This window comes from Salvia splendens, chromosome 16 (genome assembly GCF_004379255.2).
Source record: "Salvia splendens isolate huo1 chromosome 16, SspV2, whole genome shotgun sequence".
Taxonomy (NCBI): Eukaryota; Viridiplantae; Streptophyta; class Magnoliopsida; order Lamiales; family Lamiaceae; genus Salvia; species Salvia splendens.
In genome coordinates this window covers 17,586,065-17,728,875 of record NC_056047.1, presented here as the reverse complement: position 1 = coordinate 17,728,875, position 142,811 = coordinate 17,586,065, and the positions used below count along the sequence as shown (strand labels likewise).

Here is a 142,811-nt window from a genome sequence, read left to right as displayed (position 1 = left end):
ATTCACTCAGTCGCTCATTTCTCACCAGAGATGTTAGGATTGTTCACTCGGTATTGCCACAATTTTAATACCTTGAATCAGACTGCACAAGATAGTTCCTTAAGGTCTTTGTTTTTTGTTGTAACGGGGCTTAAGGGTAGTAACGTATTAGGGTAGGGTCCTAGGGGTTCAAAGTTTAAAATAAAAAATTTTAAATTGTAAAAAGAAAAATCACATGAGTCAAAAGATCAAAGTTATGACTAGACTTGCTGGATCAAGTTGGGATATTTATTTTTCTACCAGATACTTACTTTGGTCTAAAAAAAACGTCCTTTAGCCTTTTAAATTTTTGGCTTATTTCCTAACTTTCGATTTCCCGAGTCAGGTTACAACTTTTTCCTGCCCATTTCTTTTTTCTCAAATTTTTCTCAACTTTTTTTTTGACTTGGTCAACCTGATCCTCTAACTTGATCAACCCGGCTACCCTTTATTTCGACTATTCTATTGCTATCCCCTTTTGTTTCCCTTGAAAAACTTCATCTCTTTGACCCTCTTTCCTCATGTGATATGAAACTTGAGTTCGGTTTTAAGGCTTCAAAGAACGGGTAAGAGTGTATGGGCTCAAAGTGGTTAACTAAGGGGTGCCTGATTAACGAGGCGGGTTCGTGGAACGAAGGAAAAGAAACAGCTCAAATGGCTAAGTCCTAGTGCCTTTAGTCCTTACTACTTGTGCAATTTTCATCTCAATATTAAAAGTCAGCCTCTCGTAAAATTTTCTTTTGTAAAAATAATAGAAAGTGTTCTACTTTTGGCTTATAACTCACATATAGAGAGGCTTCACAGTTGGTTTAGAAATTGAGCGTTTCCATCATACTTGCGTCATTCAAATTGATCAAGTTTTTGCAATCAAGTTTTTACATGTGAGTATACTGAATCATTTTTCATGCATATTGCCTATTTCATTACTAACTGGAATTTGTTATTTTTTTGAAAATTTTTAGCATGTATGATTCTACTGTAACTAACTGCATATGAACTCGTCCTCGAGTGACTGGATGCAGTGGAAAAAAGGGTTAGGCACAGGCAACAGCACAATAATAAACAAGGGAAACTTCTCACACTTAGACCAGACACTGGGTTAAGTGTGAAACAGTGCCAGCGATCAACACATGCTAACAAATATAGAAAAACAATAACAAAAGACACATAAGCCAGGCATGCATACTTCTCACACTTAGACCCAACACAGGTCTAAGTGTGATGCGGAATAGAACGACAGTTATACATACCAAAAACAAATTAAAACTAAAATTGTTTTGAAATTAACGTGAGCTGAGATGGGGGGTTGTACTTAGGGTTTCCTGTGAGACTGACTTGGGGATGCTGAAGGTGGCCTGGAGGATGTTTGGTGCCGAGGTGGAGAAGAGCTTTCAGAGGGAGGTGGTGGTCGCATAGCAAGAGTCAGTTGGCGGATAACCTCCAGAACCTTAGTTTGAGCAATCAGTTGGGCTTGTGAATTCTCCACTAGCTGCGTCAGCATTTGCTCCATGCGGAGCCTCCATTCATTGTTAGCGCGGGCAGCCTCCTCTGGCTCTGTGACGGTCATTAGCTCCAACCTCTGCCTTGCCGGCCTCGCTAAGCTTTCCGGGCGGTCCGTCGTCCTCCTCTGTTTCTCGCGCATGGCTTCCTCCAGCTCTTCTCGCCTAGTCTCCTGTTGCTCTGCCTGCTTCTCCTTCCGAGCCTTTGAGATGAAGCGAAGTCTCTTGTCGCGTAGCCGTTCAAGCACCTGAATTCTTACAAAGAAATCAATGTTAAACAGTTCAGGTTTTGGGCAGCGATTGGGGAGCTCCACACCCTCCTGGAATTCTAGGGTCCAATTTCGCCTTAGGTATGCTCCGAGAAGGTGGCAGACGTTGAGGTGGCGGGCAGGGCGGCTGGCAATCTGACTTATCGAGTAGGCAATCCAGTAGCCCAGGTGCACCCTCCTTTGCTCCTTCATGCACCACATAAAGTAGAGCTCGGCCAGAGTAATGAGTGCCAATGTATTAGCTTGGCCAGGGAGATTGCAGGCTAGGTAGACTTGGGCAAGGCGGAGGGCCGGATCAGCAATATGGTCCCCTCTAGACTCAGAAGCTTTAAACTCGGGGGCACGTCCGTTGCATAAGGTTTGCCAGACTGCCTGCTGATCAAAATCCGACATCCTCTGAGGAAGGCCAATGTCACGCTCGAACCACTCTCCACAAGCTACCTGGGTCTCTGTATGGAGTCCAATCCTCACAGAGAACTCGTTCAGGCTCATCTTTTGCTTACGCCCGAACACCCGGAAGGAGACGCTCATGGCCTCCAAGTTTGTACTTCCAGTAAACTGGAAAGATGTAAAGAATTCTATGGCCAGGTCCGCGGGCACTAAGGTATTCTCGATCTCCAACAACCAGTCAAAACCAATCCCAGTAATATACTGGGTAAATCTCTCCTCAACCTGGATTGTCTCCTGGGCTGGCTGGTGGAGCCTCTTGCCTGCCTTCATCTGCTTCGTAGCCGTCACCCTCTGGTGGACCTCCTCATTCCACTTGGGGTTTTCAAATACCAGCATCTGCCGGAGGAGGTTCGTAGTCAACACCATAGTTTGTTTGGCATATTCGGTAGCGGGGGGTGATGCAGGCCTTCCCTGTTGCCTGCAGGACGTTCTGGCCCACCGGAGTTCCCTCTCCTTCTCTTGGAGGGGCATGCTGGTCAGCAATAACAATGCCCCGAGTTGCGGGGCACATCCTCTTCGGGGGAGGAGGGACAGTCTCCTTACTTTTCCTTTTCTTCTCAGCTTTGTGGCGGCTGTCCTCAATAGCCCTCCTGGTTTATCGCCCCAACGGCTCCTAAGTTCTCCAGCTCATCCGGCTCACTCAACAGTTGTTGCGCTACACGGAGTCTTTCCTCCTGCCCTATGCATGCTGGCCATTCTGGCACCTACCTCCTCCACCAGCCTGTTGACTTCCACCCTGCGCGCCCGACAGTGCAACAGCTCCTCCTCCCCCTTCGGGACCGATTCATCCTCTGCATGAGGAATGAAGTTCCATTCCATCTCCCTTTGTTGTAATATTTCGCTGGGAGAGGCAGAAGGTCCTCCGTAGAATCGTCGTCGATGTTTACAACCTCGATTGATTGTGTCAGCTCTAGGAGAGTAGGGGAGTTGGAGCCTCCGCCACTAGGTGGTGTAGGAGCGTTGGGAGCAGTGGTGCCTTGTTCATGTGGCGGCGGCACGGACGGTACTTCTTCGGCTGGGGCGGCGGCGGGCTGCGCCCCTCCCTCTTCTTCAGAATCGTCCCCACCGTACGGTACCAAGGGAACGAAGGGTGTAGGCTCAGGGATACTAAGGGGGGCTTGTGTTTGGGAAGATGGAGGGTTTTGTGGTGTGGAGGTTGTGGCTCGGTCCTTTGACAGAGAAATTCTCAGTCGAGCTTTCAGGGTGGCATAAGCAATGGGGACATCCAAATCGGAGGGCATACTCCGGAGGATTTTAGTCAAGCGCCGTTGAGCTTCTTCATCCACTTCGGGTAGTGAAGCGTTGGTTGGTGCAGGTGGGCTAGGGTTTTCTATTTGTGCTTGAGAGGAGGCTTCTTGGTTACCACTATCGGCCCGGGTACTGGAAGACGAGGATGAAGTTGGGATTTGTTGGATCAACATTGTTACAGATAATGTGGGTAGGTCTTGGTAAAGAAGATGATGTTCTGGAAAAGGATTTGATCTTCGGAGAATTCTTGACGAGAGCAAAAGGAATGAAAGTTAGACGGCTTGGGTAAAAGTGGTATACGGATCTGAAAGCTGCTTTTTATAATGATACCGTGGCTGTTGGGATTCTCGACTGTTGAGATCCCTGCGGCTGTTCAGATCTTTGTGACTCTTCACGTACGGGCGCGCCTTTTCAGAGTGTCAGCTGGCTAAGCTTCTCTGATACGCTTCCTCCTTCTCCCTAAGGTGTCCTTTCAATGCAGCAGTTGGCGTTTCCTGACACATTTTCAGTGACTGCGCACGTCCTTTCATCACCTGCCCTGATCAACTTAATCAGTGCATCACCATTATATTCAAATTGTACTGATCAAGTGGACAATTAATTTTCGATGAAACTCAATTTGCTCCACTTGATCAGTTTCCTTCCTTTCTTCCGACTTTTAATTAACTAAGAAAATAAAACTAACATACTAAAAACTATTTACAGTAACTACTAAGGACTTGACCGGGTTCCCCTAGGATGTCACTTGATTAGTTTAATATATTAAGACTTTGTCGCTTGATCAAGCAGACTACCCATGAGTACCCGATCATCCCCTTTACCTGATCACTGGAAAGAGTTAGGCATGAGTAGTGGAATGTCGTCCACCACAAATGCCTCCATTCCTTCTCTGTATGGCTTCACCCTATGACCATTCACCATGAAGGAAGGCGAATCTAGATTGCTTCCTTGGAGTTCAATTGCTCCATTCTTTCGGAGGGCGATAATGGTATAAGGACCTATCCACCTTGATCTGAGCTTCCCTGGCATCAATTTCAGTCTGGATTGGACCAGCAGTACCCTCTGGCCCACCTTGAGTTCCTTCTTACGAAGGTTCTTATCGTGCCACATCTTAATCTTTTCCTTGTACCACATGGCAGAGTCATAGGCATCCAGAAGGAGCTCTTCAAGCTCCTGTAGCTGCATTCTCCTCTCTGCAGCTCCAGCCTCTGTGTTCATATTCATTTCTTTGACTGCCTAGTAGGCTTGATGTTCCACCCCCATAGGTAAATGGCACATTTTCCCAAATACCAATCGGTATGGGGACATTCCGATAAGCGTTTTGAATGCGGTCCTGTAGGCCCAGAGTGCGTCCTCTAGTCGGCGGCTCCAGTCTTTCCTGGTGGGATTGACTGTCTTTTCTAGAATTGCATTGATTTCTCTATTAGAAATTTCAGCCTGTCCATTGGACTGCGGGTGGTAAGGTGTGGATAGGCGGTGGTGGACTCCATACTTTCGCATCAAGGCTTCGATAGTTTTGTTGACGAAATGAGTTCCTTGATCAGAGATAATAGCCCGTGGCACCACGTATCGGGTAAATATGTTCGATTTCAAGAACTTTGCCACTTCTCTGGACTCACACGTCCTAGTTGCCTTCGCCTCGATCCATTTGGACACATAGTCCACTGCCACCAGTATGTAGAGATTGCCTTCAGACGCGGGAAAGGGTCCCATGAAGTCCATTCCCCATACATCAAATATTTCACAGACAATAATGGGGATCTGAGGCATCTCATCTCTTGTAGATATCCTTCCAGTAAGCTGACATCGAGGGCACCTTTTGCAGAATTCGTAAGCATCTTTATGGATGGAAGGCCAGTAAAACCCACTATCAAGTATTTTCCTTGCTGTCTTCTTCGGTCCAAAGTGGCCACCGCAAGCTAGTGCGTGGCAGTGGATCATCACATCTTCCTGCTCCCATTCGAGTATACAGCGTCGGATTACTTGATCTGCCCCCATTTTCCATAGGTAAGGATCGTCCCAATAGAAGTACAGGGAATCGCTTTTAAGCTTCAACTTTTGTGCCCTTGTAATCTCATCACCCCCAGGCAGCTCTCCTGTTACCAAGTAGTTGGCCATGTCAGCAAACCATGGCTCTTTCCGCGTGTGTTGTTCCTTGCTTCCTTGCTCAGCTTGATCAACCCCTTCCACTTGGTTGACCCACTGACATTCAGACGTTGTCTTGACCAGATATAGGTGTTCCTCAGGGAAGGCGTCTGAAATGGCTTCACCGTTATCGTCTTGCAAAATTCGGCTTAGGTGATCAACCACTTTGTTCTCTCATCCCTTTTTATCCACTGCTTCCCAATCAAACTCCTGTAAGAGGAGTACCCATCTGATAAATCGCGGCTTTGATTCCTTCTTCGTCAAGAGGTATTTGATGGTTGCATGGTCCGTATACACTATCACTTTAGGCCCTAGCAGGTAAGGTCTGAACTTCTCGAATGCGAAGACCACCAATAGCATCTCCTTCTCGGTCACGTCATAGTTTCTTTGTGCCTGATTCAGAGTTTTGGAAGCATAGAAAATGACGTAACTCTTTCCTTCGATCTTCTGACCTAATACTGCCCCCACAACATAGTCACTAGCATCGCACATCACCTCAAAGGGGTGATTCCAGTCGAGGGCACGTATTATTGGAGAGCCTATCAATCGGTCTTTCAGAAATTGGAACGCGGCTTTGCAGTCATCTAAGAATTCAAACTCCACATCATTCTGGAGACGTCTCGTCAGAGGCTGGGCTATTTTCGCGAAATCTTTGATGAATCTTCTATAGAACCCAGCATGCCCCAAAAAGGCTCTGATCTCCTTCTGGTTGGTGGGGTATGGGAGCTTTGCAATGACCTCTACTTTTGCTGGGTCGACCTCGATTCCTCTGCTTGACACTATATGTCCCAAGACTATTCCTTCAGTAACCATAAAATGGCATTTCTCGAAATTCAGAACCAAGTCCTTCTGGCGGCATCTTTCTAAAACTCTGTTTAGGCTATGCAGCCCTTGATCGATATCGTCCCCATAGACAGTAAAGTCGTCCATGAAGATCTCAATGCAGTCTTCCAACAAGTTCGAGAAAATGATCATCATGCATCTCTGGAAAGTGGTCGGGCATTACAGAGGCCAAAGGGCATCCTCCTGTAAGCGTAAGTGCCAAAGGGGCAGGTGAACATCGTCTTCTCTTGGTCATCTGGATGTACAGCGATCTGGAAATAACCACTATAACCATCCAGGAAGCTGAAGTACTGCTTCCCTGCCAATTTCTCCAACATTTGATCAATGAACGGCAGAGGGAAGTGATCCTTCTTCGAAGCTTGATTCAGCTTCCTATAATCTATGCACATTCTCCACCCAGTAACTGGCCTTGTCAGGATTAATTCGTTTTTTTCGTTTTTTACTATCTGAATCCCTCCTTTCTTAGGCACCATGTGTACTGGGCTGACCCAGTTACTGTTGGGAATGGAATAGATAATCCCGATCGAAACCAACTTGACAAATTCCTTCAGCACCTCTTTCCTCATGTTGGGGTTGAGTTTCCGTTGTTGGTCGCGGTGTGGCTTGGCTCCTTCCTCCAGTCGTATGTGATGCATACATAAGTCTGGGCTGATGCCTACCAAATCTGTCAGCTTCCAGCCAATAGCGTTCTGATTTCTTCTTAATACTTCCAGCAATCTGTCTTCCTGCCCCTGGGTCAAGTGGCTGTTGATGATAACGGGCATTGTTTCGCTCTCACCTAGGTAGGCGTACTTTAGATGTGCTGGAAGGGGTTTCAATTCCTTTGCGGGCTTTGGCTCTTAATTGGGTAGAGGGTCCTCTGCTGCTTCTTTTTCCAGTGGCTTGCCTTGATCAAGCTGTTTCGCTAAGCTAGACACTTGAGCTGTCCCACTTGACCCAGCTGGCCTCGGGCGCTCGCAAAAATCAGTTATCGTTTTCACGATGACCTGGTCGTCCATCTCTCCAACTTTCATGGTACCATACCACTCTTCTACTTCTTTTTCGACCTCCTTATCTGCAGCGGAGTTAGTGAACTGTCTCTTTAAGAATTCTTCCTCCAAATACTCCTGTACCAAGGGCTCAGTCACATCTATGGAGTATACGTTCTCACCGTCAGCTGGCTTCTTCATGGCTTCATCAATATTGAACGTGTACTGCTCTTCTTTGAAATCCAGGCTTATCGTCCCATTTCGGAAGTCTATAATAGTGCTGGCTGTGGACAGGAACGGTCGTCCTAATAGGACTCCACTCGACTCCTTTGCTGCGGGTTCCGTCATCTTGATTACAAAAAAATCAGCTGGGTATAGAAAGTTATTCACCTTAACAATCACGTCTTCCATGATTCCCTCTGGGTGAATACACGATCTGTCGGCCAACTGTATCATTATGTCAGTGTCGACGAGCTTGGTCGCTCCCAACTTACGATAGATGGAGTATGGCAGAACGTTGATTGATGCCCCTAAGTCGCACATAGCATGCTCCACCTAGATGTCTCCGATAGAAATAGGGAGTGTGAACATTCCAGGATCAGTCTTCTTGGAGGGGAGGTCGCTTCTGTAGATTACGGTAGAGGCGTTCTCATCTGTAATTAGTCTCTCTTCCTCATTGACCTTCCCTGCCAGGTAGTCTTTAATGAACTTGCTGATCGGGGGCATTTTTAACGCCGTCAAGAGCAGTACCTTCATCTCCACGTCCTTGAACATACTTGCCACATCGATTGGCATCCCTCTTCCTTGTCACCATTCCACGGTACGAATAAGGCTTAACCTTTCAGTTTCCTCTTTCAGACTTTCTTCCGAGGCTTCACCTCCCACCTTCTCCTTGCCCTTTTCTTTCACTTGATCCACTCTACTGGATTCTTCCTCTTCCTCACGGCTTGGTCCAGAACCAGTTGCTGGAGATATCGCAGGATGGCTGGGGCCTTGATAGACTTTCCCCAACCTCAGGGATACTTAACTAATATTCTCAAGACCAGGTGGTTGCGTAGTGGCTTCATTTCCCTTCAACTCTCCCAGCGACACTGCAACTTGGGAGAGTTGTTTTGTCAGCATATCCAACGCCGCCCGCTGCTCTTTCTGAGCCTCCTGGATTTCCCACATCGCATCATTTGGATGGTGCGGTACCAACATATCTCTGTGGCCTTCGTTGGGGTATCGGTTGTATCTTTGATTCGGCGGTCCCCCACTATAGTTGGGCTGCGGGTAGTCAGATTGCTCGTAATGTTCTTGCTGATATCGCGGCTGGTTGTACTGTTGATTTCCAGGGTGCTGATTTCCCCGTAGGTGTGGTGAGATGTAGCTGACCATCTGGTTGTTTGGCTGCCTTCCCTGGTTGCTAAACTGGGGGCCTTGTTGTTTGTACCCCCAGTTTCCCTCCGGTTGTCTGCTTGACCAGTTAGGCTGTCCTCCACTGGACCAGTTTCCTTGAGGTACGTTCTGTATTCTGTTCCCTCCAGTGTTTGGTCTATCCTGGATCCGTGCAGGCCAGTTGGGTCGTCCTTCGGAGGGTTGTACTTGCTGGGTTGATAACTGGAGCGGTTGGCTTTGATTCTGATCAGTCCATCGAAAATTGGGGTGGTCCCTCCATGGGGCGTCTCTCTGTTTCCCTTGGATCCAGTTGTCATTTGCGTTCTAGTGGCCAACGACATTCATCTGAGCTTGCGGTTCTACCTCAGGGGGGAACTCGCAATAGTAGTAGTGATGCTCTTCTGGTGGGGACGATTGCGGCACATACTGTGTTTCCTTTGGTGCAGGTGGTGGAGGTGGTCTGGCTTTCTCTACTGCCTCCAGCAGTTTCTTTTCCATCTGCTCAAATCGAGCCTCCAACTTTTCATCATTGCGCGCCTCTGCTACATGCACTGCCCCTATCCTATACTGCCCTCGAGACGTCTCATACGACCGCTTAGCCTCGATCAGCCTCTCCAGTATATTTTTGGCTTGGCTGAATGCGGTCTTTGAGAAATCTCCTTGAGCTGCGAGGTTAAGGTCGTTCTTGCTATCCACAGTGAGTCCACTGTAGAAAACAGAGTAGATTTCCTTTTCATCCATCTTGTGGTTGGGGCATGCTTGAAGCAAACCTTGGAATCTGTCCCAATACTGGCCAAGGGGTTCATCGTACTCCTGCCTAGCCTCTGTAATCTCCCTTTTTCAGGGCACTTGTCTTCGATGCTGGGAAAAAGCGATCTAGGAATATCATGCGGAATTCAGCCCAGGTTCTGATGGATCCTTCTGGCCGCCTTGACAGCCAGACACCCGCATCGCCCTTCAAAACGAAAGGAATAACTTTGAGCCTATATTCTTCGGATGTGGATCCAGCGCACGGGCTGAATATCACAGTATCGGCAGAATTCCTCCAGAAAAACGTACGGACACTCCTTCGAAAGACCGTAGAAGTGGGACAAAATGGCCAGTACTCCCGATTTGATCGCGATGGTCCGCATCCCAGGAGTAGCTGCAATGGCATGTGTGGGCTCCTTCTCATCATGAGCGTGCAGAGAGCCAATTCCTGAGTCGTCAACGACGACGGCCATCTCTGCTTGTTCGAGTGGTGGTGGTTGTATGTTCTGTTGCGGCTTCTAGTGCTGCTCTGTAACGAGTGGTGACGACGCCGGCTTCCTGGACCCTCCAATGAGCGTTAGTCTCTCTATATAGAAAGGGATGATTCAAGTGTCCACCGCGTTGGTACCTTCTCATCAACAGTAAAAAAAACAAAATGAGAAAACAAAGAAATAAGATTATATACACCTGCGCACTACGCACAAACATAAAGTAACACCATGCTTTCCCGGCAACGGCGCCATTTTGGAAGGCCTCGAGAGGGGCGGGATTCGGACCAAGTTATATTGAAGATAATTGAAACGATTAGATCAGTTAGCAAATGTCGTTGCCACTTGATCGATTCGAACTCGCTCTCGCTCGTTTCGTACCAATGTAATTTGTAAACTCCCAATTTTGCACTACTTTAACAATAAAGCGGTAAGTTCGGGGTCGATCCCACAGAGAAGTTGGTGTGTCGAGTGTGTGGGTAGTGAACATGGGGGTTGGCTGCTGCCACGCTTTAACTTGGGAGTTTTTAACTACTGTTTTTACTCTAGACAGAATTAAATTTTGCTAACTTGATCAAAGGAACTTTAACTACTGGGTCAAGTGAATTGCAGGTGACAGCGGAAAAGTAAATGCGCGGATTAAAATAAAACAACTTTGATTAAAATTAAACTAAGTACAAGGTAAATTTGAAACTAAGCTAATACTTCGAAAAATAAGAAAGCAAGTAAAACCGAGAAGAATCTCGACCGGAAATTTAGGAATACGCCGACAGATAACAAGTATTCTCCAGCGCTTCTTTGATTGCCCTTTCTAACTACGCATTACTTTATCTAAGCTAAACTATTCTAGAGAATTGGACTAAGCTAAACTAAACGGAAAGTAAAGGATCGGTCTCTTTTCATGTGGTGGCACATCCTCTATTTATAAGCTCGACTCGGCCTCCAGCTGGATAACCATCTTGACAGGGAATATTCACTCATGTTGAGAATGAGCGACTCATGGATTGCTACGTGCTCTTCTTCTAGAATCGACGACGTTTTTCAGTAACAAATCTGTGACTCAGCTCCGTCCTTGCTTCTCATTTATCAGCACGTGTCCCCTTCTAGAACGTTGTCCTTGATAACAGATTGTTGCGCACCATCCAGCTCATAGCCTCGCATGTCCTTCTTCTGATACCCAGTGGTCCCCTCCTTAACTGCTTGACTACTCCCCTTGATCAACTTCCCTGATTTTTGGCCTTTTATCGCCTTTTGTACTTGCTTGATCAGTTCGGCCTTGCTGCCTTGGTCAAGCGGCATTTCTGCACAATTAACACTTGTCTTGCGCGATAAACCGATCAAGTAATACACATTTTACCCTTAAACCGATGCATGAAATGAGCCTTATCAACCTGCTTTAGTCTTTTTAATTAAATATTGTACTACATATTTTAATAGATCTCTCTTTTTTTAATTGTGTCTACATTTTGTGGTACAGGAGAGGAGACATAACAAATAATGGCCATTCAATTTTCTCATTTTCTAAAAATTGCGCAAACTTTTTATTTATCTACTCCATTATGCAGTAATTTTTTTTTCTCTATTTCATTTTTTATATATATAAGAGAGGGAGAGAGTCCTCAGGGCATCCGCAGTAGTGCGGATGTCCCGGCAGAATTCCCAAAAACACCTCCAGCCACGTCATAAGGACTTCCCACTGCACTGCCACGTCATACGAATTTCCCACTGCACAGTGGCGGAATTCCCGACGGAATTCTCACATTAAAAAAAATCACAAATTCACAAATTAAACAATTTCCGGAAGTAAATAATTTACGTAATTAAAATTTCGACGAAAATAAGGAAAAAATTCCATTAAAATAAGAAAAGTACATTTCACCAAATAAAAAAATACATTTCAATAATTAAAAACTACATCAACGACGACCCCTATGCTGCCACACTTCTTCAATAATACTCCCTCCGTCCCGGACTACTTGCACTTATTTCCTTTCTGGGCGTCCCAAGTTATTTGCACTCTTTCCATTTGTAGTAAAAATTATCACCTACAGCCGCAATTGTTGACTTTGCTATACACTCATTCCTTAATCTCCGTGCCGAAAAGGAAATGTGCGAGTAGTCCGGGACGGAGGGAGTATCATTCTGGAGTCGAAGTTCAACGAGCGGTATATATAGACATTACAAAAAAAACGAAATAAAGCGGAATTCCGCGGGAGTCGACCCAATGGCGGACGTCCCCGCGGAATTCCGCTTAACGCTGCGGACCTGCTACGTTCTCAGCCCAATTCCGTATCTGTGGCGGGCACGCCTAATGGCGGACGTCCACGACGGAATTCCGGGATTCCGCACGGAAGTCTGCCATTGCGGATGCTCTTAAGAAAATACAGTCTACTATTATTTTTTAATTTTTTGTCTGAAATAGTTATTTGACCTTCAATTATAATTTACCCAATCTTCCCAAACAGCCCATCAAATTAATAAATATCTTTTGATGTTTAACTACACAAATTTTCTTCACTTCCTCTCTCTCTCTTAGCAGTGTCTTGGCCTCCCTTAGCTTGTTGGCTGCTACTTCAGCCTTTGAAATCTGGATTAAAAAAATCCAATCTGTTTTCCAAATCTGAGTCCATTTTGTGAATCTCTAATCGGTTTCTGCTGTTTATTTGATCTGGGCTTTCTCTCTCTCCCTGTTTCAGATCAGTTTTCCATCTAATTCTCACTCACGGCATACCAAGACTTCATCTTTTTATTTCATTTGTTTCCCTTTTACCGTTGAAACTATTCATGCAGGTTCAAAATCTTGTCTTTTTATTGGGTTTCTAATTGGTGCAGTTTGTTTTTCTTGAAAATGGTTTCTTTTATTTAGGTTGCAGATGTGCATTCTTTCTTATTGAGACAGCTTCATTTGGTCTGTAAGTCTCTTTATTTTTAATGTATACTTTTTTTTGTCATGTAAAGTAATGATTTTGATCATAGTCTGTTGCTTCTGTTTTGTATACAATGATCTTGTGTCTATTTTTGCTGTTTATTTTCAAGAAAAAAGTGGTTTCTTGAGCTTCCATGTTATGCTATTTACATGAATTAGATTTGCTTTTATTGGATTCACTAAGGTTATTTGCAAGCTTAAACTTTTCTGGGATTTGAAGCTCATTTTGATGTTTGCTGTATTTTGTGCTAAGTAGATATATGTGATGTATGCTAAATCTGTACACAAGTTTAATGGGTCTAGTTTCTTGAATTTCTCAGTGGATAATAATATAGAAAAGATTTAATTTGAATTTACCTAGCTCTAGATTTGTTTTGTTGGCTTACTTCTCTGCCAAATTGTTTACTTTCTTGATTGTTTCTTGGATTGCTTTATCTAGTTTTCTTTGAAAAGGTGTGCTTTAGAAGTCATGTGTATCCATTTTATTCGTTGCAGAACTATCGTACTTTTGCTCGAATTGCTGATTTCAAGAATGGGTAGAGGGAGAGGAAAAGGGAAGAAACAATCCGCGCTTGCTGCTCGTGATGACACTGGCAGCGGTGAGGATGAGAAGCTACCCGTGAGGAGAAGAGGGAGGCCTCAAAAACCAATGAAAGACGACTTTGAGGAGGTGGACGAAGTTGAGAAGATTGAGGAGGAAGACGAAGATGGTGAGGAGGCGAAAAATTTTGTGTCGAGCAAAAGCAGCAAGAACCAAGCTGCTATAGAGAATGGCAGGAAGAGGAAGAGGCCCTCACAGACTAAAGAAAACGCCGAATTAGTAAAGGAGGAGGAAGCCAAAAGCAATGCCACTGTCCTAATCAAGCCTGTTGGCTATAGACAACACGGGAGCAGAAGGAAGAACAAGCCTAGACGGGCTGCTGAAGTTGGTGTCGAATGCAAATAAATTTTGTATTGGCATATCGAGAGGTGGAGTGAAGCCTTCTTTCTCGGATCACAGGGCCTTCCCAATATTTGTTTTTGAGTTCATGTGTTTTGCTAATGCCTTGGAATCAATTGTTTTTGTTAATGCAAAAAAGTTATATCAATTTTTGTGTTTATATTTGATCCCATTTTGATTCAATCTTGCTCTCATGATACTATTATATCCGCGGTTTCAGCTTGAATATCAGCCAGGTATGTCATGGAGACACAGGAGATGGCTTGTGTTTTCGGACAACGAAGAACAAGTGGACGAGGGAATCGAGATTGAGGTAAAATTCGAAATTCGTCGCTCATTTAGCCACGTTGTATGCTTGTTTGTTTGCTGGTTTAGACATATGAGCAGAGGTGATGCTTGGTGATGGATAGAGTGAAGCTTTACTATGCACTAGTTGTAAACATCTTAGATTCAATTCACACTTTGAATAACTCATTTTTAGGCCGGTTTCTGAAAAAATAAATTCATCATTGGTTAGAATTTCAAATGTATTCACTAAGTTATCAAGTTATAAAGATAGTTTTCTGATTCTTGGAATTGTGAAAGAATAATTGGTTTGGGAGGTTTGCATTGTTAAGATATGAGATGAAAATTTTCAATTCAATCCAAAACATTTGGGCTACTTAAGCTCTTTTTATGGCCTGAAATTCTCTATGGGCTCAGCTCCCAATCTTGGACATCACAAATCAAAATACTTAATATATATTTATATTTAATATGCTTTAATAAATATTTTACTCCACTCTCTATTTAGATAGGGGAGATTGTTAATATCTTACAATCGATGGAGTTGCTTACTTTTTTCTATTTTTATAGAGTAAAGGCCAAAATTGGTCTTGAACGTATGTCCAGTTTACGATTTTGGTCATAAACTTTATCTTTTGAATTTTTGCATCTTGAATATTTCAACTCGGATTACAATCGGTCTTACCCTAACTGTTCCGTCAATTTTTAACAGTCAACCATTTTAATCCTTATTTTGGCTAACTTAAACAATTTTTAATTATTTAATAATCAAACTTTTTTTAAATAAAATCATAAATTATTTAGACATTCACTAGGTTTCAAAATTGCTTTTTCCTCCTCGCTGCAAAACGAAGGAGAATTTCAGTCGAAGGTGGTGGTCGCGGTAGATTTTCAGAGGCAGGTGGTGGAATTTGAGTCGGAGATGGTGGTTGCGGTCGATTCCCGGTAGGAGGTGGTGCTTGAGGTCGATTCTCAGTCGGATTCGATGTATTTTCACTTGAAGGAGCTGGATTTTAAGTCGAAGGACCTACCTTGCTCTTCCCCTTCCCCTTCTCGTTCTCCTTCTCCTTCTCCGTCAACTTATCGTTCTCCTTCTCCATCTAGGGTTTCTTCGTTCTCATTCTCCTTCTCGTGCGCCGTCGTCCAGAAATACACTTCATCGTCCGATCGCCGCTCGGAGAACAACGGTGCTGTCGAAGTGAGAAAGGGCGGGTGAGAGAGAGACCTTTCGTTTTTTGTTAAAAAACTGCAAACTTATTTCCTTTTTAATATTTTTTTTTTTGGTATTTTAAATGATATCTCCTTAAAATAATTAAGGTTTTAATTAGGGAGTGGTAATCACAATCAACATGCTTAAGTTGGTCAAAATAGGGATTAAAATGGTTGACTGTTAAAAATTGGCGGAACAGTTAATGTAGGACCGATTGTGATCCGAGTTGAAATGTTCGGGATGCAAAAATTAAAAAGATAAAGTCTATGACCAAAATCGTAAAATAGGCATATGTTCAGGACCAATTTTGTCATTTACTCATTTTTATAATATAACTCACCATTTTTCTCCACTCTCTATTCTATTTTTTTCCCTTTTATTTATCCACATTAAAATTAATAATATTTTAATAATTTTTTCTTTTCTATTTTACTAATTCTACATTAAATTCATATCACCCAGTCGAAGAAAAATAATAGAATTAATCCAGTCGAAGAAAAATAATAGAATTCTCCAAGATGGGAATTGATTCTGATCAGTACGATTATTTTGGTTGAAAAGGCTCAATTATAAAACATAAATTGTTTATGGTGGAAAATAAAATGGCAATCCCTAAGAAGTTTTCAACTCTATTTTCATACTCACTTTTTAAATTTTGGTATATTCAACCCACACATTAATTTTGGAAGTATGGATTTTGAGAATTTGAATAAAAATATATATTGAAACCCATCAAAAATGTATGTTGTAGAACTTGATAGAATTTGAACAAAAATACATGTTCAAACCCATCAATGTTGTATGTTTTAGAACATTGATATAAATACTTGGCATCTTTGGACTTGGAGCTCTCTCTGTCATATGGTCACATGACTCACATCTTTATAACAAGAAAATTTAATAATTGAGGGACCCTATTTTCCTAGGTTATTAATTACTTGAAAATCCATCATGCCTCCTAAGATTGGGCTATGCTACATTTAGATGGACAATTAACAAACTAATACAAGTTCAGTCATGAAAAAATAACACCTGTCCACACAGCCTTCAATAGTGACACTTTTATGCCACATCTATATAGGTCAAAAATCTGTAATAATAACTAAATGGATAAGTTTTCCCCAATTTCTTTATTTTAAATTGAAACTGAGCGCTTTGCTTTCTCCCAAAATGCCAGAAAATATTTAAACGAGTAGCATCATACAAGCATCCAATATCTTTCCAATCTCAGTCAATAATATAAGCATAATACATATCCCATATGTTCTCAAAGAGTATAAACTTTGGGTTTGACACATGTTTTAATGTATTATTGATAAAGTAAGAGAGATAAACAGTGAAAGTTTTTTAAGTATTGTTAGTGGAGAATGAATCACACCTCATTAGAGATAAGAGAGTTTCCAAAATGGAATGTTCATACTCATTGGGGATGAACGAAAAAGAAAATAGTGCATATTCTCTCTGTCCCATTACAAGTGATCAACTTTCCATTGTAGGAGTACTATTCAGGACATAGGAAGTAAAGTATATATTTAAGAGCATCCACAATGGTCTAGGACCTCCCATAGCCCTCACATAGCCTTCCCACTGCCACATCATCCAGCACTAAAATCCTCCTGCCACATCATCTGGACATGCAACTGGACATCAAATAGCCCTCACATAGCCTATCCACATCACTAATAACAATTATATAAATTTAATTTACAATTGTAGCAACATACGGAATTTAATTTACGAGATAAATACAGGAAAATTGAATAATACTATTAAAATTTCAAAAAGTACAATAATTTAAAAAAATTACATTTAAAAAAATTACATAAATTTAAATAAAAGCTAATGCCTTCCAATCCTCCGCGCCCACAACTCTTCAATTAAATCCTTTTGGAGTCGAATATGAGCCTCCGTCTGACGCATGTCGGCATGTGCTTGGAGGAGGGCTTCTTCATCGTGAGGTACCCCACCTCGTACGTTGGCGGCGACGACGCTGTGGCTTGGACCGGCTTCATCATCGTCATTGGCCCAACAGTCAGTTGTACACCTTCATCTTCGACAATCATGTTGTGCATGATAATACAGGCGTACATTATATCAGCAATGCAGTCGACATGCCACAAACGCGTTGGTCCCTTAACTGCAGCCCATCACGCCTGAAGCACACCAAATGCGCGCTCCACGTCCTTTCGCGCCGACTCCTGCCGCGTCGCAAAGTAGGCCTTCTTCGCATCTGATGCGCACCGGATCGTCTTCACAAAGACGGGCCACCTAGGGTATATCCCATCCACCAAGTAGTAGCCCATATCATGCTGGTTGTCGTCGGCGACAAAACTGATGGTCGGACCGACGCCCTGGCACTGCTCGACGGCGGACAACTGGTCGTGGGCGAGGTACTGGCGGCTGCATATAACTCTGCATCCATCGATCAACCTCACGACTCGCATAGGCATCTAGCTCTTCGTTCAGCATACGCTCGTACTCATCAGCATCCCCATCACTACCACCACCACTACCACCGGTATTACTCATTTCTTAAATTGATCTTGTACAGAAAGAAAGATAGAGAGAGTACTCGTTAAAACAAGTGGTGCGAATGAAAATGACGTCCAAAGCGCATATATATAGTGTTTTCGAAAAAAAAATTTAAATTCTGACCCCAGTCTGACGCCGATCCGGGGCCTACAATGGCGCCGTGAGGATCGGCGTTAGAACCGGCGTCACCACATGAATCGGCATGGGTACGCAGAAATTGACGCCGATTTCGCCGACGCCGGTCGCAATGGTTCGGCGTCAGAACCGGCGTCGGTGAAAAATCGGCGTCGCGATTTTGATGCCTCCATTGCTGATGCTCTCACAATGATTTACTACAATGTTTGCTATTTTAGGTACATTTTGGTCAACTTATATGGTCAAATGCAAATTTAGTCGTGTAAGTTCGATAAATTGGATACTATTTAAATTACAATTTCGTGAAATATATGTATTATTATCTGATTTACGATAGAAAAATGGAGTATGTTGTTAGTATTAGTTCTTACCTTTATATTATTAAATTCTTTTATTACTACATAGTATATTTGAAAAGCTCAGTTATTCTAGTAAGAGCATCTCCAAAGGTGGAGGACATCCAATAGTCCTCACATAGACTTCCCACTGCCACATCATCAACACTAAAATCCTCATGCCACATCATCTGGACATGCAACTGGACATCCAATAGCCCTCACATAGCCTTCCCATAGCTTATCCACATCACTAATAACAATTATATAATTTAATTTACAATCGTAGCAACATACGGAATTTAATTTACGAGACAAATACGGGAAAATTGAATAATACTATTAAAATTTTAAAAAGTACAATAATTTTAAGATAGATAGAGTACTCGTTAAAACAAGCGGTGCGAATGAAAATGGCGTCCAAAGCGCATATATATAGTATTTCGGAAAATTAAAAAAAAAATTAAAAATCTGATGCTGGTCTGACGCCGATCCGGGGCCTACAATGGCGCCGTGAGGATCGGCGTGAGAATCGGCGTCAGGCCAAGAATCGGCGTGGGCACGCCGATTTTGACGCCGATTTCGATGACGCCGCTCGCAATGACTCGGCTTCAGCACCGGCGTCCGCGAAAAATTGGCGTGCCGGTGCCGACGCCGCCATTGGAGATGCTCTAAGGTTTCAGTGTAATTTTTTCACCTTAAAGGCTACATCAAGTCATCAATTATATCTTACAGTAATTAATATATTTCCTACACTCTATGCAAATTATTTACTATGTACAGTATTATTTGTTTCTCTTTTTATCTTCTTTTAATTTAGTAAGGCTGAATTTGCCACATCCTGATCTTACCAGCATCTAGAATCTGAAACTACAGATTATCTAAGAAAAAAAGTTTTTAAGAATAATAAATTACTTTCTCTTCTTTTAAGGTATCCAAATGCTGCAGACCAAATAAATTATCCCATTGCTTACTTTATCAATCAGCTTAATTATTATAAAAAATTTCTTTTCTAATATGAGAAATATTTTGAGACTTCAAAAGGGAGTTGTACCCAACAAATATAAAGAAGGATCTTGTTTAATGATTGCAACATGACCAACTCCAATAGAGTGCAACTTTAGATTTTAAATCTTCTTTTAAACTTGCTATGTTTAGAAGGCCCAATTGTCCCCCAACATATAAATAAATTCACATAAATTGCTGTGTAATGATTTTATTTCTTAGTATTTCATTTGATAATTGCAAAATGAATTAGTTATCACCATGCAACAATATAGAGTGTTCGAGTAGAGTTTATAAAACCATAATTCAAACTAACGGAAATAGTATGTAGTATCTTGCTAATAGCTCATGTATAAAAACTTAAAGAAAATATTAGAATAACAAATGGGTGGGATTTTTAATTATGGCCGATATTTAACTACTTTTAGATTATTTTACTTTACTCTATTCCTGTCTATATTACAACCTCCGTCCTAATTAAGTTGAGCCAAAACTTTTAGACAACAAAAGTAAAATATAATGTTAAAAAGTATGAAAAATGAATAAGGTAGGAAATATAAAGAGAGAGTAAAATAGATAATAATATAAAATAAGAGACTAGTTTATTTTTGTAAAACAAGAGAATACTTAACTATAGCCATAAAATATGGACAAGACTACAACAAAATACTACCACATGTCACATTAATTATCCACTTTTCTTTCAGTGCATGTTTTAAAAAGTATATAGAAAAAATAGATCGAAAAAGTTAATGCGAACATCTCATTTTTATATATTTATTTTATAATAAATATATATTTAGTGCATGTTTTAAAAAGTATATAGAAAAAAATAAATCGAAAAAGTTAATGCAAACATCTCATTTTTATATATTTATTTTATAATAAATATATATTTATTTTATAATAAAATGTGAGTGAAATGTATTAATGAAATATATAGTCTATTTATTATTTATATTTCCTCCATCCTATAAAAATAAGGATACTTTTTTTTGTTTATCCCATAAATATCTCATTATATACATCTCATTTTTATATATTTATTTTATAATAAAATGCGAGTGAAATGTATTAATGAAATATATAGTCTACTTACTATTTATACTTCCTCCATCCTATAAAAATAAGGATACTTTTTTTTGTTTATCCCATAAATATCTCATTATATACATCTCATTTTTATATATTTATTTTATAATAAAATGCGAGTGAAATGTATTAATGAAATATATAGTCTACTTACTATTTATACTTCCTCCATCCTATAAAAACAAGGATATTTTTCGTTTATCCCATAAAAATATCTCATTTCATTTACGAAAAGTTATTCCAATAATATTCTTAGAACCAATTACGGTTACATAAATTAACTTTTTGCATAATCACCGTTATTTTTTGTACTAACGTAATGATATGCGTAAATACAAAACACATCAACATTCAATACTTTTTTCCACTTAATAAAATAAGATAGCTAATGACTTCCATTCTTATTTTGTGTTGATTCGAATCCAAACATATAATACTCTTCCCTCCATCCCATAAAAATAAGGACAACATTCTTTTTTTTGTGTGCGAGTTGGCCAAGTGGTAGACAGATTAATAATGTCCGAGGTCAAAGGTCTCAGGTTCGAGTCCTCCGTGGCGCGGCCTTTAAATTTATGTTCATTTAACCACCAAAAAAAAGGACAACTTTCCTTTTTCTTCAGTCCCATAAAAACATCAATTTATTTACAATTTATACAATTAGGGCATACCATTAAACACTATAATAATGTATGTCCAACTATCCCACCACTAATACTTTTAGAACCATATTACATAAATAAACTTTTTGCATAATCACCGTTATTTTGTGTACTAACGTAATGATATGCGTAAATACAAAGCGAACATAAACATTTAATACTTTTTCCACTTATTAAAATAAGACTACTAATAACTTCCATTTTTATTTCGTGCCGATTCTCCACCTAACACACAAAATAACTTCTAAAATCTCGTGTCATTACGCAAATATATTATTTTCAATTTATACAATTAGGGCATACAATTAAACACTATAATAATGTATGTCCAACTATCCCACCACTAATACTTTTAGAACCATATTACATAAATTAACTTTTTGCATAATCACCGTTATTTTTTGTACTAACGTAATGATATGCGTAAATACAAAGCGAACATAAACATTTAATACTTTTTTCCACTTATTAAAATAAGACTGCTAATAACTTTCATTTTTATTTCGTGTCGATTCTCCACCTACTAACACACAAAATAACATCTTCTAAAATCTCGTGTCATTACGCAAATATATCATCTATTATGAGACGGAGAGAGTATATAAAAAAGATATGCAAATCTCTAATTTAGCGAAACCTAAATAATGCTTGTATCATACATCCACACACCAACGCAAATATAATCAAATATTGAAAGCTATGTATATTTCACATTTTCACTCATAGTAATAATTCTAAATTCAAATATACGTATACGAACTTAATTAATTACTCCCTCCATTCGTGAATAGGAGTCCCGATTCACTTTTACCTTAAATGGAAATAGGGTCTCACCTTCCACTAACTCATTCCACTCAAATTTCTTTTAAAACTAATATATACAAGTGTGACATATATTCTATTAATTTTTTTTCCATACACTTTTCTTAACATTTCTTAAAACTCGTGACGCCAAGAAATGAGACTCATAATGGCGGACGGATGGAGTATTATCAAAATAATTAAGTTCAAGGAAATTGCTTATATATATATAAATAGATCTCAGGCATTCAAACAGAGACAGAGAGAGATCATCCTGGTTTGCTCAGTGCCCCCCACTACTGAAATGAGTAAGAACTCACCCATATCAATAAATGAAGCTTAAGGTAGACCTCAGATACAACAGATTACAGAGATGAAAGAGCTGGTTGAATGTAGTCATCTTTAAATAGAGAGAGAGGGAGCAGAGCAGAATAAAGGCAAACGACAGATGAATTATTGTTCACAAAAGAGAAGTCTAAAAACCAATCAAAAACCCCAGGAAACTCTCTTAGTTCTTTTCTTCTCAATTATTTTCTGCAACACTGCTTCTCTATTTCACACTCTCCAAGCTGCCACCACCTCCATGACTCCACACACACTCCCATTTCATGAAAAATCAATACTTCTGTTTTGAATATTTCCAAGAAAGCTACTGTTATCCTGACCCCTTTTCCAATTCCTCCTCAACTGTTTTCCCAATAAATAAAAATCCAATCTTTATTCATCTTGATGCATGATATATGATGCTAGAGGTGTAGCCTTCAAGAAAATGGAAAAGGGCTCATCCTCCTCTTCTTCATCAGGTGGTGGTGGGGCTGGCTCCATCAATGGCTCCCCGGCCAAGAAGGGGAGGACTGCGGTGGTGCAGCCGCCTAGGTGCCAGGTGGAGGGGTGTTTAGTAGATCTGAGTGATTCCAAGGCTTATTATTGCAGGCATAAAGTTTGTGGTATGCACTCAAAGTCGCCAATGGTGATTGTTGCTGGCCTTGAGCAAAGGTTTTGCCAGCAGTGCAGCAGGTTTCAGATGCTTTTGTCCTTTTTCAAGATTCAATTTTTTTTTTATTATGTGGTGTGTGAGAGACACATGTAATGCATAATCTTGCTTTTGCCAAAGATAAGATTTTGTGGTCTGTTCTAATAATTGATTCTGTTTGCTGCTTTTGATTGCGATTGTGATGTACATTTTTGAATCATTTGCTTTAGGACTCATGTTGTTTTTGTTGTGATGTGGCTCTCCATCTTCATTTTCTTTGTCTGGGCATTATTGGCTATGATTTTGTGGGACTTTGGTTTTTATTATGTGGATTCATGGGAGAACTAAACAAATGTAGTACTGCTAATATTGAAATGTAAATTATAGAATGTAGTTCAAGTATAATGTTTAACTATTTTGGTTAGGATTTGTTGGTTGTGTTAGTTATAAGCTTCACATTTTTCTTGCCTTTTTCAGGTTCCATCAACTGCCCGAATTCGACCAAGGGAAAAGGAGTTGCCGGAGGCGCCTTGCTGGCCACAACGAGCGCAGGAGGAAGCCACCTCTGGGCCCTTTACTATCATCGCGCTATGCAAGCCTCTCTCCTTCGGTGTTGACCGGAGGTCTGGAGACGGACTTGGGCACCTACTCAGCATTCGGTGGGAGAGATCCGTGGCCGGACTCATCCACGAGCACAGGAAACTTCCAGCTTCCATGGCAGATGAGCTCACAAGCAGCTTCTCTCCTGCAAGGCTCCACAACAACTGCAGAGGACTGTTTCAGCGGGATCTCCGACTCCACCAGTGCTCTCTCTCTTCTGTCAAACGAGCCATGGGGCTCGAGAAGCCTAGTCTTGGATCTTGGAGTCAGCAGCTTTCTTGCCACCAATGGCACAGCCGAGGTCGGTCGATACCCCTCCTGGGAATTCAGAGGTGATCAATCTCTCCACGAGCTGATGCCCCCTGACCCTACCAGTAGTCCTTACAGCATGGGCCGAGGGTTGGCTCGGCCAGGCGAGGGACCACGCCATGAGTTCGAGCCTTCCAGTAGCTATGATTCTTTCGGCAACCACATGAACTAGTCACTTTGAGCCTTGTTTCCTTGTGTGTTTTTCTCATGATTGTTAATTTTGTTGTGCTTTTTAGACTATACTACTTGGTCATCCAATTCGAGAATTATTTGTTGTGAATCAGTTTCGCATTTATGCAATTAAGTTGAGCTTTATTTAATCATCGAATTAAATCCTATTCACGATTTTGATGGCTTTTAGGTCCAGTTCCATAGTGTAACCAAAGCTACAAAAAATACTTAACGTCATAATTTATTTTAATGTTTTTGGTAATTTCCAGGCTCTCAACTCAAAATGAAAATTTGTAATTAGTGTAGAAATTATCTATTTCTACTTTACATACTTCAAAATCGCCATTAAAGATATGAACACAGCCTGCATAGGTATCTCTTAATAAGATTCAACCCTCATTTTGATAATTCACATACCTAGAAATTTGAGTAGTATTCTACCGTTACAACATATAATCCAGTCACAAAATACGGTACAAAAGATGACCATATGTTGTATTCTATTGCAGTTCAAACCTTAGAAGTAGCAAACTCGACAGCATCCAAGTCCCGGCAGCCACTGGCATCGGAAAAAAAAGCAATAAGTGCTTGAACTAGAGGGAATCAGCCGCAGTCGGTTTGCCATTGTTATTATTCACCGTGTAAGCAGTAAAGCTGCCGGATGTTGCCTGATGCTGAAATTCATAGAAAAATCAATAATTAGAATGCATCTAGGGAATAAACAAATAAACCAAATTTTAGGAGGAAAGCGGAAACCTAAACCTTTGAACATTGTGATGCCAACTATTGTTATTACGAAAAGAATAGTTCTTGGAGGAAAAATGCACTCAGCTATATCAAGATGTAGGGATGAAATATTGAAGAAAAAGACAAATATCTTTGTGCAAACATTCAACATATAACCAGACATTACCATATAACCAGTCCTTGAAACATGAATGGAGAGCACTTGACAGTTCGCGTTTCCTGCTCTCCTCAAGTTGAGATTCTTTCAATATTTTCTTTACTTCATCCAAGCTTTTGGCCTGCGAGTTCAACAAAACATATGATCAACACAATATCAATAAATGCCCAGATGACATAAAATTACTTGAACGTACGTTTTTCTGCTTAGATGCAAGGTATGTTTCAGGTAAAGGGAAGGGGTTATCTTTTGTGGAACCAGATTTATCGCCTTCCAACCAATTTGGAATCTGAGGATGACAAGAAGATATTAGCATGTGTCAGAAATTAACATGAAATGAAAAGGACTGAAGACCAACATATACTGTAAGAACCACAACAGGCAAATGGTAATACTAATTCCTATAGATAGCATTCCACATTCTGATACTTGGACTAGAATATTGCACCCTTCAACAATATTTGGTCACCTAGATAGTCCACTATATGGCACGTACCACAAGGTCGACAAATTGATCAGGGTCCACACGTGTAGCAGATTCAGCTTGCGCATCTGACACACCAGCAGGATGTGATAATGAGTCATGTGGATCAACTGCTCCAAGTGTAATGGATTCATCCCACCTGTTGATGTTTGGGTCTACACCAACTTGACTCATGTGCTCCCCCAGTTGGGAGTAGAATGTATTATATGGAGCCACCTATTGAATATCAAACTCAAAGTAATAAGAGGATTCCTGTAACCAACACTCTATTTAACAAAAATATTACTCCAAGAACTCTTTTAAGGTAAGTAAGGGATCCAAAAATGTTTCATTCCACATATTTGCATGTGTAGTTTAATGTAGCTCATGACCAACCAATATTTGAACCATGATAACTCAGCATAAAAATTCGACTTGGTAGACCAAGTTAAAATGAAGTTAACCTGCAATTTATGATTGTCACCAAGAATAAGAGGTTGCTGATTAACCCCCAAGAAGAATACACATTCGCGACAGTTTGATATGCAGATACGTCTTGCTGCAGTAATCAGATGAACGCGTTCACAGTGTTCAACCCTAATGGCCTGTAAGAGAGTCACTTTTTTACACCAACGTGTAATGCATCATACTAAAGATATCACATTATGCACTGAATTCAGCAATCATAATACATATGGATAGTTGGCCATGATTTAATTGCATTTATTCAATTAAATTGACAAGATAGCCTTTAGCGGTAACAATATTCCAAGCCATATACCATATCAACACACATATTCATGAATACCTTGCCCACGGCCCCAATGACAATAGTTGCATCAGAGCATCCATAAACTGTTGCATATTTGAGAGGCGCCAAAATGTAAATAACTGATTCGTGACAATTGACAACCTGAACAAACAAAGCAAGCACAAAGAGGCAAGCTCTTGAATAAATTTCCACCTCATTGAATATAACACATGGGAGTAAAAATGGTCATACCAAAACCATAGCTAGCACAATCAGGATTTCACATGCTAAGTCACATGCAAAGTGATTTTCGCTCATAATAAATCTTTGGCTCAAGCCTCAGCATGAAGGCAAGACTACTTTAACAGAAATGTAATTTTCTTTGCTTCTTTTCATATGCGAGGTCAAGAGGAATGCGGAGTAGGTGAAGGAGCAAAAAAAATCAATTATAAATAGAAGTTACAATTCATGTTCCATCTCATGCTAAGTAAAGAAAGAGCTAAATCACTATCCATTTAATAGGGAGAAGCACAATTCAGCTCACATCATACTGCACTTTATACTCAAACTATAAGCCTATCATTAGTGTGTTAGTTTGCAGACTGCAATATGAATTAATCAGTGCACATGATCTGTAGTTCTATAATTAAGGACAACTTAAGACAATATTGGTTTTGCTAATGCATCACAATAGGCAAGTAAGATCATGGAGGGTTAACGAGCTGGAATTGACAAAAAAAATCACCTTTACAGATGTACCCTTAAGATCAGATGCTTGTTTAACACATGAAGATTTGGAGACCCCCTCAATAAAACTTGGACCTCTTGTACTGCTTGACGGTTTTAACGAAGTAGTGCCCACATCAGCCATTTGAACATCCTGATCAGAACTACTGGGCCCATTTTCCTTTGGGGAAACTCTATCAGCAATATGCTCCTGGGTTGAGGATATACTTTGGAGAAGCCAGTCGAGAACTTGTGATGCAGGAACAGGAGCAGCAGGCATGTCGGGATCTGAATTTGCGAAAAAAGGAGTACTTTGGCTCAAAGGGATTTTAGCAATTCCCTTCTCCCCGAAGTACATCAGAAACCCAAGATGCTCAAATTTATCCATGGACAAGACCTATCAGTGAGAATTAAAGATTACTCAGCATTTCAACAGAAATCAGGAGTTGCATTTCAATATCAAACCACATGACACCAAAGAAGTTTGAAAAGATTAAAAAGAGAGTGGCAAACTGTTTCTCACAACATGGAAGCATTCACCAACTACATATCTAAAGAACTCGACACTACAGTCTACATAATGGCAGAACACAACAACGAAATTCACATACCAGAGAGTCATCACCTTCCCCTTCACTGGAATCTGCCAAGAGAGAAAGAATATTGCCAATGTGCTTATGCAAATAGGACAGCTGATGGACCTCTTCATCAGCTTGAGATGGCATAAACCTACGACTGTTGCTGCGCACCAACTGCAGTAGATAACAGCCACCCATCATTACTTTTACACTCATACAAGATGGAAACCATTGCATTTCATCCAGCAACAGCAATCCCAATTTAGTTTCAAAAATTGCAAGCACTTGTCAAATAGGTCTACAAGTGCTAATTAGTGGTTTCAACAAGTGATCCTACTTAAACTTATGAAAAATCGTAGGTCCGAATACAGTTGCATTCATACCTATAGTTTGAAAACCGCGGCCCTCCCCTCCCATTTCCTTCTCCCAGTCCCCGGTGCGACCCAATTATCAAACAACAACATCAAGCATTTACAAGCAACGATGAAAAAACCTAATACATTCCAAAATTAGCAAGGATTAGCACCTGTAACGGCGATAGGGCGGATAGGAACCCATCGAAAGCGGAGGTGGAAGGCCAGACGTCGGCAACAGCTGCGGAATCCCTATGTCCTTTCGGCAGCAATCTCTTGTAACTCTGTATATACAAAAATATGAGCAAATCAAACACATTAACGCCAATTGCATCGATCTCCTTCGAAATTCCGGCTTTCAGCAATGGATCAGACTCGTCGTGTAAAACCGATGAAATTGTCTCGATTAGGAGGCGCGATTGGTCAATCGGAATTTGTAGGACTCGAGCTAGGGTGTCGAAATTGACCCGATGGCCGGAATCGGAGGAGAGGAGAGCTGATTTGAGCTGCGACAGGGCCTGGGCGCCGTCAGTGAAGATGAGTTTGGGGATTGGGAGCAGGCCATGCTCGAAGGGCTCGCGCCGCGGGTGGAGGTGGTAGGCGGAGGCTGGTGGCGGAGGCTCTGATGGCTTATCGGCGGAGGAGGAAGAATCTGCCATGGGGCGACGGCAGGAATGAAATTATGACTGTAAATTTGGGGAGTTTGAGTGTTATTCTATTTTCTTAGTAGAGTCGTTTCTTTATTAAGAAATAATTAGACATTTTAATTGAGATTAAGAAGCTAATTAATCCATCCTTATTACCATTAATTAACTTATATTTATTTGTTTGTTGAGTGATTTGATGACTGGATGAGCATGTCATATGTGTTGTTGTGGATTGTAGACTTGATTAATTTTGTTTAGCTATGAGTTGGTTGTTGATATATGTTGATTGTGCTATGTTATTGCATAAATCCATCATTGCATACAAAAACTTTTTTCCAATAAGAAGTTTAAACCTAAATCTAATAGACATCAGATAATGAGGCATTAATCTACACTCAATATCCAAAATTATAGAGACTCCAATATCTAACCCCTCATCTGACAATTGCCCAAGTTGAATAATACCTGGTATATGTTTGGACAACTCTAATTATGTTATATAATTATGTGAGATGTTCGTGTGTGCTCTACTTCGTAATGAAAGCTCATATAACCTGATCACTTTTATTTAAAATAGTTATCAGTAATAGTAATTACTCCCTCTATTCCCTATTAATTGTTAAGTTTCATTTTTTACCATAAATAGTAAGTATGTCTCATATTCTACTCACATTTTATTGTAAAACTAATATACAAAAGTGAGATTCATATTCCACTAACTTTTTCAACTCACTTTCATTTACATTTTTTAAAACTCATGCCGAAATCAAAGTAGACAATTAATAGGGGACGGAGGGAGTAATAAAAACTAGCTATGTCTTTTATAGAGCTTATAGTAAGGTTTATATTATTTTTTTTTGTCTTGAATTATGTAAAGTAGTGTATAATCTTATTGATTGAGAAACAAAATAAAAAATTAAAAATCCATCAAGGTTAAATGAATGCATTGGATGCCAGTATTATGAATTGTGATTTGGGGGTCCAAACGAAAAAGAGTGCGAATATATATTATAGCATTTTCATCTATTTCTATATCTATGAAACACACTTTTTCTATATCTATGAAACACACTACAGTACCAAATTTTTGTCGAAATACAACAGTGAAACCTCCACTCACATATGGGCACGTGTAAGCCCACCATTTGTGATTCTTCTTTTCTTTTATTTTTCCTTTGTTTTTTATTTTTATTCTTAAAACTTTTATATATTACTCCACTAGTACTGTAGTACAATACTTGTTGGAGAAGATCTCGGAGGATCACGAGGAATATGCTCCCAATTACCGAAAATCACGGAGATATTCAAGATTATACTCTGCCAAAGATAAAAGATATCAATCAATGTAAATCAATTAGTTTTCCTTGTATAGCTCATCCTAGCCCTATATAATAGTACCTAATGTATGATATTAAATCAATGAAATGATTATCCATTCTCTACCAAATTCGATCTATTTTATCATGGCATTAGAGCAGGCTATATGTCGGCTCAGAGAAATCTCATCATAGCCATAGAAAATACCAATCCCGACCCCTTCAAGCCAAGAACCAGAATAACTAATCCTGCAAGAAATGGTCAGATACGGAGGAACCGAAACCGAAAATTGATCCAGAACCATCAAAATTGAAGAATAGCAAGAATGTCACTGTGGCATTCAAACTCAACGAAAAAAACTACCCGATATGGTCGAGACTTATGAAAGTCAAGATAGGCGGCCGAGGTGCATACTCACACATCCGGAAAGAACCCCCAGAACCAGGGAGCAAGGGGTATGATGAATGGGAAGAAGAAGATTTGGTGGTATTCTCGTGGATTGTCGACAACATCGAAGATGAAATCATCGCCGATTTCGCTCACCATCAAACGTCCAAGGCACTGTGGGATAGCCTTGCTGTGACGTTCGAGAACAAGGCAGACAAATATCTGATCTATGATCTGGAGGAGAAAATCATCACAATTAAACAGGGAAACATGGACTTGGAGACGTATTACCGGAGGATCCATGGGCTATGGATCAACGTTGACCGCTGCCAGAAGCAACCAATCACATGCTGCGACAAATGAGTCGAACAATACTGAACTCATTCGAATGAGAAACGGCTATTCAAGTTCCTGGCCGGGCTGAACCCGTAGTATGACTCGATCATGAGGGATATTCTCAAGGAGGACCCCTACCCATCAGTAGAGTCGGCATATGGGTGGGTGAAGACGGAGGCAGCTCGACGACACATCATGCCACCGGCATCGTCCTCCCCCACCCCGGAAACCATCGGCGTGAATACCGTAGATACATCATCTGGGGATGGAATCGGGGAGCGGACTGGCTGTACAGAGTCAACGATCAGCATATCGGAGTGGAGGACCGCCGCGTCCCGCTGTAGCTACCGGCCAACCGGGAAACCGCCCAGATAAATCGGGGCTTTGGTGTACCCACTGCCAGAAACCCAAACACACGTACGAAACGTGTTTCAAACGGCTAGAATACCCCGAGTGGTGGGAGGAGAGGCAGCGAACAATGGCGACGAAGATAGCCGTCGGAATCACCGAAGAAGAACAACCCCGAAATCAGAACGGAGGTCGTGGGGGAACAGCCGGCCATGGACCGGTGATGAATCCAGAAGTCTTAACCGGCGGCGGCAGCATCAGGGGAGCCGGCAATTTCGCCGGACGATAGAAGACGGCGCTGATCGGGAAAGGAGGTATTGGGTTTGGTTTTAAACCAAACCCTAGAAATTTCCGTAAATTAAATAATTCCCCCATGAACTCTCGGAAATTAGAAATTAGACCTCGTTTTTTGCTAGGCAGACCCCTAGATTACTTGAAATCATGTTTTGACCCCTATCTTACTGAAAACTCGAAAATTAGCCCCAATATATGTGATTATGTGATAAAAAAACCCTTTTGCCGCATTAGAAAAATTACCCACTGCATTCCGTGTAAATAAGGGAACAAATATGACTAAAAGATGGATTTTTTACTGTGGGGCCACCGATACTATGACCCCAAACAGAGATGATTTTATTAGCATGAGTAAAATCACTAAAACCTATATTAAGACCGCCAGTGGGGAATTAATTGCAGTTGAAGGGTCGGGGACTATAGAAATATCTCCCACACTCCGTCTCCAAAACTGCTTATATGTCCCGACCTTATCTCAGCGTTTGATGTCAATCAGTCATGTGACAAAGGAATTGAATTGCACTCTTCTAATGCATCCTACCTTCTGCATCTTACAGGATATTCGGACGAAGAGGATACTTGGGCGTGGCACTGAGCACTGTGGACTTTACTACGTGGATGGGATAGCTCAACATGGTAGTGCGATGCTGGCTCACGGATCCTTGAGACAAGAAATTTGGCTGTGGCACCGAAGACTAGGACATCCTTCCCCTGTTTACTTTAAACTACTTTTTCCGAGACCTTTCTATTCCTGCTGATTTCTTTTGTGAGACTTGTGTTTTGGCAAAAAGCCACCGACAATCATTTAAACTATCGAACACTCGTATGCAATCTATGTTTTCGTTGATTCACTCTGATGTGTGGGGTCCCGCACCTTTTGTCGGGGGGAATGGTTTTCGATACTTTGTTATATTTGTTGATGATTGCACACGAATGAATTAGATTTATTTTATGAAGCATAAGTCTGAGGTTATGGATAAGTTTGTTTTGTTTTTTAAAATGGTTCAAGCCCAATTTCATACCTCGATCAAAACTCTTCGATCTGACAATGGGAGGGAATTCATTAATAGCCCCATGACCCATTTTTTCCAAAACCATGGAATGGTTCATCAAACTTCTTGTGCTTATACACCAGAACATAACAGAGTAGCTGAACGGAAAAATAGGACAATCCAAGAAATTGCCCGAGCCCTAATGATTGAATCTAAAGTCCCACAGCATTTCTGGCCTGAAGCCATAGCCACCTCTGTCTAGCTTATGAACAGCTTACCCACTAAAGTCCTAAACAAAAAGACCCCCCTTGATATTCTATCTTCTCTGTCCAGAATTCCCCAACATCTGAACCTTCAACCCAAAGTGTTTGGCTACACTGTCTATATTCATATCGCCAAACACGAAAGAACAAAATTATCCCTCTGTGCTACCAAATGTGTCTTTGTGGGGTACGGGGTAAACCAAAAGGGCTACCGATGTTTTGACCCTCAGACCAAGAAAATCACCATCACCATGAACTGTAACTTCCTAGAAACCGAGTTCTACTATCACACCCACCTTAGTAGTCAGGGGGAGTGATCCAGGTAGTTCCGTAGACTATCTAAGTTGGGTTGTGCCACTTCCAAACTCTTCGATTAAGGATCCACCAGAACTAGTTGTCACTACCGCCGAGCATGTCTTGACTTCGGAAAGTGAGTCATCTCATCCGCCCTTCGATCCTCCTTCACCGATATCCGAGGTAACTACTGAATCGAATCTCCATACGGTTTCTACTGATCCAATGAATGTAGAACCGTCAGAGGAAAATAATACAGTCGACAGTGACACTGGGAGATATATTCTTCCTCCCTGAAGCACAAGAGGAGTTCCACCAAAGAGATATTCACCCGAGAAGATTGGGAAGAAAAGTCGGTACGGAGTGGCCAATTTCGTGCAAGGGAATCTAGCAAAAATGGCAAGAGCATTTGAGGTTGCCCTATACGAAGAAGAAGACATTCCGCAGTCGGCCGAGGAAGTAATGAAGCATAAGCACTGGAGGGAGGCTATGCTCACTGAAATGAAGGCCCTGATGAGGAACAATACCTGGACCAAGGATAAGCTACCAGAAGGAGGGAGAACTATTGGATGCCGATGGGTGTTCACAATCAAAAGAAGACCAGACGGCACAATTGAGAGGTATAAAGCCAGACTTGTGGCAAAAGGGTACACTCAGACGTACGGCGTCGACTATGCTGAGACGTTTTCACCCGTGGCAAAAATTAATACTGTAAGAGTATTGTTCTCGATTGCTGCCAATAAAGATTGGTCACTTCATCAGTTTGATGTAACGAATGCCTTCCTGCATGGAGAACTGCCAAAGCCAGTGTTTATGGAACCCCCACCAGGATTCACCGATGGATTTCAAGCAGGAGAAGTATGTAAGCTGCAGAAGACGTTATATGGGCTGAAACAGTCCCCAAGGGCGTGGTTTGGAAGGTTCACAGAAGTGATGAAAATGTATGGATATAAGCAGAGTAACTCTGACCACACACTATTTATCGAGAAGAGGGGAGATAAAATTACATGCTTAATCATATATGTAGATGACATGATTCTTACCGGAGATGACACAGACGAGATGACTGAACTAAGGAGAAATCTGTTTAGCGAGTTCGAGATGAAAGATTTGGGACCGTTGAAGTATTTCTCGGGGATAGAAGTTCTCAGATCGAGGAAGGGAATTTTTATTAATAAGAAGAAATATGTGTTGGATCTGCTAGCCGAAGTTGGGATGATAGATTGCAAGCCAGCCGACACTCCAATGATCCAAAATCATGGACTGCAGATGAAGGAAGGAGCAAAGCAGACTGACACAGGGAAGTACCAACGATTGGTTGGGAGGTTGATTTACCTATCGCATACAAGACCAGACATTGCCTATGCTGTGCGGGTGGTAAGTCAGTTTATGCACGCACCCCAAGAAGAGCATTGGGAGGCAGTTTTGCGGATTGTTCGTTACTTGAAGGGGACTGCCGAACACTGGCTTCTATTTGAGAAACATGGACACTTGCAGATACATGGATTTACTGATGCTGATTGGGCCGGAAACCCAAACGATAGGAAGTCCACCGCGGGATACTTTACTTTTGTAGGAGGAAACCTTGTAACATGGAGAAGCAAGAAACAAAAGGTAGTTGCACTATCCAGTGCAAAAGCTGAGTTTCGAGGTATTAAGAGTGGACTAACCGAACTACTGTGGCTACGGAAGCTTATGAGGGAATTAGAGATGTTTTCATCTCAAACGTGCAAGTTATTCTGTGATAATAAGGCGTCCATAAGTATTTCAGAGAACCCGATTCAAAATGTTCGTACTAAACACGTGGAAGTTGATAGGCACTTTATAAAGGATAATATTGAAGCAAAGATAGTCGAGATGCCTTATGTCAAATCCGAGGAATAGTTGGCGGATATATTGACTAAGGCAGTGAACTCGAAGTCATTTCGAGAAGTGTTGTGCAAGTTAAGTATCGGGAATCCCGTCACTTAACTTGAGGGGAGTGTTGGAGAAGATCTCAGAGGATCACGATGAATATGCTCCCAATTACCGAAGATCACGGAGATATTCAAGATTATACTCTGCCAAAAATAAAATATATCAATCAAAGTAAATCAATTAGTTTTCCTTATATAGCTCATCCTAGCCCTATATAATAGTAGTACCTAATGTATGATATTAAATCAATGAAAACGATTATCCCTTCTCTACCAAATTCGATCTATTTTATCAATACTAATACTAATGTAGATTAATATCTTTGACAACCTTTATCGTATTTTTATTTGAGGAAACATCTTTTTTTGGTCCACGAACTTTGTTAAAATATCATTTTAGATCCGTCAATTATGAGTTAATATCAATTAAAGTATTTTTTTTTTACTATTTTCAAGTTTTTCTGGACTAAAATACTCTCAATACCTTGAAGAGTATATTTTTTAATAAACTTATCACATACTCATTTTTTTTATAAATATCTTTACTATATAATTTTGATGAATTTTCTAAATATAATTTGACATTCATTATTATCACTTAATTTTGTGACATGCAAGAAAAGTTCATTCTTCAACTTTTTATAATTAAAAAATTTGAAAATATTTTTAAGATATGGATACTCGTAAAAATTAATGTCATAGTCAATAGACGATACTTGAATATTGATATAGTGATATTATTTAATTTTTAAATAATATATCAATATTCAAGTATCGTCTATTGACCGTGACCTTAATATTTACGAGTATCCATGTCTCAAACATATTTTAAAATTCTTTAATTATAAAAAGTTGAAGAAGAAATTTTTCTTGCATGTCACAAAATTAAGAAATAATATTGATGGCAAATTATATTTAGAAAAAATTTCAAAAATATATCGTAAAGATATTTATAAAAATAATATTATATATTAGTATATAATAAGCTAATTAAAAATATGTATCATTCAAGGTATTGAGGGTATTTTCGTCCAAAAAAACTTGGAAATAGTAAAAAGTACTTCAATTGATACTAACTCATAGTTGGTCTGACCTCAAATGATATTTTCAAAGTTCACGGACCTAAAATGATACTTTGACAAAGTTCGTGGACCAAAAAATATGTTCTCTCTTCTTATTTTATATCATTGTATGGTACTCAGGCCACCCGCAATGCGTTACGCGGGTGGCTCGAAGCCCGTTCCTCCGTGACGAGACGCGCGCGGGACGCGTTGCAACGTCCCGTCGCGTCCCTAGCCGCCGAGACACCCGTCTCTCCGAGATGGCCCGCGAGACGTCTCACCACGTGCGCGCGCGACGTGGCGCGCTCCGGCGCCATGCGTGACGCCCACTCGCTGCCCCGTGAGTGGGTTTCGTCACGCTGACGCAATAAATCATTTTTTTTAAAATTCAAATTTAATAAAAATTAAAATTAAAATTCGAAAAACGGTAATATTACCATTTTTTGACCGTTTTCCTATTTTTTGTTATTTTTATTTTAGTTTTTTTACTCTATAAATACTCATATTTCATCCTCATTTCACACACAAACACACATCTATTCTTCTCAAATCATCTCTCTTTTAACTCCAATTTTCATCTCAAATCAACTCTTTTATTCTTCCCCCAAAGTTAATCGATCTAATGGATCCATATGAGCAAATGCGTCGAATAATAGAAGAATCACTTGAAGAAGATAGACGCCGGGAGGCGGAGGAAGCCGCGCCGCCCCAAAGACGCTCCCGGACTTACATCCATCGTAACCGGGAGGAAGCTGCCGCAAGGTTAGTCCGCGACTACTTCAGCGATAACCCGGTTTGGGGAGATACCTACTTCCGTCGACGTTTTCGCATGCGGAAAGCGCTATTTATTCACATCGCAAATACATTGGCAGCCCGAGAAGAGTTCTTCCAAGAAAGGTTCAACGTCGTCGGCCGTCCCAGCCACACGACGTTGTAGAAATATACTGCAGCAATCCGTCAACTTGCGACTAGACAAACGGCAGATGTGTTCGACGAATACCTCCACATTGGAGAAAGCACTGGGAGAATGTGTTTGATCCAATTCTGCAAAGGCGTCCGGGCAGCCTTCACCGACGAATTTCTCCGGAGGCCAAGCACGACATATTGTTAGTTTCTGCTCCACCTTCACGAAGAAGTGCACGGATTCCCCGGGATGCTTAGCAGCGTCGATTGCATGCACTGGCAATGGAAGAATTGCCCTGTGGCGTGGAGGGGGTCGTACACTAGCGGCCACAAAGGCACCTACCCCACCGTTATACTACTCAAGGTCGTTGCCGACTACCAGCTATGGATCTGGCATGCGTACTTCGGGGTCCCCGGATCGAACAACGACATAAACGTGATCCACTAATCCGATCTCTTCGCCGAAGTTTTGGATGGTAAAGCGTTGGCCATCAGCTTCATCGCTAACAACCGGCGGTATAAAATGGGGTATTATCTTGCCGACAGCATCTACCCGAAGTGGCCAACCTTCGTGAAGACGTGCAACAGGCCTGTGAACGCAAAGCGGGCTCTTTTTGCACAGAAGCAGGAGGCTGCTCGCAAGGATGTGGAGAGGGCGTTCGGGGTTCTCCAAGCGCGCTTCAACATAATCAAAGCCCCGGCTCGTACGTGATTCATGGAGAGTATGGTCGACATCATGTATACGTACGTGCATAATCTTGCACAACATGATTATCCAAGACGAGGGACCTGAGGCGGGAAATTGGTTCGACCCTGAAGCCCCCGGAAGCTCTACCGCAAGTAGTCCGCCTCTCAGTGAAGTGCATCTATCTATACAAGAACGGTTGTCTATTCGGGCAAGGACACGTGACTCTACCGCCCACGCCCGACTCCAAGATGATCTAATGGAGCACATTTAAGCAAAATTTGGCGAAGGAAATTATTAAATTTTGTATTTTTAATTTTTTTAGGATTTTACGAATTTTATATTGTAATTTTATTTTATTTAATGAAGTGTGTTTTTATTAATTGAATTTGTTTGAAATAAAAAAAAATGAAATTGAATGAATAGTAATTTAAGAGACGGTTAATGGACGGATAAGAGATGGAGGGTTGCAGGTTCTGTCCCTTAGTTAAGAGATGAAGTAAAAAGAAGTACAGTGTGACCCATGAATAGTAATTTAAGAGACGATTAAGGGACGAATAAGAGACAGCGTTGCAGATGGTCTAATGTTGATTTTATACTAATTTCGCACAACACAAATATATTCATTTATTGTCAATTTGTTTTTTAAGTAGGGTTTTAAATTTTCGAATGGTGTCAACATAATTGAAATCATATACGACATTCATATTCGTATTTATATTGAGTATAATTTTAATAAATCTATGTTCAGATTTTATATTTATTTTTAGAGAAATGATTTATAGACATAATGGCAATTCCACAATGAGAATAAAATAGTCATTTTAGATTGTTTTATATTTTTATTTAAAATATATTTTTTACATATACCATACTATCCTTATGCATATAAAAACATTTATTTATATTTAAGAATTTACTTTCTTAGGAAAGTTGTAAGTATTTATATGGATAGCTTGATTTAAGCAAATATATACTCTACCAATCTCCAATCTCTCAACCTAAATCGGCTCCATCATTGGCTTTAATATTATTTTGTATAGGAAGTGTACATAAATTTCAAATTTTTAAATACTCCAATGATGCTAAATTTCTGGATTTTTCTTTCTAACTTCAATCACGATTTAAAAAAATTAATCTAATATAAAGAACTTAAAATTTATTTAAATAATACATTATACAATTAATTTTTTAAAATTCTAAACTTATAGGTACTTAATAGATTTAATACTCAATCTTAATTTTATTATTACAAAACATTATTGAATCTAGAATTTATATTTATAAAATTAATAAATCAATTTAATTGCTTGAGTTCTTAGAGCATTAAAATGAAGATTTGAAATTTATTTATTTTATTAATGGACAAAATTTTAGGGAACAACAATTTAAATTTGTATACTAAAATTAAATAGTTACATGTCAAAATAATGCTTTTTAGCTATAGAAATTTAATAGTCATGTTTCACCATTAAGAAATTTCATTTTTTATACACAACCCTTCCTTTCATTAGATTATAACAAGTAAAAATTAAGTATATATACATACATCTATATACTAGTAGTATTTTAAAAATTTAAACATTATTAAAAAAAATAATTGGGTGTGAATGACTATTACTGTTTTGTTAGAGGATAACACTAAGAAATTAAGTATATATATGCATATAGTCATTTTTATGATTCAGAATTTTAATAATTATATAATACTAATAAAATAATTTGATGAGAATGACTATTACTATTTCATTGGATAGTAACACTTATATATACTAGTCTTTTACAATTTAGAACTTTAACGATGATTTAATAACAAAATACTTGGATGCGAACGAATATTACTATTTCGTTGGGTAATAACACTAGGAAATTAAGTATATATACACATGTAGTCGTTTTTATGACTTCGAATTTTAATAATTACTAATAAAATAATTTGATGCGAATGACTATTATCCTTTCATTAAATGATAACAAAGAGTAGAAATTAAGTACTATATAACATATGTATACTACTATTTTACAATAATTTTAAACATTACTTATAGAAAAAAATAATTGATGTCAATGACTATTACTATTTCGTTGAACGATAACACTAAGAAATTAAGTATGTATATGCATGTAATCATTTTTATGATTCAGAATTTTAATAATTATTTAATATTAATAAAATAATTTGATGAGAATGACTATTACTATTTCGTTGGATGATAACAATTAGAAATTAAGTGCATATACACATGTAGTCATTTTTATGACTTAGAATTGTAATATTTATTTAATACTAATAAAATAATTTGATGTGAATGAATATTACTATTTCGTTGGACGATAACACAAGGAAATTGAGTATGTATATGCATATAGTTATTTTTATGACTTCAAATTTTAATAATTATTAAATATACTAATAAAATAATTTGATGTGAATACTATTACTATTTTGTTGGTTGACAACAATTATAAATGAAGTGCATATATACATGTAGTTGTTTTTATGACTTATAATTTTAATAATTAATTAAAACTAATACTACAATAATTTGATGCGAATACTATTACTATTTCGTTGGATGTTAACACTTATAAATTAAGTATATTTATACATGTAGCCGTTTTTATGACTTATAATTTTATTAATTTTTTTAATACTACTAATAAAATAATTTGATGCTAACTATTACTATTTCATTGGATGATAATAATTAAAAATTAAGTATATATACGTACGTATATATTTTTTACAATGTAGAACGTTGAGTATATTAAGATAAAAGAGTGTAATTTTATATGAGTTGACTTTTGATAATAATTCGATTAATGTATATTTAGTAATTTGATATGAATCGCCTTTCCTTTTGTGATTAAATGGTATATATTTATTTATTATTTAATTTAAAATAAGGGTATATGAGTCAATATTATAATTTAGTTTATGGCAAAGTGACATAGAGGTATTATGGCTTGGAGACATTATGTCTCTAAATCACTACCCTTATTTTTATTATTTAATATGGTTATATTTAAGGGATGAATGGGATGATTTATTAAAGAAATATGATTGAAATGAGTGAATAGAGCAGAAAATCTGTTTATTGTACATTATAGTAGTAATAAAAGTGAAATGAAAAGCAACAGTAAACGAATCAAAATAAAATGAGAACTATCGCATAAGAGAAAGTAGTGGAGTATTATATAGTGAATTTATGATATTATATTGTATATTTTTTTTATCTGTGAAAGGCGAAACATAAATACGAGTACTTATAGCACTATCAAGTACAGTATATTGGATTCAAAGATAATAAAATGAGATAAGTATCGTATAAAGAGAAAGTACTATTTAGTGAATTTATGATTTGTTCTATACAAATATCACATAAAGAGAAATTAATTGTGATATAATAATTATAACTCATAATCACACCAACCTCGATAAGAAATAGAAGTAAATAACTTTTAAAAAATTACAGTTGAGTTACCAGTAGTATAATTAACTACGACTATATAAAAATGGTTATAATATTTATTTTGGTTTGAATTTAATGGTTGAATATATATTCCATATACTCCCTTCGTCCAACAATAAGAGTAACACTTTGCCATTTTCGTCCGTCCATCAATAAGAGTCACATTTAATTTTTACCATAAATGATAAGTAGGTCGCACATTATACTAATTCACTACAATCACATTTTAATATAAAACCAATATAAAAAAGTGGGTTTCATATTCTACTAACTTTTTCAACCCAATATTATTTACATTTCTTAAAGTCGTGCCCACAATAAGAGTCACTTCTATTGCGAGACGAAGGGAGTAGTATTTTTCTAATTAAAATCTAACGTTAAATTTATCATATGAGGGTCACATTATAATGCTAATTAATTTCTATACACAACTAAGAATCATCTCAACTTTATATATTAAAAATATCAACACGATATACGTTTATCAATGAAAAAATTGGGTGGATAAACTTATATTATTATGTTGATAAACTTATTTTAGAGTTGAGATAGTTCTTAGTTCTATATTGAAAAATAAATTTTCTCTATCACATCCCAACTACAAGAACTTCCAATCACAACAAAGTTCGCATGTGTCACGTCCCGACCACAGTTCTGGCTCGCATGACATGGGCTCAATGGTAAAAAAAAGTGAAAAAAAATAAAATCTAAGGAGAAAGAACAAAAAAAACATATATATACTCACGCACACACACATTTCAACTCCTGAACAATTAAAAATTGTCCCATTATAAAATGAGATTCCTAATGATGAACGGATGGAGTATATTTTTATTGATTTAGTATTGCTATTTTGATAGTTCCAATTTATTTCATATTGTCGATAATTAAGCGAGGTCACTCATATGTGTCTCGTCTAATAAATTTCAAATTACAATCCAACTTGTAATATATTTTGGGACCAATTACAGTTACACAAATTAACTTTTTGCATAATCACCGTTATTTTTTGTGCTAACGTAATGATTCACATATATACAAAATGAATATAATCATTTAATACTTTTTTCCACATATTAAAATAAGATCGCTATTGACTTCCATTCTTATTTCGTGCTAATTCGAATCCAAACAAGCAATATACATTATTAAATATTGAATTTATTTTTCAAATTTTTTTAATTTTTTTAGTTATTTCTTAAGAAATTGAACTTTGGAATTATAAACTACTTAAATTTGGTAAAACAACAAGAAATAATATATATACAGTGAGGGAATGAGTTGATTACTACGCATCATAAAAGTGTACTCAAATATCTGAGACCAGTTAAAAAATATAATAAAAGTGATTGTGATTAAATAATTATAACTTAAAATCACATAAACCTCGATAAGAAATAGAAGTAAATAATTATTAAAATAAATAAATTACAGTTAAGTTATGGTAATATAATTACCTACTACTAGTCTACTGCTATACAAAAATGGTTACAACTTACAATATTTATTTTTGTTTGAATTTAATGGTTGAAAATATATTCCATATAGTATTTGACTATCTAAAATCTAACGATAAATCGATTACACGAGGGTCGCATTATAATGCTAACGGATTTCTAATACATAACTAAGGATTATCTCCACTCTTAATTTATTAAAAATATCAATATAAAGACATAAGCTGATATTTTTAATATACATAGTTGAGATAGTACTTAGTTCTATATTAAAAATCAGTTTTTTTTTTTATATTTTATTTTAGCGCAGTTTTGACTCGCATGTAGTAGGCTCTATAGTAAAAAAGTGAAAAAATAAAAATAAATAAAAACTAAAGATAAAGAACAAACAAACTGCGAAATTACACATATATAGTCATGCGCACACACAAATTTCAACTCCGGAACAATTTGAAATTGTGCTAGAAAAAAGTGAGACTCCTAATGGTGGACGAATGTAGTATATTTTTATTGAATTAATATTGCTATTTTTATAGTTCCAACTTATTTCATATTGTCGATAATAGAGCGAAGTCAGCCACATGTGTCATTTATTTAATTTTAAATTATAATCCAACCTGTAATACTTTTGGGACCAATTACGGTATATAAATTTACTTTTTTGTATAATCACCGTTATTTTTTTGTAATAATGTAATGATACGTGTAAATACAAAAGAACATAATCATTTAATACCTTTTTCCACTTATTAAAATAAAATCGCTATTTACTTCCATTCTTATTTCGTGCTGATTTGAATCTAAACAAAATACTTCTTCCGTCAATGAATAAGAGTCCCGTTTTTTCATTTCGGTCCGTCCGCAAATAAGAGTCACGGTTTACTTTTTCTATGATTTGAAAAAAAAATTACATATTAATAAAACAAAAAAAAAGTACTAACATCAACGTCAACCCTTCCGCGTCCAAACCCCTTCGATAATATCGTTCTGAAGTCGAACATGAGCATCTGTTTGCCGCATGTGGGCAAATGCACGCATCCGCTCGACCTCTCCATGAGGTACCCCCATATTCACATTCGCGGTGGCCACGCCGTGACTTGGACCTGCACCCGTATCATCTTCATTGGTCCACTGAGTCAGTTCCGCACCTTCATTTTCGACAATCATGTTGTGCATTATGATACATGCGTACATGACATCGCCGATGTTGGGAATATACCACTGCCGTGCAGGACCCTTGACTACCGCCCATCGACTCTGGAGCACACCAAATGCCCGCTCCACATCCTTGCGCGCTGCTTCCTGACGGCTCGCAAAGTATGACTTCTTTTGTCCGAGCGGATGCTTGATTGTCTTCACAAAGACGGGCCAGTTTGGGTATATCCCATCCGCCAAATAGTATCTCATATTGTGCTGGTTGCCGTTGGCGACGAAACTGATGGCGGGACCAACGCCATTGCACTGAGCATTGAACGGGGGCGACGACTGGAGAACGTTGATGTCGTTGTTCAACCCGGCGACTCCAAAATAAGCATGCCGTATATATAGAGTTTAAAAAAAATTTAAACAAAATTTAAAAATCGGACGTCCGCCCGCCAGTCGCGCCGACGTCAGAGGACACCCGACGTCCTCACGGGACGTCCGTATCCGACCTCCCCTGCCATAATGGCGGACGTCCCGGTCGCCCGTCGCGCACGTCCGACCGGACGTCCGCCATTGGTGATGCTCTAAATAACTATAGAAAAAAATACATATAGTATATAATTAAGTAATTAGCCACTGCTACCATACAAAAATGGTTACAATATTTATTTTGTTTGAATTAAATTGTTGAAAATATATTCCGTATAGAATTTGACTATTTAAAATCTAACGATAAATTTGTTACATAAGGATCACGTTACGATGCTAACTAATTTTTAATATATAAGTAAGAATGGCCTCAACTTTGTTTATTAAAAATATTAAAATTGTTGATAAACTAATATAATTGTGTAGACATTTTTAACTTACAAAGTTGAGATACTTCTTTGTTCTATAATTCTATATTGAAAATTTGTTATTTTTTTTATCACATCCAATCACAACATAGTTCGCATGTGCCACATACCGACCACACTTCTGACTCGTGTGACGTGGGCTCTATAATAAAAAAATAAAATAAATAAAAACTAAGGAGAAAGAACACTCATGCTCACGCACATTTCAACTTCTGAACAATTAGAAATTGTGTCAGAATGAAATGAGACTCCTAATGGTGGACGGGAGGAGTATATTTTTATTGAATTATTTAATATTGCTATTTTTGATATTTCCAATTTATTTAATATTGCCGATAATAGAGCGAAATCAGTCACATGTGCTCGTCTAATGAATTTAAAACTACAATCCAACATGTAATACTTTTTGGGCCAATTACGGTTACGTACATTAACTTTTTGCATAATCACCGTTATTTTTTGTACTAACGTAATGATACACATAAACACAAAACGAATATAATTATTTAATACTTTTTTCCACTTCTTAAAATAAGATCGCTAATAACTTACATTCTTATTTCGTGCTGATTCGAATTCAACAAATAATATTAAACATTTATTTTATTCAAATTATTTTAATTTTTTAGTTTTTGTTTATTAAAAAATTGAGCTTTGAAATCATAAACTGCATAAAATTTATAGAACATCAAGAAAGAATATATAGAGGGGGGGGGGGGGGGGGGGGGGAATGAGTTTTGTTAATATGCATTAACACAAATGTACTCAAATATTTGAAACTAGTTATAAAAAATAGTGCTACTACTAATAACTACTCCATAATACACAGACAGACCTCGATAGGTGATAGTAGTAAATAACAATAAAAAAATACAGTTAAATTATAGTAGTAATTAATTATATAAAATTGGTTACATATTTATTTTTGTTTGAAGTTAATGGCTCAAAATATCTTTCATATAGTAGTATTTGACTATTTAAAATCTAACAATAAAATTATTAAGCCTGGCACCAGACATGTCCCTATAATAAAAAAAAAGATTTTTTAATAAAAAAATAACCATTGAGAGAGACAAACATACTATTACAAATATACTCATGCACACACATTTAGTAAAACTTAAAATAAATTTCACACAGTAGTCATCGTTGGGTTCGGTGGCATTGATAAAGAGGATTCATCAGATCTCGACCAGTGTCCCCCACCATTTCAATTTGCGTGAAAGACCGATTGAGAGCAAGAAAATTTGCACAAAAAAAGGAATTTTTTTATATATTGCTTTGTTTTGAACCTCTCTGGTTTTGTGTATTTTGCTTTTTCTTTTTCCTTGCTTCATAAAGGCAAGAAAGAACAAAAACCATTCCAATCTTTTTATTCGTCTCCCTTTTATATTTCGTTCTTTCTTCTTCTGCCCTTCAGTTGTTGCAATCCATCTGCTCAAGAACCTTATCATGAACCTCAAGGTATATTCATATCTCTCCCTCTCCCTCTTTTTTTACCTTTAGCAGCTGTATCTTTATTTAAAGCCCTTTACTTATTTCACTGTCTAACACAAACCCCATTGAGAAAAATATGAGCTTTGGATGTTGCTCTGCTTAGGTTGTTAGCTGCATTTTTGTTTTTGGCTTGGTGGGTTTTTGTTTTTGAAGATCTGTGGTGAAAAGTTTTTATTTTGACTGCAAAGATCAAATTTTTATGAGTAGATAGTGAGTTGTTTAGTGAGTTTTGAGCACTCCACATTTGTTCTTGAGATGTTCTGAGAGAGAGAGAGAGAGAGAGAGAGCTTGTGTGTTGGTGTGTGTTTCACTTTTCAAGTTTTAATCTTTGTGTGTGTTTTTGTTATCTATTGCTGATCTGCTTCCATGTTTGATCTTGAGATTTCTTTCTTGTTTCTCCACAGGTTTTAAGGACTCAGATCTGAAGCATTGAGGTTGTGTTTTGGGCTTTCTTGAATCTCCTTCACAAGGTTCTCTACTTATCTCTCTTGTTAAAAGAAACTTTTTTTTTTTTAGTTTGTTGTGCTTATTATCTGCTCAAGTTGCTAGTTTGATGCTTCATTAAGGACTATTCCCCTTTGGATTTTCCGTAAGTGCTTGCAATTGTACTGCTGAAATCCTTGGTTTTTTTATATTTATTTAAAGTTTATGCATATGTTCACATACATTCTTGTCTCTAATTTGATGAACTCACATTTTAAGTGGATTCATCTTGGTTATGGAATCTTGATGAATCAGTTAGGATGATGCTTCATGTTGTTTCTAATGCTTGTTTTCTCCTTTGTGTTGGTTGTGCTTATGTAAATTCTTACTTTCTTTATCCCCGTATTTTCTTGCTTTCGTCCCACAGGCTTGAAGGACTCCGAGAAGGAAGTACAACTTTGAGTTTTTGGACTTACGATTTTTCTATATCAGGTTTCAATTCTAAACTAGAAGCACATATGTAGTTCTATAATTGCTTTCTTTCTGTTTGTAGACCATGTTAGTTTTAGAGTTAGCTCAATCTTGTACAATCAAGGACTTATTAGTAATTATTATTAGTAATTATTGCTACGATTGATCTGTTTTTCCGAAATCATTTAAATGTTGTATTTGCAACCTGATCCCAGATTTTGTACTAATACAGGTATAAAGGAGTTTGACAAAAATGCAGAGGCCACCGCACGAAGATTTCTCGTTGAAGGAAACCAAACCCCACCTCGGTGGGGGGAAGGTGACCGGTGATAAGCTGACGAGCACCTATGACCTCGTTGAGCAAATGCAGTACCTCTACGTACGTGTTGTGAAGGCAAAAGATTTACCTGGAAAGGATGTTTCCGGTAGTTGTGATCCATATGTTGAGGTCAGGCTTGGTAACTATAAGGGCACAACCCGTCATTTCGAGAAAAAGTCGAACCCCGAGTGGAATCAGGTGTTTGCCTTCTCGAAGGACCGAATCCAGGCCTCTGTCCTTGAAGTTTCGGTGAAAGATAAGGATGTTGTGAAGGATGACTTTATAGGCCGGGTTGTATTCGATATGAATGAGATCCCGAAAAGGGTTCCTCCTGACAGTCCCCTGGCCCCGCAGTGGTATAGGTTGGAGGACAGGAAGAGCGAGAAGGCGAAGGGTGAGCTCATGCTGGCTGTCTGGATGGGTACACAAGCTGATGAGGCATTCCCGGAAGCTTGGCATTCGGATGCTGCGACGGTCAGTGGTGCAGATGGTCTTGCAAATATCAGGTCGAAGGTCTATCTCTCGCCTAAACTCTGGTACCTGAGGGTAAACGTGATCGAAGCTCAGGACTTGCAGCCAAGCGACAAAGGCCGGTATCCTGAGGTTTACGTGAAGGCCATTCTGGGAAACCAAGCGCTGAGAACACGAGTTTCGATGAGCAAAAGCATCAATCCTATGTGGAATGAGGACTTGATGTTTGTTGCTGCGGAGCCGTTTGAGGAGCCACTGATTTTGAGCGTGGAAGACCGCGTTGCGCCAAACAAGGACGAGGTTCTTGGAAGATGTGGTATCCCATTGCAGTACGTGGACAGGAGGCTGGACCACAAGCCCGTGAATACGAGGTGGTTCAATCTGGAGAAACATATTATAGTCGAAGGCGAAAAGAAAAAGGACATGAAGTTTGCCAGCAAGATTCATTTGAGAGTTTGTCTGGAAGGCGGTTATCACGTCTTGGATGAGTCCACTCACTATAGCAGCGATCTTAGGCCGACTGCCAAAGTGCTATGGAAGTCGAGCATTGGCGTTCTCGAGTTGGGGATTTTGAACGCGCAGGGGCTTTCGCCGATGAAAACAAAGGATGGGAGGGCGACGACTGATGCTTATTGCGTTGCCAAATATGGACAGAAGTGGGTCCGGACTAGGACTATCATCGACAGTTTTTCTCCTAAATGGAACGAGCAGTACACTTGGGAGGTGTACGATCCTTGCACTGTCGTAACCATTGGTGTGTTTGATAATGGGCATTTGCACGGTGGGGATAAAAACGGAAGGGATTCGAGAATCGGGAAGGTCAGGATTCGCCTTTCCACTCTGGAAACGGATCGTGTGTACACTCATTCGTATCCTCTTCTCGTCCTGCACCCATCAGGGGTGAAGAAGATGGGAGAAATCCATTTAGCCGTGCGGTTCACTTGCTCGTCTCTGGTGAACATGATGCATCTGTACTCGCAGCCGCTGCTGCCTAAAATGCACTACATCCACCCGTTAACCGTCAGTCAGCTCGATAGCTTGAGGCACCAGGCGACTCAGATCGTCTCGATGAGGCTGAATCGGGCTGAGCCGCCTCTCAGAAAGGAGGTGGTCGAGTATATGCTCGACGTGGGGTCTCACATGTGGAGCATGAGGCGGAGCAAGGCCAACTTCTTCCGTATCATGGGCGTGATGAGTGGGCTGGTCGCTGTCGGGAAATGGTTCGATTCGATATGCAACTGGAAGAACCCGATCACCACCGTGCTCATCCACATCCTCTTTCTGATCCTCGTTATGTACCCCGAGTTGATCCTGCCGACGGTCTTCCTCTACCTGTTTCTGATCGGGGTGTGGTACTACCGGTGGAGGCCGAGGCACCCGCCCCACATGGACACGCGCCTCTCCTGCGCGGACAACGCCCACCCCGACGAGCTCGATGAGGAGTTCGACACGTTCCCGACCTCCCGCCCCGCGGACATAGTGCGGATGAGGTACGACCGTCTCCGGAGCATCGCGGGGAGGATCCAGACCGTCGTGGGCGACCTGGCGACGCAAGGGGAGAGGCTGCAGAACCTGCTCAGCTGGAGGGACCCTCGCGCGACGGCCCTGTTCGTCATCTTCTGCTTGATCTCGGCTTCTGTCCTCTATGTCACGCCGTTCCAAGTCGTGGCTCTCCTCGGCGGATTCTACGTCTTGAGGCATCCAAGGTTCCGGTACAAGCTCCCGTCTGTGCCCATCAACTTCTTCCGGAGGCTTCCTGCGAGAACGGACTGCATGTTGTGAGCAGCTCGGGTTTTTTTTTGCGGGTGTAGGATGCCGTTACCGGGCCGTCGACGTCGTAGAGGAAGCTTGTTTTTGAGGATGCCATGTTTGTGAACATGAATATGCAGTGGAATTCTAGGTTGTGTTTATTTATTTTTGAGGGATCTGTGGTTTGAGAAAAAGGTGGTTATTTTGAGACATGTCCATGCTAATCTCAAGTATTTCCTTTCTTGAAATTCAATTCAATAATTTCAATCAGTACTATATTCTTCATCTTTATATATGAATTTGAAGTGAGATTTTGATCCTATTTTCTCTCTCCATTTCGTACAAGTTCTGTTTTTTAATGGTTCTAGTTATTTGGGTTTTCTGTTAAATTTCATATTGCATCTTTTATTTCATTGTTACTAGTATCAATTATAAATATACGCTTCCAAAGTAATTTAGTTCTGGCCTATCTGCAACATATAATAAGAACCTTTAGGGTCTGTTTGATAACGAAGTTGGGATATATGAAGATATGTAAATTAAGATAAGAAATGTGGGGTTTTTTTTATCAAGATATTCCCTGATAAAGCTTTTTCGTCTTTGGTAGAAGATTAATTATCTTGATTTTTATATTAGATAATACATGAAATAACATAATTACCCTTATTTTGAAATGTGTATATTTCTTTTTTCGTACTACTAGTTACTAGTGGTGCAAGTCTTTATAGTATAAACAAATTTAATAACTTAATTAGCTACTACTATCAATCTAATCATGTACTCCCTCCGTCCCATTAAATTTGCAACATTTACTTTTCGGCACAAGATTTTATGTAGTGTTGTTTTGTGAGTTAATGAAGAGAGAGTAAAGTAAGAGAGAAGAAAAAGTAGAGAGAGTATTGTTTCCATTTTTAGAAACGTTCCATTTTTAATGGGACAGACCAAAAATGAAAACGTTTCATTTCTAATGGGACATGAGGAGTAAATAACTACCTCCATCAAAGAATATAATAGTATAGTACTCACATTCATCGAAAAACAAAGCTACGCCCTCCCCAAATTGAGAATCCAGAATCAAAAGAACATCAAATATTATATCTTCCACAATTTAAGCAGTTTTTTTTAAAAATCAAATATGCTCAAATTAACCACATCATCATCACTGCCTTGGAGAATCACAGAGAAGAATCGGCTGAACCATTTGAACAGAAAATCAGATGGAAAATTGGTCAACTACGATAGAAACTCAGGCCATGAATCTGCGTCGGCCAGCGATGCGCCGAAGGTTGTGCTCCGACGGAGGCTGCGGAGTGAAACAAAATCCAAAAATTGAAAGGCCACCGAGATCGTAAACACTACCGCAGGAGTATCTGGACAGTTGTCGTTACAGAGGAATGTGATGATCTTGCTGGTGGTATGAACTTAATAGAATAGAAGAGGGAGAATCGTGGGAGGAGGGGATCGGTGGGAGAAGGAAAGCCACGTGATGGAGAGGGTAGCATCGGAAATCCGAGAGAATAGATACATAACCCACCAATTTTGTGGGTTACAATACAAGTGAGCCATTATTTTATTTATTTTATTAATTTTATTATGTTGAGAAGTGGGCATTAATTTAGTTGAAAGAATAAAAAGTGGAGACATTAAACATGTTTCATGGAAGACTAGGTGCATTATTTGTGAAATTCTGAAATAAGTTAGAATAGGTGGAGAGGAATATATTTTCAAAAATAATTTTTTTTACCCTTTAAAAGTTTAAGTTAGTGTCCATCGACTCAGAGAAGTTGGTCCAAATCATGTGCTACAATATGACAAATTTCTTTATTTTCGATGTTACATTAGTAGAGAATGAGTAAATATTTCAAAGATGGAATAAAGTTTTACATTAGTAGAGAATGAGTAAATATTTAATCAGCGCGGGGAACAGTCACTGACCCGCCGATAAATACCCTTAGTAATTTTTTTAAAAAAAGTAGTGTTAATTAGTGTACAATATTTATCTCCATTATTTCAGCAGTGCAATGTCGATATGTTGCTTACATAACATGCAATGATGAAACAAAACACGAGACGTAAAATACTCAGAAATAAGAGCTACTACAACATGCTATCGGCTCGAGCGGGTAATCGACGGAAGAAGCTGCTCGGAGCTGAAGGCATCTTGCTCCTAAATCTTGGATGCCTAAGCAAAAACAAGCCTACCAAAAGAGTTACAATCTTGAAAGGAGTAACAAAGAGAACAACAGCTGCACAAAGGCAAAACAGTAGGAAAATGGTGGTTGCTCTTGGATCCCTCCAGCTTAGCAATGCTAGAAACCTCTCTCCTTGCGTCGCCATATCCCCAGCCACGGTCTGTATCCTCCCAGCCACGCTCCTTACCCGATCATACCTCATCCGGACCACGTCTGGTGGCCTAGATGTCGGGAACGTGTCGAATTCCTCATCAAGCTCGTCCGGATGCACCCCCTCCGCCCAGGACATTTTTGTGTCCATGTGTGGAGGGTGGCTGGCCCGGAGCCTAAAGTTCCACACCGCGATGAAAAACAAGTAGAGGAAGGCGGTGGGGAGGATTAGCTCCGGGTAGCACACGAGGATGCATAGGAGGACGTGGACTAGAACGGTGGTGATCGGATTCTTCCACTGGCAAACTTGCGTTATCCACCTGCTCGTGGCGACTAGGCCCGTGAAGAAGGAGGCAATTCGGAAGAAATTGGCCTTGCTACGCCGCATGCTCCACATGTGAGAGTCTACATCTAGCATGTATTCTACCACTTCTTTTCTCAGGGGAGGCTCTGCTCTACATAATCTTGATGCAACAATGTTCATTGCTTCATTTCTCAACTTATCTAATTGACTTATTGTGAATGGTTGAATGTAATGCATTTTTGGCAATAGTGGCCTACTATATAAGTATATGATTTGTGTTAATGAAATGCAAGTAAACCTAAATGCAAGATGCAACTCTCCCATTTTCTTCAATCCTGAGGGTTGCAAGACTAACAATGGATATGAATGTGTGTAGATTTTATCCGTCTCCAACGTCGATAGCCGGATTCGAACCTTCCCGATTCTCGAGTCCCTTCCGTTCCCGCCCTCTAAATGGCAGTTATCCAGCACGCCTAGCGTGACCACCGTGCACGGGTCGTACACTTCCCACGTGTACTGCTCGTTCCATTTTGGACTAAAGCTCTCGACTATAGTCCGCGTCCGGACCCACTTGTGGCCGTATTTGGCCACACAGTAGGCGTCCGTGGTCCCCCTCCCGTCCCGCACTTTCATGGGGAGAAGCCCATTCGCGCCAAGTATCCCGACCTCGAGAATCCCGATCGGCTGCTTCCAGAGCTGTCGGGTCGTAGGCCGTTGGTCGCTAATGTACAGCGTGGACTCGTCCAACACGTGGAACCCGCCCTCCAGACACACCCTCAAATGGATCCTGGCCGAGAATTTCGGCCCCTTTCCCTCCATGTAATCCCCCATGCCGAACCGGTCCAAATTAAACCAGCGCGAGTGGACCGGCCGGTGGTCCATCCGCCGCTCCAGCTCGTTCATCGAGACGCTCATCCTCCCGACCACCTCGTCCCTCGTGGGGGCCGCCTTACTCTCCACCGTCACCACCAAAACATCCTCGAAAGGCTCTGCGACGACGAACAACAAATCCTCGCCCCAAACCGGGTTGGCGGTCCGGTTCGGGAAAACTTTAGTCCTCCCAACCTGATTCCCAACCACACCCTTCACAAACACAGCTGGCGGGGGCTGACTGCGGTCCTCCCCCGCCACGTCCTGCGCCTCGATGACGTGGACCCGAAGGTACCACAGCTTAGGCGAAACGTACACCTTTGACCGGACGCTGAAAACGCCATCCCCGCGGACGGCAGCCGCGTCCGAGTGCCACGCCTCGGGGAACGCCTCATCCGCTTGCGATCCGATCCAGACCGCGAGCATGAGCTCCCCTCGCAAGAGGCGGTGGCGGTCCTCGAGGCGGTACCACTGGGGGGCGAGGGGGCTGTCGGGAGGGAGCCTCGTCGGGATTTCGTTGAGATCGAATTGAATCCTGCCGAGGTAGTCGTCCCTCCCGAGAGCCTCCTTGTCGCGGACGGAGACGTCGAGGGTGGAGGAGTGGATTTTGTGTTTGGAGAAGGCGAAGACTTGGTTCCATTCGGGGCTGGTTTTTTGGTCGAAACGCTGCGTTTTGCCCTTGAAGTTGCCGAGCTTGACCTCGACGTAGGGGTCGGGGTTGGAGGGGAGGTCGCGGGCTTTGACGACGCGGACGTAGAGGTAGAACGTCTGCTCGACCAGGTCGTAGGTGGTGCTGATCTTTTCGCCGCCGATCCAGCTGCGGCTGCCGCTGCCGCTGCCGTGGGGCCAGCGCTCGCCGAGGCGGGGCTTTGTGTCTTTGATTCGGTAGTCGTCGAGGGGATTCATGATAGGATTTGGATTTGGAAGAGTGTATGAAGAAATGTTTGAGGTATGAAATAATATGTTGATTTGTTGCTTTAGTGCTTTTTTTTTCCGGCTGAAGTGATGAGGTTAGTTTATTCCTAGTAACAACTTTGGTTTGAGGTTTGGATCGAGAGGTTTATGTGTAAAGTATTTTGCTTTGTCTAAAAGCATTGTTTTAAAGCTGGCCACTATATGCTTAATGCATAGTATGTAATTATAATAAACATAAAGGGAAGAGAAAGGTCCAACTCTCTCGGTCCATCATTAGGAGTCACATTTCTTTGCCGCATAATGAAATGTGGGCAACTCTCTCAGTCCATCATTAGGAGTCACATTTCTTTGCCGCATAATGAAATGTGGGTGAAAAAAAGTTAATGGAATATGAGTCTCACTTGTATATATTAGTTTTAAATGAAATATGAGTAGAATGAGTTAATGGAATGTGAGACACTATTATCATTTATAGTAAAAATGAACCGAGACTTCTATTCGCGGATGGACTAAAATAGAAAAATGAGACTCCTATTCGCGGACGGACTAAAATGAAAAAACAGGACGCCTATTCGTGGACAGAGGAAGTACATGCTACTAGCTCTGTTTCCTAAAAATAGAAACTTTAGAAACGATCGAGTTTTAATATAAAATTGGTAAAGTAATAGAGAGGAAAAGGAAAGTAAGAGAAAGGAAGAAAAAAATGGATCAAATAAGAGAGATGAGGAGAAAAAGTAGTGGAATTAGTGTTAGTGGATTGTGGGGTCCATTTCTCAAACAGAAACTTTCTATTTTTAGGAAGCAGACAAAAAAGAAAAGAATTTCTATTTCTAGGAAACAGATGGACTATAACTTACTAGTAAAACGGGTCCAAGCCCCCTAGCTCAAGTGGTTGAGAAGGATGACAAGGATATGGCACCATCCTGGAGGTCTTGAGTTCGACTCCTGGATGACGCGACTTTGGGATTAATTTCCCTGTGGGCCTGTTCAAGGTTGTTTCCTTGGGGCTTGGCAAGCTTTCGAGCCTGGACGCGTCTGAGGGTGACGGGTAGTCTACCGGGGCTGAACTCGTTGGAGGGAGTATAGTCTACGAGCCAACATTGGCTAGTTCACGCCCGAACCCGTCGGAGGGAAGCTAAAGTATTCGAGTCACGAGGGGCTGTGGCGGGCTAGTTCGCTTGCCGAATGTATCTCGAACTCCTATGTATGAAAAAAAAACTTACTAGTAAAACGGTTCCTCGCCAGATAATATATTTAGATCGCGTGAGTATAATGCAAAATGTGTGAGATTCCGGACCTATTAGATGTATGGGAAGTGTTTTTCTACATAGTAAGTTGTCATTCATTATCATTTTCCGCGTGAGAGTTTGTTTTGATGTAGTGTAATAAACCGAAATAGGAACATACTATTATGCTATGGAAAATGGGAGGGAAACTTTGAAATATTCCGTAAAATAACCAAAAAGGTGTTGCAATGGCGAAATCCATGATGACAAAAGTGATCTTTACACTTCAACATCCTGTGTAAGTTTTGCTTTTTTCCAGATATTCTTGCATTTGTTTAGCGCACTAAATTTAGATGCCTATTATCAATATATTTCCTTAAACACAATGGAATATTTTGTAGTACAAACTTTTTTATCACGGATTTTGACATATGCATGATGCTCATTTGGTCAAAATTTAGATAATGTGTGATATCCAAACTTGAATTCGGCTCGAAAAAATATTTCAAATCAATTACTACTACAAAAGATGGAATATATGTGTACATTAGATTGTACTTGCATAAAAAAAAAGTGGAACACTTTGAAAAAATGTATTAGTAGTAAAAGAATTAGGCACATACATGACCACGTTCGCCAGAAAACGCTTTTTCAGCTTTTTTTGTGCACCTTTATTCTTTTTTGTATCTTTAACATGCTATTAATATTTTTACTTCATAAATCACGTCAAAAAGAAAGAGTCAAGGAAAAACAAATCATCCAAATCTAAAAGTGATTCCTTTTGTTTCATCTTTAGAAATTACTAGTTTGTTTTGTTTTTGAATTTTACTTGTACAATCAGTTCTACTCAGAGCCTTGTTGTTTCTTATACTAGAAGTACTATTTATATCCATTACAGCTCACTATATCAACTTATTGAAAAAATAGTTAAATACATTATCATTTTAAGTCTTCCCTATATTGTGGGTCTTAAAAAGAACTAAATTGTGTAACTATATAAGTGGACCCCCCAGTGTAGTATGGAATAAATCATGTCCCAAAATTGCACTGATAAAGTGGTCGGTCAAATAAATGGATAATTAGGTCTACGAATTTCTTCATGATTTTAATGTATTCAAATAGTTGGGTCATAAAAAATTTAAATGCAGAAACTACTTACTTATCTCATGTTTATCCTCTCGTTTTGAAATTGTGATTGGTTGGATACATCATTTGAGAACATGTTTGTAGTATTTTTTTTTCTTTCCTTAACTATTGGATATAAACTTTAACCTTTTTAATTTAACATTGTTATCTTATGAAAATTTTCTTTTATTTAATAAAAGGGCATATAGATAATGAAATACCTATATACAATGTTCGGTATATTGTTTATTCAATTTGAATTTTGGTACACCCAATCTCATGGAGTATTTAATTGTTTATATTATAATGTAGTTGTTTTCATATTGCATGTTGCACTTAATGAACACGAATGAATAAACTCAATAAATATTCGCAAAGCAAATACTCTAATGAACCGAAACTCTTATCAAACAATAACAACCAATTTCCATTTATAGAAATTAGAAACGAGAAAAATGGCTTATGGGCCCACAAGAGAATAAATATTGACCTTTCAGAGTATATATGTTAGGAAAACCAAAAATATAATTATTAGGCCATTTTAGGTGAGCCTTAAGAATAATTCCATTTGGGCCATTGCTTTCCAATAAAAAAAATTGTCTTTTTTTTCAGAGATTAGCCATAAATCACTAAATACTTATGTGTGACTAATTTTAGAATCTAGCCATCGAGACGATTTTCCATATATTTCCATTTTTATATTGAAAAGGCTACTTGTACTTTGCAATGTATACATTAATTAAGTAGAACATTGAGAATATTCATAAATGAAAAGAGATTGGGTATGTGTCTAAATAAGGTTCCTAATTCTTGAAGAAAAGCCAAGATCCATCAAATTAAGATCTACACACTTTCCCCAATTTTCTATCTCTTCTTCCATTTTATACCAACGTGATTCGAAAAGATAAATGCAGGAAATGAGAATATATACGAATTGATATTTCATTATATAAATTAGTTACTAGTATATTTTTTTTGTTGGAATTTTGGCTAGTGCTATAAGATTTGATGTTAGAGTAGATACTAAAAGCATGTCTCAGTTTACTTGTTAGTAATTTGCATAATCTTATTTCCCAGTTTAGGGGAATAGCGATTTTTTGTAGAAGCTCGGAGGTAGAATACGAAGATGGAAGAACCGACTCTTGGAGAAGTAGCGAGCCATATGTGATCTTTACAAATCATTACTTTATGAGAATCTGATTGCTAAATTTTCTTATTTCTTAGCAACTACTATATGCCTATGGTTTAGGTCATATTTATTGCCTATTATTACGTTATATAACTCGCAGGATGTCTCTTTGAATGTAGGTAAAATTTGCTACAATATTCTAGATGATTATTGATATGTTGAGATTATTTTTCATTGATATATTACTTGTACTTGAGAATAGAATACTTCATTCATCTCCTAAAACTAGGAACTTTGAAAACGACCCAAGTTTTAATGAAAAATTAGTAAAGTAAGAAAGAGAAAAAAGAATAAGTGAGTATTATTAGTAGAAAATGAGCCAATCTCATTAGAGAGAAAAAGTTGCCAAAAATAAAATTGGTCTAATTTTGTGGAACAAACTAAAATGGCAAAAGAGACTATTGTTTAGGGACATAGGAAATATTTAATTATGGTTTCAATTTTTCTTAATGTTCTCATTTGTTTACAACATGACATATCTCGGTGCTGGTAACAAACATGGACGTCGTTTTATTTGTTAAAATAAGAAAATAAAAAAGAAAAATAAAGGATTTTTTTACTTATTTTAATGAAATAACCTCGTTTTGAGGATCACTAAAATATGTCATCTTGTACACTGGACGAAAAATTGAGGACGTACAATTAAAATTTTATAATTTGATATTTTGTTTTAAAATTTATAAGACTGGCTAGAATTTGACCATATTTTACGATTTAAATGAGTAATATCCTAAAGTTTTCCCATGTTATTAGTCAATTTATGTTAGTGTAGCTAGATAAGGACTTTTTTCAGAGTCATTTGAAGATTAAATATTTAAATATAATTAGAGGAAGTTTTAACAAGAACTAAATATTAGTACTCCTATGATTAAGGTTTTGGTTAGCAATCATTGAGAAAAAAAAGATGGAAATGATAAATGAAGTCTCATTATTAAAAAGTGAAAAATATGGTAGAATCATTGAAGTAGATCACATACATAACTTTATGGTAATGGTTAACAAAGATCCTCAAACTTCAATTAACTAATAAAGTATTTAATTAAGCCGGTGATATAGTTGAACAAGTGCAACCATAAAGTATACAGATATAGCATCATGTTTGTTTAATATTTATAATTTCATAGGCATAGCTCTAACATTGAAAGAGCTCTATCCAAACTAATTAGAGAGTAAAAACATGTTTAATCTAAGACGTATGGTTGATGCAATGAATCTGTATTAATTCGTTGATAATAAAATAACTGTTTCAATTAGCTTAGCTTTATAAAAAAGCAAGACCTATCTGAAGTCTGACTCTGAATGAATTCTTGAAGTCAACTTCATACAATTACTTATAATCAATGACATTTAGGTGATGCTATTTTTAGTATCACATACATACAAAAAGATGCACACTTGTGGTAAATTTTGTGGTTTCTTAAATTTTTAGTAATAGCCCAACTCGGTCTAGGCTACAAACGGACGAAACACACATCGAGTGGCCAATATTTCAATAGGAATGTTGTTCCAAGCCACAATGGCTAACATTGCTCGTATGACGCGGGTACAAACTGTGCCACATAACCAAGCGACTGAGCTTATCAAGGTTCAATAAGGCTCAATTTGGCCTTCTGATAGGTTGATTTGTGTCACGTGTTTTCGATCACTTTTATACTGCAACAAAGCATATTTGCATATATAGGATGTGACTTTTGGTGTGAAAATAGTGGAAATCCGCAATGAATGAAACAGAAAAATGGTTAAAAGTAGTGTGATGTTCATAAATAATTAATGGCAGCTTGCCCATTGAGAACGCTTGCTAATATGCTCTATACCATGGGCGGACCCAAGTGTATTAGGGGAGGGGCTTAAGCCCTCAATGATTTCTCTTTTTTTTAAACTTTTTTTCTATTAATTATTTTTACAATTTTTTTAATTTAATGTAAATTATAATGTAAAAGCCCCTATAAATTATCTAAATTACTTAAAATTATTCTTAAAAACAAAATTTTAAAATTCCAGCCTCTATCGATAAATATTTATGCGTCCGTCAGTGTTCTATACCCAATGTGCTCAATGACTCAGTCAATGATGACTAATTTCCATCGTCCTATTTATTGTGATAAAAGAAAGAATGAAACTGTTATTGATTACTAATTTCCATCGTCCTATTTATTGTGATAAAATATAATTAAAGTGCCTATGGTATTGGAGTAGTTGGGAAGTATTAGCTGCGCAATTTCCTTAAATAATTAAAATTAATAAAAATAAATAAATACTGATTTGTAATGGAAGATGGTTGATGATTTACCTAATCCAAATTGTTCCAACATAATTAAAGCCTATGTTAAAATTTAAATACATTACATGTATGAAATCAATTTAATATTTATATCAGTACTTTTTATTTGTGATTTTTACATATCTAAATACTACTACTACCTATAAAAGAAGAAAAAAAAAGCAAATTATAGTACCTATCATCAATTAGCAAAAAAAAAAAGTTGCGAGAATATTAAAAATTTAAACATGCTATTACTAAAAAGCAAATGTTATTTTTGTGCTTACAAATTGGTGCTCAATTGAAAAATAATTCCATCTATCAAGACCAAAATATTAAAAAGTTTTGGCATAATTTTTCCTACCAAAATATTTTGCATAAACAAATTTGCTCGTGAGACCAATGCGCCACATCATGGTGCTAATAAATTTAGCGATCACGAACTTTGCTAAAAAATCTTTGGCACTCATTGATGTTCGGTAATTTTATGTGATAATTAGTTAAATGTTAATTTGTGAAGTTTACTATCGTTGTAAATAAATCCAAATTTTAAAATAGAAACTCACATAACTATTTAATTTCCGTTCCGAAGTTTCCACAAACAAATGATTTAATTAGTTGCATGTCTTGTCATTTTGGTAATGGAATTGTTTGCGATACGAAATAAATAACCCGAAGTACACATACATAAGACATTGTAATTAAATAAAATTGCATTTCTATAATCTTTTGATCATTATAAATTTTGATGTAATGATTATCGTTCCCAAAATTGATGAATCTATATATCAATTAAAATCACATCAGAATTTGTCTACAGCAGTTGATTGACGAATTGAACTATTTATTCAAAAAAAATATTTACCCCATTGAGGTCACGTACTAAAAATTAAAAAAATATGAAGTTTTATATTTTTATGCCATTTATTAAATTTCGGAAACAAAAAATTAATTGCAGCATAAAGCAAATTATCTCTTTATTTGCTGTATAAAATTTTATTATATAAAAATATTATAAGTAGTAGAAAAAGATTAATTAGGCCTTTAAGGCTCCATATAAGCAGTTCATTTAATTTGGAGAGCAATATTATTAATATTTTATATTTAATACGTAATCAAGGGAAAATTGACCATAAGACATTTAATAGACTTAATATGCATTATATAATTAGCACAACAATATGAAATTATTTAAAAACTATTAGTAATATAGATCATCGTGTTACGTTAGCAAACCACACCAAATGTTGCTTGTGCTTCTCGGACTTGTTTATCTCCAAACTCACTCACCCAATATATAAATAAACTTAAAACCAATTTTTTTAGAGAGGGAGAAATTAAAGATAATTGTGTGATATAGTTGAATTTGGGTAGAGAAAGTCTTCTTATTTTTCAAGAGAGCTTAAAATAGGGTTTGTCTTTTCCCTCTTTTGCATTCAATTCTTCTCTCCATTTCTTTGTGTCATCCCATCTCCTTCAATTACTCCATAACCGCCTCAACCCCTCTCTCTTTCTATACTATGTTGATCTCAAATTTCTCTATAAAGCCACTTAAAATGATATCAAGATTCTAGGTTCTCATCTGGCTCTCTCTCATGGCTTCAAACAAGGTCAGCACCAACAACAACGAGCATCATCACTCTACACAAATAGCTCAACATCATCAGATGCAACACGATGATCAAATCAATCATCATCAAAATCAAAATAATAATCACATGTTCTCGTTCGGGATGATGCAATCATCCTCATCATCCACGCCCTTCAATATGTAAGCAATTTTCGCCTCCCTTTTTTTCTTCAACTTCAATTTTGTTTGTTAATTAAGTATGATTGTTTCAACAGAAGCAAAGAATCCGGCGCTTACGACTTAGGAGACTTAGATCAAGCTCTATTTCTCTACCTCGATGGACAAGATCAAGACCAACGACGTAAACATTTATATATACCTTTAACTCTATACTTATAATTTTTTTTAAAAAAAATTTACAAATTTTTCTTCATCTTTCTTGAGAGAAGTAAGTTAGAATTTGTACTCTCTTTGACCAGATCCTCAAAAAGATTTTTCATTTTTAGTAGTGAAAAAAAAGAATATGTTCTCTTTTTTTAAGGATTCTTGTTTTCTCAAAATTTGGACAGACATGTAACAAACTTCTGAAATGTGAATTTGATGTTAACTTAGCCATGTACGAATTTAATTTGTTTGACCTCTTTTTGAATAAAATTTTATTACCTTATTGTAATTAATTTAATTGAGAAAATTAAAATTCGATTAAATTTGTGTCTGAATTTCTGCAGAGATGAGGCCACACACTCTCAATATTTTCCCCTCTGAGCCCATGCATGTAGAGCCATCACCAAAACCATCAATCATCAAGGTAATCAAACTTCAAAAAAAAAAACTATTTTATTGATTTCATTTTCTTGTTAAATTATGATGGTGGGTTTGTTGAATTAAATTAATTTTGTGTTTTTGGTAGGGAATAAGCAGTGGTTCGAAGAAATCATCTGAGCCATCTAATCACAGAAATTATGTTCAAGAACCGGCCAAAGTAGTTAAGGTTAGGATATTAAATTATTGCAATAGTAATAAACAAATGTCCATTTGTAACAAATCCAATGATATCCCATTAATTAATTGATGAGATTCATGCAACTAAGATTTTGTACTTGGATTAGTTAATTAATTCCTTTATTGATTTATAAAATCACTTAATTGCAGCGTGAGGGAAATCGCAAAGGGCATACCTCTAGCTCAGAGCAAGATGGTCCAAAAACATCTGATCCAAAGGTTTTTCAATTTATTTTATTTTTTCACGAATTGAATAATTATCTTTGTGTTTTTTCAATTCTATTTTTCCTAATTCTACTAATACATGTATGCAGACTCTGAGGAGGCTTGCACAGAATAGAGAAGCAGCCAGGAAAAGCAGGCTTAGGAAAAAGGCAAGTTTTAATTTGATTAATTGATCTATACAATATTAATAATTTCTATAATCTATGTTAATTGATGTAGGCTTATGTTCAGCAATTAGAGTCAAGCAGAATGAAGCTTACTCAATTAGAACATGACATTCAAAGAGCAAGATCACAAGTATAGTCATATTTAATTTAATCTCCATTAATTTAATCTCAATTCCATAACTAAAAAAGTTTATACTATGTTTCTTCCTTTAGGGAGTGTTTTTGGGAGGAAATGCTAACGCAGGTGGAGAGCAAGGCCTTCCTTGTACCAACATATCTTCAGGTACAAACTTTTTCTCAATAAAAAAGAAAGACGAAAAACGTACCACGCATGTGGCCTAGTTGGTAGAGTGACGACAGCATGACTAAAAAAAGTCGCGGCGGGCGTGAATCTCTAAGCTAATTTAGTTATTAATTACTCCATCCGTTTCTTCATAGTTGAGTCATTTTTCCATTTCGGGAAGTTTCTTCATAGTTGAGTCATTTCCATATATAGTAATTATTTTCTTTTTCTTACTTTACCCTCTCTTACTTTTTTCTCTCTACTTTATTCACTTTCTACTTTATTCTCTCCACCTTTCTCTCTCTCTTACTTATTTTATCTATTTATTCAACACACTCAACATCCCTTTCTTAAACCCCATGCCGAAAAGTTTCGCCAAAACTATGGTGAAACGGAGGGAGTATTTAATTAATTGATTTAATTTTGCGAGTTCCAAGATGCGGCGTTGTTCGACATGGAGTACGCTCGGTGGCTGGAGGAGCACCACCACCTGATGGTGGAGCTGAGGAGTGCGGTTCACGAGCACCGGCCAGAGAGCGAGCTCCAGATCCTGGTCGACAACTCGTTGGCCCACTACGACCAGATGATCGGCCTCAAGAGCGTGGCTGTCAAGTCCGACGTCTTCCACATCTTCTCCGGTATGTGGCGGACCCCGGCCGAGCGCTGCTTCTTGTGGATGGGCGGCGTCCGGCCGTCGGAGCTCATTAAGGTTCGTTTGCTTACGTAAGTAAAAACCCTAATTTCAAAGATACCCTAATTTTTATAAAAAAAAACCCTAATTTAAAAAAAACGAGAAACCTAAATTGAAATGTGGAATTGAAGTTTTTGTGATGAAATTGAATTCTGTGTGTGTGTAGATAATAATGAATCAGGTGGAGCCGTTGACGGAGCAGCAAATGGTGGGGATTTACGGGCTGCAGCAGTCGACGCAGGAAGCAGAGGAAGCTCTCTCTCAAGGGCTTGAGTCATTGAACCAATCTCTCACGGAAACCATAGTTTGCGACACTCTAACTCTTCCACCAAACATGAACACATTCATGGCGCAAATGTCTGTCGCCATTAACAAGCTCTCAACTCTCGAAGGCTTTGTTAGACAGGTACCTAATTAATTGATGATCAATTTGTATGCTTTTTACTGTTCTTGTTTCTTGAAATGTTGTTTATCAATGTGTGGCTTAGTTAGGTTATCAATGAACCATAAAAATAAAGAAATTCACAACAGTATAAGTTTAATGCGAAATTGATAAAGAATGAGAGGGATCGAATGGAAGTGATTCGAATGTTATTAGTGAAAAATAGGATCCGCCTTTGTTAGAAATAAAAGTGGACTAATTATAAGAGACAGACCAAAATAGCAAAAAAAATGAACTTTTTTTTAGGGACGGAAAGAATGTGTTTGTGCTTTAAATGATCATATGCTAATTAACCCAAGATTCTTAGGGAGAGAAATTCAATATAGTGCTCTACAAATACTATTATATAAAGATAAATATGAGGCCATATTTTTCATGATGTCACTGTCATAACTCTTTGACTTGGAAATACCATGAAAAAGACCATCCACCATAAGTTCTTTGATCTTCATTTTTTTAGATTTGATTGCTTTATAGTATGGGAGTTAACTACTTTTCTTGATGGATAAATGAGCATGCGTATACATAAAATGATTTTCTAGCAATCAACCTTTTATATACATATATAATACACATTAAATTTTCGTTGCATATGCGTTAATTTCTTGATATTTAGTGGAAATTACTAGCTTTTAATCGTGAGCATGTGAGTCCTCTTTTTATTAATGTATTGTATATTTAAAATAACTGAATTAGTTGAATAAAGTTTACAAAAGGTTACGCCTCTGCATGTTTTTACACGCGTTAGCGGTGATAAAATAGTGTTTAGTTAGTTGAGTCCAATAATACTTTTCCTCTTGTATACAATTTCTAGTCAACAATCTTAATAGAAGCATGCCAAGAAATAAAATAAGAAAAAAATTACACTACACCCTTCCAAATATTAGTATATATCTAGTCATACACCAAACACAAGTACTATTCCTTGTCTCTAGACATCAAATGATCAAATCAATCAAGAACAACCTTTTATGTGCATATTAATCAAATGTTCCATGTTTTAATGCTACCTAAAAGTTTTATTAGTCAACATTCATGCTTTAGTAGCACTCATCAATAATAATGGTAATTACTATTATTGCTGTTGTTGTTTTAATTTTGTAACTGTGCTTGTTTTTGTTTTTTGTTTTTTTATAAATATAATTAATTTTTAAAAAAAATGTTGAAATAATATAGGCTGATAGCTTGAGGCAGCAAACCCTTCACCGACTGCAGCAACTTCTGACGACCCGCCAAGCAGCGCGGTGCTTTCTGGCCATCGGAGAATACTTCCACCGCCTCCGCGCCCTCAGCTCCCTCTGGCTCACCCGCCCCCGCCATGACTGAAGCCGGCACCGGAGAAATGCAGTGTCCTGAAAAGCCCTAGTTTAGTTAAGACATAAATATATATAGAAGTAGTTCAAACTTTCTCTATTTTAGTTTTTGCTTGACAATTTTGTTCGATCTTTTATAAAGATGTAGTTGAAATATTAATTACATGCCTATTAACGAAAATGGTGATTTAAAGAAGAGAAAGAGGAAAGGAATTTTGAATACTGAAAAAATGGAATATAATTACGACCAATTTTTATTTTAATTTTTATGTAAAATCTTTATCATTAGTAGGCAGGGTGCATGATATGGGGGAGTTACAATATAAGTAGTCAAAGAGACCTTGATTGTTTTTGAATAATTTGATTTTACTGATACAACCACACAATAAATACATATATATAAGTAGAAAATTTTGATTTGTGGAAAATTCTTAGTTGTGAGGTTGGTGTAGATAGACTAGTTCAACTGCATTTGTTGCATTTTATTTGTTTCTTTCTTCTTTTACAACCACTCTCTCTTTCATAGCAACAATGGTAGACCACGTCTTCTGTGCGTGTGTTGGCCTAATGGTAGAGTGGTTAATGCCTGGACCAAAGGTCACGGTGTAGAATCCACCATGCGGCCTTCAAAATTTATGCTTATTGCCAATGAAACAAAAAGATTGACACCCAAATTTTCTCATTCAATATCTCTTAAAATGAGTAGATTTTCATATCATATGGCAAAATGGACAAACACATTTCACTAATTTCACAATTTTATTGAGTTTCTCAACAAGGTATTATCCGTTAACAACACAAATCAGACTGAAAAGATTAACCAACATTTGAGTTGTAGTACAAATGTGAGTCAGGGTCGAACAAGACTTACCGATTATCCTAATCGCGTGTACAGTATCATGAAGGAGATTCCTTCCGTTGCAGTCTAGCAAGTCCGTCCACAATGGCTCTACGGAATTCCCCATTGTGGAGAAGGAAAGACCAGACGTGGCCGCCAGAAACCCACCTTACTTCAGACCCTGGCCATGCCTTCTGAAGCTCCAACACAGAGTGTTTCGGGATATACCCATCGTCCTGCAATTAATAGCCTACCGTTTAGCTCAACCTATATTCGCAGATACGAGAGCAAAATTCACAACTGACAAAAACAAGTCAATCAAAATATCCTCCATGCTTTAAAATTCTTTCAAGAGCTAAGAAAATGAGCCACGTGTCTTACTCATACTAAGCCTACCAAAACCAGCTTCGTAGTCTAACCAATGCAGAAGGCTACAAGCCTCTTCGACGGTGGCTCTTCCTAATAGGAGCAAATCACTAACATACAACAGCTTTGTACCATACTGCTGCAAAGGGTGCCTTCTTCCATAGAAAAGGTCTGTAAATGCATTGCTTCAATAAAACTCAATAATCTGATGAAAACCTGTGGATTTGGGTAAAATGACAGTTCGACTTCACCTCTCAAGCACCATAGTTGCTATGTTTTTCTTCAGCAGTGGCCAACCAAGACGTAACCTCCGCTCAAACGAATGGTCTCCTGTCCCTGAAATGAAAGGACATATGCCTCACATTATCGTCATAGTTCCAATGTATCCAATCCATATAATCTTTGGATAGATTGATAAAACATAAGATTAAATGATCGGATGGTCAAATGAGATCAAAATCAATCAATCCGTTGTATTAAGCCGTAGATTAGTTTGGATGGCTTTATCTAACCATCTTACTGCTCAGAGTAAATGCCCCCTCATTCTTTCTATCACAATCAGACCAATTGCATATATCAATGTTCACACAAGTTAATTAGTTGCGCTGAAAATAGAAGCGAAGAAAAGAAAAAATCTCAACTCTATAACCTTCTCTTGTGTTTCAATATTTGAGATCACCTACACATATGCAAATGTCAGCATACCAAGTTGTGGACACACTCATAACCAAGGCTACGACCACTTAGTTCCCTTTGCAAATCTTATTAACATCTTCGTCAAGACAATCACCACCAACGACCCTTCAATAGCTGCATACACTTAATCAAGTATGACTTAATTTTAAGTCCAGCTCCATCATTCAATTCAGAGGTTTCCACTGGTAAAGAAATCACCAATACTCAAACACACAACCATTTCCAAATCAATAAGCAAAATTAGCTCAAATGATCAAAGGCCTTGGAATATCCCAAAGTTCCAATCCACCTTCATAAACAATGGATTGACCTACTGCAGTCTATCAAAGACTAATCCTAAAAAATAAACGCCCCCTTAATGAACTATGACACAGCTCTAAATCCAACACCATCGTCTGATTCAAAGGCTTCGTCTAGTGACAATTTCCAAGCCAAATACACACACACTAGGTTCTAGGTAAAGACAATAACCATTACTCAACACACAGAGAGAGAAGGCAGGACTAGCAACACAATACTCAAAACAAACCAATTCCAAAATCCAATAAGTTTCCACAACACATCACAGCATCCCAATGCAAAGAAATGAAAATACCAGCAAGATGAACAACACATGCCATCCTTAGCTCTCGGGAGGCAATGCATCTTAAATAAACACCCCTTCTCTCAAACAAGCAGTCTTATAATCCCACCCAAAGCAGGAGGCCAATTCTGACCTTCTTTCTCAGGAAACATTAGATCTATCATCCTCTCCAAGAGCTCAAGCTTGGTGCCGCCCCATCCCCTCGAGAAAAATGGAGGGCTAATCCTTGTTCTGTGCAGTAATGCACCATACACATGATCCACCACATACTACAGTGTGCCCATATTAGCAGCTACCATTTCCTTTTTTTCAGGACAGCACCTCAAGAATCAAGAAAGACTAGATTTTTCCGTCGATTTTGGGATGTATGAGAGAATCCCACATCAAAAGGGATCTAATTGGTACAAGAATACCAAATGGGAAGGGGTTCTATATAATAACAATTACAAGAAGTTGAAATTCAGATCTAGCGAGCTAAACTTTCCAATTTCCAGCACAACAATATCATATTGCTGCAAGCTGCAACGAGAGAGAGAGAGAGAGAGACGATTCTGTATAGTGGTAAAAGGACTAAGTTAGATATGAAACAACAATTCCGATGAAAAGGGGATTTATGCGCAATCGAGAGAGGGAAACTGATTTTGAGCTTGAATCAAAATAATTATACAAGTATTTAATTAAAAAATGATTTTTTTTTAAAATCTGTAGATGTTTAAATTTTTAATATTTTTTAAATTATTTCGGAATAATTAGTATTAATTTATTATAAATTACTAAATATTAATAAATTGGTTTAGCTCTTGGATCCATTTTATTTTAGGGAAATATCATGACTTAAGCCATTCGAAATTCTTTTCAAGTTGATAAATCAAATGTTTCCTGATAAATAATGGGTTAGCTCTTGGATCCATTTTATTTTACTGAAATATCATGACCTAAACCATTCGAAATTCTATTCAAGTTGGAGTACAATTGAAAAGATATCTACTAATAAAAGTTTATAGGTTTTAAAGGTCGTAACAAAAATGATATAATCGCTAAAATTGCAAAATAAATTTTTGGATTTCAAATATGAAAATATAATTGATAGATCAATAAAAGTTGTGGTAATAGATTTTATCATTACCTATTTTTAAGAGGATCAATTAATTCTATATTTATTAAAGTGAGTGTGATTACTCAAACTCTAAACCTATTAATTAGAGAAGAAGTATAGAAAAGGAAATTACGTTAAAATTAGTACTAGCAATTCAAAATACTTAATAAATTTGGCATTTAAAAAAGGGTAGTGATTTAGAGACATAATGTCTCTATGCCATAATACCTCTATGTCTCTTTGACATAAGATTAATTCAAATATGGACTAATATACCCTAATTGAATTATACATACCAACTCAAATTAGATATATATCCGTATTGATTTTAGCTAAATTGTAATGTTCCGTTTTCATTTGTGCATTAGATTAGACTTTATTTTTACAAATATTAGGCAGGTTTTTATATTTTCTTAAGTAGTAGTATTAGGAAGCTAGTATATTTTATTACTATATTATTTTTATATCTTAATTATATTCGTAATGTGCTTTGTATAAGTTTGATTTTCTTTCTATTTTTTATACTTTTTATATACCAATAGTTAGTTTGTATTTTAATTTTTATGTTATTTAGTGGTTTTAATTTGTTGGTATGTGTTTGAAAGTTCAATTTGTCACGGTATATTCATTTTTAGATATAAGATATACTCCGTATTTTGTATTTTATTGTTTATTTTGTAATTATAATATTGTTAGTTTTACATAATATGACTTGTTTTCTTAATTGTGCTATAAAATAAGTACCTATTTTAATTTTATAATATGTATGACTTTGAAATTGAACATTATGGTGATAATAATCAAATTTTTAATTTAAAAAAATAGTAGATAATAAATGAGTTAATAACATATGATTATATTTTTTTTATTAAGATATGACCATAGCGTTTCAAAATTGAAGAATTAAATGAAATTAAATTTGGGATTGTAAAGAATTACATAAAATCTATGAAATTCTTAAAATCAAAATCACAAACTTAATTTATACCAATATATCATACTTATATCAAATTTTAATTTATTTCACCATAATGAATTGAACTAAGAACTCTAATATTTTATAAAGCATATGAGAAAATATTTAATATATAAACTAAAATATAAAATAGATGAGTTTGGAACATGTGATTATTTAATATTTTATAGCTATATAATTTGTGTTTTTCTCTTTTTTAATAAAATATAAGAGTTTTTAGCTCAGTTTATTATATCGTGAGTACAATTTGCTGCATGATATATTGAATTCAACATAAAAAAATCTTGTGGATTAAAAGTGTCAGAATGAATTAGTTTATCGCTATTGAACATTACAAATAAAGTATTTTTTTGTCATATGTTATAGATATTATAGTATTATTTACTACTCCAACATTTTAATTAAAATTAAATTTGATAACGAATTTCTAATACTTCATATATTTAATTTATTTTTTTAATAAATTATTCAAATTAGAATTTATAAAGACTAGTTTTATAAGAAAATCCATCTAATATATATCATTATTAGATGTTAAGTTTATCAATATTAAAAATTATAATTCACTTACAATGTAATCTTTTTGCCATACGTGATAAATCTTACAATTAGTTATTATACATTTTATTAAAATTAAATAACAAATTTTTAATACTTCTTATAGCTAATTATATAAAATTTAAATTTGTAAAGACTAGAGTTTGATAAGAAATTCATCATTATTTGTTTGTTACTAATAAGTAGCATTATCTATTTATAAACTAATGTACATCAAATGTATAAAATAAAATAAAATTAAAATACTTAATGAATGCAATAAAAGGGGGAGATAAAAAAAAATTGTTCATCGTAAACTGGATGCCAAAAAAAAGGGTATGCCTAAGTTAGAGTCTAAGTGAGAGCAATGTCAATAAATAGATATCATTAATACACAATTTAATGTAAGGGTAGTATAGTATATATACATAAAATAAATTAAATTAAAAAATAAATAAAATCCATAATTACTATTTAACCCTCATTATGGCATTGCTATTATGTCTCTAAATCATTTTTCTTTAAAAAATTCGCTAATTCGTCCCCTTCCGTCCTCAAGTAAAAAAAAAAGATTCGCTTATTCGTCCCTAGGCATGCACAAGGGTCACGAACCGCAGGTTCCGGTTCATGAACCGGCGGTTCACGGTTCAGGAAATGCTTGAACTTGAACCGGCCCGCCTACCTCCCGGCGGTTCCGGTTCCGGTTCAAAAAACCGCCGGTTCACCAGGCGGTTCAAAACCGTCGGTTTTTTGCCTGAACCGCCTGTTCCGGTTCATGAACCGGCGGTTTAACCGAAATTTTAAAAAATATATTTTTTATTTATAAAAATTGATTTTTATATTTAAAATTAATTTTTACAAATGAATACAAGAAATTCGTAATAGCCCATATATATTTGATAGGCTTGTGAATTTGAGAAACCATTCTTGGTTGTTTCTCTTTTATAGAGACATCCTTGAATGTTTTATGTTCCACTTTCGATGTGGGACAAACTTATTCTTGGTTGTTTCTCTTTTATAGAGACATCCTTGAATGTTTTATGTTCCACTTTCGATGTGGGACAAAATCATTCTTGGTTGTTTCACTTTTATAGAGACATCCTTGAATGTTTTATGTTCCACTTTCGATGTGGGACAAACTCATTCTTTGTTGTTTATCTTTTATAGAGACATCCTTGAATGTTTTATGTTCCACTTTCGATGTGGGACAAACTCATTCTTGGTTGTTTCTCTTTTATAGAGACATCCTTGAGTGTTTTATGTTCCACTTTCGATGTGGGACAAAATCATTCTTGGTTGTTTCTCTTTTATAGAAACATCCTTGAATGTTTTATGTTCCACTCTCGATGTGGGACAAAATCATTCTTGGTTGTTTCTTTTTTATAGAGACATCCTTGAATGTTTTATGTTTCACTTTCGATGTGGGACAAAATCATTCTTGGATGTTTCTCTTTTATAAAGACTTCCTTGAATGTTTTATGTTTGACTTTTGATGTAGGACAAAATATGTTGAAGTATTTTCTTTTATAACTACATGTTTAGAGCATTCATTCATCTTTTTCCAATGTGGGATACAAAACTTTCTTTTGTCTTCTATTTTTCTTCATGTTTTGTATGATATATATAAACAAAATTATTATTCAAATATATTCTTGATTGATAAAAATAATGAATTATTGAGAAATATGATTTGTATATAGAAAATATTTATTTGTATGATAATTATGGTTAGGTTTATACAATTTGTATAAGAATTATTTTTTTAATGTGTATAATATTATTTATTAGTTAACATATACATAAATTTATAAATATAAGCAAATCATTAATGATAAATAACTAATGAATAATAGTTTATGTAATATTATTTGTTATTATTACATAAACTATTATGTCCAATATTAAGTATTGATATTTTATAAATATATACATAAATAACTAATGAAATAGAATAATTTGCTTTGATCATAAATACATAAATTTATTATAGAATAATATTGGACATAATAGTTTATAAATACATAAATAATATTGGACATAAACTATTATGTCCAGTATTAGTATCAATACTTAAAAAATATCAATACTTAATAGGACATATTACATAAACTATTATTCATTAGTTATTTATCATTAATGATTTGCTTATGTTTATAAATTTATGTATATGTTAACTAATAAATAATATTATACACATTGAAAGAATAATTCTTATGCAAATTGTATAAACCTAACAATAATTATTATACAAATAAATATTTTCTATATACAAATCATATTTCTCAATAATTCTTTATTTTTATCAATCAAGAATATATTTGAATAATAATTTTGTTTATATATATCATACAAAACATGAAGAAAAGTAGAAGACAAAAGAAAGTTTTATATCACACATTGGAAAAAGATGAATGAATGCTCTAAACATGTAGTTATAAAAGAAAGTACTTCAACATATTTTGTCCCACATCGAAAGTGGAACATAAAACATTTAAGGATGTCTCTATAAAATAGAAACAACCAAGAATGAGTTTGTCCCACATCGAAAGTGGAACATAAAACATTCAAGGATGTCTCTATAAAAGAGAAACAACCAAGAATGAGTTTGTCCCACATCGAAAGTGGAACATAAAACATTCAAGGATGTCTCTATCAAAGAGAAACAACCAAGAATGATTTTGTCCCACATCGAAAGTGGAACATAAAATATTCAAGGATGTTTCTATAAAAGAGAAATAACCAAGAATGGTTTCATAAATTCGCAAGCCCATCAAATATATTTGGGCTATTATGAATTTCTTGTATTCAATTGTTTGTAAAAATTGATTTTTAATATAAAAATCAATTTTTATAAATAATTTTTTTTTAAAATTCGGCCGAACCAGCGGTTCAAACCGTCGAACCGCCGGTTCACGGTTCACAATTCGCCGACCCTGAACCGGCCCGTGTTAACCGGCAACCCTCCGGACGGTTCAAACTGCCGGTTCCGGTTCATGAACCGGTGGGCCCGAACCGGCAGTTAACCGCCAGGCCGGTTCGGTTTGTGTATGTCTATTCGTCCCCTTCCTTCCTCAAGTAAAAAAAAAGATTAACGAAAAGAGAATCCTTGAAAATGAATTAAACTGAAGTAAATAAATATATCACCAACTTTCAAATCTAAGAATATCTCTAACCATTTACACTAAACTCAAACTCATTTTAGTATAAATGTCACGTTAAATATGATTTTATTCCAACAATTAACACTAAACTTACACTTAAAAGAATATTCTCTACATTATGCCTTTTTTACTCACAAAATTTAAAAAACTTTTGGGTTTGAGTTTAGTGTAAACCTAAAGATATGTATTTTTTTTTCAAAAAACCAAAAATAGGATTGGTTTTGAAGTACTATTGGAGCTAATTACCTATCTCATTTTAGGTTTTAGTGTACCCTTGGAGATGGTCTAAAAACTTGCAACACTAATAATTGGTCTAAATTATTAAACATCTTACTTTGTTTTATGCGCGATTAACACAGATCCGTAATCAATGCGAACTCAAACTTTTCTATGATTATAAAAAAGGCATAATAATGTTTAAACCTTTTGCAGTTCAAATTTAGAACCATGTATGTTTAAACATTCATGTTCTACAACATAGCCACAAAACCTTTATTTACATCTCTTTGGAATAGAATTCATATGCATATGATCGATGCTTCTCTAAAACTGAACCTAATCAGAAATGAATATGAAATGTGATTTGTAGCATGAGAAAAGCTACAAACATATCAACACAACTACTAGTATCTTGTCCTCAAGAAATGACCCTACAAAAAAAATTCTCAAGAATTGGATCATCAGTTTATGACCAAAATCATTTGATCTCAACCTTGGTTGAGAGACCAAACGAGCTTTAATCGATTCCAAACGAGCTTTCCTCTCAGGCTCAGCGCATGGACATCAAAGTCCGGACCCTTTTCTCCCTCTCGGCCCTCTTGGCAGATGGAGTCCTCTTCATCTTCTGGAGCTCCTCCATCACCACCCTCTCAACTACATCAATACTGTTCAAGAGCTTCTTCTGCGGCGTCAAACAAGCTGCTGCGTCTCCCCCCTCTTGATGCGTGATATCGAGCAATATCTTGGTAACTTTGCCTATGCTTCTTGGCCTATACAAAACCGGCAAAAGCATAGCTTTGTTTTGCTCAAGATGAGCACTTGGCGTGCTAGGTTGAATACGAGCTGCTGTTTGTAGGCCTTCGCCACCTCCTCGTTGCTCCCTTCTTCTTCTTCTTTCAAATGCCTACACAAAGAGAGAGAGATAGAGTTCAAATCATAAGTAATGTAATCCAGCATTTGAAACCACATTCACAACATCAATCAACTTAAAAAAGAAGGGAAAATGAAAATTCATTCATTAATTCTACCTTCACTACAGCAGTAATGTCATTGAGAGGCTTTCTGGGATACCAAGCAGGCAATGCACCTCCACGGCCACGGCTACTTCCCAAGTTCTCCGACCCTGCCAGCCTTCCAAAGCGCCTTATACTCGGAGTACCAAAACCACCCACACGGCTACGACCACTCCCCACCAAATGTGACAAGTTCTGAGCCCTAAATATCGGGGATCCAGCATTACCAGCCATCGTCGTATCTCTCCACCGGAATGGAGTCCTTGCATCTATCCCTTCCTCATTATCATCCACAAGAACAAAAGGTATCGGATTCCCCCTTCCAATGTTCCTTGAAACTCTCCTTTGGCTGTAAGATGCTATGATGCCATCCTGCCTCGATAGCCGATCTCGTGACACAGCCATTTTGTCAAATACCTTCAACGCCAAATCAATTCAACAATATCAAGATCAATTCACAACAATGGGAAATCACATTCTTCCACTACTTAAACCCTAAATCAAATTCACAAATCCAAGCACACCTACTTAAATCAAAACCGCATCAAACATCTCAAGTAAACTCAAACCCTTTCCACAACAACAATGAACTAAAATCAACACTAAGAATCAAGCATCTGTGCTACAGGAAACGCAAAAAACTACATTACTTCCTCAGTAACTAGTTCAACTACTTCATTTCCAACCTAAAACTGCCAATTTCCGAGCATGAAAAATTATCAAAAAATTTAGCATCTACTAACCTTCGAAGGATTGATCCGGTGAAATGGAGGAAAATCAACGGGAATTGATTTTGTGAAAGAGGTGAAATGGTGATTTTGTGAAATGAAAGAGGGGCGGCAATTTAAACAGTAAAGTCGAAAATGAAGTGAAATTTGAAAATCAGCAAAAAATAGAAAGCGGGATGGCGATGCCGAAATTTTTCCGTTGAAATTCAAATTTGTTCAAAAGCGGAAGGTCAACTTTATTATAATTACCATTTTATCCGTCTACCTTGTTTTAGTTCTGCTTTAATTAGAGTTTCATATAATTAGCAACTTAATCACAGTGAGTAGAGAGTGAATTTAATTGGAAAACAGTAAATCTTCAATAATTATGTTACGCTGGACACATTAATAGTCCATACATTTTCTTGTATACGCGCGTGCATGCCTAAGAGTGTTGATTGACCTGCAATGGCAATGAATCACGTTGCATTACGCTCTTTCAATTTAGATAAAAGAAATTGCTACAACTCTCATCTAAATAGCACACTTATTCTTTTTCATTAAATTTTTGTATACCTTTTTTTCCTTATAAATACACTCAACTTCACAATATTATCCACACTTATTCGAGAACTAATCCCGAACCCTCCCGTGTCATATCAAAACAATTCGAGAATATATTCCATTTTTTGAGTCGACACGTATAGGCATACTCCTTCATTTTTAGGATTTAAAATATGTAATAGTATTAATTTTTCAGAGTTTAAATTATGTAGTTTAAGTTTTTATCAATATAAGTTTATTATTTTTCATAAAAAAATATTTAATCAGAATTTATAAAAACAGAAGGAATGAGGTATGGGTAGTGCGGAAAAATAAATGAATAATTAAAATAATTAAGTAGGGGTATTTATATTTCTTTCATTAGTCAACACTTTCTTTGCATCCCGTCAAGGTGCCCTCGGAGGTAATGAACCTTTTTCAGATTGGGTTGGACCGTTGGACTAGTTCTCTATTGAAATGGCTCAAATTGAAAGTCCAGATATATTGCTGGTTTGATCATTTTTCCAGTTTCAGTTCAGATATATTGTTGATCAAATAAATTTAGTTCACAATCGATGAATCGTTCTGATACCATGATAAAATTCCATAGTGTTCCATAATAAAATCAATTGGTGATAAGAGGAATGACATGCTATTAGACTCACTTTGATACCATGATAAAATTCCAATAAAATTCAATTGGTGATAAAAGTAATGACATACTATTAAACTTATATGGTGGTTTCGTTCCTTTATTTGTCGGAACATTATATTTTATCATTTTTTTAAAATATACTATAAAAATTATATTAAAATTAAGATTGTTCGAGAAGGTGTTGTGGGTCAGTTCGAGAAGGGAACGGATGCCCCCACCCAATCGTCCTGCAAATTTAAAATATTCCCTAAAGTCGAGTAAAAAATTACCAAGATCGTCCCCTTCGATAATAAAAGTATTGTTTCCAATACATGTCATAAAATTTTAGTCTACTAATTAAGTTATTATTATTATTTTAACTTTTAACTAAGAGGTCTATTGTTCAATGTAATGAGGAATATATAATACTAGAATATTTAGATGAATAATATGTATGTGCAACTTGATGCATGTTTAGTAGTAGTAGTACTATATTTTATTTTGGGCTACTTGAATATTAATATAGTATTTATTAAATTTAAAATTCCACATCTTCAATTTATGGTCGTAGATCCGCTACGGTTAGTACTCATGCTTTGGCAGGGCACGAGGCATGAGTGTGTGCATGAACATGTGAGGCCGGCCGGACTAAAGCTGTCGACTTCTTCCTCTACAATGGCGACCATTTTTAAAAGGGAGTGGTTGCGAGTTGCCATTCTGAGGTTTCTAAGACTATCCTCATCGCCAGCTTTGGAGAGAGGGTCACCATATATTAACAAATTTTAGAGTGCACAAACCAAGAAACATTTATAAAAATATGACCTATGTCTCTATTTTTTTTTATAAATTTAAATTGTATTTTATTTTGTAAAATAATCACTTACCAACATTTCATTATACTATAGTGTAATTTTTATTTGGTAATTTAGTATAATGTTGTACTTCAATTATTTGGAACTTATTACATTTATTATAAATTTGATTTATTAAATAATTTATATACTTTTTAGATACGGAATAGTATTTAATATATTTGAATTAATTACAAAGTTTATAGAATGAAAAAAGAAAATGTTTAATTGAATTGGGTTGGGTTCACTAATGGATAAAAATTATATTGGGGTTGTATAGTTTGATTTTGCTAATCCTTTAAATACGAGGTTTGATATATTTTGATGTAGATAATTTTTTAACTTAAACTTTTATTTTTCTTCAATTTGTCATTTCTTTTTAGTCTCGTGTTCCTTCAATTAACTTTGATACACAGCAAACTTCAAGCTTCCCTAATCAGGAGAAATGCCAGATTTCTACAGACTACATGTATACAAAAAATGCAAATTTGCTGCTAAATATTTATTGGAAGTTACATCAAAATATGCTCAATCATGTGAAATTGAACCACAAAAACAAAATAGACTAATCTAAACCAAAAAAGATGTGTACAATCAATGAGTAAAGATGAAGAAACAAGAAAACTTGGTCATGTGCAACAACCAGACTTAGACTGTTTATCTCCTTGACTACTGACAATGATGGCAGTCGCCTTCAAAGAAGAAGAGTTCGGCATTGGCAGCCAGAGCTTTCTTGCTCACAATCCGATATATCTCCACATTCGTTGCGACGTCTCCATGAAGTACAGATTCTCCCTCTCAGCAAACTCCTGAGCGTCCTCTGTGGGGACTGCTGGGAGTGTCCCCAAACCGGACTTGTTCCCGATCAGCATTATCACGATGTTCTTGTCAGCGTGCCCCCTTAGCTCCTCCAGCCATCTCGCCATGTGATCAAAGGATTGGCGTTTTGCTAGTATGAACTCGTCACTGCTCGATACCTAGGATCATCGTCGCAGAGCCTTTTAAGTTTTAAGGTCCAACAATATCATAATGATTTGGATTCTCTAAGCATCTGTATGTATATGCAGAGCCCTGCCTGATTCATCAAACAACTTTCATTCCAAGCAAGAAGAGAACACTAAATCATTTGCAAAAAGAACCTTCACATTTTGAAAACTGATTTCTAACATATATTTCCAATCTCTCACAAATTAACAGTAAGCATATCCACAATTCTTCATTCAAGTTTCAGCTAAAACAGTCAATTATTGCAGAATAAAATCAAGATCCACTCGATCAATCTTTTTATTACTAATTGGTAAAAAAATTGGGGAAAGAATTTAACCTCTCTTGACCTGCAGTATCCCAAATCTGTGCCTTTACAGTTTTCTGATCGATGAGAAGTGACTTGGTCTGGAATTCAACCCCAATTGTGGCCTTCGATTCCAAGCTAAATTCATTCCTCGCAAACTGTTGCGATTCCAGCCCGATCCAGCTAAGATCGCAACGCACAACCAATCGACACAACAACCAACCACACAATCAACACAACAAACAATTGAACGCAGGAATGGAACGAGATAAACACTGAATGTAGATTGATAATGAGATCAGAGAAACAATGCGATAAGTAAATGATAACGAAAGCAGCACGATAAAGAGAACTGATAAAATGCTTCGGATCCTGGATCCTCAGCCTAAGGTGCTCATGCACACATTCACACAATTTTCATGACTGAATAACAACTGCCCTTTGCCTTCTATTTATAGCTACACACTCTCGCTGAGTCAGCTCAATTCCGCCCGCTCATATTAGACGATTACACTCACTTGTCGACGTGGCTTTTTCCTCTCCACCTCAGCTTGCTCATTGCATATGATAATTTGTGATTGCAACAATCCATCCCCCTTAAGATTCCTTGTCCTCAAGGAATCACAAGGATAAGTTCAAGTGCTTAATCTTACCAATAGAATAACTAAGGTGATCAATAGCTTGCATTGAGAAGGGGAATGTCATAGGCTCAATTACAGGCCTTGAACTGTAATATACTGCAGCAACTTGTATTCCAGAAATCCAGCCTTAGTGGTGGTTGTATCCAGCACCCCCTCTCCTCTGGACCAAACTTGTCGAGAAGCCCTTTTGTAAGCTTATATGCATCGTGGTACTTGCCAACCTCTTCACCCTTTACCGAGACTTTTGAATCAGGGGCTATCTCTTCTTCAAGTGCTGAGTTTAGAACATCACGAACTGCCATCGTCTCCTTTGTTGAAGAACGAAGAGCCTTAGATGCATTCACTCGAAGTCCTTGCTCCAAACCCCAAGCATGAGCGCCTTGGCAGACAACTTTAATCCTCGAAACTCCCAGCATATCAGCTTCTCTCAACAACTCACAAAACAAAATTCATACTAATTTCATATTCATCATTAGCTTAGGAAATCTAACAAACAACCTCTTTAGATTCCTTATCACACTCAAAATGGTAGCAAGCATCCTCAAATGGGCATTTTGCCTAGCATTTGCTAGACATTCAGTTTCCATAAGCTTCTTTGCTTGTAAACAAGTCTTGTAATTTGAAAATGCAGCAACGTATTGTTCCGATTCATTTCCCTTCACCTTACCATTATCGAGCCTCTTCCCAGCCCTTGCATCAGCACCAAAATATAAGAACAAATTCCTGGATTTGCCAAGCTCCTCTTCATAAATTGCAAAAGCATCCTTCACATACATAATCGGCTCTCCCTCCACAGCCATACTCTTTCCATAAGATTTCCATTGCATCTTCCATTTAGTTGCTGTCAATACTCTCCCCATAGAATTCCTTGTCCTCAAGGAACAATGAAAATTGAGTGTTGATCTCATCCGTGAATTCCACCAAAGCGCTTGGCGATGCCATGTTGCATTGTTGCACGATTGTGAACTCATACGAGCTACACTCAGAGTGTGGAGTATCATATAACAAAAAATTCCCATGTGGAGCATACAAATGAATGGCCCATCCATGTCGCCACCGTCGAAGACCCTTTTAGCTACGATTTGCAAACGCTTCGTCTTTACCGTAGACAAAAGAACCCAATACAGCCATTGTAAGGTACCATTTCCAGCAGTTTTCTCATCCGTCGCCGCAACAATCAACCTTCTCAACAACACTCGCCATTCCAACCCGAACAACAACCGCAACAACAATCTCCTTAACCTTAGCAGCCACAGTCACAGTCACAGGGCATTCTTTGCAGCTTCCATCCAGTCACGGTTTGTTGTTGCTATCATCATATACCAGGCCCAAAGCAGTGACAATGAGATCCATCAGCACAATATCATAATCTGAACTAATGAACTCAAGAGATAAGCCTTGCTCCTTCCAGTCATTCACGAAACTGAAAGCACCAGCGCCCTCATATGTAATGAGTCCTCCCGTCACCGTCAACAGCCTCCCAACACCAAAACAATTTAACATATCTCGAAGTTGTGGAGACTCAAACTGTCCATACACACCATTTGTGAAAAATCTACCCAATCTCTGCCCAAAATGCACATAGAAATGCTCAATGGTCTTATTCAAATTTTCATCTCTATATTGAAAAATCTTCAGCTGCCTTATCGATGCACTCTCCATATCTAGATCAATTTGTTTCCCCAAATTCCCACCAATTACTTCACCACGTTGAACTTGCCTATAAGCAACTCTAGTCATACCACCTCCTTTAAAGACTATACAACTATCAACTGAGACCACCATGTGCTTCATCTTCACTTCCCCGTTCCATACACTCGCCTGCCAAACTCTAACTATCATCGTACAGTCAGAACTCCGATTTCCAAAACGCCTCAAAGCTTCACCCATCTCCTTCTTCTTTCCCTCACTCTGCATAAGGCCAGCCAACCAAGAATCCTTATCCACCTTCTTCATATCTGCAACCTCCCCTTCCATTGCAGCTTTCACTTCTATATCTTCAATCTGAGGATCAGGAAATGATTGATCCCTGTATATCTGAATTTGGGTATTTTGCAAGGATTTCGAATCCCAGTGAGCAGAATCTAGAGAACATTCCATTAGTACTTCAGTTGCAGCTTCAACATAAGCAGCTGATTGATCCATCTCTGTTTGAATAGCAGTATCAGAAGCAATTTCTGTAGTAGTTACATCAATTTCCTTCTCAATGTAATAATCCCAGTCAGCTTCTTCCTCTTCAAATACATCAATTTCAGCATCTGGGTCAATCTCCTCATCTGCATATGTTTCATCTTCCATTTCACTATCCAATTTCCATTCAGTTTTAAGAGTTGGATTCCGAATACTATCCTTCGTAGAATAATCTACTTCATCCTCATGTCGCTCTTTACGGTCACACCAGAAAACACCAGTTATTGTAAGCTCTTGAAGCTTAGAGAGAGCATAAGCTTCAGCTAATGTTTTTGGTTCAAACATACAAACTGGTACCCGTATTTCGTCTACTAACCTCGACAAAAATACACTCAATGCTTGATCCTCTTCTATACCAGCCCTAGAATTTAGCTCATCAAAAGCTTCAATATAACTTCGAATATGTGATACATGTTTTAGACTCCACAATTGAACGATCAGATCATCTTCTTCCACAAGTGGATCATCTTCTTCCACAAGTGATTCACGGTTAGATTCAACATCTACCATGGCAGTTGCCCTACCGCTCCCCTGCAATCGATCTTTTATAGACGTGACTGCCCTCAATATCTCGTCCCATCGAGCATTGATCTTCTCCAGCCGTTGGACCAGCTCAATCAACCTTTCCCCAATTCGCTTCTCAACCCCCTCGATCAACCTTTCCCCAATTCTCCTCTCAGCTTCCATTGCCCTAGGATTTCACCTCCGTAGCTCGCGTCGCCGTTCTGTCCGAGGATGAACAACTCTGGATACCACTTGTTGCGATTCCAGCCCGATCCAGCTAAGATCACAACGCACAACCAATCGACACAACAACCAACCACACAATCAACACAACAAACAATTGAACGCAGCAATGGAACGAGATAAACACTGAATGTAGATTGATAATGAGATCAGAGAAACAATGCGATAAGTAAATGATAACGAAAGCAACACGATAAAGAGAACTGATAAAATGCTTCGGATCCTGGATCCTCAGCCCAAGGTGCTCACGCACACATTCACACAATTTTCATGACTGAATAACAACTGCCCTTTGCCTTCTATTTATAGCTACACACTCTCGCTGAGTCAGCTCAATTTTGCCTGCTCATATTAGACGATTACACTCACTTGTCGACGTGGCTTATTCCTCTCCACCTCAGCTTGCTCATTGCATATGATAATTTGTGATTGCAACACAAACCTAGACAGCAACTGCGATTTTCCGACGGCGGAGTCCCCAGTCAACACGACCTTAAACACATAATCAATCTTCTGATTAAAATCCCCTCCAAAATTTGACATTGCCACACACCACTATGCCTTTCGATCCTCTCTTCCGATCTGATCATCCAGACATCATGATTATTCACCGCGGAAACTTGGAAATTCGACGAAAATCAATGAAAATCTACAATAATCGCCCCTTCCAATGGATCATTATCATATGCGAAATCTGATCGTTCTCCTCCGGAACTGCAAAATTTGAATAATTCTCCGGCTGACTGGAGTGAGTGGATCAAAGATTTGGGATTAGGGTTCGACAGAGATTTCAATTGATGAATCGACAGAGATTTGGGAAAATGGGAAATTTTGTGAGCAGCTACCTGAGCATGAAATGTCAGGAAATGAACCAACGGCAACTGCGGGACCCATTAACGGTTTTCTTTTATAGTTTATTACTCTTTTACCCTTCTTATACAACATGTTCAGTTAGAATTAGCCTTGAAATATTGAATATGCATTTTTTCTATCGAAAAAAGAGAGAGAAATCGACTAATTTCATCACTCCAATTTGATGCAATCAAGGCTAAAAGAAACCATTCTCATCTTTGGTCTCAACTCAGGCTCCATCTCAGTGCAGCTCAGCGCAGCACGAAACATCGCAACGATCTGTGGCTTGGCCCGAATCTCGTGCACGAGAGACGGGTCTATGATCTCCGACAACGGCCTCTCCTCGCGAAAGACCCTCCTCACGAGGCCCTCGACTCCGCTCTCTTGCAGTTGCCCCGTTAGAATCTCCAGCAGCACGACCCCAAAGAAGTAAACGTCGCATTTCTGAGTGAACTTTCCGACTGCCGATGAAGTTGCAACAAGGCGAGGCAGGCCGAACCCGGTGATGTAGGGCTTGAGGTCGCGGTCGAGGAGGATCTTTGATGCCTTGATGCTGCCGTGGACGTGTTTTCGGCTTTCGTGGATGTGCATTAGGCCTCTTGCTGCCCCCTGAGCTATCCCGAGCCTTGCTGCCCATGACAACGGAGTGATGCAACTTCCTACATAAAATTATCCAATATTTTTACAAATGAAATGAAAATGTTCATAGGAGGTGTTTGGTTTGCAAGATTGTATCTCGAAATTTAATATGTAGTGTGTTTAGTTCATGAGATTGAATCTCAGAACTCAATCTCAGATGGATACTGACCCCTTCCAACTAAAATAATCTCACCACTCAGTCCTTGATTATATTTTAGTATTATTTTATCTAAGAAATCGATCATAATTTGAACAATTGAAAGATATAGATTCTATTCTCACCATGTAAAGCATTGTGCAAGCTTCCATTCCCAACAAATTCAGAAACAAGCAACTTCTCATCACTCGCATAGTAATAAGCCTTGAGCCTCACAATGTTGGGATGTTTCACCTTCGCAATCGCCTCGAAATCCTTCATCCCGCAACGACCCGGTCTCGCCCGACCCCTCGCCCAGCCGCCTCACTGAGGCCACGACCGGCGCCAGACCCGACCCGCCCGGGACCACAACTTTATACACTATCCCATTCCTACCCTTCCCTAAAACATAAGCCGAAGCCCTCAACAAATCCTCCAACTCCAACCCAAAACTTTCATCCACAACCACGAATTTACCCTTTTGCCCTTTCTCTCTCTCCGCTCTCTCTCACACCATTTTCTCCTCCTCCATCTTCCTCATCTTCTTCATCAGCCACACTGAAACAAACTAGGGGTGTCGAAACGGGTACCCGCGGGTACCCACACCCGACGAGTCGGGTACCCGCACCCGATTTTGGCCGAAAAGTTAGTCCCGATACCCGTCCCGCATTTAGTCGGGTATTACCCGATACCCGAGTCGGGTATCCCGCACCCGACACCGCGGGTACCCGACCCGAAACTTTTTTTTTTGAAATCTTCTTTTTTTAAAATATTATTTTTATATTTTAGATGTTTTTTAGAAATACTACTTGATGAATGTAATAGTCTCACTTGAAACTTTTTATTATTATTTAATTTTGTTGAGAATTGAGATCAAGCCAAGGAGTTGAAGAGTAAGAGAAAAGATGGAAAAAAAGATTTGTGATCTTAACTCTTAAGATTCTTAACCCTAACCCTAGTTAAAAGTTATAAACTTAAAAAATACATTTTATAATATATTACTTATAAAAAATTACATTATGATTTTTAAAATATTAAAATCTTAAAAAAATTACATCATGAAGAGCAAGTATTAAAATAAAAAATTATAAATTATAAAATATCAATATATATATCGGGTATTTTCGGGACTATCGGGATTACCCGGTCGGGTATCGGGATACCCGATACCCGCAAAACCCAAAATTATTATACCCGACCCCGGCCCGTTTCCCGATTTCGTCGGGTAACGGGTACCCGATACCCGGCGGGTAACGGGTCGGGTCGGGATTACCTTATCCCGATACCCGCAAAACCCAAAATTATTATACCCGACCCCGGCCCGTTTCCCGATTCCGTCGGGTAACGGGTACCCGATACCCGGTGGGTAACGGGTCGGGTTCGGGATTACCCGTTACCCGCTACCCGTTTCGACACCCCTAAAACAAACACCATCCCCATCGCCGCCACGGAAACGCCACAGATTACGGAAACAGTCGTCGCCATTCCGCTTTTCATCTTCGCCTTCTTAATTGCCGGCAACCCGTTTGAGGAAACGCCGGGTTTGATCGGATTCCGATTTTCCTTCCCGCCACACAAGGTGTTCGACGGAAATCCACAGAGAAGAGGGTTTCCGGAAAACGCGGTTGGGCCCTGATTCAGCAGCGACCCAACCTGAGGAATCTCTCCGGTGAGGTTATTCCGCCGCAAATCGAGACTCACCGTCATCGGAAGGCGCCCCAAACTCGCCGGAATCGAACCGGAAAATGAATAGCACGATAAATTCAACGTCCCCCTCAAATTCCCCAAATTGCTCAGCCCTTCAGGGAGGGAGCCACTGAAATTGTTCGACGAAATGTCGAGGTGAACAAGGTTGTGAAGATTGGTTATCTGCTGCGGCAGAGGACCGCTGAAATTGTTGTGCGAGAGATCGAGAGAAGAGAGAAATGCAAGTGCGCCAATTTCTGACGGAACGTAGCCCTTGAGATAGTTGCCGGAGAGTGAAATGGAGGTGACTCTGTCGTGGGCTTCGCCGCAGATGATCCCCAAATCGGAGTAGGACCATGAAACAACGGCGTTTCTGGGGTCTTCTGAGATTGCGGCTTTCAGCGCTAGAAGCGCGAGGGCGTCTGAGTTCACTGCGCAAGTGAGAGAGATTGAGAGAGAGATAGTGAAGCAGTAAATGAGCTTCAGCAAGGTTTCAATGCTCATTTTTCCAGTGTGTGAAGACGTAAAGATTCAGTTTTTTTTGTGGGGTGGTGAAAGATTCAATCTTTTTAATGATTGTGGTGGAGAAAATGGGATACTGATCGTGAAATGTTTCGGCGAGACTGAAACGACGAGCTTGCAGTGAGAGCGATAGAGATGTTTGGATAGAAAGGAAGTAGGAATTGTATGGATATTTTCGAGGCAATATAGATGTTAAATTGTATTGGGGAGAATGTATCAATTATATTGAATGAATAATAACATTTACAATGATCACCTTTTATAGAGGGGGATGAAGTAGGGAGCAAGAAATTCATAATATACACCTAAAAATATACACACTCTATATGGAAATAAATCCCATGATATCCTCCTAATTTGATTTGCTCGTATATTCTAACATATTCTAACACTCCCCCTCAAGTTAAGTCACGGGATTTCCGATACTTAACTTGCCAAGCACTTCATAGAAATCCTTTGCTCCCACTGCTTTAGTAAGAATATCAGCTAACTGATCTTCAGAGCGAACAAAAGGAAATTCAACAACACCAAATTCAATATTTTCCTTGATGAAATGTCTGTCCACTTCAACGTGTTTTGTTCGATCATGTTGGACTGGATTTTCTGCAATACTGATTACTGTCTTGTTATCACAGAATAATTGACAAGTGTATTGTGACACAAGTCCTAATTCACTCATCAACCCTCTAAGCCACAATACTTCCGTTAAACCGTTCCTAATGCCCCTGAACTCAGCTTCAGCACTTGATAATGCCACAACCTTTTGTTTCTTACTTTTCCACGTGACAAGGTTTCCCCCTACAAAGGTAAAGTACCCTGAGGTTGATCTTCTATCCATCGGGTTCCCAGCCCAGTCAGCGTCTGTGTATCCATGAACTTCAAAGTGTCCATTTTTCTTGAATATTATTCCATGATCAAAAGTCCTCTTCAAATATCTGACTATTCTTAATGCCGCTTCAAGGTGATCATTTTGCGGGCGATGCATAAACTGACTAACCACACTAACTGCATAAGCCATGTCGGGTCTGGTGTGAGATAGGTAAATCAACTTACCTACTAGTCTCTGATACCTTTCTTTATCGGCTACTTTTGCTCCTTCTACAATCTGAAGTCCATGATTCACAACAATTGGTGTCTCTGCCGGTTTGCACTCCATCATCCCTGTTTCTGCTAATAGATCAAGAATGTACTTCTTTTGACTAATGAAGATTCCTTCCCTTGATCTTAAGACTTCAACGCCTAGGAAGTATTTGAGTTCCCCTAAATCTTTCATCTCAAATTCCTTGGCAAGATTCTTTTTCAACTGCTCTATCTCTTCTGTGTCGTCTCCTGTGATGATCATGTCGTCAACATAGATTATTAAACACGTAATCATATTTTTTCATCACCTCTGTAAACCTCCCAAACCAAGCTCTTGGAGACTGTTTCAACCCATACAAAGTCCTTTTTAATAAGCAGACTTCTCCAGCTGCAAACTCATCTTCAAAACCAAGAGGAGCCACCATATAGACTTCCTTCTTCAGCTCACCGTGTAGGAAGTCATTTGTTACATCGAACTGATGCAATGGCCAGTCCTTATTGGCTGCAATAGATAGTAGTACTCGTACAGTGTTCATTTTAGCCACAGGGGAGAATGTCTCTGAGTAGTCTACACCGTATGTCTGAGTGTATCCTTTTTCCACTAAGCTGGCTTTGTATCTTTCAATGGATCCATCTGGTCTTCTTTTTATCGTATATACCCATCTGCAACCTACAGGTTTCTTCCCTTCAGGAAGAAGACACTTCACCCAAGTGTGATTCCTTGCCAATGCTTTTAACTCTAACAACATTGCTTCTCTCCAATGTTTGACTTTGATAGCCTCCATCCATGTCTGTGGAATTTCATCTTCTTCATATAAAGCAGCTTCAAATGCCCTTGCCATCTTTGTCATGTTTGCCTTGGCCACATTTCCAATCGCGTATCGTGACCGTCTGTCTATCTTCTCTGGAGAATACTGTTTTGGCGGAATTTCTCTCGTGCTCCTTGGAGGTAGGATGTATTGTCCGGTATCCCCGTCTATAACCTCATCATGCACATTGTCAGTAGTAAGGGAGTTCTCAACGGCATTATTTACCTTGGATACCAAAGCAGGAGGCGACGTTGGGTGAGCAATGGGCTCCTCGGGTTGTACAGTAGGCAAAACTTGCTCGGCGACAGATGTATCTGACTCGGGTCGATCTCCAGTAGGATTATGATTAATGGTCGCAGGTGCCCAACTTAACATGTCACTAGTATTGAAGTCTATTTCACTCTCCCCCTGGCTGGTAAGTTGAGTATTGTAGAAGAATTCTGTTTCTAGGAAGGTGCAATTCATGGTTGTGGTGATCTGTCTAGTTTTGGGATTGTAGCATCTATAGCCCTTTTAATTAGACCCATACCCAACAAAGACACATTTGACGGCACAGGGAGAAAGTTTTGTACGCTCATGTTTTGGGATATGGACATAGACAGAGCAACAAAATATACGGGGATCTAGAGATAATGCGGGAGGAATATTGGTTAGTGTGGACAAGACTTGGAGAGGGTTTCTTTTGTCAAGTATTTTTGTCGGCAAACGGTTAATAAGGTAGGCAGATGTGGCAATGGCTTCTGGCCAGAAGGATTTTGGGACTTTTGAGTCAAAAAGGAGGGCCCTAGTCATTTCAAGAATAATACAGTTCTTACGTTCAGCTACCCCATTTTGCTCAGGTGTGTAAGCACAAGAAGTTTGGTGTACTAAACCAGTTTGGGCACAAAAGTCTCTCATTTTTGTGTTAACAAATTCCTCCTCATTATCAGACCTAAGGGTTTTGATTTTTCTATTGAACTGAGTAAGGATCAATTTATAAAAAAATGTAAACTTTTCAAAGACGTCAGATTTATTTTTTAGAAAATACACCCAAGTCATGCGAGTGCAATCATCAATAAAAGTAACAAAATACCGAAATCCCCCTCCCCCAAGTACTGGAGCCGGACCCCACTCATCGGAATGAACAAGCGAGAAAACAGAATCGACTCTAGTATTACTGGGTTTAAAAGTCTGTCGTTTGTTCTTGGCCAAAATACAAGTCTCACACTCAAAAACTGAATTCTTAAAAAGGTGCGGAAATAAAATATTCAAATAACTAGAAGACGGGTGTCCTAACCGCCTATGCCATAACCATAAGCCCCGTTCCGAAGATCCGTAAGCCAGCATTGCCCTGCCAGTTTGAGCTATCTCGTCTACATAGTACAACCCTCGGTGCTCAGTGCCACGCCCAATGATCTTCCCCGTTCGGATATCCTGTAGTAAACAAAATTTTGGATGCATCAACAGAGTGCAATTGAGTTCCCTAGTTACATGACTAATAGACATTAATTTTTGTGACAGAGATGGAACATAGAGACAATTTGATATTGTCAAAGTAGAAGAAATTTTCACACTTCCCGCCCCTTCCACAGGAGCCAAATCACCACCAGCGGTTTCCACATAAGTACGTTTAGCTTGAAACAATTCATCAAAATCAGACTTATCATATGTCATAGTGTCTGTCGCTCCACAATCAAATATCCATCCCCCTATCATCTTCTGTAACAGATTTTTTAACATGACACGCCTTGGAATTTTCAGAATCATTATCAAGGATTGCAAAACGATTACTACACATAATTCTGGGGTTGATTCGCAATGTATCACAATTCTGGGGTGCAATTCCTAAATCATGCATGTAATGGGGTTCTTTATCTAAATATGAGGTGGATTGTGGGTTTAGATTGAAAAACCTAAACCCGTTACCTCCAAAGCTTGTCTGCGCCGCGAGATTAGCTTTTGCTCCCGTCGGCTGCGCCTCCCTGCCGTTGACCACTGGGTTCGCCGCCCACCACACGCCGGTTACCGTCTCCGTCGGACCACCTCCAGGTGTTCCGTAAGAAGTCCCATTTGAATCGCCTCCAGACTGAATGTCTTGTTCGTTGGTAGGAAAACTGACGGCGGACCTCCCTCTCGCCGTCTGATTTTGATTTGGCTGCTTATGCCCGTCCTCCCACCATTCCGGGTATCCTATTAACTGGAAACATGTTTCTTTAGTATGTCGAGGCATCTGACAATGGGTGCAATAAAGTTTGGATTTATCTTCCTTTTCTCTATTCCGATTTGAGGTAGATCCGGTCGGAGGTTGGCCTCGGCGTGGCGGTTACGGTTGATGGCCACGCGGTGGGTGTCGATTCTGTTGATGCGGATGAGGAGGGTAAGAAGGACGGATTCCGAATCCGGCGCCGATGCCAGAATCTGGAGGTAGGGGCTGCCTCCAGATCCCGCTGCATTCTTCCTCTTGCTTCAAAATCCCGAGCGCAGTCTCGGCGTCGGGTGCAGGGTATTCCTATAACAACTCCCTCCGGAGTCTATCGTATTTGTTGTTCACGCCGGAGAGGAATTGATGGAGTCTCTTGATTTTTGTCTTCGTCTGATAGATCTTGACACCTTCATCGCAACATGTGTATGGGCAGGGCTTCCGGTTATCCATCCCGACCCATAAGTTCTGTAGCTCCGCCCAGTAGGCTTCGAGTGTTTCAGTTCCTTGAACCAGCTTGTTGGTTCGATCCTCCAGATCATATATCTGGACGGGATCCTTGCGAGCGCCAAACGTGGTAGCGAGGCTCCGCCATATTGCGGCCGCAGTTTGGTGTTGAGCAAACTGTAACACCAAGCGTTGCACCATGTTTTGGATCAACCAAGAAAAAACGACGTAATCTTCCGCCTGCCATGATTTGAATTTCGGGTCGTCTTTCTTGGGTGGATCTGTATCGCCTTCAAGATGGTCGAGCAATTCACGACCCCCAACTGCTATTCGCATTAGACGAGACCAGACAAGAAAGTTATTCCCATCTAGTTTGATTCCTATTGAAACTGATTCGATTGTTTTTGTGGCCATCGGTTGCTTTCACTTGATTTTGCTAATTGGTGCAGGTTTGGGGCTGATATGAGTAGTGTGATGAACAAGATTCTGAGTTCTTGTGCTTTGAAAAAAAAAACAGCTTGTGTTTAGGGTTAGGATCGTATGGCTCTGATACCATGTTAAATTGTATTGGGGAGAATGTATCAATTATATTGAATGAATAATAACGTTTACAATGATCACCCTTTATAGAGGGGGATGAAGTAGGGAGCCAGAAATATATAATATACACCTAAAAATATACACACTATATGAAAATAAATCCCATGATATCCTCCTAATTTGATTTGCTCGTATATTGTAACATATTCTAACAATAGATGCTAAATTTGAATTTTGTTGACCATGCCTAAAAAGGTTAAAAAATATATAATTAAATTGGACAGTACTAATACCAGTAGTAGTATACTATTGTAACCAAACTTTATTCAATATGGCGCGCTATAGTTAGATAAGTGAAAGTAAATGGTAGTCCTTAGATCCTTAGATTAAATGATTGTGATAAACTATATTTTTAAATTGTAGTCCTTAGATCCTTAGATTAAATGATTGTGATAAACTATATTTTTGGACCAAGATGTTATTAGTCAAGCTACATTATTAGACAAAAATGCTACATTAATTTACTAAAATAGTATATTATTAGCTACGTTACATTATTAGACTAATCATCTACATTATTAGATGGTACGTGACATTAATCTAACGGTTACATCACAAGATCCAATGACTGTGATTTGCTTTTATTTTTAACACAATTTTACTTATTGATCTGATCATTTTTCTTATTTCATATGTTAATATATACTAGTAGTATATTTATATTTTCATGGTACATTATAATTCGAACTTTTGGCCAACTGAACTTGGGGTATAACGATGAAACTTTTCTCGATTTATGAGTGTCATCTTTGCGCAGGGACAATGTTAATCTTCTCCTTATCGTTTTAATTTGACCGGATGTCCCCAAAAGGACTAATGACGAAACTTTGTTTAGCATTGCATGTGAATGAATATGGTGTATATGTTGAAAAGTACGAGTATGATATGATATTACCAAATCGCTTTCGATGCTGATAGTATCATGATCAGCTTTAGGACTCGTTCAGTCTGGCCGATAGTGTCAGTTAAGAGCCCAAATCTGAGTATTTCTTGTTGTTCAGTATACATGTTTTTAAACTGGCCATTCCTCGATTAGCAACGTGCCCCGCACTGTTCACCAGCATTTGACCCAGATGTAAATCATCCAAAAAAGGTGGTATTAATTTCTGACTCATGCAGATTACTTCAGAATAGGTTGTTTATTGACTACTTTACCCCCACCAAATTTGATTTCTCCCAAATTTGAATTCCCCCATATTTGATCGTCATCCTCTCAATCCAGCCCTAACTCTCTGTCTCGCATGCCTCTCTGCGATCGACCTCGGAGGAGTGGCCGCCATTACCGGGCTCGAAAATTACCTCTGTTACATACATCACTCCATTGTTTAACCAAATCATACACATCTTTTCAGAATAAAAAAGTCCCAATCGACTCACAGCTCATAACATCTGCTCCGTTAATTTTGGTTGTTGTTTCCTCACACATGGGTGTCTTGAATTTCAACAGATCACCACGACACAACTTAGACCGAGATTTGTGTATCCGAAAGTGAAGTAACGTCGATCATGTTCTCTACAGTCGACAAGGTATGCAGTCACATACCCTGCTCCTAATAGTTCACTAATTAGGTAAAATTATGTTTGTGGGAGTATAATGTTTATAAAAATGTTCTGATTCATAGGGGATATTGTAATTGGTAATGATAAACCCTTGTTTTGATTCGTTTCGCTTTGTTTCCATATGATTACTTGCTGCCCACATTTGTTATTTGGTTTACGCTTGCGTGACCCTATGCTAGAATCCTGAATCCACCCTACTAAATGCCGACTTCATGGGACTTTACTGTAGGTGTATCGTTTAGCTGTTACCTAATGAATGTCTGATGCATTTTTTCCAATATTAACACATAAGATGAGATCCCCTTCGCATAATTCCGCACGGCTGTGCATGTTTCTCGAAGACATTATGCTCATTTACCACACTGAAACGTACTTCATCATTCATCGATATGCGAGCGCACGTACTCGAAGAGCGAAACGTGTAATTTTAGAGCATGCAAGACGGTATAGCATGCTTAATAAAATCCCCGCACAATTGGAACACCTATCCCGCCTAGTTGATGTAACCGACGCAGATTGTCTTGCTAATCTACGTATGGATCATAATACATTTGGGAGATTATGTCGAGTTCTAGTCGAAAGAGGAGGGTTGCGGACTGGTCAATGCCTCGGAGTGGAAGAACAAGTGGCTATATTCGTCGAAGTACTTGCACATCATAACAAGAATCGGGTGGTGCGTTTTAACTTCCAGAGGTCAGGTGCAACAGTGTCTTATTATGTTAACAAGGTGCTTGGAGTTGTACTTAACCTACATCCGGTTCTTCCACGGAAACTGACATCTGTGTCAGATGAGTGTGACTACTACCGTTGGAAATGGTTCAAAGTAAGTTAATATGTTTGAAACTTACATTAGGTTACAAATATATTACATACACAATATGACATCTTAATGCATTTGATTATATGTTTTGTTGCAGGGCTGTTTAGGGGCATTAGATGGTACACACATCAACGTCTTGGTGAGTAATTCTGACAAACCACGTTACAGGACACGGAAAGGGCAAATAGCGACTAACACACTAGTTGTATGTGACCGTAACATGCAATTTGTATACATCTTGCCCGGGTGGGAGGGTCAGCTGGTGACTCACGTGTGCTACGGGATGTTGTGTCTCGGCCGACCAGATTAAAGGTTCCTCAAGGTTAGAGAAGCTGCTTTACCACGTTATGTCATGTGCTTTATTTTTTGCAAAGCTGAATCAATAACATTCACTTTGTCAATTTTGTCGCATGTTGTTACTACTTGTGTGATAACGGTTATGCCAATAGTAATGGATTTTTAACACCTTACAAAGGAGTTAGGTACCACCTACGGGAGTGGGGCCCAGGTACAGTGTGTCCACAAAACCCTCGAGAACTCTTGAATATGCGCCACACGAGAGCTAGGAATATTATTGAGCGAGCGTTTGCAGTGTTAAAAATGCAATGGGGTATCCTACATAATGCATCCTTTTACCCAATAAAAACACAGATGCACCTTATAATGGCTTGCTTCTTACTTCATAACTTCATTCGGGAGATGAAAGTGGATCATGTAGAAGTTGAGCTCGACGGTGAGACTGGGCAACCGTTAGTAGACGAAGAATTCATAGGACATGATTACGTAGACTTCGTCGAGCCTTCAGCTGAATGGATACAAACACGTGATGACATAGCCCTCAACATGTGGAACAACAGATAGACATGTGTAGTCTTGTTTGTGAATTTCCATTTTCATGTTTTTGTAGAAATTGGTTAGCTAACTATGTACTGCCAGTTGATATTACTTGGAAACTATCATCCTAGTTATTCTGATCGTGTGTGGCTGTCATTACTATTGTTTCATTGTAGTGTCATTCTTTTCCTTTCCCAGCTAGATGCATACCAAAGAGACAAACTCAGATGAAATTCCAAAATGTGGTTGTGGAAAGGGACAAATGGAATTGCGATGTGCAGACAAATCGGCCATAAATGCTGGAAGGTACTACTACAAGTGTCCGGCGAATGGAAAGCATCTGGGGTACTTCAAGTGGTATCACTGATTTGGTACTCCTCGGTGTCCTCATTGGCAAGATTATGTAGATCATGGCGTGTGTTGTCGGCCAGTGCTTAAGCACGTTGCACACTCGCTTATACATTAGCAACTTTTGACTCCTTCCGTGAATGTTTTGGTCAGACTGTTTTGTTGCATTCTGAGAATGCATTGTTTGAAGGCTTGAGTAGTTGTGAAGATATGTATTATTAAGACAAGGGTACGAATGTATTAGGACTAATAATGCCTTCTCCGGAATAGAAGCCGATTAACAAGTAGCCTGGAATTGAAGTGGATCTTGCATACTGTTCATACAATGCGATTGTAAATGCACTTTGCTCAACTTGGCCATTTTGTGTTGATTAATATGATGTGAAGTATTGTAGTTGCATTTATAAAAGTTGGTTTCTCAATTTTTAAATGAATGCAGAGACGATCAATCGTGTCAAGGGATTAAATTAGATATACAGTAATCAATGTGGGCGGCAGCACAGCTGCGTAAGAACTCAATGCACCTGAAATTGGTATTTATTGGTGGAGTGAATCGAAAGGGATTATCTATTACATTGTGAGATACATTTCCTATTAAATTTCAACTAATATAAAAGGGAATTTTGCCTAGAATTTGGAATATTTGTTAATAAAAGATACTCCTAATAAGTACTAATTCCGTCCCTCTATAGTAGAGACGTTTCATCTGGATCAATTGTTTAGAAAAAATTATAATAAATAGTTAAAGTAAAGAGAAAGTAAAGTAAATAAAAAGAATAATATAGTTAAGAGTCTTCTCTACATTATTCTTTCTCTAATTTTATATTTTAATTACTTGTGGGAGTATTTTTTTTTTTTCTAAAATGAGTGCTGAAAAATACAAGAACACCTCTACTACTTTTTGGACGGAAGTATTACTTTTGCATATCACTATATCTTAAAATCACATAAAATAAATAAATAAAGATGCTTAAATTACTTACTTAATATCTTATCCAATGTATTGCTATGTGACGTGTACTACATAACAGTACATATTATATGGATATATAACTTATTTAAACATAAGAAATATACGAAAATAATTGGGGATATCTATTGAAAATTTAAGAAAAGCTACCAATAATATTTTTCCTTCACTTACCTTGACTCCTTTTCTCGGTCAACTGTTTTGAAAAAGAATAATTTCTTATAATTTTGTAATTACCCTCAAATTGTGTCAAATTTCTATACAGTACATAGACAAAAGAGAAAGTAAAGTAGATAAAAAGAATAATATAGTTAAGAGTCTTCTCTACATTATTCTTTCTCTTATTTTATATTCTTTATATTTTAATTATTTGTGGGAGTATTTTTTTTCCAGAATGAGTGTTGAAAATACAAGAACACCTCTATTACTTTGGGACGGAGGTAGTATTGGGTGATCCTTTCTCGGAGTGAATGCAGTGGTACCAACCCAAAGTACTAACAACATCACACATTAGTTCACCAGAGGTGGACGGTGTTAATTTGGCGGTTTGAGTGGATGAGTACCGATTTGGTGTTATCATTAGTCATAAATAGTTATATCTTGTAATGATGAAAAAAGTAGTTGCCTGTCAATCGCATTAGATGCAGCTGTTCATACTACTATATAAGACATGAGTCCTCATTCCATATATCCATACCAACATGAACATCCCACCCCAATCTCAGTATCTGTACGCAGGCAAATGGACCCCCGAAAGCGACGCTATACTCTGCGATAGTTTGGTCAGGCTGAAGAAGGAGACAGGCTGGCTTATAAAGTAGTACCCTAGCTATTTTTTGGCAAACAAATCGAGGACAAATTGGTTGTGCAGTTCGATGAATTCGAGCGGGTAGATTCACTGCATACGCGCTACCTCACGTTCAAGGAACTATGCAAGCAAAAGGGCGTCCAATGGGTCCTGAGACACGATCTGTAATCGCTCCCGACTGTTTGTGGGAGAAGATATGTAAGGTAATCACTTCTTTCCTTCTATTATTTGGAGAAATACTTGGCGAATAGTTCGCATTGGTGTTGGTCATGTCGTAGCCGTTTTTTATTCCACTTTATTGTAGAAAAATTATCTCGCGGGCGCCTACTACTACAACGATGAGCCCGAATACACTCAGCGAGCATGCCTATTTGGGATTGGCGATATTAAGTTAGAGCCTGAGAATGAGGTGATCATCATCTCGGACACTACTGAGAAACTCTCATCAGAGCAGCCTAGTTGCTACGAGGTGCCGGATGGAAATGAGGAAGTGAACTCGCCCAATGTCATCCCACCAGCCAATGTCCGCCGCAAGTTGTTTGTCGACTTAGACGGACCCTCGGACAGGGAGTCAACAACTGAGCCGGACATATATTTCATTGACGTAGGGCCGGATTGAAAGCTCCGTACGAGACTAGAGAAAGGCCGGGTGCTACCTAAGGATCATCCAATGAAGGAGTCTAATGTGAAGAAATTTGACCTTGCATCGAACGCAAGCTCCAACGGTTCCAACTCACCACTAGGGCGGTGGCCACACCTTCATAAATGAATGCATGAATTGTATGGTGAGGCACAATGCAGTCCCGATGGTGCACTCATTATATATCAACGGTCTTTGATGCTATTCCTTCGTGGACTGTAATGGTATTTTGGCTTGTAAATTTAACCGTAATATGGTTGTGGTAGTTTATATGTACTAGATTATGTGGATCGCCTACCCTCTTTTCAATTCTTCTCGGCTAAAGTGACAGGGTAGTAGACTTTGTTGGGTATGAATCATTTTGGCTCCGACTCTTTGTAGCATCTGTCTCCAGATGAAGAATTTGTCTGAATGAAAGTAATCATGGTATGTGCTTAATGTTGTTTGCATACTTATACTTTAGTTTGTTTGTAGGATGAAAATAATACATTGTAGACCATATTATTTTGAACAATCAGATAGTTGCTCGGCCATATTCTTTCATCAACAATAAAACAACATTAGATAAACCTAATTCATTGAACTTCCATCAACAATAAAACAACATTAGATAAACCTAATTCATTGACTGTGTCTGGATAAACATGCTCCTCCTCTGCCCTTGAAACTGATTCCGCTGGGAGAAGCGTAATGAAGACTTCGACACGTTCAAATCCGACAAATAACTCGAAGGAGACGAGAAGATGTTCCGGCAGAATGAGCCGGCCCCACAAGCCCCATTTCGAGGATTTAAGGGTTTCGACAGTAATCCGCCATTGCTACTGCTCAGAAGAATTGCTCGGTTTATCAGTCTTCCCCAAATTTTCATTGTGAATCAAACGATTTATGCTCCCTCTTTCCTCAGAATTTCCGAGTTGTGTCGGCAGAGGATGTGTTGATTCCCAGTTTTCCGGCGACGGTATTTGGCGCTCGGACCGCTGTTTTAGCTAATTCTTTTGGGGAAAAGGGTCGATGATGAGGCATTGTTTAGGGTTTTTTTTGGGTTTTTTTGCTATAGAGGTAGCGATCGATCCTAGTGATCGAACCTGCTCTGATACCATGTTAGAAAATACAATGCGAAAAATAAAATACTATTGCAGAAAGTAAAAGACGGGGAGAACTTCAAAGACTACATTATGAATGACTTGAATTCTATTCGCTCCATGGTTACACAACTATATATAGACTCTAATTCTAGCTAAACATGGAAAATATATTCTAATTATACTAATATCCTTTTTATTTGATTTTCCATAATCTTCATTGATTTCCTTCTTTATTCTTGTCATATCTTCATCCCTTGCCTTCTTGTTCTCCAATCAATTAATTTCCTCATTCCAATAGTAACCCGGGCGAAAACCATTGTCTGATTTCCGCCCACGGGCCACAAGTTCTACCAACGATGCAGCCAGAATTTCTTCCTCCCGTGCAATCCAAATCCTGCGAGATCGGTCGCCCTTGTGGAATTTTTTCCAGCCAGATACATTGTTGCCTTGACAAAGAAAAGGACATACAAACAAAATTTCATTACAGCATGGATGACACAAACACATTGAACCAAAAAACAAATATTATTTGAATCAAAAAAACCTTCACTTGTGCCGCCTCTAATAGTCACACCTGCACCGGTTGAAGTAGACATAGTACCTACAGCACCAGTAAGGCAAGTTTAACAATCTAATAAATGTCGGAATACGAGTGAGCCAGAACAAGTAAAGCTTTGGGACATAATTCTTTGGAGCCACTGTAATGAAGGGAACTGCAAGGGGACCTAAATTTACCAAAGTGTAGTTTCTCAATAATACAAATAGAAGAGCATTACAGTAGTTCACATATGCCTAAAGCGCACAGAATGGGGTAGTGAAAAGACTCAGCCTTACAAATTATGTAATCTGAACCCATACAACTTGCCCATGTAGGTAATCGCTGTCCGAGGAAAAATTAAACCAAGACTAAGGAAGCAGCAAAACATAGCATACCGTAATAGAGACTCAGATTCAAGAACGCCTCTCCGCACGGGGAGGTGCCGGCTCGCACCTTTTGCTCGCACCTCAGATGATTGGGGGATTCGGTCGTACCTTTTGTCGCTCAATGAGGTTTTGTAGAAGTAAAGACTCTGGTTTATTTTTTAATACATCCAGCCTTTTTGCCCAAAATAATTGGGCGGGATTGGATTAAAATTTGACATTTCGTTTCCCGCGGCTAAGTTTTTCAGAAGGGTTAATCAGGGAATTTTGAAAATATGGTAGGGGCTATTTGGTCAGATGACATATTTGAAGAGGCGTCTGTTTTTTAAACAACTCGCCATTTCATGTTCACTGAACATTCATACTAAATTCTGTAATGGTGGAGCCCACCACCTAATTCAGTCACAAATTTTTTTCTGGCCATTAAAAAATTGTGAGAATGAACAACTCCTTAGTATTTTAGAAATTTTAGTTTTGAGATATAAGCTAAAACAAATAAAGGTACTACAATTTAAAACAAATGTATAAAATCAAGCAAAATCAAGTGATTAGAGAAATCCTATATTTTAGGAGAATGACTTCAGATAAATGATTGATCATAGAAATTATTCAAATGTTTTCTTTCACAGTCGAACATGTTGCACAAATTTGACGGTGAATTTATTTATACCTTCTGTTTGACCAATTTACCTCTTGCAAAAATTGTATATAGTTGAAGTGAGTAAACATAAGTTACCAATCACTTCCATAAGCTTTTACTTTTCGCGAAAAGTATTAATACTCCAAATTTGAATATAGGCTATTAGAAAAATGTGTTAATTTTGGAGACAAGTGCAATGTCAGAAAATCATGGCAGCCAAACTCACATGCTCGATATCCTCTGAATCAGAGAATCAAAAATCCACTCATCGCAGGGTTTCAAATTTCAATTCAATAAATCAAAAAACAAGAAGAGAGTGAAAAAAATAGAAACGAAAATCCCAATTCTGCCCTCTTAGTGGACCAGTGTATCAAACAGCATATAATCTTTTTATTGAATCTCAAACATAGGAAAACTACTTTTTCACAAAAGAATATGCAAAAGAGACGCCAAATGCATATTTCATACAAAGTGCTATGGATGGGTGGTCCACGCCAACATTTCATTCTCTCCTCTCACACATGAGCACGTCAACATTGCATCGACCATACATCACGCTGATGACACATGAATGACGTGCACATCATTGTGAAATGATGTGTACGTTGAAACATGTGCAACACATGGATGGAAGTCACCCATCAAGATGTGAGAAAATTACTTAACATCTCTCATAATTCGAAATGGTTCCAAACGAACATGATGATACGACTAATTAGGAAATGTATTAGGAAAATGATTAAGTGATCCTTACCTATAACTTCTTACCTTCTGCCCTTTAAAATTAGAATAATTTTGAGTTGATACAAGTTTTAATGTCATATTAGTAAACAAGAACAAGAGTGATAATAAAATATGGCCAATATTAGATTAATTTTGAGTCGATACAAGTTTTAATGTCATATTAGTAAACAAGACACAAGAGTGATAAAAAAAATATGACCAATATAATCAAATTTCTGTCTATTCCTAAGAGCATCCGCAATAGCGGACGTCGGGGCGTACGTCCGCTATTGCATCAAATGAGGCGGATGCGGACGTCCCCGACGGACGAGAGGTCATCCGTCGGTTTCAGCGGACGTTTGCTATTGCGGCGTGACGACGGACGCCCCATTTTTTATTTTTTTTTTCAAAAAAACTCTATATATACGGCTCGTTGCAAACTCTATATATACCGCTTGTTGCAAACTCTATATATACGTTTTTTTTAAAACTCTAACGCATGTATTATCGTCGAAAATGAAGGCCTAAAACAAAAACATATCATATCGCCGTTCGGCTAGCGGCAAACCATACAGATTCAAGGCATAACATTATTTTGTTTTAACTATGTATTTTTTTTTTGAACTATGTAATTTTTTTTAATTATGTATGTTTTTTTATAAATAAAATGGTTGCATTTTCCCTATATCCGAGTCGAAATTTTAATTCCGTAAAATTGCATATTTGTAAATTTGTGAATTTTAATTATTGGGATGTCTGCAGGGATGTCCTTGGAGATGTCCGCTATTGTGGAGTGAGACGTTTTTATGACGTGGCAGTGCTGTGAGATATTTTTATGACGTGGCAAGAGGTATTTTGGGGTGGTGTCCGCTGGGACATCCAGATGCTCTAACATTAAAAGATGGGCAATATCACAACTTTGCTCGAACATTTCAGACAGCATATCATTACTTATTAGAGCGTGTTACGAAGACAATCATTAATTTTTTTATTTTTTTTCATTTTCATAATCCTCAATTACTCGTCGAGGAAATTAAATTGGATCCAACGAAGGAATCTTGCAATGGGCAGTAAATTCCGTTGTTAATTACTTCTTGAAAATTATGGATTGGTTACCATTTCTCTGGATAATTTTCACACTCCTCAACCTCACTCTATTGGGATTAAATTTTTATGAGGTCTTTTTCTGTCTCCTTTTCTCCATTTCTATTGTTCCTTTCTCTCGATGTATCAGAGTCCTCTTTTGTTGTGTTTAGATTGCATATTTGAGCTTTTGTTTCATTACTGGAAGCATAAAGATTTCATTTTGTTGGAGGGTTCTTTTTTATATGCCAATTTAAACAAATTTATGTGTAAAAGAGAGATGGTTTAGGGTTCTTGTCTTCTGCCATTGCCATTTTGTGAAATCTGAATTAAATTTGCAGCTTGATAGCTATGCTTGATGTCTCTAGATAGGAAAAGCCCACTTGAGTTTAGTACTCCTACTTGTTTAGTTGATATAAGAATAAAGGTTTGATTTTTATTTGAGGGTTCTTTCTTACATGCTAATTAGGATCCATCTGAATTTTTAAATTTCTTGTATCTTCCTTGTATGGAAAACTGCTATGGGAAAGAGAGAATAGAGGGCGCGTTTATGAGTAAGTAGGCGACTAGAAAGCTTCTCTATTGCAAGAGTGTTAGTGTAATTCGGATGAACTTTGTAACATCGAGCTTCGCTCATTATGAAGTAGCAACCAAACTCCATAGGCCAGTGATGTGTTGAGATTTCAATTATACACCCAATGAAGCAAGTTAGAGAATGTAACTAATGATGGAATTAAATGAATTAGTCGAGGAGTGTATTTCTCTTCATAGTTGTCTGTATTTGGCCATAAGTTTTACAGAGTGTATGTGAAATTTGTCTTCTGTAGACTGTTTCGTGTCCACTGTAAACTTCGTTTTAGATTCTGTAATGACATATGCTTTTGAGGATGCATATGCTTTCAAACGAAGATTGTGAACTTGGATTTAAATCTAGGATGTCAAACTATGTTCTATGTTGGTTTCTACAGTGAATCGTTAATTGTTAAACCAACCGCTCTTTGCTTTCCCACCTTGACTTCTTGCATCACTCTCTTGTTTTAGTTGATAACTTATCTCGCAGTGTATGATACTATGTGATTTGTTGAACATACATTTCTCCATCTAATATGTGTATTTGTTCATCGTGTTTAAAGCATCTTATTTGTTCTAGAAGTCTAATTTTTTTTTCTGTAGTTCCTAGGGTTCTCAGATTTGGAGGCTGACTATTTGAATCCCTATGAATTATCATCACGTATCAACTACGTGATTGTGCCCGAGTATCTGTTGCATGGCGCGTTCTCTTTCTCATGACGGGGCACTGGATCATGTTCTTGCTCTTGCTGCCTACTGCATACTATAATCTCAAGCAGTAAGTTTCTCTAGTCGATTTTTTTGTGTCATTATTCATTACATATTCTAGAGTTATATCAATATTAACTTATCTGAATCGATATCTAGACCTGCCTCGTCCATTGTGTGAGCATGCTTGGTTAAATTGGTACATTACGTTTCACCAGATTGCTCGTCTTGGTTCTGTCTTATCCATATCTTTTTCACATTTCAGGTACCTATCAAACAAACATCTTGTCGATGTCACTGAAGTCTTCAAAGTAGTGAATACTGAGAAAAAAGCCCGTCTTATAAAGCTGGCGTTCTATGTCATCTTCTTTGGTCTGGTCATCACAAGGTTAGCAACCGATGCTTGCCCTTCAAATTCTTCGCTTTTGATGAACGAATGTGTGTCTTCTCATTAAATCTATGCTGTTTGGACATAGAACTATTGCTATGGGGACATTTTCTTCTGTCCTCTCAGTCCTCCGCTCCAACGATAAAGAAGTAGATTTTCGATTCCAAGTACTTGAAATTTGGAAATCAGTTGGTTCGAGTAAAAACATTGAGGCAGTCTTTTGAAGTTGATATTTGCATCTTCTACATGGTTGGCTAATTTTTATCTTTAATAAGGTGTTATTTACTTAAAAATCTCGGTGTCTAGAAACCGTAGAGACCATTCTTGATTTGTGATGGTCTAATGCTAATTTGCAGGCTTGCATTGTCTATTGTACGCGCTGTATTTGCTGACGATGATGATGTTGTGGCTTGGTCGACTATATATTGAACTTGTGTAAGCCGCCTCGTGCCTTCTTTTTGGGTGGTGATGGTGTGACTTGGTCGACACTCGACACTGAGACGAACACCAGTTGCAACCTAGTCTCCCCAAATTAATGTACTAACATGTTTAGTCCTTTCTCATCTCTCTCTCTTGCCCTCTCCCTCTCTCCATAGATTAGGGCAAGAACTGATTTTTTATCTCTTCAATGCTTATTAAATTTGTTGGTCATGCCTTGTAAATTTGATTGAATTTTAATTGTGTTTTTTGGTGTTTCTCTGCAAAATATACCTTAATTGGCTTTAATTTGTTATAGACTAGATTAAGATATTAAATTTTATTAATTAAGATTAAATTGTTAAATCAATTAATCCTGACTTAAGAAATTCAAGCTCTAGCCCATGGAACATTTATCAATATCTCTATAAGGTAGAGACTTCAAATATGGAACAAACTAAAATGAAAAACTAAGACTCCTAATGTAGAACAAATGGAAGTATATACTAACTGTTTATTTAACTTGAACAATTCTCATATGGTATTATATGATCATTTTCTTGATTGAACGAAAGAGCATATTATAAATGATTGAATGAAAGAGCATATTTTAATTGAATTAAAGAGCATATTATAAGTAAATGATATTGATGGAGAAATCAGGGATGGAAGGAAATGAGTAGGGGCAGCGAACAAATTGCAAAAGAAGCTTTTGCACTACTTTTTTTACTACTATAAATTCAATAAAGAGTAAACTATGCAAATGATCCATTAACTATGCGTTTTGCACGTAAATAGTACCTAAATTTTAAAAATATCGTGGATGATCCTTGAATTAAGATGTAATCACATTTGTGGTACTTTGTCACTATTCATCACAATTTTACACCAAAATGCTCCTAAGGCATAAATGACATTTTTGGACTTTCATTTATAAGTACTAAATTTGATATTTTTATTATCTCTCTCTAGTACTGAATATAATATTTTCTTATAGTTTGAGTACCTAAAATGATATTAATTACTTCACTTTTTCATTCACTTTTTCAATCACTTTATGTCAGATCTTTTTTCTCTCTCTTTCTCTAAAACTTTTATAAAGTAAAAATTAAAATAAAAAATACTACTATGGAATTCTTGAATATATTAATTAGTATAAAAATTAAAATTATAAATTTAATTATTAAAATAATTTGTAGTAAAAAATAATCGAATGAGAATCAAAATTAAATGTAGCTACAAGTTATTTTGATAGTTTAATTTATAATTGTAAATTTTATTTTATATTTAAGAATTTCATAAAAGTATTTTTTTATTTTAATTTTTACTATCTAAAAGTTTTAGAGAAAGAGAGAGAAAGAAGATCCTACGTATAGTGATTAAAAAAGTGAAAGTGAATAATAGGAGCATCATTTTAGGTACTCAAACTATAAGAAAATATTATATTCATTACTAGAGAAAAATAAAGAAAATATCAAATCCAGTACTTAGATATGAAAGTAAAAAAATGTCCTTTATGGCTTGGGGACATTTTGGGTGTAAAATTGTGACAAATAATGCAAAAGTACATATATGTGATTACACCTTAGCTCACTGACTACACACGATATTTTTAAAATTTAGGTACCATTTGCGTGCAAAATGTATAGTTAAGGGACCGTTTGTCTATTTCATTCTTCAATACAATAGAGCGAGGGAAGAGAGAGAAAATTAAAAGTAGAAAGGCGAATTCATTTTAGGGCATCCACAATAGGGGTGGCGCGCCGGCCGCCCCGGAAACACCGCAGCCGCGGCGACCTATTGTGGGAAAAGCGTCCGCCACGGCGTGGACGCTTGGGAGTGGGCAGAAGGGCCATCGCCGAGGACGCGCCGGTGGGGGAGCGGCGCGGCGGTCCGCCGGTTTTTTTTATACTCCCTCCGTCCCGGACTACTCGCACATTTCCTTTTCGGCATGGAGATTAAGGAATGAATGTATAGCAAAGTCAACAATTGCGGTTGTTGGTGATAATTTTTACTAAAAATGGAAAGAGTGCAAATAACTTGGGACGCCCAGAAAGGAAATAAGTGCAAGTAGTCCGGGACGGAGGGAGTATTATTTATTCTATAAACTATGGAGGTTTAATTTTGTGGGCGGTCCGCCGTTTTTTTTTTATATTATTTATTCTATAAACTATGGAGGTTTAATTTTGTGGAGGTTTAATTTTGTGCAGGTTAGTGCAGGTTATGCAAACAAAATTTGGGAAAGATGAAGTGAAGAGAGAGCCGGAAATTTGGAGAAGATGAAGTGAAGAGAGAGACGAAAATTTGGGGAAGATGAAGTGGAAAGAGAGATAGTGTGCGTATTAATTTATGTGTTTTAAATTATGTGTTTTAATTTTTTTTAAAACACAAAATTGTGTGTGAATAAATTATGTGTTTTAATTTTTTTAAATTAAATTATGTGTGTTTTTCTAATTATTATAGTCCGGTTATTTTTTTTGTGGAGAAGCGGTGGAGAAGAGGCGGCGTATTCCGACTCTGCCACCAAGTAGACGGTGGCGGTGTTTTTATTTGTTTTTTTTTTAAATGTTCGTTGTATAATTTTCCCGTATCCATGATACAACGAATATTTGATCTCAATACTTTTTTTTAAAATTTTATTATCTCGTTTTCTAATTATTTACAGTCTGATAATTTTAATTATAATTGAATTAAAATATAAAAAATAAAATAAAGTGAAAGGTGACCATAAAAGTGTTCACGATTGCTATGGAAACCTTTTTTTTATGGCCGCGGACAAATTAGAAGTGCCGACAATAAAAAAAAATTAATGTGGCTTGAAAGGGGAAGTGTCCTCCCTATCTATCGTGGATACCCTTTACACACAGCTCGCACTGTAGAGATAAAAAGTGAGCAGAGTTTTTCGCTTTGACCGCCATTGGTATCGTTGCTTTCCCCTCTCACAAGAAAAGCCGAAACAAAGTGAGTTGAACATAGATTAAAAAAAAGGAAGAGAACAGTGATTACCTGCGGCTGCCACAACTTCCATTCCCTTCGCTGCCGTCCATTTCAAATTGACGTGTGTCTGTTCACATTGCCCCTTTTTGCTTCTCATTTATGGAGCTAGCAATGGAGTAATCATTTACAGAGTCGTCGCCGTCAATTTTTCTCGACTTCAAAACTTGCTGGTGCAAATGGCGAGAGAATGTGCTGACTGAGCTAGTGTTTGATCAGCTCGGAGTTTGGTCGCGGAGCTGAGCTTCGTTGTGTTTATCTCCGACCACAATTTGCTGAAATTTGTCAGTTTATTCGCCAATACTTCAATTTATGGAGCCAAATATTGAAGCGGTTCCACTTCAATTTAGATCCGGAATATCCGGAGCGAAAACTGGGGGGATCGGGTTCGTTTTCGACGACATCCGCGGCCTGATCCCCAACCTGCAGGAAACGGACGGCACGTCTTTCACGGCGCTTCTCGAGCTATCGGCGCCGCAAGCTGTGGAGCTCCTGGTCAAGGAGGATTCGCCGGCGAAAACCATGCCGCTGCCGATTTTTCCTTCCAATATTGCCCTAATTGACCGTGCCTCGGTGTTTTCCGTATTTGCTTCAGCCGATAATCCACCGGATAGAACGAACATTTTGTCGGTTTCGAGCTCAATGAAGGTCGATTCGGTGAAGGAAGAGCCGTTGGAGTCAGAGTATCACCGGAATTCTTCTTCGCCGGCGGTTTCAAATCAGAGCTTGAAGTCCATCAAGCGAAAGGAGAGGGAGAAAAAGGTAAAACAGACGCTTTCATCTCAGCATTATGCAAAACTTGAATGGAAAATTGAATAATGTTACCAAATTAGTAAATAATTTATTTGATATTGGATATGCAGGTGAAAAAATCAAGCAAAAAAGTGGTAGCAAATGAAGCGTCTGATGGCAGTGGCGAGCAGCTGCCGTACGTTCATGTCAGAGCTCGCCGTGGCCAGGCCACTGGCAGTCATAGCTTAGCTGAAAGAGTAATTATCTAAAATCCAATGATTAATTACTAATCATTTCCTTGATCAAGATTAATAGTCGGATTATTGCGTTGTTAACAGGCCCGGAGAGAGAAAATCAATGCGAGAATGAAGCTGTTACAGGACCTGGTCCCAGGGTGTAACAAGGTCAGCTGTCAATACGCTGTCGTTTCATTAATACTAATTCTACATGGACTAATTGTGATGATAGTTAGGTGTTTTGTTTGAATAATCTTTTTCTGTCAGTTACTATGCTTATTACCCTAATTTCCCGGAGACTGCATATGCCTTTTGTTTTTGCAAAATATCTAAAAAACGATTAGGGTCCCAGTCATCTTTTTAGTAAGGGATGTGTCCCTCTTGTAATTCCCACACTGCATCTGCACTTTATAGCCTTTTTCATTCTCTGCGTTACCGGTTTCCTCTTCTTTATCAGTAGTAACTAGCACTTTGTGGATTTTGGCCTTTGAAATTAGGTTCATTTTTCAGAATGTTTTTGAGAAGTTCACTACTTTTAATTAATTTGTTTCATGGATGTTCTAGTTTTCTTGTCAAGCATGCTCTAGTTCTTTGTTTATATGGAGTACTTATTTTAGAATTGGACCATCTTTGAAAAATTATAGATGAAGGAAAAGCGATTAACGAAATTATGACTAGTGTTGCTTTCGACTAGAGCTATTAGCCTCCGGGCGTGTTACATATTGATGCTTCTAACTTTGAACGCGTCTTCCTCTGATTGTTTGGTTGTTTCTCCTGTTCCACACCATCTATTTCTTAGGTCTCTCTCTATGTAAATCATTCATAAATTATTCTATTAAAGCATCAATAGTAAAAAATCATCACATATTCGGTAGGCAACAAACTTCATCGTCTAGAGATTTAAGTTTGATAAGTACTAGCAGATCGAACTCATGCAGATGTGCCATCGAATCAATACATTTTGTAATGGGATAAGGAAAAACCGTGTCTGTCCAATAATGGTCTTTTTTTCCTGAAACCAGTATTAATGGTTCCAACCTTTACCCCCACTATGAGGCTAGTTTAAAAAAATGACTTGTCAGGTCTGGTTTGCTCCATTTGGTTAGTTTGTGGCCTTCCTGGCCATACATTTATTTGTCCATTATTGTCCCTCACTCCACTGTACTATGTTTAAGAAAAGGTACGATAACAGAGTACTCTACAAACGCATGAAACTGAGGGTAGTGTAAATGATCAGCGTTGGTTGTGAAATGGAATATGTATAAATGCAATGCAGAATGCTCCTCTTCCAGCTCCTCTTTTCTTGATGGACATTCGTCTACTGATTCCAGAAATTATTAGGGATGCATGGAGTACCTGATTTTTCCTTGCAGATTTCAGGTACTGCAATGGTGCTTGATGAGATAATAAATCATGTGCAAGCTCTTCAACGCCAAGTGGAGGTTAGACTCTCTCCCTCCTCTACCTGTTTGTTACGGTGATATAATTGGATCCCTATCTATACTGTGTAATAATTTGATACAGTGAAGTAGTATGTTGTGATTTCTTTAGATATATTAGGATGGAAGGAACATAATTCGGGAAAGGAGTTATTGAATTATTAAAATCACAATGTCTGGACCACAAAGTAGTTGAGTTCTATCTTTTGGCCTCGATTCATTTTGAAAAAAGCTGATTGGAATGGCTTCTTTGGTTTCAGTTTTTATCCATGAGACTTGCTGCTGTTAACCCAAGCCTCTTAGCCATAGATGTAAGTCTAAAAAAGCTAATTGCTCCAGATTATGCTCAAATCCATATTAATGTAAACTCTCGAACCTCTGTTCCTGCAGAGCGAATCCTCCATTGATAACAGCTACCTGGGCATGTTTCCGCCATCCATTTGGCCGGAGGGGCAAATGAACGGCAGCAGACAGCAACAGCCATGGCTCACCGATGGACTTCACCCGTACGACACCTCTAACTTCATTACCCCGGAGAACTCACTGCTAAGCTACGATTCTCCTGCAAATTCAGGTAAGGTAAAGCACATTCCATGGCAGTGTGTAAGATCCATTGCAACTAATATCAACCTTATCTCGTTGGTTGGCGCAGCCTCGAGCCAGCTGAAAATGGAGCTTTGAAGCAAAATACTCTGTGGTCGCTCATCATTGTAGCTAGCTTTGTATATACGAGATATAGCCTTAGGTGAAGATGAGGCAGGACTCTCCTAGGTATTGAGGTTGGATCTCAAATATATGTTATATTATTGATTAGGGGAGTGTTCATATCCATAACTGAAATTATATAATCAAAGCAAATCACAATCATTGTATCTTGTGATGTAACCGTTAGATTAATGTCACGTGTCATCTAATAATGTAGATTGTGCAGTCTAACAATGTAGCTCGGCTAATAATGTAACACACATTTTAATCTAATAATGTAGATTGTGTATTCTAATAATGTAGCTCGGCTAATAATGTAACGCTTTTAGTGTAATAATGTAGCTCGGATATTATTATCATAACCATCTAATCTAAGGATCCAAGGGCATCCAATCTAAGGATCCAAAGGTTGAGATTTGCTTTGATTTTTGACGGGATTTCAATTACATATAGTGCATCCCTGCTTGATTATTCGAGATTGAATTGACTCGTGATAAAAGCAGGTTACACCATATTGCACATGGGAAAATGCAGCAACAAAATAGAGAAATATGAGCAAATTATAAATTCCACAATAATAATAATAATAATAATAATGTTATTCGACAGCCTGAACACACTGCAACCAAACCCAAGTAATCAACCCTTACCCAACTGACACAGGACTCCACACAAACCACAATCTCTTGCCCCCACTCCCCCGCACCACCCAACACAAGTCTCGAGACGCAGACAATCGGCATGACTTACACGACGAACCATCACCGGATATGTAAAGATAGAAGACCGCCTCGCCAGCCTTTCAGATCTTGTCGAGCTTTTCAGCTTTGACGAGGGGGTTCGCCTTTGCTATGGCTTCCTGGGCGGCCGACCGGTAATCGAACGGGCACTCGTGCTTGTCCGAGTAGCGGTGCACCGAGCAGAAGAGGTTCCCGCACCTGCAACTGAACCGGGTCAGGCCCACGCGCTTGCGGCAGGTGTTGCACCTGCTAGGTCCCTCCTTTGGCTTCGGCTCGCTCGGCACCGGGTTGGGGTTCGGTTGAGGGGAGTCGAGTTTTAATTCGACTTCCACACTCACATCGACCGGAAGAGGCTCCTTCTGATTGATGCTGCTGCAGTTGACCATATTCTCGATGGATGCCGCGGCAAACTGGGCATGCTGCTGTTTCAAAACCATGTCTTTATGGCACTTGGAGCACATATTCATCGTAGCTGCGCTCCCAAAAAAGCCGCAGTTGTTGATGCAGAGAATCGGGCCTTCTCGAGGTTGGTAGCCGGTCTCCTTGGAAGACTCCATTTATGCAAGCTCCTACAATGCACCAACACAAGCGCTCAATGTGATAAGGCTTTCTTTTTATGAATCTAGCATTGGAAATTATATCAATACAACAAAAGTTACGTGCAACAACACGGATTATCAACCTTATGCTCGAATTTAACCTCGTCTTAACCCAAATCGATCACTAGGTAAATCTCAATCTTGTAATTTCTCTATTGAACCGCATTTACAAAAGTGCGATGAGAAAGAGACTAGTGTTTATAGTTTTCAAGATTTTCGACAAACAACTGCTCAAGAATGTTATACGCTTCCAAAAATCAGCCACATTGAATCGATATTAAACAACAGGGAGAAAAGCTATATCTTGTAATCAAAAGGGATCAAAAGATGCTCCCTTTTTCATACGCATCTACTACATCAAGACACAGGTATTAGGGAAGCTACTTCATTCAAATCCTCGATCACGAGAAGGCAACCAGGCTTCCTATCATCAACTTCACTAGTATGAAATTACTAATACGAGAGAAAATCCTCTAACAGCAACTAGTTCCATGGCCTCAACAAAACATTTCAAGAGAGAATCCATAGGAAGACATACCATCATAACAAGATGACCATGAAATGTCGATAAAAGTACCCAAGATATTCACAGGCTTGCTATATCTATCCTTCATCTACAGGAGATTCCTCATCCACACCACACCCACCAATACACAACTAGAAAAATCTATACTCATCATTCCAGAATCAGTTCTCAATACCCTATTTGGCTATTTCTAAATCATCTATACAAAAACATCCTATTTACCAATTTATTCTGAAATTGCACAGCTAAATCATCAACCACTTACACAATCAAGTCAAGAAAATAATGAGAAATATAGCTAAGACTAAAGCTAAATTCACCCCTTCTCTCAATAGTTTACCACAAATAAAACACATACACCACAAACTAGCCAAATAGAACTTGCAGAAGAGAAATATCTCAATCCCTCAATCAATACTATAAAGTAGAACAACTCATGACCCTTGGTCTAAAATGCTTCAAACATCTCCAAAAATCAGTCGATAAAAATTCAATCTTTCCCAATCAATTACAGGTTCACGATAAAAATTGAAAACCTAATCAAAATTGCAATGATGAGAATCTCACCTTCCAATTGATAAACAAAGAGTTGTTAGGGCGATCATAACTCAGACAAAATAAAAAAATAAACGAGCAATAACTTAAATTATACATTTCCTAACCCACAAGAAAAGCAATTGAAAAGAAAGAGACGCAAAAGGATTCAATTTTGGGAGGAAACACAAAGAGGCATTGCGCAGATCACTGAATCAGAGTCTAAAACAATTGAAAAATGCAAGAATTAAACCGAAAGAAGGGGAAATAATACCTTAATTTAAGCGATAAATGGGGAGCTGGGGAGAGAGCTGGATATTGAATTATGATTTAAGTTTATAATTATGGCGTTGTATCAGCATTTATTCTATTCAGAAACAGGGAAAAAGGTGACCGTCATGAATTAGAGAGAGAATTGCTGCAATTTACGCGTATTGCCCTCATCAGATTCTCTTCTTACCATTCTGCCATTGGTGGGAGGATTTAATTGGGCTAGTCGCTGAGTTTCAAATATCAACCCTATTCGGGTTGTTGTCAATTAATTAGTGCGAACTAATCGGGCTGTGATGCTAGCAGATTAAAAAATTTGAACTCTAGTTCTAAATGTCGAGTTTCGAGATAGTCTAGCAAACACATGCTAACGATAAAATTAACATATGATCAATTCATTATGTAAAATATAAAACAAATTATTATGATAATTTTGAAATATAGCATAAACTCAAATATGACTAAATGCTAATTTAAAATTTAGATATATAAAATTAAATGAAACATAAAATGAGTAATTAAAATTATGTTGTAGAATTTAAAATACTTCTTATAGCAAATTTAAATTTTCTAATTCATATGGAGTATTTTTTTATATTACTATAATATAATAGTATATATAAGATAATGATAATATCCAACTAATTCCGCGCAAAAAAAACCCCGAATCTTTCAATTTTAATTCAATTTACTTCATTTTATAATATCGTTACATAGCATGCAATTCATTTTTAATCCATTTTAAAAAAAAACTAGTTAATTTTTAGATGGTTTTACTTCATTCTTTCTCTTTAGATTGTTTTACTTCACTTTATTTAAGAAAGAATTATATACAACGATCTTAAAATGAACATCGTGTTATGTAATAATGAACTTCTTGTTGGTTTGACGTTTCAGCACTGGGTGGAAGGGATTTGTATATATAAATCGTAAGATTAATCTTTTTGGATGGTTATTAAATTATAATGAGTATTGAATTAGTTGTCAAATAAGGCAAAATATATATAATTGTTATATCTGGATCCAATCCATCAGGCCTGTCCATCGTGTTCCAGGTATGCTCTACTCAAATTGTAAGCTAATATAAATATAATATTATAGGCCATATATTTCGAAACCTAATTCTCTATTTTTAACGGGCTATTTGGGCTAGTCACGGGTTTTGGGCTGCACCAACTTCCCTACTCCAAACCATGATGCAATATCGTTCAAAAGACTAACATTTTTTTGGATCAATATGCCTTTCAGTCCTGAAGTGCTTTTATGTCCAATTTATTTACTTTTTATCTGATACTATCTCCATGCCATATTTTGTTTTCAGATTAAATAACCATTCTATGATTTTATCAGATTTCATTGTCTCTCAAGAATATGTATTCGTTTGGGATCATATTAAAATGCATATAGCCTCCAATCCATAACTAAGGTCAATCTTACACCATTAGATCTTAAAATGAGTTGATGAGATTAAAGCTCATGGATTTCAATAAATAGTAGATAAAATATCAACAAAATGGTAAAATAGTCAATCTGTTATAACATAATAATGTTCACGTTTTTTTAGAGTGAACTACACCAATAGTCCATGATCTTGTCGAAAAATGCACCAATGCTCCCTAAACTTTTTTATAGCCTTTTTGGTCCTTAGAAATTACATTTTTGGTACCTGTTAGTCTTTTATACCCCTCTACATTTGAAAAATCTCCTAAATGCCATAGAGGGCATTTTCGGTATTTGAAAATTATAGTTATGGTACCTTTTCAATCATGCAATTTTTTTGGACATACACAAAGTACCTTTTGAATTAATTCAATTAAATTTTTTAAATAATTACTTGAATAGCGTATAGATTAAACTTTATAATGAAAAAATTACTATAATTTACTTTAATATTTTTAGTAAAAAATGTTACTTGCAAGAGTTCACTTTAATTTACATGTGATATAATTCACTTAATTTTAATTATTTTACTTAAATAATATTTGTCACTAACTATATTTTAATTAATATAATTAAAATATTTATATTTCACTTAAGTATAGGGAGTAATATTTAAATATTTAAGTAACAATTTTTAAATATAAAATTATTATAGTTTAGTATAATATTTTTTTCTTCTCAAATTGAAAAAATTTAAGTTGAATTTTCTATAGTTCACATTAATATTTTTATTAAAAATATTATTATTAGATTTAATTTTTTCTTCGCAAATATAGATTGAGTTGTATAATAAATAATATTTAATTACAAAAAAATAAAGCATAATTTAAACATTTGGTTTCTGATTTAAATTTATGCATAAAACATCAAATATTATTTAAATGATGGTTTCATTGAGTTTTAAAAGAAAAATGATTATGGAAGAAAAAAAATCAAATGGAGAGTAGAAAGGCCCAAAATGCCCTCAAATATTAAATATTCACACTAGTGGTGCTTAGGGTTACTTTAGTCTTATCGTACTAAAAATGATATAGAAAAAATTAGGGACCATTGGTGCATTTTTCGACAAGTTCAGGACTATTAGTGTAGTTCACTCTTTTTTTTATTTCAACATAGCGTATAACAAATATCAATATAGTGACATGAGAATCTCAACAAAAGTTCCAAAAAATATCAACACAATTTTATTGATATTGTACATGCATTATATTGAGATTCTTTGATGTAAAATCTGCTTATCAACATATACGAAAATTGAAATAAAAATTATAAAATTTCGTCATCCGATTATCGTTGGAACATATGCAATTAGAGATCTCGTCAGCATCCTTATGGAATTACCTTTAATTTGATATATTTTTTATGAAAAAAAATTAAATTGAGAGAGTTACGTAAATTTAAAGTTTTAAGATGATTTTGAGGAGAGAGGAAGTGATTAATTTTAACTAACATACTCGTACATAAGAATTGACTTTAATAACCTTTAAATTTATTTAATAATTTTTAATTTAAAATATAATCTATATAAGAATTGACTTTAATAACCTTTAAATTTATTTAATAATTTAAAATATAATCTATGTGACATTATTTCAACGACCGGATCTTTTAATCAAATGACTAAGATAGATTTGATCTTAATTTTAAATAATTAATTAGTAGATCTTTTAATCCAATGGCTAAGATTTGATCTTAATTTTAGATTATTAATTAGTTAGTAATTGATCGTATCTCTTAGTGTTTGGTTGAATTATTGTACTAGAACGTATAACTATTTTTCACAATTCATGTAGAATGAAGAGTATATAATACATCGATTATCGAGGTGTGATCAACTGCTAACTATTTAAGTTGCTAATTCTTAACTAATCACCCGATATGATCAAGTGCTAACTATTTAAGTTGCTAATTCTTAACTAATCAATATTATATATTAAAAATATCAACACATAAATTTATTGAACTTCAATATACTATATTGATATTATGTGTTGACATGTTAATGTCAGCATGTTGACATTTTTAATACACTGCATTGATGAGTTATCAATATAACGCACCCCGATAACGCACCCCCTAGTTATCATCAGTACATCTTATCATATACTCCTTCAACTCATTGGGCTTAAATTCTTCAAAGACGAGACTTACATTTGTGTAAATCTTCATATTACTATTTTTTAACTCAATATATATTTACTATGCATAGATTCGTTTCTACGTCTACGGAATGTATCCTTCTTTATACACAAATAAAGGAGATAGAGTCCAAGGTGCTAATAAGTCTACAATAAAGGAATATTCTACAAAGAATTTTAGTTCTTTTAATTAGAAAAGAAGAGCGGATCACCTACTTTACAATTCCTAGTCCACCTAATCACAACAAAATAAAATGAATTCACCGTCACTCATTAAAATTGTCCATAGTTATAAATTTATTAATGTTATTTTATTTTGTTGTGAGTAGATGATTGAGTAAGAGCATGAGTAGGTGATCTGCTCCGTTAAAAAAGACATCGATTATCCGTAATATGTAGAAATCAAAGTCAACCTACAAATATAAAAGCCTTCTAAACCTTTTATTTTGTGCACGCTTCATTTCGTACTAAAAATCAGTACGAATGCAAGTATAGATTTGGAATTGGATCTAGTCGGACTCTAGCCGCTATAACCACCGCCGGTGCCATATCCCATACCGGTGTCACCACCAGCATGCGTGTTGTGAGCAGTGGTCGGCCGCCCTTCGCCACCTGTGGCCTTCCCAATCGGGTGAGACTTCATCGTTCCCTCCACCACCTGCCCGGTGGGCTTGCCCGTGCCTCGCAGTCAATTGCCAGGCCTCACCGGTTGAGGCTGAGTAGGAGTACGACCCTCCGGCCGCCTCGCCAGGCTTATCCTGTCAAATTTTAAATTAATTTGATTATCACAATTAAACCATTCATCGAAATAAATGATAAACTAACTTGGATTAGTTTCATCTAAAATAATTGCAAGACAAAATTATTGGCAATTGAAACTTAATAACGTATTACAACTATCCCACACATCAGTCACTGAAATTATTATATAAGTCTCATAAAACCCCTTCTATCACCAATGAATTTTAGGATAGAACTTATAAATTTCTATCAAAAATCCAAAAAAGTCTAAAATTAATTAATTCGTGGAAGTATAGGATAGAAAATTGGATTTTCTTCTTGTATTTTAATATGGCACAATTTTTGTACTATTTCGTTCTAATTCTATCATTAGAAAGAAACAGCCTAATCCTAATACATAGTAGAAATTAAAGTAATTAAAGGGTGGAGAGAAACGTAAATATATTGCTAGAAAACCTGTTCTCCGACGGCGGATTTGGCGGCGTCGGCAATGTTAGCCCATTTACCGATTTCTATACCGAAATCTGATACTAGATTCGTATTAATTCAACTATTGCATATACATCAACAAAGAGATGATTTACCAACCTCCATCCATAGCTTATATATGATGTAGGGTTGTATTCCACGAGTTGATATTTCCCCAAAAAACTGTGGTTGATATTATCGTCTCTTTTGCCTTTTCTTTACTAATTCTTTCGATGGAGAAGAATCTGATAACAATATGACTTTTCTGTATTCCTTTCTTGTACATTGAATTCTGTAGAGTTTTCTGTGTTTTTTAAATCTGAAAATCTGATTTGTTTATATAAGTTTTACGCAACCTTTCACGAAAGGTTACATCCATTCACTTATACCCTTTCATGTAAAACCCATCAGATTTTTTGTAGACTCTATTCTACAGCTTTCCATCTTCTATACACTTTAATGTACACATATTTATACCATCTATGCAAGGCAAGAGAAGAGGGTTATCAATACACCCGATTCTAATTCTTTAATCAAAACCGATACATCACGGTATCGTCTTTCATATTAGAATCCAACTGATATGTTTGAACTTGATCTTTAATATTAAACCAATATCTACATAGGTCACATATAGGAATAAATATTCCTACATTCTCCCACTTGACCTTTGTAGCTTTCAGTGGTTTAATTACTTTTCTGCGCACTTTACCATCAAGTTCATATATCCTTTAAATACCTATAAAGTTAGACTTGATTGAATCATGACGGTCACATAATCATTTAGTCGACATGATTCCTTCCATGTATCACAAATCAATTCTAACTTTATATGAATAAACCTTTCATTGAGATGAATTTTAATTCTCAATACAACATATGTTATCTAAACAACCATACTGTATACAAACTTTAATGATAACATATAAACAAGCAGAAACATAACTTTTATTGAATTTACAAGAATATTTATACAATACATGAGCATACAACTAAAATAGCAAGGCTTTATCTTTGATACCCATCCTTTCTACATGGCCAATGTAAGCTTTGGGTGGTAGTCCTTTAGTTAACGGATCCGCTACCATCATATCCGTCCTTATGTGCTCAAAATACACCCTTTGTTTCTGCATTTCTTCTTTAACTGATAAGTATTTCAACTCCATGTGCTTAGCCACTTTCGAGTACTTATCATTCTTTGAAAAAAAGACAGCTGCAGAATTATCACAATAAATTTTTAGCGATCTAGCTATAGAGTTGACAATTCTAAGCCCTGAAATAAAGTTCCGCAACCACAATCCGTGAACAGTGGGCTCAAAGCATGCCACAAATTCGGCCTCCATAGTGGAAGTAGCAATGACAGACTGCTTTCCACTTTTCCACGATACTGCTCCATTTGCTAAAAGGAACAAATAGCCAAACGTTGATTTCCTACTATCAACGCACCCGACATAGTCTGAATCTGAATATCCAATGACATCTAGATGATCGGATCTTCTCTACGTAAGCATGTGCTCTTTGGTGCCTTCCAAGTACCTGAGGACTTTCTTTGCAGCCTTCCAGTGGTACATACCGGGATTACTTTGATATCGACCCAACATACCAACCGCGAAGGTGATATCTGGTCGAGTACATGTTTGAACATAGTTCAAACTCCCAACCACTGATGCATAGGGAATCTTTTCCATTTCTTTATGCTCCAATTCATTTTTCGGACATTGCATCTTACTGAACTTGTCTCCCTTCTGAATTGGAGCTATTCCAGCGGAGCATTTGTCCATTCTATATCTCTCTAAGACTTTATTGATATAGCCTTTCTGAGACAAACTTAACAATCTTTGTGATCTATCCCGGAATATCTCTATTCCGATCACATAAGATGCTTCACCCATATCCTTCATTTCGAAGTTCAAAGAGAGATATTTCTTAACATCATGTAATAAACCCATGTCATTTGCGGCTAGCAAAATGTCATCAACATATAGGACTAATATAATAAACTTGCTCCCACTGATTTTAATATAGATACATCGATCAACGATGATTTCTACAAAACCATATGACACAATGATATCATTGAACTTTATATACCATTGTCTAGAAGCTTGTTTGAGTCCATATATTGACTTTCTCAACTTACATACTAACTCTTCTTGTTCTTCTATCATAAATCCTTTGGGTTGTTTCATGTATACTTCTTCTTCAAGTACTTCATTTAGGAAGACAGTCTTTACATCCATTTGGTGGAGCTCTAAATCATAATGAGCCACCAAAGCCAACACAATTCTTAAAGAATCCTTCTTTGAAACTGGAGAGAAGGTTTCTTTGTAGTCGATGCCATCCTTTTGAGTGAAACCTTTGGCGACAAGACGAGCCTTGTACCTTTCAATGTCACCTTTCGAATCACGTTTTGTTTTAAATATCCATTTACAACCAATGGCTTTAAAACCTGTAGGCAATTCTACTAAGTCCCAAACATTGTTATCGCTCATAGATTTCATCTCATCCTTTACTACATTTAACTAATTTTCAGAATTGTCATTTTCCATGGCTTGTTGGAATGAGATCGGGTCCTTATCAATGCTCAAGTCACATTCACTTTCAACAGAATATATCACATAGTCATCCGATATGGCCAATCGACGTTCCCTTACTGATCACCTTAAAGGTTCTATTGGTTCATCATTATGTTCTTGAATTATGACTGGTTCATCTTCAATCTCAACAAGTGGATTATGCACTTCATGTTGTTCGATAGGAACAACAACCTTAGGTGCAACAATAGGTGGATGAACAACTTTTTCTTGAACTTCATTAAAGTCCACTTTACGAGGTTCATTACTCCCACTAGTTTCGTCGTTTTCAATGAACCTAGCATTTCCCGTCTCAACTATCCTCGTACTATGATTGGGACAATAGAATGTATATCCCTTCGACTTATCTGGATAGCCAATGAAGAATCCACTGACTGTCTTTAAATCCAGCTTCTTTTCATGTGGATTATACAACTTTACTTCTGCAGGGCAAGTCTAAATACGTATATGTCTTAAACTCGGTTTCCTTCCCGTCCACAGTTCAAAAGGGGTCTTTGGAACTGTCTTACTAGGAATCCGATTAAGCATATACGTTGCAGTCTTAAATGCATAAATCCACAACGAAAGAGGTAAATTACATCCACTTAACATGCATCTAACCATATCCAAAAGAGTACGATTCCGCCTCTCCGCTACACCATTTTGTTGCGGAGTACCGGGCATTGTATAATGTTCACAAATGCCCTTACTTTTGAGGTATTTTGCAAATAGGCCCGGACATTGTCCAGACTCATTAAACTTTCCGTAGAATTCACCACCTCTATCTGATCTCACAACCTTTACTTTTCTATCTAGTTGCCTTTCTACTTCATCTATGAATATCTTCAAGACATTCACTGATTCAGCCTTTTCAGGCAATAGATATATATAACCGTACCGTGAGAAATCATCAATAAGGTGATAAAATATTTTCTACCATCCCACGAAGGTGCATCAAAAGGACCACATATATCAGTATGAATTAACTCAAGAAGTTGAGAACTCCTTGTGGCTGATTTCTTTACTATGTGTTTAGTTTGCTTCCCTTTTATGCAATCTATACACATATCTAGATCACTAAAATCCAATTGAGGAAGAATTTCATTATTTACCAACCTCATTATCCTTTCTTTGGATATGTGACCTAGTCTTTGATGCCACAAGTAAGCCGAACATTCACTTGACATACTACGTTTTATGCCTCCACTTTCAATATTAAACAAGGATTCAGAAAACTTTGCATCAAGATTGAAACTGTAGAGTGAATCAAATAAAGTACCACTTCCATAGAAGTAATCATTTCTGTACAATGTGAATACACTATTTACAAACTTGATTTTAAATCCTAATCTACCTACTAACAGATACAAGATTTCTAGCACAATCCGGTACATAGAGACATTCCTTAAGATCTATATGACAACATGTGTCTAAGATTAGTCTGTAGGGCTCGATGCCTTTAATTTGTGCCTTCATCCTGTTTCCCATGAACACGAATTGCTCACTTCTTTTTTTAGGCTGGATCGTACTGAATCTCTGTTCAATATGAGACACATGAGTAGTAGCACCAGAGTCCAACCACCAAGTATTATCAGGCACTTCAATAAGATTCGATTCAAAGCAAACGAAACTATTATGTTTAACTTTCTTTTTTTTTAAAATAAACTCTTATACTATAGATAAGAGGAAATTACAACTGATGTCAAGAGGGCTCGAACTCGACACCTCATGCAATAATGTATAAGCTCATTGCCGCTATGACAAAGGCTCTGGACTATTATGTTTACCTTTCTTATCAAACCATGCCTTTCTTTTCGGACAATCCTTCTTGAAGTGTCCCGTTTCTCTACAGAAGAAACACTTCCTTTCCTTCTGGATCTTCTTTTCGGGGCCTTTAGGACAAGAAGAATCCTTGCGTTTGTTCCTTTTACTTGACTTTCCCTTACTGTGCTTGCTCCTCCATGACCCATTAGATTCACAACTTAGCCACCCATATTCTTTAGTCTCCCTTCCTCTTGTACCAACATGGCCTTTAGTTCTTTAAAGTCCCATTTTTCTTTTATGGTGTTATAATTCACCTGGAACTAGCCAAATTCAATAGGAAGAGAGTTTATGATGAATTGAACCAAGAACTGTTCGTGAACCTCCATCCCCAAGGTCGAGAGCCTTGCTGACAAGTTTGACATGTGCGTTACATGATCGTGAATAGGTTGGGACCAGTCAAACTTTCTTGTAGTGAGCTCACTCATTAAGCTCCCCACAATTGACTTGTCAGCCAATTCCGATTGTGAGCACTCCTTTATCTTTTCTATGAATTCCCTTGCATTCTCTGTCTTAGGCATAGATGGCTTAAAACTTTCCGCCATCGTCATCCTCATAAGATTGAGACTTAGCCTGTTAGAGCGCTCTCAAGTCTCATATCGAGACTTGTCCGTTTCGGAGCTCTCTTCCGTAATGGCTGCAGACTCATCTTCCGTAAGTATGGCATGGTCAAGTGCCATAACACCCAGTGAAAACCGGATCTGTTCTGACCATTCACCATAGTTCTGCCCATTGAACTTTACGACAGAGTTTGCAGATGCATACATATTAGATGAGGCTGCAACATTTATACATGCTCACAATTAGTGCTTTGAACTTTAACACCGATTCAGATAACTGTAATAAACTTTAAACAACATGCATTCAAGCTACCTTTGGGCAATACTTAAACACACATACTTTTATTGATGCTAGAATTAACTTTAATGATCAATTATATCATACACATATCAAATAAGCATATTTCCTTTGGGTATACATACTACATATGATACTGTAGACAAGATTAATCCTTTTCGTTTTATTAACTCATACACAATGATCCACTTTTGGGTGATCTCCAAGTATACAAATAATAAAGTTATTGATCAATAAATAACCTTTCATCATTTTCCTAATCATAATATCATATAACAAGACCACTTTGGTGATTAACAAGTCATATAACATCTACGTGCATCTTAAAAGGATTAAAAATAACATTCTGAGAATATTTCAGAGAGTTTGCCCAGTCCGGGCGTTAATGCATCGGTGAGTCCAGAGAGTTTGCCCGGTCGGGCATTCTAATACCTACTGAACGCCCGCCCGGGCGTCGGCATCGGTGAGTCCAGAGATAACGCCCGGGCCGGGTGTCTGTTTGCTCGGTCGGGCATTTTCTCTGTACTCATTTTTCTCCCTTCGATTTTTATGTTTCAACATTCCATGAAACAATCACCCAATGCGCAACGGAATCATATAACATCAAAACGAAATAAAGACATTCATATTTCATTTTTGAACACTTAAAAATGGTGAATTAACCAAATCTAGATTGGCTCTGATACCAAATGTTAGCCCATTTATCGATTTCTATACCGAAATCTGATACTAGATTCGTATTAATTCAACCATTGCATATACATCAACCAAGAGATGATTTATCAACCTCCGTCCATAGCTTATATTTGATGTAGGGTTGTATTCCACGAGTTGATGTTTCCCCTAAAAGTTGTGATTGATATTATCGTCTCTTTTGCCTTTTCTTTACGGATTCTTTCGATGGAGAAGAATCTGATAACAATATGACTTTTCTGTATTCCTTTCTTGTACATTGAATTCTGTAGAGTTTTCTGTGTTTTTTAAATATGATAATCTTATTTGTTTATATAAGTTTTACGCAACCTTTCACGAAAGGTTGCATCCATTCACTTGTACCATTTCATGTAAAACCCATCAGATTTTCTGTAGACTTTATTCTACAGCTTTCCATCTTCTATACACTTTAATGTATACATATTTATACCATCTATGCAAGGCAAGAGAAGAGGGTTATCAATACACCTGATTCTAATTCTTTAATCGAAACTGATCCATCACGGTATTGTCTTTCATATTAGAATCCAACTGATATGTTTGACCTTGATCTTTAATATTAAACCAATATCTACATAGGTCACATATAGGAATAAATATTCCTAGAGGCGACACTCGCTGCGGCTTCCTTCAGTGATTGCATTTTCAGTTCCACCCTTTTTCTGCTGCAAATAAATTCCATGTAGGCGTATATATTTCGACATTCTGGTGACACGTAGGCGACAGTGTCGATGCATGCCCGCCACGTGTCTCTTGCTCAGACATTACCATGTGTCAAGGAACACTGATTGAGTTGATGCATGCGGCACCGTCAACAACAACAACTACTACTAATATTAGAGCATCCACAACCGTGCTCTTGCCAGCGAGCACGGTTGTGGGCCCGGAGCCACTATTCCTGCCTGCTCTCTGGCAAGAGCACAACACCCACAGCTGTGCTCTTCCGCATGGACGAACACAATTCAATTTAAAATTCAATTAAACAAAAACATTTCCATAATATTAAAATTCATTAAAAAACCACAATAAATATTACAAATTACAAATAAAATAAAAAAGACATAATTAAAATCCTAAAAATTAAAAATTACATAATTAAACTCCTAAAAATTAAAAATTACATAATTAAACTCCTAAAAATTAAAAATTACATAATTAAAAGCTAAAAATACCCCCATGGACGACTACTCATCCGGCGGCACTACCCCCAATTGTCTTTGGAGGCCTAATATCATGGCCTCGTGCGATCGAAGTTGCGAGGGGGTCATAGTGGACCTATCGACCATATTGAGTTGGGCCAAAAGCAGCCACAACGAGTTGGTGGGGGTGGAGGTGGCTCATACGGAACGGGAGCGGGAACTAGAGCATCGGCGGATGCAGCCGCGGCTCGACGGTGGTTGGCCGCCGCCTTCTTCCTTCCTTGCGGTCGGCGTTGGGAACCGCTCGGGCCGGCGTCGGGGCTACTCAAGTTAGCTCTGGCGAGTTGGCTAGCCACTTCTTCGGAGCCGTCGTCGGATAGGGATACCGACCTTGACCGTTTGGAGGAGCCGCTAGAGGAGGATGTTACGCCTCCCATATACTTCAGGTTCGTCCGTGTCTCCTGCCAAACGTTGAGGTACTTGAACGACTTGTAGTTCATGGATTGGTAGGTGCTCATCGCGGCAGTGATGAAGTCGACCTCGTTCCGGCCGCTCCCCGCATTCCGCTCTTCCTGGAGGAAATAGCTATTGAACTTGCCAATTTCATCGTTGGATCAGAAGATGGCGTTGCGCACCATACTCTCGTTGCGCTCGACTGTTCCCGGCTGCCGGTTTTCATTGTACCGGCGAGCGATGCGCCACCAAAAGTGATCGCCGGATTGGTTCGTGCCAACCACCGGATCTTCGGAGATTTCCAAGTACGCCTTGAACAATTTATTCATCTACGCCATGTACCGGTGGTTCGCGCCAACCACCGGATCTTCGGAGATTTCCAAGTACGCCTTGAACAATTTATTCATCTCCGCCAGAGTGTACGGTGTGCGGACACCGCGAGTAGGAGGAGTCGGAGTTTGGGAGGGGGCGGTCGGCCTAGGCTCTGGTGTCCACCTGTATCGCCCTTCGGGGGCACCTTGGTCGTCGATTGGGTATGGCCGGTAGCCACCCGGAACGCCCGAACTTTGGGTTTGAGGAGGGGTCGAGTATTCCGTTTTCGGACTAGGAAACGGTGGTGAACGAAACCATTCAGGGTTCCAACCGGAGCCCGGGGGTTATCGTCGTGGCCGGACATTGTTATGGTGTAGGAGTGGAAGAAAGATTGAGAATGGATATGGGAGAATGAAGATGAGAATGGATATGGGAGAATGAAGATGAGAATTGTGTAGTTTGGTGTGAATTTTTGGGTGTGAAAGTGGGGGTATTTATAGATGAAAATGTATATTTTTGGGGGAAAAAAATAAAAAAAAATTAAAAAGTGGTAAAAAACGGATATATTTTTTTTGGGAAGTGAATTTTTTTTATCGGTTTTTTTAATTAAAAATCGATTTTTAATAAAAAAAAAATTCAAAGGCAACGGCTATGCCGTTGCCCAATCGCGTGCCGCCACATCGCCTGCTCGCTGGCACGGACGTGCTCTTCGCAGTGAGCAGCGCCGTGCCAGCGGCGGTGGAGCTTGTCCGTGCCAGCGGCATGGACGGACGAACGCCGTCCATCCACCGCTGCACATGCTATTATTATTATTATTATTATTATTATTATTATTATTATTATTATTATTATTATTATTATTATTATTATTAAAGATTTCGTCTAGCCACATTAGGTTGCCTATTTTATTTTGGATATAAGACTCAAAATATATGCTATATACTTAAGCTGCAACAAATCGACAATATAATTTCATTTATTTTTATGTAGCTGAAGAAGATTAACAACACCTTATAGAAGATCATTTAGTAGTCAAAAGATCTTGATGCCCAATTAGCTATAAGTCTATGTCTATCACCTAATTCACTTCGCGATAGACATATATACTTAATTTCTACGTACCACTATTATTAACCAAGGAACAAATGTGTCTAATAATCCTATGAATGCAACCTTTATTTCTCTTTGAATCAAGATGTGACATTGTTATATTTTACAACATTTTCCATATTTTCCCATGTTAGTTTTAAGCCATCATATATGGTCCACAAATCAACATCTAATACTAAACTTTCCCAAGACACCACCACCAACTGCTGTTTATGTCGGATTTTTATTGCTTCACAAGTATTCAATTTCCAGCAACTCACTGTAGGAGAGACCATTGAATATGATGTGTGATTCTATTTCTTATCGCCAATTTCTTAATATTATTAGCTCTAAATTATATTCATTTGAACCCTATGCAGCACGTATCACAAAGTTACAAGACTACAATAGTTACATACATTATTGGTCTCATTTTCTGTAATTTTTTTATTTTCTTAAATTTATAGATATTTAAATTTTATCTTTTTCTATATTATTGCAGAATAATTAATAGAGTTGTAATTTTATTTTTAATTAATTAATAAGTATATTTCATAAATTAATTTCCAATATCTAGTAATATTACTACGTGTTTATTACGAAGTGATTATCATGTAATTTACTTTAAGTTAATTCATATTTATAAATTAATTTTTAATATAAAATGTCGAAAAAGTTTGATCAATTTATGTACATTTATATCACTACCTTTTGCTAAATGAAAAGAATTCTTATTACTGCAGTTGAGCAATTTTCGACTCCTCGAATTTTTATGATTTCAGACCTACACAATTGTTTGAAGTGGTATTTTGGTGTCATACTAAGCATCATTATTTTATTTTAAAAAATGTCTACGTATCCTCCTCTGTAAAAACAAGTTGATTGTCAATAATTTTAATACTCCATTCATTCCACACATATTTTTTTTATGTACTAATTGACGGATTTCTTAAAATAAGAATCATAATTTATACTTTATTAAATCCTTTACTCTATTATCTTTTCATTCAACTTACAAAAATAAAACTACATAAAACCTTGGACAAAATAAAAAATGTTCCACTTATATTTGAAATCTTGATGTGATATGAGTAAAATAATAAATAATTAAAATATTATTATTTAAATGTGGACAGATAGAAAAAAGAGAGAAATAATTATACTACTACTAAAAATGAAAATAAACTTGTTACTCCAACTATTGCTATCAATAATCAGAAAGAAGTAGTGATAAGCTATATTGGGTTAATCAGTAGACTACAGCCTATTTTTAAAAGATTCGGCCCATATAATTCAGCACGTGACTGCGGTAGAGCACGTGATATCTCAAAATCCCAGATTTGAACCATCGTTTCGGCACACAAAATTTTTTTATTACAAACAGACACCATAACTTATGGTAAATTATAAATCAAGTCCTCCACCCTTATCGATATTAATGTTGCAAGCCCCCCTTTTCAACAATTTTGGAGTAAATACTGGCATAGTAGCCGCTACTATCCCTTTCCCTTTATCTCCCATCTCTCTAGCTTTGACAGAAACCCTAGTTTCAGAGTAGGATTAGGGTTCGACCAATTAATTGGTTGTGTTACTCTCTTTTCTACTCTTTCTTCTTACTTAGCTCCTTAAATTACCTTTTACTCTCGAGTTTGTAGATTTTTCCCCAATTTTTTTTTGTATTAGGAGAGCAGTGTTTTTGGATCTGTGAGCTATGGATACTCGCAAAAGAGGCAGACCTGAATTTTCTAATGGAGGCGGTTTCAAGAAATCTAAGCCAGGTATATATTGCTGCCAGTTAGGTTTCAATTCCCGCTTCAACTTTGGGCGTTCCTCAATTCTCCCCATGATTAGCTCAATGTTAACCACGATTAGACTTTTTGTCTTCTTTTTTTTCCCATTGTAAAGCTTAAGTAGAGGTGTTTCTTGGTCATTTATTTGGTGTTCTAAATTGAATTGCTTGCAGCTAGCTATGGTTATTGCTTGTTTGATTTTTTAGCGAAGCTGAAAATTTATTGTTTTTTCTTGTGGCTGTGGCGGGAAATTATGCAAAGCAGTACTATTAGTTAGATTTGAAGTACTAGCTGCTAATAAAAAAAATATGAACTTCATTCTTTTTTACTGGATAATTTCTTTGGATTAAGTTTTTTTGTCTTTTTTAATGTGAAACCTACGCAATGTGATGATCTCGGTACAGTTATTGTGGATTTCATTTGTTATCCACAGTAAATAGCAATAAATATTGTTAAGTTTTCAGGAGTTTGTTCTAAAATTTTGGGTGCAAAGTTAGTGTCATTGGTATTATTAAGTATCATATGAGCAATGGTAAGAATGAATACAACTGTAACTGAGAAGAAGTAATTAATGTTTTGCAACAGAAATGGACTCCTTATCAAGTGGTATAGGAAGCAAATCGAAGCCATGCACGAAGTTTTTCAGGTTCAAATCTCAACCTACCTAATCATAATATTCAAAGTTTTAATACTTTAATACTCAACAGGCAAGCACTAATGCTAGTTTCAATAAAAGTTTGTAGTGTTTTCTCTAGCAAATCTGGTTATAGTCAACACTGAGGTTTCTTCTTGGACGCAGCATGAGTTTTTGTTGTCATGAAGAAGTTCAATAACCATTTTCTTGCTTGATATCTAGTTGATTTCTTCACTAATTCACACTATTAGTATCATTATCCAGTTATGATGTGGATGAAGTGTCTATGGCCTACTTGATATAAATATGATACTCCTACTCAGTCATTTTTATTCAAATGAGATGCTGGAATATTTGCTCATCTAATTTGACCGAGTAGCTTATTCTTACTTTATGGCACATCTAGGATCTAAGCATTTATCATAATCTCTCAATTCATCCACTGTATTGATTAAGAGTGTTGTATGTTTTCATTCGTGTTTCTGTTTCTACAATGGAATTGCTTGGTTGGATTTTGATGTTTTGGCTTTAACCTGGGTTTTCTCTTTGTATCTGATGTGAATGGATAGAAAGTAAATGTCAAGTATGTGTCATCAATGATCATATTATATGATTATTCAAGATTTGACAAAGTTAATTGCAAAATTGATCAAAGAAAGGGACTTTTGGTATCTACTCTTGAAGATCTCGGTTACTGGGGTCACCTCTAAGACTCTAATTGCACAAAGTTATCCTTCATATTTAAAGAAGAAATTTTCGGAGGCTATGTGAAACATCTATTTAGTCTCTAATACTCTAATCATTGATTGTCCTTATCCTTCCATGTTACTGGTGATTTATTTGTGATAGTTCTTCTAAAAGGAAAAAAAAGACACTTACAAAGGGACTAATGCTAAGTAGGCATGAAGCTAATAGTTGTCTTATGTTTGCACATGCTATTTTGAAAATGCTGAAGTCAGTTATATGATTTGTGGCAAAATTTACTAGTATATTTGTATGAGTGCTTTCTGCAGAAAAATGATAAGGGATTCATTGTTTTCCTGCTGAGCGGCTAAGACCTTTCTGCAGCAGTCATGTAATGTAATTAGTTTTGCATTGTTTCTGCAGCGTTTCTGGTTGTCCCTTTGGTGAGAATTGCCACTTCCTCCACTATGTTCCTGGTGGCTACAATGCTGTTGCTCAGATGATGAACTTGGCCCCGGCTCCAACCCCCAGAACGGCAGGAGGTCCCATGCATGGCCAGCATGGCCAGAATGGTGCTGCTCCAGGTGCTGTCAAAACCAAAGTATGCAACAAATTCAAAACTGAAGGAGGCTGCAAATTTGGAGACAAATGCCACTTCGCACACGGGGAATGGGAGCTCGGTAAACCCATTGCACCATCTCATGAGGATCATCGTGGTGGTGGTGGACCCATGCCCGGTAGGTTTGGTGGCGGCCGAATGGAACCACCACCTCCAGTCAGCTTCGGCGCATCAGCCACTGCCAAGATCAGCGTGGATGCTTCCCTTGCTGGCGCTGTCATCGGGAAAGGAGGAGTGAACTCGAAGCAGATATGCCGGCAAACGGGGGCCAAGCTATCGATCAGAGACCATGAGAGTGATCCAAATCTCAGAAACATCGAGCTCGAAGGCACATTCGAACAAATCCAGCAAGCGAGTGCGATGGTGAGGGAGCTGATCGTCAGCATTGGGCCAGGGAGTGGGCCTGGCAAGGGCTTTGGAGGAGGTGGGGGACCGGCTTCCACTGGTAGCAACTTCAAGACGAAGCTCTGTGAGAACTTCACAAAAGGGTCGTGCACGTTCGGGGAGAGGTGCCATTTCGCACACGGTGAGGCCGAGCTGCGAAAAACAGGCTGAGGATCGTTGAGGTGTCGGCGTGGTGTGATTTTGTGAAACTTTTTGGGTTCTACTAGCTGTGCAAAAGTAGATTTGATTATGTAACACAGCTCTTTGGTAATTGGTAGTGGTTGAAACAGCATTGTGATGATTAATATCTCGGCTTATGTTTGTTTTGTTGTGTTGATGCATCCTTCTATTTCACAGTAACAAACACACACCCTTAAAGGTGTTACTTATGCTTCAGCGACTTTAGTCTGCTCTAAAAATCGATGTCTTAAATTTCTGTATTTTCTTATATCGATGGCTCTGCAATCTTACGTTGCACTGCATTGTTTGAAATGGAGGAGTTTACATTGATATTAATCAATCAAAAACTTGTGAAGAGTATAAAACATCAAAATGGAAGATCGTTTGTTTTGTGCACTAGATATACATGAATGAACTATGTACCTACAATCAACTCTACATTCCACCGCGGGCCGTTTTCAACATCTCATATGGCTGTCCAGAGTGTACTCACGGATCTCAGACGGGCTCGTCCCGGGCCTGTCAACAACCATCAGAAGTTAATGGACAAACTCCGAGTATAACGAAATTTTAATGCCCGTAGATTTAAGGAAATTACCGTTTGTTTATGGTGCCGTAGTGAAACTTGGCTCTGCCCGTTTTCTTATCTTCCATGTACTGTAAAAACCATCATATAGAAGGTAAATTAGAAGGGATTACGATTCTTTGAGATAATCCGTAGATGTACGCACCAAGTTTAAGGTGACCAGCATCGAGGAAAATGCCAGAGAATCGAATGGAATATCCTCAAGCGCGAAAAGCTTGCATTCCGATGACTCTGGACCCGGTGCGAAGTGAGGTCTCTTCAACTTCGCCAGGAATATAATATAAGTCTGTCAGCATCATTCATAAACATGGAACCAATCATTATCATAAACGCGAACAATGCAGATAAGTAGCATAGCATGCTGCTCCCAAAAAGGGGACGCCCGGCACCATTTTAGACCATAGACACGGAGAACAAGTGACAAATTAATATCAAGAATGCTTCTTACTTGGCCAATAAGGGGTATGTCCAGCTGAGCAAATGGTGACAGGATCTCGACTTGTGCATTCGCCTCCTCCCACGTTTCCCTGATTGCCCCTTCAGCAGCCGACTCCCCAATCTCCATGTAACCAGCAGGAAGAGTCCTTCATATGCAGAAAAAAAATAGCATCTTGACATAATCCATGATAATAAGAATCTCTTTTGAAACGGAATTCCACGTGGAAATGCATACCAGAGGCCATGAGAAGGTTGGACATTCCGTTTACATAACAGTATCTTGTTATCATGCTCAATGAGGCAACCCACAACCTAGTATTAACCCGAAAAAAAGTTACTAGTGTGATCAAGATATGCAAGAAAAAGTGATCATCGTAGGCACAAAAAAGAGAAACTTTTGCTTGGATGAAGATAAACTAGAGCTGTAGCAATCTGAAATTTCACTAGACAATTAACATAGTTTAACGTGGATGATTCGTGTAATGTAAAATGGCAATACACGAAGAGTTCCATAAAAGTTACTGTACTATAATCCATGCTTGTAAACCTTGGTCTCTTCTTACCATTTTGGGATTCTCATAGGCAATTTTCCCACACCGAGTGCAGATAGCTCTCGGCTTTTCCTCCCCATCAGGCACCTCGTGTTTGGTTGGGCCACCGCACAATTGACAGAAATTGATCTTCCTCGTAAAGCCCTGCTGACATCAGAGCCAATATTAGCTTAAATCCACCCTCCTCGTCCCTCAATAACAAAATCGAAGTCATTAGCCAGCAGCATATCATCTGCCAAACGAATTGAGCAAAAGATATCGCCAAAAACCAAGAGCCACGGCTCACCAAACACTTAATGATCAATATGCGATATCTAATTGTTCCACATTTACGAGAATAACTTCGGTTAACTATTGTTGTAACCATCAGCATTTCTCATAAAATTCCCAATAAATTCATTCATGTATAGACAAAACTAGATGCATCAAACATTACAGTTCAAAACCAAGTCTAATCAGCTAAAGCTAAGCTAATGCAACATATATTGAGATGAAATGAAACAAACAAAACGCCAAGGATGATTGTATTGCAACCTAAGTAATTCATCATAGCACCAAATCAACAAACTAAATAACCACATAAATCATTGAATTAACACTGGAAATAAAATAAAAACAAATGAGTAAGAATAAACGCTCACAGCTGAGTGAAGTGCAGTAGACGTTGAAGGGGGCGAGGGCACACCTTCATCTGGAGTGTGCGACATTTGAAAGGCTCGGAAAAGGCGAGCTTCTCGAAATCGAAAAGCGCCAAAATGTGATTTGGCTTCTTGAAATTATTAACTGGAAATTCGAATAAGGTTTCTTGAATCTGGAAAAACAGGCGGATGAAGAAGATGGAGAACCAAGAATTTGTATAGTTTTGAGCATTATTCAAGTTCCCGATTTATAATTGGATTTGCTTTTTCTAGTTCTACCTTGCCAATTTTTCAGCTCTAGCTGAACTGAATAGCCTGAATTAATTTGTGCGATGATATCTTTTTTTGTTGCCCAATTTCCCTATAAATCGAATTTAACTTCAATTGGGAAATACAAGTATAGTAAAAAGTAGTAATGTGACAGTTTATGAGTGTTAAAACTGGAATAGAACAAAGCAAAAAATTGCAGTCATTTTTAGGATTTTATATGTTCACTGTATTAATTGTTGGTCGCATTATTAGAACTTCTTATTCAGTTCTAACTCGATAAGGATCTCCTAATCCACTTTATTGACATATGAATATACTTTTATATAGTATATAGTAAAGCCTCCTACTAAAAGCCTAATCCATGAACGTGCAGCGCCAAATCAAAACAATTTCTCTCAATGTCTCCCCTAACGAGAAGTTGGTTCTCTCTCCTAAAGTTTCTGAAAACTAATTCTGAAAAAAAGCTATGAAAAGAACTACACTACACCATCAATTCACTGCCACACACAACTTCCTTACATATATACTACAGTACATATTCACTACACAACCAAAGTTGCTAATTTCACTGCTACTTAGAGCATCTCCAATGGCGGCGTCAGCGTAGGCACGCCGATTTTTCGCGGACGCCGGTGCTGACGCCGAACCATTGCAGCCGGCGTCAGCGAAACCGGCGTCAAAATCGGCGCGCCTACGCCGATTTTTGGACTAACGCCGACTCTCACGGCGCCATTGTAGGCCCCGAATCGGAGTCAGACCGGCGTCATAATTTTATTTTTTTTAAAAATTTTTCAAAACACTATATATACGCGCTTTTGACGTCATTTTCATTCGCACCACTTGTATTAACGAGTACTCTCTCTATCTTCATTTCTGTACAAGATCAACAACGAGAAATGGAGAACAACTACGAAGGTACTCCAGTGACGAATGGGTCTCAGACTCCCCCGGCTCCCGTGGAAGGTGGTTGGCCTCCGATGACCGGGTACTACAACATGTACCTGGTTGGCCAAAGGCGGGCGCAACGGGAAGCGAGGGGGGCACCCTGAGTTCCCAGGAGGTCCAGTCGGCATCCCCCTCGGTAGGTCCATCGATGAGCTCAAATTCTTCGCGCGTCAACAAACGCGCGCTCAAATGGTGAAGACCTTAGCCGACTTCCGGACGACGGTGGACCCCGAGGAGAAGACTTATCTTGCATCTCCAATGGTTCTGGACATGCAATAGCCCTCCCATAACCTTCCCACTGCCACATCATCTGCACTAAAATCCTCCTGCCACATCATCTGGACATGCAATAGCCCTCCCATAGCCCTCTCATAGCCTATCCACATCACTAATAACAATTATATAATTTAATTTACAATCGTAGCAACATACGAAATTTAATTTACGAGACATATACAGAATAATAATATTAAAATTTATAAAAAAATACAATAATTTATAAAAAAGTACTTTAATTTAAAAAAATACAAAAATTAAAAAGTACAAAAAAAATACATAAAAAATCACTCCTCGCCGCCGTCCTCGCCTCCGTCGTCGCCGCCTCCGTCGCCCCCAACGCCGCCGCTACTTCCGCCGGTATCCCTCTGAAACCCCTCCAATTCTTCACGCATGCTCCGGAGCAATACGCGAAGATAAGTCTTCTCCTCGGGGTCCACCGCCGTCCGGAAGTCAGCGCGTATATATAGTGTTTCACCGCCGTCCGGAAGTCAACACGAAAAATCGGCGTGCCTATGCTGACGCTGCCATTGGAGATGCTCTTACAAATTCCTTTATCACAATACTACTCCATCCGTTCCATAATAGATGTCACACTTGGAAGATGACTTGGAATTTTAAGAGATGTTATTTTGTGTGTTAAGTGGTGAGAGAAAATATAATTTTATAATTGATTTGAGAATGAACTTTTTTCAAAAGAGAAATATATGACATTTTTTATGGAACAAACTAAAAAGGAAACAGAGGGATTAAACTTTTAGGGGTGCATTATAATGATAAACCCAATTTCCGTAATAACCCTATAACTAAATCTGGACCACACATTTTTAAAATCACGTGGTCTAGATTCAAACTTAGCTTTCCTTCATAAAAAAGACGCAAAGGAAAAATATGTCATTTCGCTCATTTAATTTCTGAATTTCGCTCATGATAAAATTTACGTATCCAAATTTCGCTCATTTAAATACGTAAAATCTTATTTCCCATGGTATACAGATGTATGCGGTTCAGTTACACGTATGTATGTATGTATGTATGTATATGGCGTCTGAGTCTTTTATATTGATGTGGATTGGTTGTGGACTAGATTCAACATGGGTAGAGTAAACTGAATTGTGTTTTGACAGTCTGCATAATCGTGTGGATGCATAATAAATTCTTGTCAGTTATCATTTTATCAGTCAAAAGTATCATTTTATCAACTCAGAGTATCATTCTATCCGGCAAAACTATCATTCTATGCAATAAACCTAACATTTTATCATTTTATCATTTTATCAGTCAAAATTATCATTTTATCAACTCAGAGTATCATTCTGTCCGGCAAAACTATCATTATATGCAATAAACCTAACATATATCATTTTATCATTTTATCAGTCAAAAGTATCATTTTATGTTAGGTTTATCAATTCAGAAATTAAATGAGGGAAATGACATATTTACCTCGCGTTTTTTTTTTATGAAGTAAATCTTAGTTTGAATCTCAACCACAAGATTAGAAAATATGTGTGGTTCAGATTTGGTTATAGGGTTATTACGATATTTAGGGGTTATCATATAATCACAACTCTATATACTCTAGTCTATATTTAGACCTACACCACACAATCAATTACTCCCATTAAAGAACCACAATTTCTAGATTATTTTCCCACAAAGTAGCAACTGCAAAATTTCAAATATACTCTAACCAAGCAGCAAAAATAATGAAATCATGAAATTACCATAAAAACTTAAAAATAGTTCACAGCAAACTAATTGAGTTCATCAATCTTTTTCCAGTTCAAGCTCAAACACAATTGGTCTTTAGTGCATGAAAATTTCAAAAATAGCAAAACAATAATCTTGAGAGGCGCTGATTTTGAAAATGGGAGATGAAAGGTTGTTTTGATTTGGCGCTGCACGTTCATGGATTAGGAATGGAGTAAGCTTTTTATATACTATATAAAAATAGAGTTACAGAATTTTATAAATTCAGAACCAGAACTGAAAATTGATCGCTTAGCTAAGAATCAAAGAACTGATCATTCATCCGATTTTATTAAAACTTTAGTTAATTCAATACCCAAAAAAATTAACAATGGAACTCACAAAAATATAATTAATAATTCATGAATTTAATACCTAAAAATTGGAATCAACCCACATCAAAATGCAAACCAACAAAGCAAATCGTTATCCAATACTTAAAAATTCAATAATGCAAAACCTAACAAAGTAAACAATTAAACAGCCAAAAAAGTCCAACATCAAAAAATATTCAATAAATCAATACCAATGAATTGAAATCAATACACAACAAAATGTAATCAATAATGTAGTAAATGTATATCAACAATGTGAGGGTTAACTTACAATTTTGATATTTAACAATAATACTAATACTAATACTAATAGATTGTCAAATCTAAAATTGAAATTAAATATGGCTCTAGAAAAAAACAGGCCGATTCGGTTAGAATCGAGAACTGATTAAAAAAATCTCATAACCAGAATCAGACCAAAAACCAATTCTCCATTCTCGATTCCTCAATAACATGTTAAAACCGATCCGGTTCATAGTTAACCGATTCAGTAACCCTAGGTCGCATCATAATAAATTACTAATAAGGACACTGAAAAAAAACTTCACGAGCAAATTTTAAACACGAAAAGTTTTTAGTAAATTAATAAAAAATTATTACATATTCATAACCTTTTAAGTTGAAGATTGTAATAAGATTTATTTTCAATTCTACAATTAATTGTTTTATCATTATAAAAATTACTTAAGTATTTTGATAACAACATACTCTAATTTGTTTATGTATAATTTTATTATACTATTGAATCAACATTATTACTTTTATTTATATAATAATATAGTTGAATATAACTTGATTTTATTCCTATATAATTGTATAAATATTAAATCAACTGTGATGTAGTTTGGGTTATATTTGTTTTGAAAAAATAAATCGCATTAATTTGAAAAAATATCATCAAATTTTAAGTGATATAATACTTAATTTTAATTAAAATAAATGGTCATAGAATATATCATTTAAAATTTTCATTATTGAAAACCAAATTCTATTATAATCTTCAACCTAAAATCTTAGTAAATAAGATATACGGAGTACTATAAAATGTATAAAATTTAAGTATATAAAAATTTTGGGCTACGACCACAAAAATGTCAATATATAAAATAAATTGTAAAATGAAAATTATCTTTGTGACCCCCATTTTGAGTTGTTGTCAGCCACTCCGAACAAATATTGAAAGATGTCAGGATATGGGATATAATTGGATGGTTTAAATTGGATGGTCTTCTATGAAGTGTCATGGAAACAATTTCAAGATTTGCTGGTGTTTAATTGGGTTGGTGTCAATAATGATGGTAAAAAAATTTCGGATGATACTGAAATGAATATTTTATTGAATAGTTGATTGAGATCAAGTTAAATAAAAAATTGTATATGGATTATAGTGAAATGAATATTTTATTGAAAAGTTGATTGAGATCGAGTTGAATGATGTATATGGATAGTAGTGAAATGAATATTTTATAGAAAAATTATTTAAGATCGACTTAGTGATGATTATTAATAAAGATAGTCTAAGTATATCCAGTTAAAAATAAGAGTATGAACGAATATTGCATATATAGTGGCAAAATTAGTCTTTGTGATTTTAGCACCATTTATGAAACTGAATTAAGATTCAAGTTTCAATCATTTAGCACTATTGCACTCTAGAATAGGTGAATATCTAAACCTTATAAGGCAAGAAACACAACAATAATTGATAAAATTACAATGTTGAATTAAAATCTTGAATTAGAAACCATAACTTTTGAAGCACATGAACATGGGTTCTAGATAAAGATGTGAACATATGTATATATGGGCATGCATGATAGACACATTACACCTTCTCACATGTTTTACATCAAAGCAATATACATTTTCTTCTTTTTAAACTACCTCTTTATCTAAAGTTGGATCCAAAAGCTCTTTTTGAAAGTGGTTTTATCACTTCTTTATGAGACATCAAAGTTGGTTATCAAAGTAAGTGGTCATTTGGTATATCAAGCTAATAAATTATAAGTACTATATTGCTCAAATAGTACTAATATAGAGTTAAAATTTGTGTAAACTTAATTATTAATTCGAAAACAACACAATTCAATTGGTGAAATATTTCCATTCAATCAATGGATAGGAATTTTGTAGTGTATGACTTATAATCTTAAGGAATTATATTAAAACAATAGTATAAATTATCATTTAAACTTCCAATAAAATATTATCATTTCATGCTGACACCTTAATATTATGAAAATAAATGGGAATTAATAGAAAAACTCAATATATAATACTAGTAGATGACTAAAAGTGATGAACCTTTTTAATTACCTAAAATCGATCATTAACTTTGAAAGTTCATAAATGAGTAATAATTTCGATAGATACATTCATTAATATTGATGTTTGACATGATAACGAAACTAAAGCAAATATTAATTTTTACTTTACTCAACTAAATTTGGTTATGATTTAATCGCCTAAGAACTAATAATTTTTTTTAAGAAAAAAAAACAAGAAACAAATTTTTTACCAGGCAAAAGAGAAACTAAGGGAGGCAAATATAAAGAAATAAAACAAAAACAATTGAGAAATAAAGACAAAAATGATAAATTTGAGTATGACTTTATTCTTAACTTTGTTTTAACGCTAATAGTTGAGACAAAAAAAATTAAAAGAGGCTACAAGTGATCTTTTTCTTGCATTTTCTTTTTCATTATTTATTTTTACAAGAGGTTTAGAAAACCACATATTTTGATCGATGAATCGTCAATTATCTCGTCGGACTATTTTCTAGAAGGGCCTAAGACTATAATATTTTTAGCTATACTAAATACTTTAATAATTTATCTTAATTAAAAATAATTGTAGGCATGGAGATGGTGAGTAGGCATAGCCCCACTTTGCCGTCGACCCACGTAGTTAGTATCATTGCACGTCCACTTACCCACTAATACACACGAGCCATAAAAAAAATTATACTACAATTCATTAAATAGAAAAAGAAGATTTGCAGAAATTAATTTAAATATATTATTTGGCGTTAGAGGCAAATTTTCCCCCAACAACATATTGTTTAGACTCGTTAGGAATTAAAAACATGCAGAAGCGATCAATTTTTTTGGGCATAAAATTAAGAAAATTATTTTAAATGAATTAAGTGAAAAAATAGGCTAAAGAATAAATTAAAGAGACAAACAAAGTTCAAATTAACAGATACGAGTATAATAAAATAAAAAGAATAAAATATACTATTGTTTTGTGAAAAAAAATAGTAGTAACTCAATTATAATGGGACGACCCAATATAGAATATGATTCAACTAATGTTGAATGAAATATGAGAGTATAAATTACCATTCTTTTGAACAAATTAAGAAAATTTATATTACAAATTTAATTGGACTATATTGAACTCGAATATGAAATAGTACTATTTTGGCCTCAAGCATTATTCTTATTTTACCACTTTGACTAACTCATAATTATCAAAGTACTCCCTCCGTCCAGTGCTACTCACACGTTTGCTTTTCGGCACGGAGATTAAGGAATGAGTGTATAGCAAAGTCAACAATTGCAGCTGTAGGTGATAATTTTTACTAAAAATGGAAAGAGTGCAAATAACTTGGGACGCCCAGAAAGGAAATAAGTGCAAGTAACACGGGACGGAGGGAGTATAAAACTATCAATCTTTGATTCACAATAACGTGGTTCACAAATTGTGAATATGATCCAAAACTGATAAATAAAATATATAGAAAATACACACAAATGAACTTATTAATTTTCATATTTTATGTGGACAATAAAAGGGATGTGGTGAAGAATATGTTGTCATGGTGTACAATTTTATTTGCAGGATTAAAAAAACAATAGAAAAAATTGAATTCAATTGACTCAATTTTTGAATATGAAAACGCGAGTGTCCGAAATTGACCTCGAGAGACCGAGAAGAAAACGGAGGAACTGGACTAAAACGCAGGGGTACATCCGTCATAATAGAAAAAGCTAGGCCAGCTAAATCTTGAAGGAATGTGTTGCTGTGGGGCCCCCAACCATCACGGAATCAACGGCCGAGATGAATTGGGGCGTGGATCTGGGGTTCATTATAAGGTGAATTTCTTCAACACTGCAAACTCCATTTCCATTTTCCTTTTTGAACCAGAGTGGCGGCACTGCTTCGGACAAGGGGAAAGCAGAGGTTTTTTCTCTACTGATAGAGAGAGAAACTCGAAGCTACAGCGAGAAAGGGGTGATTCATTTTCAGCGAGATTTCAAAGGTACGGTTTTAGTAGTTTTATCCGATTATTGTGTGGGTTTAATCCGGGAATGGATTGTGAAATGATTGGATTTGTGGCGTTGGTGTTGTGTTTCCTTTATGATTTGTTTGATCTGTGAGGGCAAATGGTCTTGGTAATGAGATCTACGGGTTTGTGCACTTTTTTTGTGAATCGGGATATGTGGATCTGGAATTGGGGTTTTTGAGAGTTGAGGGATTGGAATTTGATGACTTGTTTGAGTTTCTGATTGAATAAATTTGACTGCTACGCTGAATTTGTTGAAAATGTTTACTGATTTTGACTTGCCCGTTGATTAGTGATTTCCCCTAAAATTTGATCAATAGTATGATATGGTGGCAGCATTGTAAGTATTGTGAGGAAGTAATCTTTGTAGAAAATATATGATACTAACTGCTAATGATCGATTTAAATTTGACGAGTTTTGTTATTATGCTGATATTGGTAAAATCGACTTAAAGATGATGTTACATATTGTGTTATTGTCAATTCTTTAAGTGTAATGAATAATAGGCGTTGTTATATTGTTTCTCCAGAGCACATTAAGAAATGGCCGAAGCCGAGGATATTCAGCCCCTTGTCTGCGACAATGGAACCGGAATGGTCAAGGTAACACTTATGATTTGAACAAACGGAAACTCATCTTTTTCGGTGTTTTGATTTGATCAACATCTAGTTAATGTGTAAATGCTTAAATTTAAGTTGATTTGAATACTGTCAGGCTGGATTTGCGGGAGATGATGCCCCAAGGGCAGTGTTCCCTAGCATTGTCGGGCGCCCTCGTCACACTGGTGTGATGGTTGGCATGGGCCAAAAGGATGCTTACGTTGGTGACGAGGCTCAGTCCAAGAGAGGTATTTTGACATTGAAGTATCCAATTGAGCACGGGATTGTCAGCAACTGGGATGATATGGAGAAAATATGGCATCACACATTCTACAATGAGCTTCGTGTGGCCCCAGAAGAGCATCCGATTCTCTTGACAGAGGCCCCTCTTAACCCCAAGGCCAATCGTGAAAAGATGACTCAGATCATGTTTGAGACATTTAATGCCCCTGCCATGTACGTTGCCATTCAGGCAGTTCTTTCCCTGTACGCCAGTGGTCGTACAACTGGTAAGCAAATGCTAAACCATTTTATTTTCCCCTGATTCATGATTTAATAATTCCTTTATGTTTAAGAATCATACCGTTCTCCGTTGTACTAGAAACTATCAGCCCCTTAAATCAATACACCCGAATTATCATAGGTAAAATAATTTTGTTGCATTATTATTGGCAGTGTTCAATCAAGGTAGACTATAGTATATGGTGGAAATTGTATACTTGATTGAGTTCTATGTAGTTTTCTTCAAGCATCTGTTGTGTATGATCAAAGTTCTTAACAAAATAAATTAGAGGAGAAATCGCATGTCATTGATGGGTTGGTTGTAGGTATTGTTCTTGACTCTGGAGACGGTGTCAGCCATACTGTCCCCATCTATGAAGGTTATGCACTCCCTCATGCTATCCTCCGTCTTGACCTGGCTGGGCGTGATCTGACCGACCACCTCATGAAGATATTGACGGAGAGAGGCTACTCTTTCACCACCACTGCGGAGCGAGAAATTGTAAGGGACATCAAAGAGAAGTTGGCATATATTGCTTTGGACTATGAGCAAGAGATCGAGACGTCCAAGACCAGCTCTGCTGTGGAGAAGAACTATGAGCTTCCCGATGGACAGGTCATCACCATTGGCGCTGAAAGATTCCGGTGCCCTGAGGTCCTGTTCCAGCCATCGATGATTGGAATGGAAGCTGCTGGTATTCATGAGACCACTTACAACTCAATCATGAAGTGTGATGTCGATATAAGGAAGGACCTATACGGAAACATTGTCCTCAGTGGTGGATCGACCATGTTCCCGGGCATTGCTGACAGGATGAGCAAGGAGATCACCGCTCTAGCACCCAGCAGCATGAAGATCAAGGTGGTGGCTCCTCCCGAGAGGAAGTACAGTGTCTGGATTGGAGGTTCCATCTTGGCTTCTCTCAGCACATTCCAACAGGTAATGCAATACACAGATTGCTCAACCACTTTTAGTTTGGAGATATCAGAAAGTAGGGAGCTTAATCAAGAATTAGTACTGACTATTGATTTGGTTTTTGACATTTGCAGATGTGGATTGCCAAGGCAGAGTACGATGAATCTGGGCCATCGATCGTCCACAGAAAGTGCTTCTAAAGAGATGATCTTTGCTGGTGATGAGATTTGAGATGCTGCTATTTGCTTTTGCTTGTTAGTTTCTCGTGTTTTTTCCCCTCTGCTATGAGCCTTTTAAAATTATAAGATTTGAAGCCTTG

General features: G+C 37.5%; 14 protein-coding genes, 1 long non-coding RNA gene, 1 other non-coding gene and 3 pseudogenes across 24 annotated transcripts in view; 9 read left to right on the top strand and 10 right to left on the bottom strand.

The window, feature by feature from the left end:
- Positions 1 to 3,903: 3,903 nt before the first annotated feature.
- On the bottom strand, positions 3,904 to 4,708 carry LOC121770291. The gene is made up of 2 exons (XM_042167044.1): positions 4,396 to 4,708; positions 3,904 to 4,022 (listed from the first exon to the last, which is right to left on the bottom strand). The coding sequence occupies exons 1-2, from the start codon at positions 4,706 to 4,708 to the stop codon at positions 3,904 to 3,906; spliced, it is 432 nt and encodes a 143-aa protein (XP_042022978.1).
- A 7,844-nt stretch (positions 4,709 to 12,552) lies between these two features.
- On the top strand, positions 12,553 to 14,093 carry LOC121771493. Of its 4 annotated transcripts, none has more exons than XM_042168282.1 (3): positions 12,553 to 12,845; positions 12,922 to 12,963; positions 13,477 to 14,093. In XM_042168282.1, the coding sequence occupies exon 3, from the start codon at positions 13,514 to 13,516 to the stop codon at positions 13,925 to 13,927; it is 414 nt and encodes a 137-aa protein (XP_042024216.1). In that variant the 5' UTR covers positions 12,553 to 12,845; positions 12,922 to 12,963; positions 13,477 to 13,513; the 3' UTR covers positions 13,928 to 14,093. The 4 variants fall into 4 exon arrangements, with proteins under 4 accessions (XP_042024216.1, XP_042024215.1, XP_042024214.1 ...); XM_042168280.1 differs by having other exon boundaries at positions 12,554 to 12,845; positions 12,922 to 12,967; XM_042168281.1 differs by lacking the exon at positions 12,922 to 12,963.
- An 8,055-nt stretch (positions 14,094 to 22,148) lies between these two features.
- On the top strand, positions 22,149 to 24,177 carry LOC121771492 (squamosa promoter-binding-like protein 17). Its single transcript, XM_042168278.1, has 2 exons — positions 22,149 to 22,992; positions 23,426 to 24,177. The coding sequence occupies exons 1-2, from the start codon at positions 22,709 to 22,711 to the stop codon at positions 24,027 to 24,029; spliced, it is 888 nt and encodes a 295-aa protein (XP_042024212.1). The 5' UTR covers positions 22,149 to 22,708; the 3' UTR covers positions 24,030 to 24,177.
- A 224-nt stretch (positions 24,178 to 24,401) lies between these two features.
- Positions 24,402 to 28,530, bottom strand: LOC121771491 (TBCC domain-containing protein 1-like). The gene is made up of 9 exons (XM_042168277.1): positions 27,977 to 28,530; positions 27,484 to 27,624; positions 26,892 to 27,269; positions 26,204 to 26,308; positions 25,860 to 26,000; positions 25,429 to 25,632; positions 25,129 to 25,221; positions 24,942 to 25,053; positions 24,402 to 24,702 (listed from the first exon to the last, which is right to left on the bottom strand). The coding sequence occupies exons 1-9, from the start codon at positions 28,460 to 28,462 to the stop codon at positions 24,659 to 24,661; spliced, it is 1,704 nt and encodes a 567-aa protein (XP_042024211.1). The 5' UTR covers positions 28,463 to 28,530; the 3' UTR covers positions 24,402 to 24,658.
- Positions 28,531 to 45,408: 16,878 nt separating this feature from the next.
- Positions 45,409 to 49,397, top strand: LOC121771490 (FT-interacting protein 3-like). Of its 2 annotated transcripts, none has more exons than XM_042168275.1 (4): positions 45,409 to 45,640; positions 46,078 to 46,143; positions 46,524 to 46,588; positions 46,800 to 49,397. In XM_042168275.1, exon 4 carries the CDS (start codon positions 46,821 to 46,823, stop codon positions 49,137 to 49,139), a length of 2,319 nt encoding a protein of 772 aa, XP_042024209.1. In that variant the 5' UTR covers positions 45,409 to 45,640; positions 46,078 to 46,143; positions 46,524 to 46,588; positions 46,800 to 46,820; the 3' UTR covers positions 49,140 to 49,397. The 2 variants fall into 2 exon arrangements, with proteins under 2 accessions (XP_042024209.1, XP_042024210.1); XM_042168276.1 differs by lacking the exon at positions 45,409 to 45,640 and adding an exon at positions 45,723 to 45,776.
- A 1,691-nt stretch (positions 49,398 to 51,088) lies between these two features.
- Positions 51,089 to 53,717, bottom strand: LOC121771489 (FT-interacting protein 1-like). Its single transcript, XM_042168274.1, has one exon. The coding sequence runs from the start codon at positions 53,526 to 53,528 to the stop codon at positions 51,204 to 51,206; it is 2,325 nt and encodes a 774-aa protein (XP_042024208.1). The 5' UTR covers positions 53,529 to 53,717; the 3' UTR covers positions 51,089 to 51,203.
- Positions 53,718 to 60,699: 6,982 nt separating this feature from the next.
- LOC121771347 (bZIP transcription factor TGA10-like) lies at positions 60,700 to 65,043 on the top strand. The gene is made up of 11 exons (XM_042168130.1): positions 60,700 to 61,108; positions 61,183 to 61,268; positions 61,636 to 61,715; positions 61,818 to 61,898; positions 62,060 to 62,128; positions 62,224 to 62,283; positions 62,354 to 62,431; positions 62,515 to 62,584; positions 63,022 to 63,293; positions 63,442 to 63,681; positions 64,894 to 65,043. The coding sequence occupies exons 1-11, from the start codon at positions 60,933 to 60,935 to the stop codon at positions 65,041 to 65,043; spliced, it is 1,362 nt and encodes a 453-aa protein (XP_042024064.1). The 5' UTR covers positions 60,700 to 60,932.
- Positions 64,939 to 68,133, bottom strand: LOC121771348. Of its 3 annotated transcripts, none has more exons than XR_006044003.1 (4): positions 66,486 to 68,133; positions 66,250 to 66,405; positions 65,902 to 66,104; positions 64,939 to 65,069 (listed from the first exon to the last, which is right to left on the bottom strand). It is a non-coding gene; the product is annotated as an uncharacterized LOC121771348 (long non-coding RNA). The 3 variants fall into 3 exon arrangements; XR_006044002.1 differs by lacking the exon at positions 64,939 to 65,069 and having other exon boundaries at positions 65,771 to 66,104; positions 66,486 to 66,570; positions 67,526 to 68,133; XR_006044001.1 differs by lacking the exon at positions 64,939 to 65,069 and having other exon boundaries at positions 65,771 to 66,104.
- A 5,602-nt stretch (positions 68,134 to 73,735) lies between these two features.
- Positions 73,736 to 75,395, bottom strand: LOC121771015 (protein POLYCHOME-like). Its single transcript, XM_042167813.1, has 3 exons — positions 75,259 to 75,395; positions 74,531 to 74,932; positions 73,736 to 74,406 (listed from the first exon to the last, which is right to left on the bottom strand). Exons 2-3 carry the CDS (start codon positions 74,918 to 74,920, stop codon positions 74,053 to 74,055), a joined length of 744 nt encoding a protein of 247 aa, XP_042023747.1. The 5' UTR covers positions 74,921 to 74,932; positions 75,259 to 75,395; the 3' UTR covers positions 73,736 to 74,052.
- Positions 75,396 to 77,720: 2,325 nt separating this feature from the next.
- On the bottom strand, positions 77,721 to 81,906 carry LOC121771308. 3 transcript variants are annotated; one of them, XM_042168091.1, is made up of 2 exons: positions 78,575 to 81,906; positions 77,721 to 78,325 (listed from the first exon to the last, which is right to left on the bottom strand). In XM_042168091.1, exon 1 carries the CDS (start codon positions 81,880 to 81,882, stop codon positions 80,476 to 80,478), a length of 1,407 nt encoding a protein of 468 aa, XP_042024025.1. In that variant the 5' UTR covers positions 81,883 to 81,906; the 3' UTR covers positions 77,721 to 78,325; positions 78,575 to 80,475. The 3 variants fall into 3 exon arrangements, with proteins under 3 accessions (XP_042024025.1, XP_042024024.1, XP_042024026.1); XM_042168090.1 differs by having other exon boundaries at positions 77,721 to 78,227; XM_042168092.1 differs by having other exon boundaries at positions 78,585 to 81,906.
- Positions 81,907 to 82,035: 129 nt separating this feature from the next.
- Positions 82,036 to 86,144, bottom strand: LOC121771309 (annotated as a pseudogene).
- A 5,636-nt stretch (positions 86,145 to 91,780) lies between these two features.
- LOC121773080 lies at positions 91,781 to 91,883 on the bottom strand. Its single transcript, XR_006044656.1, has one exon. It is a non-coding gene; the product is annotated as a U6 spliceosomal RNA (small nuclear RNA).
- A 4,433-nt stretch (positions 91,884 to 96,316) lies between these two features.
- Positions 96,317 to 97,487, top strand: LOC121770980. Its single transcript, XM_042167768.1, has 2 exons — positions 96,317 to 96,612; positions 96,714 to 97,487. The coding sequence occupies exons 1-2, from the start codon at positions 96,532 to 96,534 to the stop codon at positions 97,026 to 97,028; spliced, it is 396 nt and encodes a 131-aa protein (XP_042023702.1). The 5' UTR covers positions 96,317 to 96,531; the 3' UTR covers positions 97,029 to 97,487.
- Positions 97,488 to 101,363: 3,876 nt separating this feature from the next.
- LOC121770598 lies at positions 101,364 to 103,893 on the top strand (annotated as a pseudogene).
- Positions 103,894 to 106,340: 2,447 nt separating this feature from the next.
- LOC121770768 (transcription factor bHLH48-like) lies at positions 106,341 to 109,924 on the top strand. The gene is made up of 7 exons (XM_042167541.1): positions 106,341 to 107,340; positions 107,442 to 107,567; positions 107,649 to 107,714; positions 108,920 to 108,988; positions 109,246 to 109,296; positions 109,376 to 109,559; positions 109,638 to 109,924. The coding sequence occupies exons 1-7, from the start codon at positions 106,891 to 106,893 to the stop codon at positions 109,664 to 109,666; spliced, it is 975 nt and encodes a 324-aa protein (XP_042023475.1). The 5' UTR covers positions 106,341 to 106,890; the 3' UTR covers positions 109,667 to 109,924.
- A 318-nt stretch (positions 109,925 to 110,242) lies between these two features.
- Positions 110,243 to 112,528, bottom strand: LOC121772627 (zinc finger A20 and AN1 domain-containing stress-associated protein 8-like). Its single transcript, XM_042169808.1, has 2 exons — positions 112,364 to 112,528; positions 110,243 to 110,999 (listed from the first exon to the last, which is right to left on the bottom strand). Exon 2 carries the CDS (start codon positions 110,985 to 110,987, stop codon positions 110,493 to 110,495), a length of 495 nt encoding a protein of 164 aa, XP_042025742.1. The 5' UTR covers positions 110,988 to 110,999; positions 112,364 to 112,528; the 3' UTR covers positions 110,243 to 110,492.
- Positions 112,529 to 127,583: 15,055 nt separating this feature from the next.
- LOC121772457 (zinc finger CCCH domain-containing protein 14-like) lies at positions 127,584 to 130,612 on the top strand. The gene is made up of 3 exons (XM_042169576.1): positions 127,584 to 127,883; positions 128,481 to 128,541; positions 129,637 to 130,612. Exons 1-3 carry the CDS (start codon positions 127,817 to 127,819, stop codon positions 130,385 to 130,387), a joined length of 879 nt encoding a protein of 292 aa, XP_042025510.1. The 5' UTR covers positions 127,584 to 127,816; the 3' UTR covers positions 130,388 to 130,612.
- Positions 130,613 to 130,670: 58 nt separating this feature from the next.
- LOC121772458 lies at positions 130,671 to 132,956 on the bottom strand (annotated as a pseudogene).
- A 7,361-nt stretch (positions 132,957 to 140,317) lies between these two features.
- Positions 140,318 to 142,811, top strand: part of LOC121771609 (actin) — a 2,600-nt gene continuing 106 nt past the window's right edge. The window contains exons 1-5 of the mRNA XM_042168447.1: positions 140,318 to 140,451; positions 141,006 to 141,078; positions 141,191 to 141,584; positions 141,903 to 142,516; positions 142,627 to 142,811. The exon at positions 142,627 to 142,811 is cut by the window's right edge and continues 106 nt beyond it. Coding sequence (XP_042024381.1) covers positions 141,019 to 141,078; positions 141,191 to 141,584; positions 141,903 to 142,516; positions 142,627 to 142,692 — 1,134 coding nt within the window. The 5' untranslated portion in view covers positions 140,318 to 140,451; positions 141,006 to 141,018 and the 3' untranslated portion in view covers positions 142,693 to 142,811. The remainder of the gene's footprint in view (positions 140,452 to 141,005; positions 141,079 to 141,190; positions 141,585 to 141,902; positions 142,517 to 142,626) is intronic.

What these genes read in the sequence shown, in the direction of transcription:
- LOC121770291 (XM_042167044.1), bottom strand. Translation starts at nt 4,708, where the DNA reads ATGAATATGAACACAGAGGCTGGAGCTGCAGAGAGGAGAATGCAGCTA. An exon ending in GCCTTCCTTCATGGTGAATG is followed by an intron (nt 4,023 to 4,395) that starts GTCATAGGGTGA and finishes TAAGTTGATCAG; the next exon opens with GGCAGGTGATGAAAGGACGT.
- LOC121771493 (XM_042168281.1), top strand. Translation starts at nt 13,514, where the DNA reads ATGGGTAGAGGGAGAGGAAAAGGGAAGAAACAATCCGCGCTTGCTGCT.
- LOC121771492 (XM_042168278.1), top strand. Translation starts at nt 22,709, where the DNA reads ATGATATATGATGCTAGAGGTGTAGCCTTCAAGAAAATGGAAAAGGGC. An exon ending in TTTTGCCAGCAGTGCAGCAG is followed by an intron (nt 22,993 to 23,425) that starts GTTTCAGATGCT and finishes TGCCTTTTTCAG; the next exon opens with GTTCCATCAACTGCCCGAAT.
- LOC121771491 (XM_042168277.1), bottom strand. Translation starts at nt 28,462, where the DNA reads ATGGCAGATTCTTCCTCCTCCGCCGATAAGCCATCAGAGCCTCCGCCA. An exon ending in GGGAAGGTGATGACTCTCTG is followed by an intron (nt 27,270 to 27,483) that starts GTATGTGAATTT and finishes TCTCACTGATAG; the next exon opens with GTCTTGTCCATGGATAAATT. An exon ending in TTGCATCTAAGCAGAAAAAC is followed by an intron (nt 25,054 to 25,128) that starts GTACGTTCAAGT and finishes TTGAACTCGCAG; the next exon opens with GCCAAAAGCTTGGATGAAGT.
- LOC121771490 (XM_042168275.1), top strand. Translation starts at nt 46,821, where the DNA reads ATGCAGAGGCCACCGCACGAAGATTTCTCGTTGAAGGAAACCAAACCC.
- LOC121771489 (XM_042168274.1), bottom strand. Translation starts at nt 53,528, where the DNA reads ATGAATCCCCTCGACGACTACCGAATCAAAGACACAAAGCCCCGCCTC.
- LOC121771347 (XM_042168130.1), top strand. Translation starts at nt 60,933, where the DNA reads ATGGCTTCAAACAAGGTCAGCACCAACAACAACGAGCATCATCACTCT. An exon ending in ACAAGATCAAGACCAACGAC is followed by an intron (nt 61,269 to 61,635) that starts GTAAACATTTAT and finishes GAATTTCTGCAG; the next exon opens with AGATGAGGCCACACACTCTC. An exon ending in GGCCGTCGGAGCTCATTAAG is followed by an intron (nt 63,294 to 63,441) that starts GTTCGTTTGCTT and finishes GTGTGTGTGTAG; the next exon opens with ATAATAATGAATCAGGTGGA.
- LOC121771015 (XM_042167813.1), bottom strand. Translation starts at nt 74,920, where the DNA reads ATGGCTGTGTCACGAGATCGGCTATCGAGGCAGGATGGCATCATAGCA. An exon ending in ACATTACTGCTGTAGTGAAG is followed by an intron (nt 74,407 to 74,530) that starts GTAGAATTAATG and finishes CTCTTTGTGTAG; the next exon opens with GCATTTGAAAGAAGAAGAAG.
- LOC121771308 (XM_042168091.1), bottom strand. Translation starts at nt 81,882, where the DNA reads ATGGTAGATGTTGAATCTAACCGTGAATCACTTGTGGAAGAAGATGAT.
- LOC121770980 (XM_042167768.1), top strand. Translation starts at nt 96,532, where the DNA reads ATGCAAGCAAAAGGGCGTCCAATGGGTCCTGAGACACGATCTGTAATC. An exon ending in TGTGGGAGAAGATATGTAAG is followed by an intron (nt 96,613 to 96,713) that starts GTAATCACTTCT and finishes ACTTTATTGTAG; the next exon opens with AAAAATTATCTCGCGGGCGC.
- LOC121770768 (XM_042167541.1), top strand. Translation starts at nt 106,891, where the DNA reads ATGGAGCCAAATATTGAAGCGGTTCCACTTCAATTTAGATCCGGAATA. An exon ending in GAAAGGAGAGGGAGAAAAAG is followed by an intron (nt 107,341 to 107,441) that starts GTAAAACAGACG and finishes TTGGATATGCAG; the next exon opens with GTGAAAAAATCAAGCAAAAA. An exon ending in CGATTCTCCTGCAAATTCAG is followed by an intron (nt 109,560 to 109,637) that starts GTAAGGTAAAGC and finishes TGGTTGGCGCAG; the next exon opens with CCTCGAGCCAGCTGAAAATG.
- LOC121772627 (XM_042169808.1), bottom strand. Translation starts at nt 110,987, where the DNA reads ATGGAGTCTTCCAAGGAGACCGGCTACCAACCTCGAGAAGGCCCGATT.
- LOC121772457 (XM_042169576.1), top strand. Translation starts at nt 127,817, where the DNA reads ATGGATACTCGCAAAAGAGGCAGACCTGAATTTTCTAATGGAGGCGGT. An exon ending in TTTCAAGAAATCTAAGCCAG is followed by an intron (nt 127,884 to 128,480) that starts GTATATATTGCT and finishes GTTTTGCAACAG; the next exon opens with AAATGGACTCCTTATCAAGT. An exon ending in CCATGCACGAAGTTTTTCAG is followed by an intron (nt 128,542 to 129,636) that starts GTTCAAATCTCA and finishes TTGTTTCTGCAG; the next exon opens with CGTTTCTGGTTGTCCCTTTG.